At 40.9% G+C, this 144179-nt stretch overlaps 2 protein-coding genes across 4 annotated transcripts; both read left to right on the top strand.

Moving 5' to 3' along the window:
• The first annotated feature begins 64931 nt into the window (after positions 1-64931).
• On the top strand, positions 64932-129494 carry MAP3K1 (mitogen-activated protein kinase kinase kinase 1). Its single transcript, XM_063128779.1, has 21 exons — positions 64932-65503; positions 66164-66319; positions 95543-95693; positions 96755-96961; positions 98822-99022; positions 99571-99687; positions 101314-101462; positions 104863-104984; positions 105748-105829; positions 106453-106630; positions 107991-108281; positions 109414-109535; positions 111333-111424; positions 112551-112740; positions 112960-114223; positions 117277-117429; positions 119589-119751; positions 121204-121335; positions 122806-122948; positions 126164-126295; positions 126831-129494. Exons 1-21 carry the CDS (start codon positions 64932-64934, stop codon positions 126978-126980), a joined length of 4767 nt encoding a protein of 1588 aa, XP_062984849.1. The 3' UTR covers positions 126981-129494.
• A 4080-nt stretch (positions 129495-133574) lies between these two features.
• Positions 133575-143805, top strand: SETD9 (SET domain containing 9). 3 transcript variants are annotated; one of them, XR_010025554.1, is made up of 7 exons: positions 133575-133824; positions 137815-138179; positions 139547-139670; positions 140333-140448; positions 140861-140966; positions 141164-141364; positions 143128-143805. XR_010025554.1 is itself a non-coding variant. In XM_063128057.1 (7 exons), the coding sequence occupies exons 1-6, from the start codon at positions 133739-133741 to the stop codon at positions 141249-141251; spliced, it is 885 nt and encodes a 294-aa protein (XP_062984127.1). In that variant the 5' UTR covers positions 133575-133738; the 3' UTR covers positions 141252-141291; positions 143128-143805. The 3 variants fall into 3 exon arrangements, 2 of the variants coding, with proteins under 2 accessions (XP_062984127.1, XP_062984128.1); XM_063128057.1 differs by having other exon boundaries at positions 141164-141291; XM_063128058.1 differs by having other exon boundaries at positions 133739-133824; positions 137955-138179; positions 141164-141291.
• Positions 143806-144179: the final 374 nt, after the last annotated feature.

The following is a 144179-nucleotide window of genomic DNA, read 5'->3' as shown; positions in this document are numbered from 1 at the left end:
CTATTAAATAACAACAACAATAATAACAACAATGTGTGCTTTCTCCTGCCTATTATTGTGGGCACTCATCTGCTGTAAATCATCTCATCCCCTGTATGTCCACAGATGGCAAGTTTAACTTTTTAAAAATAAAAATGGAGAAGCATTATAGGAAACACTGTTGATTCCAGAGGTTGACACCAACAGGAGAGAAAGGGCGGGGGGAATAGTCCTGAGAAAATGGGTAGAGAGATATAGGAAAGCAACAATTTTTCAAATTCTCCCTCCCCTGCCACTACCTTATCTGCAGTTTGCAGATGCAACCCAAAAACAAGTTTGAAACAGCAAATCTGCTCTCTGGTGCCTCCCAGGCTTCGTGCCAGTAGTAGATAAGGAGAAACAGAGAGGTGATTATTCATTATTCTCCCTTTGACTGTCTGGTACAGGTGGATGCGATTTGCTTCAGCTGTCTGCTGGCACTGCAAAAGTATCCATATGGCTTGCATGATCTCATTTTCTGCAAATTCCATCCAGTTTCAAAAGAAACCCAAAGATACCGAAAGACACCAGAAGAAGCTTACACACCCCAAGCCATCTGCAGGCAGGTGCTCAGTTACTGTAGCAAGAGATATCATAGGCTTTTCACATCATCATTCTGTCCCTTTTCAGGAGTGTATGGGAGTCCATCATTGTGCCAGGATATGACCCATAAAACAGGCTTGACGCAGTCCTGCCAAATGTTGAGAAACACCACTTTTATTTTATTTTCAGTTTACATTTTTCTTATATTCTCTTTATAAAGACATGGCTTAAAATCCTTCAATATCAATAATTTCTTTTTTGAAAACCCAAATAAACTTGTCAAATGACCTTCAACTGGTAAGGGAACACTCAGTCTTTCAAATTGGATAGAAATCTAGATACGATAGTGTCATGAAATACAAACACTTTGCAGAGCAGTTTTTGTGCAGTGACTAGGGTGGCCATGTGCCATGTGCCCTATTTTACAGAGGACAGTGTTCTATTTTAAGGGCTGTTCAGTCCAAGTCTGGTTTCAGGGTAAAGATAGAGCCCGGGTCCCTTAATGTTGCCTATCAGCAGTGAGTACCTGGGCTGCAACAGACTAAGAAGCATACAGGTTTGGTCACAGTCTTCCCTACTATGGAGAGATGCATTGCATTTCTATTGAAAGGATAGTAATTATTTCTAAATGCATGTCTCTATAATTTAGCGTTTGCACATTTTATGCAACTCTGCATCCTCTTTTATCCTCTCTTTTTGGTGATGCAGTGGCTGAGCAGGTGAGCTATGAACCAGGAAGTGTCTGGTTTAAATACAAACTCTTAGGTGGCCACAGGCAAGCCACAATCTCTTAGCTTCAATTCTCTATCTGCAATATGGGGATAATGCTGACTTACCTTGCAGGGTGGTTATATATCCATATACATTGTGATAATGTATATGAAGTAATTTGCACACTCTGAAACTCTTATATGAATGCTTAGCATTGTTATCACTCCCAATCAAATAAGTTCATATCACTCAAAGTCAAACAAGTTTAGAGAGCAACCCCTAATTCTCTGACAGAATGCTCCGATATCAGAACTTCCAATCTATCCAGCCAGGTGATTGCTGGCAGGGCAGAAGAGATCCCAGAACCCTTCCTTACCCTCTGGGTTGTTGCTACTGCTGTTGTTGTTTTGCAGGGGGATATACAATCTTTCAGACCCTCTTCTAGGGTTCATCTAGATGAGGGATATGCAATATTTTTGAGCCACTAACACATCTGGCAATTTTAGAAACTGTCCTGGGCTACACCACAAAATGGCTGCTATGGAAGGAATGGCAAAGGATGAGTAACCTGCCCAAAAGATTGGATACAAGACAGAGGTGGGATCTGAGCCTAAACACTCAGTGGGCCAGTAGCAGAAGAAAAGATCAGAAAAGGAAACAGCAGGTATGGGGCCAGAGGGTAGCAGGGAGGAGGAGCACCTATGGCAACAGCAGATTGTGCCCAAAGAAAGAGGGGAAAGGTTGAAGTGAGGAATGAGCTCTCTGTCACGTCCTAGGTTTGGAGGGTCACCTAGATTCAGAGGGTCACCAGCACCAAGAGGAGGACCTGATGAGTCACTGGTCTCTCCACTTACATGAAATTTCTATGCTCCCCCCACTCCCAAGTACCTTCCAGGTCTGAGGACAAAGGCCTCTCCTCAACCTCAACTCTGAGGTTGACTCCCCCCGCAACCACTCCTGTCCTTCAGCCATTGAGGAGCCTTAGGCTACAGAAATACCTGTGGGCCCTTTAAAGGTTATGGCTAGCATTTAGCAAGGGTGGAGCTTCTAAAAGGTTTGTGCCTGCCACTCTTCTTCCTAAGGCCTCAGTTGCCTGCAGCCTTTGCTGAGACAACAGGCCTCTCAGTGATCCAAACCTCCAGTATGCTGTCCAGGGTTCTGACTGTTCCTTACTTTGTGGTGACCCTGCTTTCCTGGAACTAACCATGCTTAATTGGATATGAACCTGTTTATTAGACCTGATCCCTCTTTACCTGACATTGAATCATACACGAGCCCCTGGGCATAAAGCTAAGCTAGCACACTCTCAGGTGGTGATGATGGGTGAGAAAGGGAAGTATAAAAGTTGCCACCCAATGGCAATTTCAGTGGAACTCAGTGGGCCATCTGCTGGAGCCCACAGGGGGTTACCTTCTGCTTGACGATGCCAGTCTCTGAAACTTGAGCCATATCCTGTATCACTTTGTTAAGTGATTGATCAAATAGCCCAACATAAGGCTGTGAAGGTTTGAGGCCTACTCAGGTAAGGTAATAAAGGCAGACCTTAGAGTTCTGGAGTGTTCTGTTGGAAGGGAGTATCCCTGAGAGGAGGAGTTTGATTTCTCCAATTAAAGTTCATTCATTTTTCCAGTCAAGTGGGAACTTGGCTTTCTGTTTTGGGGAAAGAGGGTATAAAAGACTGTGAGAGCCAACCAGGAATGAGGCCAGAGCAAGACAAGGCCATAAGGAAGAAGCAGAAAGAAGAAGCTGAGGGTAAAAGAACTTGGGTTTTGAAACTCTTGTTTTCTTTTAATGCCTTTTGTATTACTCAGCTCTATTGACTAAATGTCTTTCTGCTAGTTTGGTTGTTTTAATTCATTAGTAAACTGTTGTGTTAAGCCACAAGTGTCTGGAGTGTCACTCATGCCCCGTCTACAGCTTAAACCCCAAGTTACTGGAAAGGGGAAGGTAAAAAGAAGGAAGGTGGGTCTCTTAAGGAGGCATATTTCCTTAAGGAGTTGCTCAGGGAGTCCAGGTCACAGGAGGAACCCTGACAAAGGCAATACAGCTATTGTTACAATGAGTCATTTAATCATAGTGACCTGAACACTGTATTGTACTCTGTGTTTACAGGCATTTTCATTGAGAACAGCACCACCAAGGTCAAGCATTTTGAATCCTTTTGCCAGATGTCAAACTGATAGAGTGCCTGCATAACATGAAGGGAAAAAAGTCCCTTGGGCACAGGCATGAATTCTACATCAGTGGAATTGAAATGTTATAGCCTCATGGCCTGTGGTCATGTTCTACTTCCAGAGAAGTAATATTTATACCATCGTCAACAACAACAATAATTGCTACAGCTTTAGAGTTCTGTTATTCATAACTGGGAGTTATTCAAACTGAGTAACTCAGATGTTACTGTTGCAAGAGTCTTGATGAATTCTTGCTAGGTATTGGGGAAAAGCCATAAACTGTCCTAGATGATGAAAATGAAAGTGGCACATTGGGCAGAATCCAAGGGGGAACTTATGCTTCCGCTGATTCTCTTATGCCTTTGCCAGTTCTGTTATGCCAGGGCCCCCACTCCTTGGACCATGGTGATTTAGTGCTTTTGGGGCAACCCAAAATGAGAGGAAATGCTAGTTTCTGGAATAATACCACAAGATCACTAATTAAGAGAAAAGGGGAAAGTCACTTAGGTTGCAGTCCTACGAAGATAGCTGGCAGCCTCTGAACTTGGAAGTATCTGAGTATCTAATGCAGAGTACCGGAGTACGGAGGTGATCCTTGCCTCTGTTCTCTGGCCACCCTGCATTTTTGCTAGACAGGCTATTTCGCCCATCTAGCCTTGGTGCTTCAGAATGGGAGGGAAGGAGGCTGGGGCAAGCATGCACAAAACAGCTTCCCCAGTCTCCTCCCCTCCCTGACCCCAGGACTCCCCCTTCTTCTCCATCTCCACATTCAGGTTTCTGAGCGTGGACACGTAGGTGGCGCGGTTCTTTCTGCACTGGCTATGAGGGGGAGGGCAGAGTTCTGTCTCTGACTTCAGAGCCAGTAAACCAAAAAATCCAGACATTGTCTAGGAGCCATAGTATTGCTCTCTCCATCGTGGATAAACTTGTGAGACAATTAGATAAAATAGCCACAAATGTTTGACTGTTTGAGTGTGCAAATTGTGTACCCAAATCATAGTCAGAAAACCTGTTTTTGATTAGAATGTGTTCAAACACTTGCACACAGGAAATAAACTATCATGCCCCAATGACATCTTTTTAAAATTGGAATTCCTTGGTGGTTGCACTTCTGAGTAAGTTTGCAAATAATCCTAGTCTCCCTAATTTTATCAATTTGTTGCTGTTTGGTTCTATTTTCAAAAGCTCCATTAAACTGAATTCTTGTCCATTTATACCAGCAATACACTTTAACAATTCATATCACATAGTTAGATGCCCCACAGTTACCTGCACTTTTCCAGGTGAACTAAATGTACAGTTGGACATTCGTTACTCCCGTATAAGAACTGAGCCTAAAGCAAAGGTCAGAATCCGTCTTCCTACAATGTTTCGTGTTTTCAGTTCCAAAATTTCTTGTGATGGATTTTGCACAAGGCAGGATAAGACATGTCTGCATACCACGGAATCACAAAGATGCCAGTGTGACCTGAAAGTGACCTTGTATGCATACAAGCTTTCCATATCAATTCTTGCACAGGAACTGAAAACAGCAAAGCTTAGTAAAACAAAACAATGCAGATAAGGAGAAACTGGTGTGGGGAACTAGTCAATCCAGCAACAGGTCTCAAACAACCCTCCAGCTACACACAAACACAAGAATCTGACCTCTCATGGCCATGGTAAGGAAGAGTCATATTTTGATGCTAAGCTTAAAAAGTCCTAATCAAGTATTCCAGCTAGGCCAATTCAATATTTTTTGTTTATTAATAATCTGTGTGGTTTTAAATGTAAACCGTGTTTTAAGGAAGTAATCAATTAAATTTTGATACACTTGCATATTACCAAAGCCTCGATATAGGTGATTTTTTTTTAGATATTGAAGGAAGTGTAGGATAATTTACCATTTACAAAAAGCTACCTTAGATTTTAATCCCATTAGCTCCTATCTATGTATTTATTATTACATTTATACCCAACCTTTTTTCCTCTTGCAAGAAACCCAAGGCGGCTTTACAATATGCTTTACAATGCAATCCTATACATCTCTAGTAATGGGAAATGTATAAGATTTCATTGATAACTTACTTTCAGACTAGACTACCGCTACAGTTTCTACATGAGGTTTCCTTTTAAATCAGCTCAGATGCTTTCATTGGTCCAAAATGCAGCAGCCAGACTGTTGTCTGGCATCCCTCAATTGGCGCATATAACTCCTATTCTGTATCACTTTATTTGGTGGCCTATCCTTTTCGAGGCTCAATTTAAAGTATTGGTTTTGGCCTTCAGAACCCTAAATAGTATAGGATCTGACTACCTTAAGGATTGTCACCTCCCATATAGACCTGCCTGGACTTTAGGATCAGCTTTGGGGGACTTGCTCTCTTTTACACCATCTTGTACCATTACAGTGAGCACAAGAGACAAGGCCTTCTTGGTGGTAGTGCCACTGCTCTGGATTACCGTCTCCATGGAAATCTGTAAGCCTCTCTCTCTGGCTTCCAGAAACTAAGGATTGTTAGGGAAATGCTTACAATGTGCTCACCCCCAGTATGATACACTGAAAGCCACCTGAAGCCATTCTCATGATGATATGTAACTCTTGTCATAAGTAACTTTCTGCATTTATCAGGGAGTTGGACTCGATGGCCTTATAGCCCCCTTCCAACTTTTCTGTTCTATGATTCCTCCTAAATTACCTACTGGTTTCTTGGAACTTAAAGCTTGGTCAACACAAATGGAATTTCTGAGCCTTTATGACAGCTAAAAGACTTATATTATCACGTTGGAAGGATAAATGTTCACCTCACATAAAGCAATGGGCTGAGGACTTAACAACGCTATCAACATTTGAACGGGTGGTATGTAGGCACCCCTTGTGAGTGGATAAATACATGGATATTTGGTCGGCTTCTCTTGAAACGTATGAAAAAGTTACATTCCTTTGCGTGCATTTTTTGTTCTTTTTATTTCACAATTTGTTTTCTGTTCTGTTAAATTTACTATAAAATAAAATAAAAATAATTTAAAACATCGTCATCATCATTAACAACAACTTTAAACCAAACTTGAACTGGACAGACTTTCAGGCAATGGAGGCTACTGGCTCCAAATTTCAGTGGGGCAGTGTATCCACTCCGGGTTTCAGTCAGAACTCTAAAGGAGCTATCCAAAGTGTGAAGGGTTCTGACTGAAACCTAGAGTGGATTCACTGCCCCACTGACATTGGAGTCACCATCCTTCACTGCTTTCAAGTAGCCTTCAAATAAAGGCCTGTCCTATGTAAAACAGGGCACATTGCCACCCACGTCCCACTCTAAAAAGTCAGAAAGGAAAGGCTGTTCTTACTATTTTGGTTTTCTAGACCTTCTGGAGCAGTAACTATAATTCAACAGAGCAACAACAAATGTATTCAAAAGGTATTTATGCCACTGGGCAAAAATGTTGCCAGTGCTGTCTTTCCTCTTTAAAAATATATTGATTTAAACTATGCAGGAATCTAAACATTACAATTAATCCCACTGTTTTGAAATATCTGAACTTTTAGTATGGTAGATCTGCAATTATAATGAGTTTATATATGTATGTGTGTGAGAAGGGGGGCAAATTAAACAGCCAAAAGCCCTGGAGGTTGTGGTACTGTAGTTCCTCTGTCCATGGGCCTCCAGAAAGCTAACAAAAAGCCTTTATAGGGACACTCAGAAAAGAGCATACAACTGAAAGATAGACCTGTATGCTCTTTGTGTATCTAAGCAATTTCCCAGAATGGTTTGAAGTTTTACAGCTCGCTTTTGTTATTCAAAGAAAAGGGCATGACAGTAACCTTTACACTGAACGACAGTCACAGTTTGTGAAACCTTACTGCATGACATATTGCATCATCCTATTTTGCACAATTTATTGTACAATATTAGCATCTGTTGACATCCATTTTTATTTTTATTTTTTGCTTTCCCAAGTAAAATCATGGAGATTTTCACAATCAGAAGTGCATTTTCGCCTCTCTCTCTCTCTACAGACGGAAACATTCTGGGAGAAAACAAGTAGGTAGAGGAGAGGAGAGAAGAAAGAGGGCAATGGTGACTCGGACCAACTTTTCATCTCCTGGTGTTTTCACTATATGTCTAGGGGCAGATCTATACCAAGCAGGATACAGAACTATAAAAGTGTTATGAAAACAGTTTATAAGAGGCAGCAGCCACACCAAGCAGGATATAGCACTATGAAAGTGGTATGAAAGCAGTGTATCGTATGTGTCAGTGGGCCCCAACAGTTGCCAGTGTACTTCAGTACTGCTATAAAGCAGTACTGTGGTTCCTGCCTCTTATATACTGCTTTCATACCACTTTCATAGTGCTATATCCTGCTTGGCGTAGATCTGGCCTAGGCCTCTAGGAAGTGGCCATTAGGGTTTATTTGAGAGAACTGATGTAGCTTAGCAGCTAAGATAGGGTGACCATATGACCGAATTTGCCCGGATTTGTCCGGGTTTTTGATGACAAATCCGGGAGGGGGGGGGGAAATCCGGATTTTTCCAAAGAGCAGCTCTAATGGGAATTAACGAAAGTGCTTATAAGTCCGTCATTTCTTAAGATAAAGACATGAAACTTGGCATGATGGTAGCTCTTAGGAAAGGCTTTAGTCATACCAAATTTGAAACAGATCCGTTCATCCATTGATTTTTTAGATTTTTTTAAAAAATTGAGGTTTTAAAATTATTATTTTTAAAATCGTCATTTTTAAAAATAAAGAGATGAAACTTTGCACCTTGATAGGATTTAGGTAGAGCTTTAGCCACGCCAAATTTGAAACAGATCTGTTCATCCATTGATTTTTTAGGAATTTCTTTAAAATTGAGGTTTTTAAATTATTATTTTTAAACTGTCATTTTTAAAGATAAAGAGCTGAAAGTTGGCACCATGATAGCTTGTAGGTAGAGCTTTAGCCATACCAAATTTGAAACAAATCTGTTCATCCATTGATTTTTAGGAATTTTTTAAAATTTGAGGATTTATTTTTTTTAAAAAAATATTATTTTTAAAGATAAAGAGATGAAACTTGGCACCATGATTGCTCTTAACAAGGACTTTAGCTATGCCAAGTTTGAAACAGATCTGTCCATCCATTGAGTTTTAGGATTTTTAAAAAAAGTTTGAGGTTTTAATTATTTTTTTAAAAAATGACATTTTTAAAAGATAAAGGGCTGAAAGTTGGCACCATGATAGCTCTTAAGGAGAGATTTAGCCATGCCAGGTTTGAATCAGATCTGTTCATCCTTTTTTTTTAAGGATTTTTTTAAAAGTTCAAAGTTTTAAAATTATTGTGTTTTAAAACTGCTGGAGCCATATCCTTCAAACTCAGGTTGTCAAACCTCCTCTTTGGGGTGTTGCACATTGAGCAGTTTCAGCCCTTGGCATTAAGGGGATCTCCAGTCTTTAGGTAAACTGCCACAACACCCACCCTAATGTTAAAGTAGAGAAACTTGTGAGAATTATACATAAGCTTTTTTAAAAAATTGAAATAAAAAAAAAAGCCAGCCATCCGGCCGGCCAGTAGCAAACCCTGTTAACAACAACAGCAGCTTGCAATGAGTGAAGATACAGTCAGAAAAGATATTTGAGGGAAGGGGAGACTGTATCACACAAAGCATAGCAAAAGCTTCAAAGTACAGCAAAAACTACAAAAGTAGGAGTGAATGAAGTTAATTTCAGATACGTTGAATCTCCCACTTGTTCTTTATTTCAGTGAGTTTAACATTAAGATGCTATGTAGAACAGATTTGTCTTAAATGTGTACTGTAAAATCAGACGTGTGACCAAGGCTATGTTCGGGTGGGCACGCCCCCTTGGTGCTGGGCACGCCTCCTTGGGGGCCGACCATGTTGTCCTCCTTTTTGGTTTCCAAAATATGGTCACCCTAGCTAAGAGACTGAGTGATGAATTATGAAGTCAAAGTATTGTGGGGCTAGTGTGTCCCAGGGCCTCCAAGCATGCTTCATGGGCTAGTGTTGGGGGAGGTGGTCTGGCGTACTGCCATTGAATCTGGGGCGGCATCAGAAATTGGCTCATTTCTAAGCCAAGGACAGCCTCTGCAAGGAAAACTGTTGTCAATCGGCCTTTCGAAATTCTACTTCCTATGCATGGGCAGAGAGATAGTGGGGGGCCTTTGCATGCTCCTCTATGCCCTCTCTATGCACAGGTAAGGATGTTTTTATTTATTCTAACCAGGAAGCCGACCCCTCCTTTACTCATCCTTCCAGCCCTCATTCTGCTTGCCTTGTCTGTGTTTACAGTCATGGGGCAACATGCCTCCTGAGGAGGAGACTGGAACTTCTTCATCCCTGGAGCTACATCACAGGGCTCCTTGGAGCAGCTAAGCCCTGTTGGAATTGTGTAAGGAGTGGTGCTGAGTTCCAGTGAAGAAACAGAGCCTGCCTCAGCCATAAATGTACTTGGTGGCCTTAGGAATCAATGCTTGCTCAGTCTTCATCTCCCATCTACAGTAAGGGGAAATACTGACTTACCTTACAGGAGAACAATTTGGCCCTTTGAGTTTTCCCAGAAGGCCACTGATAGTTTGGTGTTCTCCCAGCTTTGGGGCAGCTTTCTCCCCACCCCACCCCCCATTCCAAGAATGTTGAACTGGTGTATTTGGGTTTGTTGGTTCAGCTCTGCCACCAGTAGAATGTGGCTCTCAAAAGCTTCTCTGAAATGAAATTTGGCCCTCAGACTAAAAGAGGTCCTGCACCCTTGTTGGACAGGATTGTTGTCAGGACTACAACCAGATAATGCATGTGAAGCATTTGAACACTTAAATTTATTTATTTATTTATTTATTTATTTATTTATTTATTTATTTTCTTGCTTGTGGCAGTTTTTCTAGATGAACATGCTGGGCTTTGCCAAGACATGCTGGCTTTTACTGATTCAGGAATTTCCTGACAGTTGAGCATGCTTTAAGTATGACTGCTTTCTGGATGTTGGTGTGGATGTATATTGGTAGGCCCAGTTTCTGAAATAATAATAATAATAATAATAATAATAATAATAATAATAATAATAATAATTTTTTGTAATAGGGGTAAAGAGGGTAATGAGATTTTAAAAAAAGAACTGTTCAAATGTTATTTTCCTCCTTCATCTCTAGGCATGGCAATGATCAGAGCACATTAGAAGGAAGGGGGAAATTGACCCATTGCTATTCAGAAATGGTTTCTCATGTACAGCCCAAGGCAAGAGACAGGTAATAGTTTCTTCAGAGAGTTGAAGGTGGTTTGAAAGAGTGGTCATCACTGCTTGTGGTGGGAACACCCATGCCCTTATTCCTTGTCTTACACAGGTGTATGTGTGGTTGTTGCAAAAAAATCTTGTTTGGTCGGAAATTACAGTGGGACAAAAACCAAACAAAAAAATTGAACAAGCCACCCAACAGTGCTGTGTCATCATGGGCCTCAGAACTACAAAATCAGGGATAATTTTGGTGATTTTTGAGGTGGGGCGAGAGCCAACAGAACCTACTAGCTGTGGAGGTGTTCCTCATGGCCACTGGTGGCCATGTTTGTTAGCTCAAAGTCACCTCAGAAACATGTAATAATTACAGTTTTTTGAAGGGATGTCCAAGGGCCTCTTATATAGGCAGTAAGCCTATATATACCAGTTGCTGGGGAACAGGGGTGGGAGGGTGCTGTTGCACCCTGTTCTGCTTGTGGTTCCTTGGTCAATAGCTGGTTGGCCACTGTGTGAACAAAGTGCTGGGCTAGATGGACCCTTGGTCTGATCCAGCATGGCCCTTCTTATGTTCTTTTGAATTGCCATGCATCATCAAAAAAGAGGAAATCAACTTGTATAGAGTTCAATTTATATGTATATATGCAAATTTAGAAATAATTTTAATAATTTAAATAGAAATACAGTACATCTTACAATAGTGTGGAAGGCTGTGCCTTCTTTAGTCTGCTCTTGATGGGCAAATTCAAAGCCCAGCTCTTTCCTTTAATGGTTCTTTACATTGGACCTGGACTAGAGAATCCTCCTCCTTCCAATAGAGGACACATGGCCACCCTAGGCAGCCACCTAGGGTGGCCTAGGGTGGTATTGTTGATGCATATTTTACAGCACCATGTACATTGATGGTGCTATATAAATAAATAAATAATAATAATAATAATGTCTGAAATACGCATCAACAACAACAACAAAAGGTGATCTGGAGCTAGATTTTGGTGTACCCTTTGGAACTCCTGACTGCCCCACAGAAACAAACATTGGGTTTAAAGTCCTCTGTGGAGAACCTTCTCTCTAGCTCTTAATAGACATATTTAGGTACACAATGGGAAATGATGACTGTCTTATAAAATCACTTCCAGCTCTTTAAAGTACTGTCCGTCTTCAGCGCATGTCTCTGAAAAGCTATTGTCTGTACACAGCCACAGTTTCACCTCCCTTTCCTACCCCCGCCCGTTACTCCTGCTTAAAGAAAAATAACTTCTCCCTTGCTTCAGTTTCAGATCTATCTTTCATCATTTGAAATACAAGAAATTGTTGGTGCTAGTAGCAAGTATGCCCTAAGGGCTACCTAGCAGTTTTCTGGATGCGCTAAAAGCAGCTTTGTTGAGAAGTGTTAGTGAAATACTTTTTGGGATGCAGTAATGTCCATTACTAACCTCAGTGTTTTTCTTTTGCAAACTGTGAGTCAATCTCTCATTAGTTTATTCTGTTCTTTTATTTGGCTTGTCAAGTTAAGAGGTGATGTTGGGTTTTTTTTAAAAAAAGTTTGACTTTCCTGAAGTTATTGATTAACATCTAACTTTAAAATGCTTCTCAGCGATGCATATCACGACCTGACAAATGCAGACAGACAATGGTGTGCATTGTTCCCATTTGCCAGGCCTGGAATCATAAAAAACCCACACAACAACCAGATATTACCTGTGCTTGAGACATTCCAACTTAACTTTTACCTTGAATCCAACTGTAAGCTGCAGATTATGGTATGGCAGGGAGGGAAGGGAGACCATCATGGTCTGATAATGGTGGAGGAAAAGAGGTTTAGTACTAGGGCGTGATCCTATGCATGTTTGGATGGAGAAAAAGTCCTACTATTCCCAACGTTGCTGGGAGTTGTAGGACTTTTCCCTCCATCTAAACATGCATAAACTTTACTCGGAAAGTAACAATTTCCTGGAAATCAAAGAAGCAGACTCTCTGGGTTCAGATGCAGCTATTTGTCAGCTGTAGTTAGGCCCTGACTTAGAGGAGATCTACACTAGTCAAGTTAGAACGTGTCTTACCATTTTTAAGTGTGTGTTTCGTAGTATTACACCACATGATGTATAGTTTGTGACGTTTTATTGTTGTCTGTTCTCCGGTTTTTATTGTGAATTACTCTGAAATAAGTCATTCTATTTGGTATGATGTGGCCGATTTCATCGTATTAAATGAGTTTCCTGTATTTCTTAATTAGCCAATCACATTCCTGGGGGGCATGTTTATGTAATTTCCGCATCCAAAGTTGGATCCGTTTTTTTCTTTCAAGCCTCTTTTTTGCAGCCACTTCCAGTTTCACTTTTGGGAGGCTTCTTGGTGGATTGTTTATAGGTGGAGGATTGTCTCAGAGAGAAGAGGAAGTGGGAGGGGAAATTGGCAGACGGGGAAATAGAACAAACAGATTTATTTTCTTAGTGTGGCCAAAAGGAATGCATTCCCGCTGAAAGAGAAAACGTAAGTAAACATTTTAAAAACCACTACGTTTTAAATCGTTCAAAAACAAAATGTTCAATGACTATAAAAATAACGTTTCATATACCAGTGTAGATCCCTCAAGGTGAAAGTTGTGATCATTCCATTTCAGACCCAGACCCTTGTTTACAGGCAGAGTTCTTCCACTCTAAGAAAACCCATTTGGGAGGTGGCGTTCAGTGGGTTGTCCTAGGCTTGCCCCCAACTTCATTTCAGTTCCTGCTGCAGTGCCCAACTTGGTCTGCAGTGACTCAGGCTCTGCAGAGGCTTTTCCAGGAATTTTGGGCATTTGTGGGGGAGGAGTTTCTACAATTTCTACAAATTTCTGAGCAATTTGCGCACATTTCTGAGCAATACCCACAAATTACAGCCGAATCTGTGTAATTCACACAATCTGGCTGTGATTGGTGCAAATTGCTCAGAAATTTGTGCAAATTGCGGAATCTTTCAAACAAATGCACACAAAGTTGCTGGAGTTTGGGGAAGAGTCCACAACTCAGCTTGGAGGTGCAAAACACTTCTTAGATGTGACAGAGCTCTGTCTGGTCAAAAGAGAAATGGATTTCCCAGTGATGGTCATCCCTAGCTGGAACCCACATCCGCCAGCCCTTTAAAAGTGCAGCAGGGGGTGGTGGGACGGAACCCCAGCCTGTTTTTCCTTCACCTGTGCCACTGCAGGATGGCTGCATTGTAGTGATAGCTTTGTAAGCTTCCTTGTGTATTTTGGTAAGAAAGGTGATCTGTCCATCATCCTTAACTCGAGCTCCCTTGGAAATATTTTTTTTGCAAGGTGGAATATAAATATTGATTTAAATAATAAGAGAGCTTCAGCTATGGGGTGGTATAGAAATGCAATAAATAAATAAATAATAGGAACATTGGGACCTGTCTGATTCCAGGTGGCACTATTTGCCAATCTAACCCTGTATGGTGTACTCTGATGGGCATCAGTTTTCCAGGGCCTCTGAGAGAAAAGGGGGTTTCCCCATCACCTGCTCCCTGACCCTTGTGCCTGCCAATCAAGTGCTCTACCATTGAGCTATGGTTATCCCCTCCCCCTAATAAGGCTACCCCACCATTACATGAGTATTAGATATTGCATCATTGCCTTTGAAATCGGATTTGCAGGACTAATCCCATTTCAGAGCCTTCTTTGTGGTGCCCCCCTGCCCTCTGTTCCCAGGCATTTAGTAGCATGTGATGGGGGCAATTATGCCAATCAAGTCCAATATTTTAGCGAAACTGTTTTTAGCTATCTAAATTGTTTTAAATTTTATTTCTGCCTTCAGGAGCCGTCATGTGGTTGTTTTTCCATTTGTCCCCTCTGTGGAAACGAAACCCTTGACAGGATCGTGTTGGTGTAGCCTTCCCCCATCTGCCGCCCTCCAGATTGGTCAGACTACATCTACCATCATCCCTCACCAATGTGGCTGGCTGGAGATGATGTGATTCATCATTCAACACATCTGGAGGGTCCCCGTTTGGGGGAAGGTGGCATTTGTCCTTCCCCGACTCCACAATTTATCTTACACAATAACCAAGGGAAAGGATAAACTTGGCTAAGACATCCCTACAAATCTGTCATCACTGTTACCAATGGCTGGCACATGTCCCTACCGTTTCCTTTCCAGTATAATTTAAGTGGTTTTCAAAGCAATTTAGAACTTTGTGTGCTCAGCCACCATCCAGTGTTTGGATAATGCTGACAAAACACCTCTGGTCTCGTACTGATTGAGAGGGACTCTGCTGCAAAGGCTCAGCTCAAAACTGCCTCCCACAAGATTTTTCTCACAGGATCCTTCTCTTCTTACTTTACCCACAGATCTTTTATTTCCCAGATGTTTTTTGGCAACTCACAGTGGCTTAAATACCAATGCCTTCCCTCAAAGCCTTCACTAATTAATATTTATGGAAGAAGCATCTTACTTGTTGCTCGCTTGCTTGCAAGTTGGTTCCTCTGTCATTCTGCTGTTGTGCAAAAGATGAGATCTTGTGGGATTACCAGGATCATGTCGGTATTACCTATACCAGCATCAGCTGCTCAGGTGGAGATGGGAGAACCTGGTGTGGGTTACCAATTCAGTCTGCTCATCCTATAGCAGGGATGGGGGAACTTCAGATGTGGGACCTCAATCAGGCGCTCCTGGGGTCCCAATCCAGACCTCTGGGTTTCCCTCACCCCTTCCCCTTCCCCTGACCGCTTTCCCACAACTGCTAATCTTTCGGTGGTTCCCAAGCTTTTATGCAGCTGTTTCTAAAAGTTTGAAATGGGGGGACATTTTTCTCCCTCTTTCTTAATACTAGAACCCAGAGTCATTTCATGAAGCTGACTGGTGGGAGATTCAGGACAGATAAAAGGAAGTACTTCTTCACACAGTGCATAATTAATTTATAGAATTTGTTACCACAAGACGTAGTGATGGCCACCAATTTGGGTGGCTCTAAAAGGGGATTGGACAGATTCATGGAGGAAAAGGCTATCAATGGCTACTAGTCCCGATGGCTATGTGTTACCTCCAGTATGAGAGGCAGTAAGCTGGTATACACTAGTTGTTGTGAAATATGGGTGGGAGGGTGCTATGACACTCATGTCCTGCTTGTGGGTTTTCCATCAACAAATGGTTAGCCAATATGTGAACTGAATGCTGGACTAGATAACCACTGAGAGATTTTATTTTTATTATATTCAGTGGTATACAAATGCCACAGGTAAATAAATAAACCCTTGGTTTGATCCAGCATGGTTCTTTTTATATTCATAGTTACTGGCAGGAAGAGTTTTAACCTGCAGTATTCATTTAATTTCATTTATTGTTATTTTTAGTATTATTATATTTATAATAGGTTGGTAGTGGACCTGTTCGTATGACACACTAAGCCATAGTTTTGCCACTAACCCTTTTGTGCAAATGGTTAGTTAACGTGTTTAAACCATGGTTCTGTAGCTATGATGCTTAGGAATGGTTCACACATGCTAAGTCATGGTTCACATGACACACTAAGCCATGGTGGTTAAGCATTATGGCTTAGCATGTTGTGTGAACCATTCCTAACCATGGTGGCTACATAAACACGCTCACTAACCCTTTACTGCAAAAGGGTTAGTGGCTTAACTATGGCTTAGCGTGTTGTCTGAACAGGCCCACTATGGCTTAGTGTGTCATGTGAACCATGACTTAGCTTATTGTGTGAACCATTCCTAAGCATCATAGCTACAGAACCATGGTTTAAACACGTTAACTAACCATTTGCACAAAAGGGTTAGTGGCAAAACTATGGCTTAGTGTGTCATACGACACGCAAAGTGGGTCTTCACCTTAAAATTCAAGCCAGAGCTCCGTTGAGGTGATTCTTTGCTCTGATTTTGGAGCGTCTCTCCTTACTCCATCCCGTTGGATTACCTGTCTGAGAACCGCCCGTTTTCGGATAACCGCTCACCAATGGAAATTAATTAAATGCTTACAGCTCCCTCATTTTTAAAGATAAAGAGATAAAACTGGGCACGGAGATAGCTCTTAAGGAGGGCTTTAGGCATGCCAAGTCTGTAGTAGATCTATTCATGCCTTGATTTTAAGGAATTTTTAAATCCTCCCCAAACCATTATCCCCCTTCAATAAACAGACAATTACATACACATACAGACATTAATCCACCCCTGCGCATTTATGGAGGGAGCTTTTATCCTTTACTTTGCTGACACAGAGCTCCATTGCTGCTGGTGGAAGTTTCTACTCCAGCTTTCTCTAACCTTGTGCCCTCCAGTTCTATTGGATCGACACCGCCCCGCACCCACACTGGAAGCCCAGCCAGCCAACAGGAGTAATAGTTTAACTGAAATAAAGGGCCTGCCTGTGCCTGACTCAGACGTAGAAGCTTTCTCACTCACGATGCCAGCCAGCCCAGCAGCACTTCCACACTGTGGAAATGTGGATGATTGACTTCTATGAGTCCAAGCAGAAATCCATTCCCTCTCTCCCCACCCTGCCCCCAGCCAGAATCAGCAGCCAGTTAGTGTTTCCCACTCTCCTGAACACTGTGATTGGAAGAGAACACAGTCACAGACAGTGCTGTGGCAATTCCTAATTGGTTAGCCACAGATGTCAATATCAAAGCTACCCCATACCCCATTCAGAATCTTCCAAATATGGAGATACTCAATACATACATACATACACACACACACACACACACACACACACACACACACACACACACACAAACACCAGGATAATTCTGGAGATTTTAGAAGCTCCGATTGGGCATGTCTCCACTCTGATTTTAATCGATGGGTTTGGAAGCAGCCAATCCCTGCTCTGGAAGATTGAATACTCTGCAGATGTTCACAGCTACCAGATAATTCCAGGGCAGAGTGCACAGTCCTATCAATAAAGCACTTGCCTATATACCCAAAGACTGCACAAATAAATACATTTTTAACTGGCACCTAAACAAAAGCAGTGTGGGAGGGGCCAGCTGAATTTCTTCCAGAAGAGGGGTGCTACCACCACTGAAAAGACCCCATTACAGATCTTTGGGTATTGTGCATGTGTATATATGAATAGTAAGCACATGGTGGGGGTGGGTACCTTAGCCACACTCAGTGCTGCCATGTGGCTCAAAGGATGCCTCCTTTGGGCCAGAAAAGATGGCCCATCCCTATTCTAGTGTATTATTTAAACTAGCTCTAAGGTGCCAATTGGGGGAGGTGCTGTATAAATAATAACTTCTATTGCTTACAAATAGTAGTGGCATTGTACTGTCTCTTAAAAGAGAAACATCAACCAAGAATTTGGAGCAGTCAAGCACATATTTATTAATTCAGTTTATACCCCACCTTTACTTCTCAATGGAATTCAAGGGAGCAACAGATGTGAAAATGTCAGTAAAACTTATATTGTCCAGAACATGCTCATTCAGCACTCCCACTTCTTGCTACATGTACTAACCATCAGAAATATGAGCAGAGAGAAGTTGCTTGAGGGAACATTGCCGTAGCCAAGATGGCCATGAGCTGGAATCTCTTCTATCTCCTGGGAAAACCCTGTTGCCCACTCTGTGTTACTTTCTTCCTACAGCTGAGGGTCGAGAAAGGGAATTGGATGAGGTGGGGATGGAGAATGGGCCTCAATGACTGGGTTCACACAACATGACACTCAAGGCTGAGTATGGGTTTAGTGTGGGTTATCATTGAGTGTGGGTTATTGTCGAACCATCGTTTGTTAACCACACCACACCATTCACAAGGCAACAACAACCCACGGAGTGGGTTTTCTTCATGGGTTGTTTGTGGTTAATGCAAAACACAACAACCCATGGTTCCACAGCAAACTACACTCAACCCTTACTCGACTTTGAGTGTGAGTTGTCGTGTCGTGTGAACCCAGCCAATGTTATGCTGTTCTACTCCAGCACCACCTGTAAATGTCATCTCCTGGGAAGGTTCTGCAAGGTGGGTTGGGTGGCTTATAGACATTGCATCCATTACTGATGTTTTGTTGATGGTGTTTTAAGGGCTCTTCCCAGAACTAGGCAGATTTGGGTATAGGTTGTTTTCTACACCTGCTGGCTATTCAAGAGGAACCACATGTAGTATATTACACAATAAACATGATTGTTAAACAGGCAGTTTCATACATCTGATACTAATAAACCTGTTTTTTCCCAGTGAACACACTCTGATGAACTTGCCTATATAATGCAGATGTTTCCAAATGCTAGTTTGTCACATTTACACCTACAGTTTGGAGAGATGTTTAAATCTTGGAAGTACACTCCCAGAAAAATGTCATGTGTGGTTCCGCCAATGCTGTTGATCCCATTACTTGCAGTCCAATGAAGAACGTTCATGTCATGATTCAGCCTTAGATCTTAGCGATCTGGAAACCCAAAGCTTCATTTAGTGCCAAACACCAACTATTTGCATGTTCTGCTTCCTGACTCTTAACTGACATGACGAGGATAGATGGATGTCGGCAGCAGAAAACCAAGAACCCGCTTCCTTAAAAAACATACTACTTTAAACTGCTGATGCATTGTGACGTTGTGTCAGCTTGCATCAGAGCACTCTCCATAAGCTAGTTCTCCATGCCTCTTAGGCCTTGTCCAATATCTGCGTGGAAATTAAGTGTGTTGAAATACTTATAAAATGGTATCCACCTACAATGATTTCATTGTAATGCTTAGTAACTGTCCATTCTTCAAAAAAGAGAGAGGATATCCCTGTTGTGCTTGACCAATAGTGCTTACGGCTGCACACTTACCTGGGAGTAAGCCCCATTGAAAACTGTGGGTCTTACTTCTGAGTAAACCAGCATAGGATTGCACAGCACAGACTAAATACTGGGGGGATGATGAGACGACTGATATTCATACAATTATGATGGTCCTAGAAAGCTGATATCAAAAAATTGCACATGAGACTGGAATCTGAATTGATGGATTATCTGTTCTGGAGTATTGTCCACATTCTTTACTTTTTCTGCAAGTACTAATTTCTTCACTGCATACATTTTCTAATGTTTCTATTAATAACAATATTGAATTTCTTTGAACTGGTAAGTGCAATTTTGTAACCTATAAAGTTGCCTATTTTTTATTGCAGTTGTTGCAATAAAATCAGTCTGTCTTTTGTTAAATCAAATGTAGTATAATGTTAGAGATTTAGGTCACCTTGGTGATATTTATTTTCTGGGTTACATTATTTGCTACATGGTGTGTTTTAGACAGCAATCTTATATACACGCTTGGCCTTGGATTACGTCCCATTGGACTTGATATCTATTATGAGTAGACGTGAACAGGATTGCACTGCTAGGAGGAGTTTGTAGATCTTGCCCCTGAAGGCAGAAGGACAGGTCCTTGTGTACTTTCTACCAGCCACTGCAGAAACCTCCATGGTTGGTTCATTTCTGACATCACAACTCCACCATCTAAAAGTGGGGGAAAGGAGGCATATCAGAAGTGGGCCAGGGGTCCTACAGCCCTCCTGGTTCTCAAGCATGCCCCCAAATAAACTGCTAATCTACACAAGCTTTGGAGCTGATGTAGATCAGCCCCCTTGCATTAAAACCAGGGAGAGGGAATTTGTAAAATAATAGCAAAAAACATCCTAGGGAAAGAAAGAAAAAACTAGTGGAAAGATCAGTTCTCCCTTTCCTCTTCCTTTCTGGCAGGGCTTTACATTCTTTGGAGGCTTCATTGGAGCTCACTGTACCAAATGATAGGAGTGCTCTGTTAATTTCTAACAACTACAGGAGAGACCTTGTTATCAGTACCTTCCTATTCTGAGGCTAAGCTAAGAAGCAGCAAAAACATCTCTATGGTGGTGTCTGTTCTATGGAATTCTCTTCCTAGAGAGGCCACTTCTGTAGAAGGTTCACACTCTCCATGTCCTTCTGCTTGGCATGAGTCAACCATCAAGGTGGCCAAGGCAATATCTAGATCTTGAAAACATGTTGAAATGGATCCAGATAATCTGGCTCATCCAGCATGACAACCAACAGCTCTCAAATTTCTGTCTACTCCCTCCACATAATTGGGTATTCTACGTTGTGCTACCTTAAGCCCAAACTACCTGCATCTTTTGGCTCATTTTGAGAAGAGCAGCTTGAGGGGTGTAGGTATGATTTTGGGTGAGAAAATGGCTGGGTAGAAAGGTTAAGCTGCTTCTTCTTTCTCTTCTACTCCAACCATAGGTAGTGTTTCAAAGTTGTTCTACAACACATACACCTTGCACCTTTATCTCAAGATAAAGGGTCATCTCCCCTCTAGTTGCCTCTATTACAGGTGAGGAACTCTTGGCTCTCCAGATGTTGGAGTGCAACTTCAGTTGGCCACTTGTGAATCACCAAAAAGGAGGGCATGCATCACCCAAAAAGAGGACCAAAAGAGGACACCAATTTGCATCTGGTATGTATAGATGTAAATTTTGAAAGAATTCTTATAATTTAAATAGAACTACAGTATATCTCACCATAGTACAGAAGACTGTGACCTGATGAATTGTGTGTCTAACTCAGTCTGCTGTCCAGTTGCTCTTGATGGGCAATTGCAAGGCCCAGCTCTTCATATGGACAGTTCTTTAAAACCTTTAAAAGAGAGGATAGTCCTCTACCAGTCCTTCAAATAGAGGAATGTCTTCTGTAAAAGAAGACACTGGCCACCCTGTAACTACCACCACCATCCCTCACTATTGGCTATACTGACTAGGCCTGATGGGAATTACAGTTCAACAACATCTGGAGGGCTACAAGTTGCCCACTCTATGACTAACTTTTCCAAGGAACAGTTAGTTATTATATCGAGAAATTTGGACTCTCTTTTACAGAAATTCTCCAGCCAAAAAAGAAAAAGCAAGACTGTGAGCTTTAATTTAAATCCTCTTTGTTCACAGAAGAGCTGGGGAGAGGTCAAGGAGTTACAAAACCCTGTGATTAACTCCAAAGGATGATTGCCAAATTGGTGGTGCCTTCTTGCCAAAGATAATATACTTGGCAGTGGTACTATCAATTGCATTTTTCCCACTTTCAGGTATAGATAAGAATTATGGGAATGGAGGGGGCAATGTTATGCTCATCCCTCATAGGAAGGAATGTGTGGTTTTCTTTCCAAAAATTAAAGCTATCATGAACTGTAGACTTTCGGGGCAGATTCACATGACCTTTTGCATTCGACTGGCTGCCTCTTTTCTATCTTGCCTGCCATTTCCCCCCACTAATCCAGATTTTGATGTGACAATGGTGGAGTGGTTTGCTGGACCCAAATGGCAGGCCAAACCAACTGTGACATTTGTCACTTAGTTTGGTTCTGCATAGTTGATTTTTGTTTCATAAGCAGCTGGTGTGACCCCCTAAGATAGACTAGGGCTATGGCCCAGGGCAAGGGAAGCCTTAAACCATTGCCTCTGCCATGCTGAGAAGAATTTGCCCACCATCACCACATCAGCTATTTGCAAGGGAAAGAATGCAGTCCTTGGTTTAAGTTAGAACTTTCCACCGATTACAAATTGACAGTACTTGAGAGCCAATTCCCATTGGGACTATGGCCCAGCCAAAAAAGTTAAAGCCTACTCCATACCACTCAGTGGCTATGTGATTACAAATTTGTGTGCATGCACTTGCTAGTTGCGAAATAAGAATCAGCCACACAAACTCACATCTAGTTGCTAGTTGCGAAATAAGAATCAGCCACACAAACTCACATCCAGCATTGGGCAAAAGGCAGGATACAAATAAATAAATAAATAAATAATAGTTTAGCCCTGTGATACAACTTATCCGTGTGAACACAACACACCTCTCACATCCCCCTACATGCATAGCGTTAATATCATCTCTGTAGATACACAGCAGTTATACGTTGCTTTCACACATTCATACACAGACCACCCACCTCCCTGATTCTCCCTTTCTCACTCACAAACAATTCATGCATTCTGTTCACATATTCAACCTCATATCTGATACTAGTGTCACAGTACAGACTGCTTGCTTCTCTGCCCCTTTAACAGCTCACCACACCCTTCTGTCCTTAAGCCTTATCGTTTAATTCCTTGGCAGTTAGAATGTTGATGAGCATTCCACAGTTCCACAACAATCCAGCCAACAGTAGGGAGATCCTCCGACTGACCCCCAGGCTTCTGCAGCATCACAGCAGTTCATCCAATGGCTAAGGAAATCAACCCACTGCATTTATCTCCAGTTTTATCCTTATGACAGATGGGGAAAATCTGCACGCGCTGTGTTTTCATTTGACCTCTCATTCAACTTTCTTCAACCACAGTTAAGTGCCATAAAATGGCATCCTAGTTCGTTGTGTTAATGCTTTGTGTGGCGCAGAGTGGTAAGCAGCAGTTATTGCAGCCGAAACTCTCCCCACGGCCTGAGTTCGATCCCAGCAGAAGCTGGTTCTCAGGCAGCCGGCTCAGATCAACTCAGCCTTCCGGCCTTCTGAGGTCGGTAAAATGAGTACCCAGCTAGCTGGAGGAAAGGTAACCGCGACTGGGGAAGGCAATGGCAAACCACCCCGCTACAAAGTCTGCCAAGAAAATGTCAGCGAAAGCAGGCGTCCCTCTAGGAGTCAGCAATGACTCAAGTGCTTGCATGAGAGGTTCCTTTCCTTTTTTAGCTCATTGCAGGGGGTGGGAAGGGGTAAGGGAGAAAAATTATGAGAGAAAATATATGTATATATTGTATTGAAAAAGTCAAACTGTAATTAGTTTTTAATAGTAATTTACTACTAATTATCTGACAATGCCACTAATTTATGTGCCACTGCTTTTATCTTTAATAAATACTGTGTGTCTTTTCAGTGAATCCTGAGTGTGTAGTTGTTTTACTCCGCCTGCGTTACAGCAATCCCTTAGAAGCAATCTCAACGCTTCTGCTTGAAATATTTTATAAATGCATTAGCTTGAAATGCTAAGGAGGAGGAGGAGCGTCCAGCAATTTCTCCAGATTCTTCATAATGAGCACCATTGTGCAGATTGCCTGGCTGGAGTTTTAACGAGTTTTAATAGCATCCCTTGAAGGAAGAGCGGTTCTGTGGCATTCACAGACACTTCCTTGTGAATCCGCACAGAAATATCCCATTCTTTCTTGTGTGAACTGAGGCCTTCATTAAAATCTGTTTCAGCTGTGCATTTTGAGGCATTAAACATTCAGTTCAAACTCAGCAATGATGGACAGGGAACACTGGCTTTCTGCGTGGCGGCCTGAAAATGAATTCCTCAGGGTCAAACTTCATAAGGACAGAAATCTTCTTTAGATATGAAATCTCTAGAGAGGCACTGTCAACACAGAAAAAGGCACAGTGCATCATGGTAAGAAATACATGCTTTTATATTGCTAAGACGGTAAGAACAATTTTGTGAGTACAAGCCAAAGCTTCCATTACAGCAAACTGTCCCCTTCAGCTCGATTTATATAAATGACAAATAGCCCGTATCATTTGCAGCCTGCTTGACCCAACCAACTCAAGCTTTCTTCACAGTTATCATGGGGTAGTTCAGTGATATAACAAAGGATTTCTATTCTGGTCCTCTCTGCAATTTCTTGAGCGAAATGTTCCTCCGTTCTATTGGACCACCTGGTATTTTAAGGGCTGCCCAGGAAAGCACCCAAATTAATATGTCTGGTACCGAACAAAAAGAACAAGAGAAAATGGCTGATGATCTTTTTCTTAACATAATTGGCAGCCAAAGGCAAGGCCCTGCAGCAGATGACCTGATTTGCCTGCTGTGCAATGTGAATTGGAATTTAACATGTCTTTTGGTAGGAAAGGGAAGAAAAATTACATTGTATGCATGCAGCACCTGGTGTTGTTAGACTGTTGGTTGTTTTATTACAGTTTTAATTTTTGTGAACCACCCAGAGAGCTTCGGCTATTGGGAGGTATAAAAATGTAATAAATAAAATAAAATAAATAAATTTCCTCTTCATCACAACAGTTAAAGCTGCAGGTGCCCTGCCCACTTTTAAATCTGGTCACTCTAGTATAGTCCCTGCACTTTAACTGTTGTGATGAAGAGGGAATTTCACCAGGTTCTCCATATATACAAATGACACCTGCTGAAATCCCCTTTTCTATGCAACTGTTAAAGATACAGGAGCCCTGTCCTCCTTTTCATATGGTCACCCTAGATCTACACAAAGAGTTTCAGGTTAGTCCCTGACTGGAATTATCCTCCATTTAGAAATGCAATAATGTGTGAATGGGTCCTTTGATTTATAGCAGTCTAGAAGTCAGTTAGATTTCTAGATTTCTAGCAGTCAGGGTTGATTTGCATGGGTTTTTATTTTCTTGTTTCAGTGTATGCATGTACAAAAGTCTGTGGTGCAGCTCTTAAACCAATAAAACATAATGTGATGTTAACAGACGACTCACACCTGCAGTTGGATCTGTGTACTAAAATCAGTTCTTGTGTACATGGATTGGGCTCATGGGCGTGTGGGTTGCTTCTGCCTTTATTTCCATTTGCCAGTTTGCATTTAGTCCACTGCAACGTGAAAAAGACACACTCCCCCACTCGCTGCCATGTTTTAATTATTCATACCCAGCCATCCTAATTTTAAGCTGCCTATTCTTATACTCAGAAATGTCAGAGTCATTTATAATCACTGTCAGACCTAGCTGATTCTCTCCCAAATGGGTTCCCATGCATGATTTTATGAGGAGCTGCCTACATAATTTAAAGTTCCAGAAACAAACGAGATGCATTAACAGCATGATCCTATGCATGTTTACACAGAAAACAGTCCCAGTGTATTCAATGGGGATAACTCCTGGGAAACTGAGTGTAGAATTGCACTGGAATCCTAACCCATTTACTCGGAAGAAAGCCTGATTGAACCGAGTGGTATTTACTTCTGAGTAAACATGTAGAGGATTGTCCTCTAAGGCTGCAATTCTATACACACTTACTTGGGAGTAAGTCCTATATGAACTCAGTGCGACTTACTTCTGTGTAAACGTGCATAGGCTGGAGCTGTTAAAAGAAGTTAAGATAGTGATGGGCGAACTTATCCCAAGTGAACTGGTTATTTAGTCGCAAAATAATGACTTGGCTCATGTGAGCTCAGACGAGAGTTTGCACTAAATGAGTTTTTGCACAACCACACTATCAAAGTGCAACTTGGGGGCTTCAGTTTGGAATCATGTCATGCATCATGATGTCATGCACCACCATGTTATGCCCCCTTTCTGATTGGCTGTTTTCATGTAACCTGCCTGTAACCTGTTGTCATGTGATATTTACTCACCATTACCAAGCACCAGCATGAAGATGGAGCCGCAGAGTAGGAATGCACGGCCTCACCTCCATCCAATTTCTCCAGGCGCTCAGCGAACCACCCCACACACACCTCAGGAGTCCCGGACCTTAACGGACCCATCCACAAGCACCTGGCAGCTGTCCACCATTTCAGTGAGTCGCCATTTTGCGTAAAAATATTTCTATGAATTTGTATTTCATGTATTTCCGTGAAACAAATCTTACACAAATGGCTGCCATAAAGCAGCCATTTACACAACATTTGCTGAAAGGGTGGGTGTGGCGTTACCCCACAATTGAATATCCTGTATGCATCTGGATTAGTATGTTAGAATTGTTAGGTTATGTTGTTGTTGAGAGTAAAGATTGGAATTGTTTGTGGAGTGAGAAGAGATTAATTGCTAGAGACTTAAGATTGGTGGGGGGAGAGAGAGAGAGAGAGGGGGGGAGGTGGTTGGTGTGTGTGAGGAGTTTAGATTAGGCAGGATTGGAAGCATTATATTTTCATTTGAAGCTTTTAACATTACAATAAACTTATTATTTTGTTAGCTACCAATTACCACGTGTCAGCTTGGCATTATTTATCTGCCTCACAGTTATCAAACACCTTCACCAGAATATACCAACAGTACATTTAAAAACAGATCCTATATATAACCTGTTTCCCTCATAGATAGGGGAAAGGTTTTATTTAACCCTTCCTTGGTTTTTCAATTGGTGATGGTTGGCCTGAGAAGAGTTTATGCAGCGGGCCTAGTATTGGTGTAACGTTGCAGTGGGCATTCATGACAGGCATTCATGACAGGTCTGGTAAGGGCTGGGGGCTCAGGCGGCTCGGTGAGTGGGGGTGGCACCTTGCCGAGCAGGGTCCAGGAGGCCTGGCGCAGGGGAGTCTGCCAGAATCCTGGACCCTGTTGGCCGCTCGCACCATCCCTACTACAGAGTCCTCCTCCTCCTTAGAGCCAGAGGTGCGGCAGGGGCAGCAATGAGGGAAGCAGCTGAGGAGACTGCATGAAGTATGTTTTTGGGTAGTGGGGTGGGGGAATCTGCATACAACTTTACTGCACATGCTCTGAAGTTTACAATCAATTCTTAATAGCAAATGTGTAGTTCAGTGAACCAGGCTAGCTACAAAGGTGACGAGTTTAGACCAACAAGCTGACTAATTACAAAATACAACAGTATCATTAACTGTAACAAGGAAGGAGAGCATTTCTGGAATCAGATACTGCAAGAAGTGAGAGAACTCAGCTGGTTAGTGGCATGAGTTTTCTAGGAAAAGATTGGCAAGGGTTTGAGTATCATGTGACAGCTTTATAGGACACCATAGGGGAGAACATGAAGGTCACAGAAGCTGCAAAATATACTGAAGTTAGTATTCCTGAATGAAAAGTAGGTTTCTTGAAATACTGGTAAAAAATAAAAAGTGGCACAGAAGCTGAGAGGACCAAAGATAATATTCTACTCAGCACCACTCTCCCGCAATTCCTGTTCGTTTCAGTTAGGCTTGTGCAAGAGACATGGCAGTTGGTGGGCTGTGCCTGAAGACAGGAAAATGACACTTCATAGCTGTGCCCTGAAGGAAATTAAGAGAATGTCACAGTGGGAATGCAGTAGCTTCAAAGCCCCAGCATTGTTAAGGATGGAAGAAAAATAATCACATGACTAAGTAGCATAGAAAGCTACTTATAGAAAGGTCAATAGAATGTGTGTGTGTGTGTGTGCTCCTATGTGTATGCATACACACACACACACACACACACACACACACACACACACACACACAGAGAGAGTAGATTGATTAGGACTGATCAAAAATTTCCTCCCTCTCTCATAATACTAGAACCCTGGGTCATCCCATAAAGCTGATCGGTGGGAGAATCAGGAGAGATAAAAGGAAGGACTTCTTCACACAGCACATAGTTAAAACTATGGAATTTACTACCACAAAATGGAGTGATGGCCACCAATTTGGATGGGTTTACAAGGGGGTTAGAGAGGAGAAGGCTATAAGTGGCTACTAGTACTGATGGCTATGTGCTTTATAGATCATAAAACCAGCAGTTTTTATTGTGCCTAGAAACACCCAGTGAAGCTGTTGTAACAAAGGAGTCACATTCACCTTACAACTGGCCCCAGTCAACAGCCTGGCTGCAGCATTCTGGACCAGCTGAAGTTTTAGAACATTTTTTCAATGGCAGCTCCATGTAGGATGTGGTACAGTAGTCCAAACGGGGTGAAACAGAGGCATGTGTCACCATGGCCAGATCAGATATCCCTACAAACAGGCACAGTTGCTGTACTAGCTTCAGCTGCCCAAATGGACTTAGGGGTTGGAGAACTCCACCCCACAAGATCACCAAGCCCTGCTTGCGCAGCTCCCCTACAAGGAGCCGGGCCGTGTGAGCCTTTGCTGAGCACTTGGGAGGCTATTCAAGGCTGGGGGAATTGCACACTATCCAGAAGCCCCGGAAAGCATGCTTTGCCATCTGATCCCCCCACACTAATCGGAGCCTCAAAGGCCCTGATTGGTGTGGAAGGGAGAGGGAGAAATACCTCATTTTTTTCAATTCTAGGGAAATTGCAGATTTTCTTCTTCCAGGGGCTGCTATCAGAATGGAAGGGAAAATACACAATTTTGCCAACCTTAGGGAAATTATGTGTTCTCCCTCCCCCCATTGATGGGGGCCATAAAGGCCCTGTTACAGTTCCCATCAGTGGTGGTGTGGAGGGAAAAAATTCCCCATCCATGGGGAAATTACATACTTCCCTCAGCTATGTTAACACAGTGAGGGAAAGGGGGGCAAAGGGCCACCTGAGTGCTCTTGAAGGCTCAGAAGCGCTCAGGCACAGGCCCCTCCTAGCACCAAGCGGGTCGGGCTCAGCCCATGAGGACCAGATGTGGAGGCATCCACTACCCTCACAAGCCCAGGCAATTTTTTTGCAACAATGCTAAATAAACTCCTGTTTATGACCAAAACCTGGGCATTCAGATTCAGGGCTGAATCCAGGCGTACACCCATATGGTGAGCCTGAGTTTCAAGGGGAGTGAGCTTCTCTTTTATTCACTTTATGTCCATCCAACACAGACGGAATCCCTATTCCCTGGACAGGAAAGTGCAGAACTCCTCTGGTAATTTTGATATCTATATATTTATTTACCGTAATTCTCTTTCCTCGGAGTTCCTCAGATGCTTCACCTGAACAGGAGACTCCAAGTTCATCTTCGGCTAGATGAAATGCATTAGTAACTTAGGCATGTGCGGAAACACCTGAGAACAACAAAAGTCTTTGCTCCCCTCAACATTCTTTAGATATTTGTCCTCAGCAGGACCCCCTAAATTTGCTTCGAAATTTAATGCTGTGTCTCAGAAGGCCAAAGGCATTTTATGCTGTATCAACATTTCCAAGGCAGGATCTACATTACTGCTTATAACGGTTTATAAGGGTTATGACAACTGTTCAGGCTCAGGACACATTACTGTTTTCATACCATTTTAAAAGTGTTATATCTTGCTTGGTGTAGATCGGCCCCAAGACTCAGGAATTAATAGCCCTCTTCATTCAATAGGGGGACCAACCCTGTTCAGACGACATGGTAAACTATGTTGGTTAAGCGTTTTGAGCTAAGCATTATGGTAAAGCATGTTGTGTGATCCATGACTTAGTGTGTCATGTGAACTGTTCCTAACCATCGTGGCTACATAACCATGGTTTAAACATGTTCATTAATCATTTGCTGCAAAAGAATTAGCAGCCTAATTATGGCTTAGTGTGCCATTTGAACAGGACCAGCACATGTACAAAAATTATGGAAAATGGTGTATAGAGAAATAAATGAAATAACTGGAATGAATTTAGAAGAAACACCAAGTGTAGCATTATTATCAATGTATGGAAATCTTAAATGTAATCAGATGGAAAAAGAATTAATAACGAACTTGTTAACAGCTGCAAGGTTAATGATATCTAGAAATTGGAAGGTTCAAGGAGATTATGATATAGAAGATTGGTATAAAGAAATATGGGCTATTGCTATAAAAGATAAATTAACATGTAACATTAGATTTAGAAGGGGGGATAATAAAAAACAATGATTTTGAAGAGATATGGAAATTGTTCCTAGAATATGTATTTTTAAAAGGGAGAGGAAGAACACCTCCAGAAGATTCAATGCAATTTTGGAAACTAGAATAAGATCCCGAAGGTGTGTGTGGGGGGGGCACTTATTAACGTGAGTCAGTTAAGAAGTAGAATGTATAATTAAGAAATAAGAAGAATGTTGTGTTATGTATGTATATGATTTATTATGTGTTGTTGTAAAATAAATTTAATTAAAAAAAATGAACAGGACCAGCATCTTTTGAATTTGACAGATCTTAAAAAGAGGGTACAGTGAAGCACATATCAAATCAATTTTTAAAAGATACACTACTCTCCATTTCTGGCAGGTTTGTTATCATGTAAATCCATCAGGCCTGATGAAATGCCTACAGTCTGGGGAAGTCTGTGCTTCTCTTTTATACACTTTATGCCCTAAAACAAAGTGAAAGTGGACTTTATCACAAACCCTGACTGCGTAACACATATGCTAATATGGTGAGCTTTGCTTCCTGGCTGCCAGGGTGGCTGCCCCTTGGATTCAGGAGTGTCTCTGTTACAAAATATGTTGCATGAGGTCTTGGCTCGTCTTTGAATGCTTGAAATAGTTACGTCACTCTGGAATTCTTTCTAATGCAAGGGAATTTCTCTGACGAAACCTAGCAACTGAAGGAGCTGCGTTGACATAATGAGCCATCTAGATGGCTAAACACACACACAAGAAAGTTTTATAAGTATTATCTGCTTGGCCTTCTAGGCTTGGCAACATAGCCCTAGGTGTTGCCTCTAATTAGTATTTATGTTATATCTATGTTTGTTTTTTAGCTCCTGAAGAAGGATTTTATCCAAAATGTGTAGAGCTAATTAAAGAAGTATTTATTAAAGAAAAGAACGTGTGTGTTTTTACCAGCACCAGAGCGTGTCTCTCTTTCTGCATCGTGGTGCTTTTCCCCTTCTCTTCTCCACTTAAACACACACACACACACACCATGCAAAGCCTCGGCACTCTACTGGTTTTTCAAACATATTTTGAGGAATTGCATTTTTGAGATTATCATGGACAAACTCAACGAAGCCATGCAACAAAAAAAGATATCGTTCAAAGCGTCCTCTAAGGAAATGCACTCCCATGAGCCTAATTTTTTTTTTTAAAAAAATGATTGCCCTGTCACAAATGCCTACCCCTAACTCTACTATGAATTGAGGTGGAATTCATTGATGCATAAGCCAACTGGCTCTCTTTCAGAACAGTAGCTATCAATAATTCCATGCTGAGGGCCATCTGATAGGAAATCAACTACCGGCGTCCAGAATACTCGCATTCTCCACTGCTCTGTTTTCCCAGTTGTCAGCTCTGTTTATAAATTGTCCATTTATAGCAAATCCAACACCTGCCATCAACACCTCATCCTGCCAAGTGTAATGAGTGCAACTTGGAAAGACAGCCAACACAACAGACTCTGGCTACTCTTATAACCGTTTACCAATGCTTGAATTGAACCACATCCTTGGGATTTCCGAGGATATGTGTGGGTGCACTGCAAAAAGGATAGTTGGCAGCCTACTACTAACAGGCTTGCTTATACCACACTGGTGATACATTCTGTTGGGGTTATATTATAATAGAAAACAAACAGTAACGTACTTTACATATGCGCAGCTAGGAAGCACCACATTGGGCCCATATATACATTACATGGCAATGAATAACTATTTGTTGATAGGGAGCTACAGCTAACAGCTTGGATGATGATACATGTGTTTGTGGCATTCACACTTTACCGTTTATTTTTACATTTACATTTCAAGTGTTTATTTTAAAACCATTAGGTATACAGTTAAACATGTTACAGCTTGACTCCAGGATCTTCCTTCTGTGGACAGACAGGGTTGTTCTATGGTGGGAGGGCCCATAGCTCAGTGTGATAGAGCATATACATTACATGCAGAAGGTCCCAAGATCAATCCCCAGCTTCTCCAGGTAGGAAACAATCCTGCCTGAAATCCTGGACAGCTGCTGCCAGTCAGTGTCGACAACAGTGGGTTAGATAGACCAATGGTCTGACTCTGTATAAGGCAGCTTCCTATATTCCATCCGAGGAAGGCTTCCAATCCAGTGGAACATTTCTACTGGGAAAATGGGAGAGGAGTTGATCTTCATCAATACCCTCTCCCCTTGCAGTCATCTCTTATCCCCCTTTTGCCTGGAAATCAGCTCTGGAGGATTGGAGGACTCTCCAGTGCTGGGGGCCGCAGAAGGATGGAGAAAAGGTAAGGACGACCTCCCCACTTTCTGCTTGCGGTAGCATAATTCTACTCAAGAAATGCTCTCACTGGTGGAAAAGAAGCTGGATCCAACCCAATGCGTAAAGCTGCACAAAGAAATAGATGGGTGGATCGCTTGGAAAGAGTTATGCAGTGTGAAATGCAGAGCCTTCAGAAATGTTGCTTATATCTTTGGGTTCTTTAAATGGCTCTACGGTGTGACCAACATGCTGTTTCCATTCAGGAGACTCTGGGTGGAAGGGTCTGATGAATATTCCAGAAAAGGCTCTGCTATTCTAGTCAGAGTATCTCTAGAGACCCACTGCCACCCACTGTGTCAAGTGAAATATATCTTTCACCATCTCCAGTAAAGCAACATTGAGACCAATGCTTGTAAAATGGGGACAGGAGGAGAGAAGTAACTATTAAGAGGGTATGGGATACCAAGGAGGAGGGATCAGAATCTGCATCTGCATCTATTAAAATCTTTAGTTTCCAAAAACGTATTTATTTATTTATTTATTTATTTATTTATTTATTTATTATTTCATTTCTCTACCATCCAATAGCGAATAGCCGAAGCTCTCTGGGCGGTTCAGAAAAATTAAAACCATAGAGTACAGCTTGAGTACAGTTTCCTCAAATGTGGGTCTTAATCCCATTGGGACTGCTGATAGGGAAGTGTGGAGGCCTTGACTACATCAGCCCAGCTACTTCAGATAGATGGGAGGAGGGAAGGGAAAGCCTACGAATCCCGTCATTTTACTACACTTGAAGCCACACTTCCTATGTCACATTGGGTGTGGAAGTTTGGTAAAATCCTCCTTCTCATGCAGCAGGATGAAGCTACCCCTAATGTTGTGTGGTTGCCTGTATGGGCTTCAAGTGTTTAGGGTGGATACATTGAACCTCTTTCTGCCCAAGGGCTGAATTCCATTAAGGAGAAGTTCTTGGAGTGGCGTATTCCAGTGGTGGGTGGGGCCAAAAGCAAAGGGGCAGGGCCAAAATGCCCCACACAAAATAATTTATTATTTATTTATTAGAATAATAAATTTATAAATAATATAATAAATAATAAATTTATTATTTATTTGTATCCCATCCTATTATCACTGGGTTCTCAGTACAGATAAAATCAGAACAATATCAACATAAATAATGTACACAGCTAAAAATGTATTAAATGGTTGACAAATTAAAACCTGTAGAATTTTTTAAAAAACAATTAAAATCAATTAAAACTATGTGTAAGCATGGGGAATTTAGCCCTTGAAGGCTTTGATAAAAAGCCATGTTTTAATGTGGTGCTGAAATGAAGCCAGTGTCGGCACCAGTCGGGCCTCCATGGGAAGGGTATTCCAGAAGTGGTATATGTTAGTTTAAAGCTCTTACTCCCAGTAACTAAGCCTTAGGAGAACTGGGGAAAGACTGCACAAAAGCTGGAAAACCACAAAACAATCAGTGGTTAGAAGAAGGTGTGGGGCTAGGGAAAGGGGGCTTGGTCATCTGAGGAACCCAATCAGCCTAGATTGGGACCCTAGGAGGACCGGATTTATTTTATTTATTTATTTATTTATTTATTACATTTCTATACCGCCCAATAGCCGGAGCTCTCTGGGCAGTTCAAAAAAAATAAAAACATTCAAAGTATAAAACAACAGTATAAAACCATAATATAAAATACAATATAAAAGCTCAACCAGATAAAAACAGCAGCAACGCAAAATTACAAATTTAAAACACCAACTTAAAATTTATTTATAGACTGTTAAAATGCTGGGAGAATAAAAAGGATTTGGCCCCCAGGTCTGAGGTTCTGTACCCCTGGTTTAGGGGTGGGGGGAAATGGCACAAGGGATGGAAAGCAAATGGTGGAGTTGGATTAAATGGCATAAGAAGAAACACGAGTTAAGCAAGTGGGGAAGTGGAGCAAGATGTCTAAGACTGGGTACGTACACTCAGTATTGCTGAGTAAGGTTGCCCAAAGTCATATAGTTGGCTGTTTGTTTGCTTTAAGGCAGTGTGTTATCAAGGAATTCGTTAATCTTAAAGGTTATCCCCCACCAAATGAGGTACAATTAAATAGGGAAAAATACAATGGCTAATATAGCTGATGAGTTATTGATTTGGTGCCCATCTTATCACAGGTAAGATGTCTTGACAGCATAAGAACATAAGAAGAGCCATGCTGGATCAGACCATCTAGTCCAGCATTCTGCTCACACATTGGCCAACTAGCTGCCCATGTTATGTGCAAACATGGCCTATACGTGTCCCAGTAATTGTTCCGCAACATTGGCTATCACTGATGGAATCGGGGAAAACATAATGACCCTGTTCAGAAGACACATTAAGCCATGGTGCTAAAGCATTTTGAGCTAAACATTATGGCTTAGCATGTCATGTAAACCATTTATAACCATGTTGGCTACATAATCATGCTTTAAACCACTCACTAACCTTTTACTGCAAAAGGGTTAGTGGCCTTAGCATGTTGTCTGAACAGGCCTTTTGACATAAGGTCATGCAGCATGTTGTTCTCTGCTTCAGCCCTGTGTATCTTATAACTCAGGGGTGTTGAACCTCTTCCAGCCCAAGGGCTGAATTCAGTTTCACAGAAGCTCTTGAAGGCTGCATTCCAGTAGTGGGAGGGACAAAAGGCAAAGGCAATGGGGCAAAATAACAGCATATTTTAGTGTCAAGCTCTTCTTCTAGTAACTAAGGCCGGATCTACACATATATATAAAACGTCGTTTTTTGAGTCATTAAATGTATTGTTTTATTACGATTTTATATGTCCCTGGGCACATGTATTTATTAAAACGTTTCTTACCATTGTGTTGTCCGTAGATATGTGCTGATCTGGGCCACACAATATATTTTTAATAGTTTTTTTCCTCAAATCCCCCATCTGCGGTTTGTTCCTCCCGCTTCCTGTTTTCTTCCATTGCCCCTCCTCCGAGAGGGATGGAGGAGCATCCAGCAGGGTTAGGGGATTGCTTACAAGTAAATCCCATTGATTTCAACTGTTTACATCACATGCTGGCTTCCCTTTGAGGAAAGCCCATTGAACAGAGAGAGTCTTACTTTGGAGTAAACACATATCGAACAATGCCCATACACATGCAGGGAGCCTCCAGCAGGGTTAGGGGATTTACTGCAAAGCAAATCCCATTGATTTCAACTGTCTACATCACATGCAGATCATGGAAAGGGGAAGGGAAGTTGTGGCTGCAAAGAAGAACACAAGGCAAGAAAGAGTTAAAACGGCTGCTACTTTGGGTGGGAAACACAGGAAACACCCCTGAGGAAGGTGATTGGCTAAGGGAAAGCATTTGAAAATAATGGAATGTTTCTTAACGACACAATCAGCCACATTATAGAAAATACAGCTACTTATACGGGTATGATCAGAAAATATAATGACAGGAACAGTAAGTGATAAAACGATAAAAACGAAGCGTCATGTGGTGGAATAAGACGGAAAACGCAATTAAAAATGTTTATAAGAGGTTTATTCACTTATGTGTAGATCCACTCTAAGCCTTAGGGGAGGCATTTCAACTGTTTAGAGCATCATCAGACAAGTGTTTTATCGCACACTAATTACTTGCCACTCACGTTTTTCGTGGGTCTTTTGGGTGATGCCATCTGCCTCCTGCATGTCTCCTGCTCCTTCTGGACTTCTTTCCTTGACAAAATAAGCCCCAGTAAATCCATTTTTGGGGAAGTGAAACTTGTCGCTATTTCCTGCTGTGTGCAATAAAAATGCCCACTGAATGGGCCACATGTTGCTTCCTCTTTCTTCCCTGTGTGAAGAAAGGGGAAGCTGTTCATCGCTATTGTGGGATAGCATGAGTCCAAAGCGATGGTAGGGAAATGGGATTTCCCCCTCATTTGATTATACTCTTAGTCTAGGGGGAAATGTGCAAAAGCCAGGAAACTACCAAACAGGAACAGCTTTTCTGAGGGGCATGTGGCATTACACCCCACAAGTCAATTCCAAATGTATGTCTGCGGTTTGTAACTCTGTGGTTTGTAGAATGTTGGCCTGAGTGGGCGGAGTTAGAATGTCTTGGGAGGGGGGAAGGAGTGATATATAAGGGAAGGACTGAGGGGATTAAAAACACTTTCCGGGGGGACTTGTTAGGGACTCTTAGAGTCTGTAGTGCTCTCTGTGTTTATGGTACTTAAGGTCTGGGAAATTTGAGAGTCAGTGTAGAGAGTGGTGTCTTTAGAGTGTGGTGTGCACGTAGTGGATGTATATCAATCAATACTGATAATAAAGAAAGTTCAAGAGTGATTGCGTGAGAAAAAGGAAAGTGCGTATGTGAATGGGTGACAGGATTGTATGAAAGGTTTCAAAAAGGTTTTTAAATGTTGTTAGTTGAAACAAAGCTTGTGAACTTCTAAAAATAAATTTTGATTGTTTTGTTTTTAAACTACCACAAAAATCCCACATGTCTGTTTGCCATTTATCATCTTAAGTTTACACATTTAACACCCACTCTGACAATCATTCACCTCAGCAGATATAACTCACAGCGCATTATTATATATATTAAAATCCTCTCCATTTTAAACCCCTTTCTCCACATAGTTTGGAGGAAAGTGGTTCATATCCCTTGCCTCAGGCATATCAAGTGGTGGTGCTTGGCTTGAGCAAGGAGTAGCCTCGGCCGGGTCTGTTGTTCAGAGCCTGTGTCGTGGCAGGGCACATCAAGAAGGAGGAGACAGGATCACCCCATTCCATGCATGGAACTTTGCGTACATTTCTCTAGATCCCAAGTTATAATGTTCGATAAGTTTTAGGCTCAATGCACTTCAGTGAAAGCAGTCCCACTTGTACCAAAGAGCTTGTTTTCACTGATCAGCTGCTTCTGTAGTTTATTTTGCCCTTCTCTCCTCAATAGCAATGACAGCTGGGGTGCAATGATGCCTGATGAAGTTCGCCCACTCTTTTGCTGACATAAATTGGTCCAGCACAAGAGTATCTTCCCTACTCTGTTCCTCCCAGAGAAAGAGAACAATTAAGGCAAGGGTTGTTGTGTTTTTTTAATGGTGAGGCAAAAAACAAATCACCTAAAGCTTTTTGAAATATGTTTAACATAAATGTCTTTCCTCTGCATTAATTATATGATGCAAATTGAAAAATAAATAAATCTGGAAACCAATAAGGCAGCATGTCAACTTTGCAGTTCTAATTTGCCCTTTATCGAATTTCTTTCAAGCTAATCCTTGTGGCACATGAAATTAATCGCTCTGCTCCAGCTTCAAATCTTCCTCGTTCATGCTGCTACAGTAATATAACAAGCTGGTTGTTAAATGGATCTGTCACGTGTGTATCTTTTTTTTTTTTTTTTTAGAAAAAAATCACAATTCATGGGCATAAAAAGGAAGTTTAGCCTCTTAAAAAAGGGACATAACTCATTTCAGAGACTGGATTAATGGTGAAGAGAGATAATGCAGATCCAACTTCATATTCTGCTACCAAATATAGGAAAGAAGGAAACCTTTGAAGTCAAAGCACTGCTAAGAATAATTGTCAGTTTTCTTTTTAAAAATGGAGTCATATGGAGAGGAAGAAATAACCAAGATGAATGTGTCTACTTGTTTGCTTGCTTGCTTGCTTGCTTGCTTGAGGCCCTTACCAATTCACAATCATAGAGTAAGCAAATATTTTTTCTTCACCATTTACTCTTCTGTGGAACTCCATTAAAACATATCATCAATGATTGTAAAAGAATATCTAAGAGGAGTTTCTGAAAGCAGTGCTAACAATTGTTTTCTGAATTAAACTTGGAGACACAGCTTAATCTTATACTTAGAAGAGTTTAATTCTTGTGACTCTGAGAGCGTGGATTACCTTCTACCATAGGTAGGGTGACCATATAAAAAGGAGGACAGGGTTCCTGTATCTTTAACAGTTGCATAGAAAAGGGAATTTCAGTAGGTGTCATTTGTATATATGGAGAACCTGGTGACATTCCATCTTCATCACAACAGTGAAAGCTGCAGGAGCTATACTGCAGCTATACTGTGACCAGATTTAAAAGAGGGCAGTGCACCTGCAGCTTTAACTGTTGTGAAAAAGAGGAAATTTCACCAGGTTCTCCATATATACAAATAACACCTGCTGAAATTCTCTTTTCAGTACAACTGTTAAAGATACAGGAGCCCTGTCCTCCTTTTCATATGGTCACCCTAACCATAGGTAGGATGACCACTATGCATACCCAAGAAAGATAAGATTCATCTCTCTCTCTCTCTCTCTCTCTCTCTCTCTCTCTCTCTCTCTCTCTCTCACACACACACACACACACACACACACACACACACAGAGAGAGAGAGAGAGAGAGAGGAACCGAAGGCCTTAGCTAGACCTAAGGATTATCCCAGGCAAATGGAGGGGTTGTCCCTGCCTGCTCCCGGGATCCCCTGTGTGTCATTTGGATGCACAGGGGTGATCCCGGGACAATCCTGGGATATAAGCCTGGTCTAGCCATGGCCTATAGGAGGGCAGATTTGATACTTCCCACAGAAGACCAGACGGCTGCTCTGGAGAGGTGGTGGTCTGGGAGATCACCTCTAGAACCGGCGATCTACTGGGACATATCTCCAGTCAGGAAATGCCTGGCACTGAGGAAGGACTCCTTCAGAGTCAGACATTTAGGCCTTGCTGGCTTTCTGAAGAGCAGCACCAGTCACTTTCTCCAGTCAATGTGGCTCTCCAGAGAGCCCACCTGTTCTCTGGCTTGTGCTGAGAGGATTCTAAGGAAGACCCAGAGGGCAGGTGGCTAAGAGCAGCTGCCCTTCCTCTGTTTTGCTCTGAGGATACCCTTAAAGGAAAAGAGAGGACAGGCAGCTGCTTTGGAGAGCCCTGGCAGCCACTTTCTCAGTGTGACATTTGCCACAGTGGGTCAGCAGGACTACTAGCGGCTGCTCCAGAGAGCCCTGCCAGCCCCACTTTTTCACTGTGGCAAATTCCACAGCAGGAGGGCAGCCAGCAGGGCCCTCCAGAGCTTGTGCTGGACATGGCAGGATTGTCCTCCTGGTGCACAATTTGGCATACACAAATGTGGTATATTTGGATTTGTTGTGGTTCGTTGTTACTTTGAAAAAGAAATCAATAAAAGAAAGAAACCCAGTAGCAACAAAATGACTCCCCACACACACTACCCACTGCTAAAATGAAGAAAGCTTGGGTGGTCAAGTGTGTGTGTGTAAGAATTGTGAGTTGTCTTCAGTTCTGGCACTCAAAACAAATTCCTTGGTTCAGAAATCTTTAATTCGATGTGTATGCCTTTTGTGCCATGCTCCGCTTCATGGATCTCAGAGTTCTAGTAAAAACAAAAACAAAGCAGATGTGACAAGTCTGACATCTGCCCATCCCTGGAGTTTACCATACTGGGCTAGAAGGACAGTTTGACCTGAATAAGACTGTATCCAATTTTATTTTATTTTTTAAGCCTGACTCACATCCTAAACCACTAGAATGTCATTAGAACCATGCAAATGGCACAAATCTGCGATACAGCAAGCAAATGACAGGCAGCCAAAATTCAATAGGTAGGTTGCAGGGTTAACTGGCCAAGTAAATTTAGGACATCCTTTGCTTGCTGTATTGCGCTGACATGGTAGCTGCTACTGTGACTGCCATTCAACCTGTACAGGCATAGATTCCTTTATTGAAGCTGCTCTTAGTTTCAGCTAAGCACATGTGCATTTTGAAGCAGGCCTGTTGCCTCTGGCTTTGGCCATGAGCTCAGCATCTTGGGTTATGGAGAATGTATCACCTAGAAAAGACCTTATTTATTTATTTATTTATTTATTTATTTATAATAAAAAGTCAAGCGGCTTCCCCCCCCCTCCAAAGCATTGAGTTCGCTGTAATGCAATATATGGTTCACTCCATGACAAGACCATTATGCTGTAGGTTCTATTATGAGCACTAACATTAGGAGCAGAAGCCAGTAGAGGAGGAGTGGGGAGATTTCAGTGTGTGGCAGGGACTGTAAAGGTTTAATGCAGCCTTCCCCAACCTAGTGCTCTCCAGATGTGTAGTTCAACACATCCGGAGGGCACCAGTGGGGCAAGACTGGTTTTATGGCTGGTTCTTGGCTGCATCCAAGACAAAACTGCAAAAAGCGTTATATTGTAAAAGAACTTGCTATGGTTATTTCTTTTCATTAATTTTATCTACACATATATTTTTTTACTCTTTTTAAAAAAAAGAAAAAAAGGAATTGGGTTATCAGTATGTAGGCACAATTCAATAAGGCCCCCCCTTAATTTTTTATATATTGTATAGCCTGGCCTGCAAAAGTTGTAACCTTCCAAGCACAGCCCACTAAACATGTAGCGTAGGGGTCTGTAAAGGACTTAACATTCGTCCCACCCCATTTCCTCCCCCAGTAACTTGCAGGTGGCTAAACCAGGAAGTTTCTTGAGCTCCAGATGTGTCAGATGTAACAGATGTGTTAGCGGGCTGCTTTATGTTTGGTGGGATTGGGGTGCCACAAGTTGGGCAGATTTTGCTCTGTCTGCTACATCTCGCTGGCTCTCAGATTTAATTTAACAGTATTCCTGTCCAAGATATTGTTATGAATTAATGTAATGAATACAGGGTTAGAGAGGAAATAGGAAACATTCTCAGGCTGTGAGTACTGTAGGAACACGTGTAACCATTGTCTCAGAGAGAGAGAGAGAGAGAGAGAGAGAGAAAGAGAGAGAGAGAGAGATGTTTATAAATTCTTTTTATATAGCATTTATCCCCAGATGGAGATGACAGAAGAAGAAAGAAAATTGGATCATTAGAGCAGTGCTAGACTTTAAGTACATCAACTCTTTTGTTGATCTTATTAGGCTGTTTCCTATCTAATCTATCTATCTAAAATAATTTCTATGCCGCCTTTAAGGGTGCATACAAGATTTAAAAAACTCACACAAAGTGGATACAATAAAAATATTTTCAATAAAAATCCATAAATACAGAGATTTCCAATTAAAATAAATAAAAACAGAAGGTACCAGTTTAAAACCAATAGCCCAGACTTTCTCCAGTTTTTTTAATTCTACAGTATCCCCCTTTAGGTGCCATGGCCAGAAGTGTACACAGTATTCCAAGTGTGATCACATCATAGTTCCAGGTTCACTACCTGGCCTCCCCAGATAGGGATGGGAAAGTAGGAGTGGATGTATCTGTTAGTTTTGGGTTCTTGCCATTTCTCATTTTCCCAGTCATAACTTTGAGAATTTTGTTTAAAATGTTCACATGCAAATTCAGAAGCATTTTTCTTCATGTATCTCATGTACATGCATTTTTATGTTTTTCCATGGGGCTAACATACACATTTCTGCAAACAATTTCCTCAATATAATGCAGTTCAATGTTATTTCCCCTAATATACATGTTTTGCAAAATTCAAAGACATGTGAACTTTGAAGGGTAACTGAGTTTCAGTTCGCATAGCCATTTGAAAGTGTAAAATTAGGTATGTTTTTATTCAGATATGAACTAGCAAATTTTCCCCCACATCCCTATGGGAAAGATCCCAATCTGAATCCCTGGAGAGCTGCTGCCAGTTAGTAAAGCACGAGAACCATGATAGTATGCCCAAAGACACTTGGTTTGTGTTTAAAAACAAAACCAAGACTTTAAACATGGAGAGTTGGGCCAGATCTACACCAAGCAGGATAAGACAGCTTTGAAAACAGTTTGAAAACTGTATATGGAGTGTGTCCTAGGTCCCAACAGTTGTCACCACTGTTATAAACCATTTTAAAGAAGTAGTGTAGATCCTGCCTTGGTGTCTCAGGGAGCTGATTGGGATCTCATGAAAGAGCAGCAAATTACTATTCATTATTCATTATTACACTTATATGCCACCTTTGTGAGGACTCCAAGGAGACTTATATGGTCCTCCTCATCTCTATTTCAAACTCACAACAAATCTGTGGGGGGTATGTAACTGGCCCAAAGTCACCCGATGAGTTTCATGGCTGAGCTACAACCTGGATCTCCTGGGTCCCAGTCCAACACATTAACCACTATACCACACTGGCTCTCTGTCAATTTTGTCTCTGTCACAAACAGTTATTTTGTTTATTATTGTTGTATTTGTAGGGGGAGAATCATTCCAAAGTACACAAAACTACCCCAGTGCTGCCATTTTGTGATTAGCTCTGCTCCCTTACCACCATTTTGTAGCTGAAACCCCTCAGTTGGTACCCCTCAGTCCTCTCAAGTAGTTGGAAAATTTGAAGATCCCTGGTACAGACAATACTGAACTGGATATTAAGCAATTTCCTGTGTTCCAATAATACATTCTATCAATCCGTGCATAGCTCTAAATTGACACTGGGTCTGGTGGGCCCTCTGAGAGCTATTGCAAGCAAAGAACATATATCTGGAAGTTTGTAAGTCTCCTCTTGTTCAGACGAATCTCCAGATGATGATAGTTTTTCTTTGTTTTGTTCTGGATATTGAGTTGCAATTCCAAAAACTGATGTGGGCAGCTAAAAGGAGGGAACAGTAATGGTCAGAACAGTAATGTGGATGGCGAGGATGTTTAACCCATCCCATGCTGTTTTCCCAATCTAAATGGACCACTGAGACTGCTATTATCCCTCCTTCTTGGGGTTAAGGGGATACAGTTACTTGTTTAGTGCCTGCACTTACCCCAATATAACTAAGGCAGATTCAGGGCTGTGGTGGTGGGGAGTATGAGGGGATGTAGTTAGACATCCTTTTCTAACAATGCTGCACTGATCAAAACTTGACTCCTACAGCTCATCTTGGCCCTTTAAGCAGAAACCTATAAGCAGGTCCAAAGACTTCCAGTGCTTTTAAAGCAGTAGAGGAAATGGGGAAATGACTCTTCTGCCAGTTTAAACAGGTGCTTGTATTATTCATATATCTTCACCGAGGGATGTAATGGTGGTTTCTGGAGCATATGAAGGGAATAGCATATGCTGACACACTTAAGAAAAGTGCTTTTTCTAAACCTAGTCACGCAATGCTGTTATCATGAAGGGTCTGGATACAGTGCATAGTGCAGGGGTGGCAGGAAAGCAAGAGTTTGTAAGTCATCTGTGGAATGAGAAGCAGCAAATGTAGTACAAAGGATGGGAGGGGGCTTCTTCCACAATGAAAGACTTATCAATGGAAAATATTGCTACACAGTGGCACAACAGCCACTAGAATAAATGGGTTAAAGAAGGATTAGGTCAGCCTTCCCCAACCAGGTATCCTCCAGAAGTTTGGGACTACAAGCATTAGTCATGCTGACTGGGGATAACGGGACTGGAAGTACAAAACATCTAGAGGGCATCAGATTGGGGAAGCTGGACTAAATGAATTAAAGAATAGGCCTACTGATGTTCAGAAGTGCAAACCTCTATGTTCACCTCCAAATCTTGACTCTACCTCTGATAGGGACAAACTATTTTCAATTAGTATTGCTTCTCTTACCTTATTTCTGGATGTTCTATAGTCTGATTGGAGTCAACCAGGAGAAGAGTCTTCAGTGTGGTGGTTCACTTCCTATGAAATTCCCTGCCTCTGGAAGTCAGGCAGGTGCTAACTTTGTATTCCTTCCAGTGCATCCTGAAAACATTGTTCCAGGAAGCCTTCCCTCAATGATTAGCCATGGTTTTATTTGCAGTTTGCTTCTTTTAAAAATGTATTTTAATGTGTTTTTATTCTGAATTCATTCTTTTATTGTATTGTTCACCACTCTGAAATTCTTGAATGGGGAGCATTATATAACTATTGTAAATAAAAATAAAAATAAATGTTGTGAGATGTCATGGCTTACAAGTTAAAATGCTTGGCACACTACTGGTTTGAACTAGCATGGCAATTTTCACATTAGCCCAGTTTCTACTATGTTATACAGAGGGCATTCACACAGATGCCCCCGCTTGTTCAAAAGATGTGTGAGAAGTGTTAGATCGTGGTTACTAACCCCAGTCCCTGCATGTCAACAAAGTGTTGACCACACACTCTAGCAACTACAGATTCAGCATCAGTGTGAAGGGGTCCATACACATCTACAGATGTGTGTACACAGGAGCTTGTCCACACAACTGGAAACTTTCCTAGTCCATCTGGGGTTCAGTCATAGGCTTTGGAAGACAGTTCAGGTGAGGAGGCACAACGTGAGGGCAGGTGAATGGAACAAGAGCACTTTTAGTACCACAGCCAGCACCACAAGTGCTAGTGGGAGCACTTTCAGGACCACAGAGAGCAGTCCAGGGGCCCTTCCACACATCGTCCCCAGAGCGCATCTATTCAACCCCAGTGCAGTCTGAGGACGATCGTGAAACTTGCCTATAAAAGAAACGACGAAAAGACGTCCTCGGCGCCATTGCCGCCGCTGCCGGCGCTACCCAGCTTCCTGCTCCCCAGCCGGCTCGGAGAGCTTTTTTTGAAGAAGGTTGGAGAGAGAGCTGCTTCCGCTCTCTCCTTTGCCTTCTTCCGCCGAGCTATCTGTCCCGGGCGGGAAGCAGGAAGCTGGGTAGCGCCGGTGCCGGCGCTGGCGCGGAGGACGTCTTTTCGTCGTTTCTTTTGTAGGCAAGTTTCACGATCGTCCTCAGAGTGCACTGGGGTCGAATAGATGCGCTCTGGGGACGACGTGTGGAAGGGCCCCTGCAGCTAGAGGGCTGACAAGTTACCTCAGCACTGCCTCAGCATAACTGGCACAGTTTTATAGCCAGGCCAGGAGGGTCCTTCTTGTAGCTCTGGCTCCTCAAGTACTGCATCAGGGGTTTTTTTTTAAGGGCCAGTGCCCTCTTGCACAATCATTGACTTCTTCTAGGTGGTGAGAGCCTGAGCAGAGACAGGCTTCCCTGCTCCCTGGAGGAGTCCAAGGACCAGTCCTCAGAGTCAGAGGGCAATGGCGCCTCATTCCTCAGAGGCAGAGAGCGGCAGTGCCTCATGGGGATCGAGAGGACAATGTGAGAGATCCAAACTTGGCTAATTAGGATTCCTTCTCACAGGGAGAAAAACTTACGAACATTTTTCTGTATGTGTGCATTAGTGTGGATGGGCCCTTGTTGTTTCTTGTGTTTAGTGAGGCATGGATATTGTTGCAATATATATCATTTCTTGTGGCCAGAAGCATGCACAGTTAGGGTGCTTCCAGATAAGATTTTTATTGTGCAATTACCCTGCGTTGTTCATGGAATTTTAAGGAGGAGGGGTGTCACTCATTCATTACATTTCTATACTGCCCAATTGCTGAAGCAATTAAAGGCATTCAAAATACATTATGCATACTATAAAAACCATGTCATACAAAAATATAATCAGACCGTAGAGACACACACACATACGCATCTAAACAGTTTGAAACAATCAACAATAAGAAAAATCCAGGACCAGATTAAAACCTCATCATATGCTGCCAAATGCCTGAGAGAAGAGAAAGGTCTTAACCCGGCACCTAAAAGATAACAAAGTTGGTGCCAGGCAGGTCTTGTTGGGGAGATCATTCCACAATTGGGGGCCACCACTGAGAAGCCCCCCCTCTTGTTGCCACCTTCTAAGCTTCCCTCAGAGGAGGCACCTGGAGGAGGACCTTAGATGAGGAACATAGTGTAAGGGTAGGTTCATGCCAAAAGAAGCACACCATCAGGTATTGTGGTCCTGAGCTGTGTAAGCCAAAACTGGCATCTCGAATTGGACTTGGAAACATAAAGGCAGCCAGTGCAAGTAGGCCAGAATCAGTGTTATATGTTCGGACCATCTTGTCCTTGTAATCAATCTGGCCACCACATTTTACATGAACTACAGCTTCTGAACTATGTTCAAAGGCAGCCCCATGTAGAGTGCATTACATTAATCTAATTCGGAGGTTAGCAGAGCATAGACAACTGAAGCCAGATTATCCCTGTCCAGATAGGGGCATGGTTAGGCCACCAAAGTTGCGAGGAGGCACTCTGTGCCACTGAGGCACTTGAACCTCAAGTGACAAAGATGGTCAATCTGTAAGCAGCTTGAAAACAATGCAGTGATTACAAGAAGCCAGCAAGGATTGGTCAAAAACAAACCCTGTCAGACTAATCAGATCTCATTCTTTGATCGGGTAACCTTCTTTGTGGACTGTGGGAATGCTGTGACAAAGTGACCCATGATATTCTGATTAACAAACTAGCTATAAGTGGGCTAGATAGAACAACTATTAAGTGGATCCACAGTTGGCTACAGAAATGGACTCAAAGAGTGCTTATCATAGGGTGACCATATTTGGGAAACCAAAAAAGAGGACACCTAGTGTGTGTGTGGGGAAGCAGCTTTCTGAGTCCTGCAGAAAGTACGTTATTCTCCCTTGCCACCTTAAAGAACCCGATTGGAGTGGAGGAGGGGAAAGGATTTCATTCTGCACCACCACCATCCACTCCAATTGGGGCCTTTTCTATAATGTCCACGAATGACCCACTTTCCCCTTTAAGACCTCAATTGGAGCTCGGGGTGGGGGAATGATGTGCCTCAAGAAAGCATGTCACTCCCTCCTGCCATGCTAATGGCAGCCTTAAAGGGGAAGGTGTGTCATTCCAGGACATTATTGAAAATTACAGAAAATCCCCCCTGACACCATGGAAAGAACAAAAACCAGGACAAATCCGGGGAAATCCTGACAGTTGGTCACCCTAGCTTATCAATGGTACCTTCTCAAACTGGTGGGAGGTAAGAAGTGGGCACTGCAGGGCTCAGTCCTGGGCCCAGTGCTCCTCAACATTTTTATTAATGACTAGGATGAGGAGGTTCAGGGTTGCTTATCAAATTTGTAGAGGACACAAAATTGGATGGGATAGCTAACACTCTGGAAGACAGAAGCAAACTTCAAAGAGATCTTGATAGGCTGGAGTGCTGGGCTGAAAACAACAGAATGAAATTTAATAGGGATAAATGCCAAGTTCTACACCTAGGAAAAAGGAATGAAATGCACAGTTACAAGATGGGAGATACTTGGCTCAGCAATACTACAAGCAAGAAGGATCTTGGAATTGTTGTAGATAACCAGCTGAATATGAGACAACAGTGTGATGTGGTTGCAAAAAAAGCAAATGCTATTTTGGGATGCATTAATAGAAGTATAGCTCCCAAACTGAGCGAAGTACTGGTTCCCCTCTATTTGAGACAAGGAGCAACTGAAAGAACTGGGCATGTTTAGCCTTGAGAAGAGAAGGCTGAAGGGAGACATGATACCACTCTTCAAATACTTGAATGGTTGTAACAGAGAGGAGGGCCAGGATCTTTTCTTGATCATCCCAGAGTGCAGGACATGGAATAATGGCTTCAAGTTAGAGGAAGCCAGATTCTGGCTGGATATTAGGAAAAACTTCCTGACGGTAAGAGCAGTACAACAATGGAACCAATGACCTCAGAAGGTCGTGAGCTCTCCCACACTAGAGGCCTTTGAGAGGCAGCTGGACTGCCATCTGTCAGGAATGTTTAAGGTGGATTCCTGCATTGAGCACGGGTTTGGACTCTATGGCCTTATAGGCCTCTTACAACTCTACTATTCTATGATTCTATGGCTCCAGGTGTATCCCCAAGCTCTGACGTAGCTTCAGATGTCATTGTCTTCCATTTGCAGACCTTCCATGTCTTCGTATAGTTTCTTCCATCTTATTTCTTTCAGGGGGAAAAATGGTAAGAAGAGATGCTGGAAAGTGTATTGCTTATTTCTGTCTAAACACGCACAGGATTGCTCCTAATTACTTTAAAGATTGCTAGCTCATGATCAAGACAAAATGGAATAGATTATTATTATTATTATTATTATTATTATTATTACTATTATTTATTCATATAGCACCATCAATGTACATGGTGCTGTACAGAGTAAAACAGTAAATAGCAAGGCCCTGCCGCATAGGCTTACAATCTAATAAAATCATAGTAAAACAATAAGGAGGGGAAGAGAATGCCAACAGGCACGGGGTAGGGTAAGCAGGCACAGGGTAGGGTAAAACTAACAGTATAACAGTATAAAACTAACAGTATAAAACAGTATAAAACTAACAGTATAAAGTCCGCACAACATCAAGTTTTAAAAGCTTTAGGAAAAAGAAAAGTTTTTAGTTGAGCTTTAAAAGCTGTGATTGAACTTGTAGTTCTCAAATGTTCTGGAAGAGCGTTCCAGGCGTAAGGGGCAGCAGAAGTTTAATTGGCAAACATCTTTGTATACGTGATCTCAGTGGCTTACTCATTGGCTTGTTCATTACCATACTATTAAGCATTTATTTACTTAGCACAAAACAACTCCAACTATTCAACTGCTGAAAGTTATGGAGGGTGAATAAGCATTGACAGGTATTATTGGACACTGCTTTTTCTTAGCCAAGCTGTTAATTGTTTCCTAGCAAATGATGTGAATCTCCGATATGCTTGCACAAGTCAATACACGTCTGAGAAAAACCTGGGACTGGCGCAGATGACATAAACACACAGCAATGAAGTTTGTATTCTTATCAACGATCAGGATTGGGCCTGCCTACCTTTTTCCTATTGCAAAACTTGTCTTTCAAGGCAGTTTTATCTCCTCTGACCATTTTCTTAAATCTTCTTCCTTTCCCCACCTTGTCTCCCAAAGTAGTAGACTGTGCTTTTAACATCTTGGCCTGCTGCAGGCCCTGAGGCGAGCTCTTGTCTAGAGATTTTATTGGATCTGACATACTGCTGTCTCCAGCATGAATCACATGACCCTCCTGCTTAGTACAGGCTACAGCTTCTAGGAGTTGCTGCCATCCCCCCTTTGTTATATCTGAGGAAACAGAACCAAATAATGTGCTTATAGGGTGAGTAGCTTAATACACCCTGCCAATAATTGGTTGGCAGGGCAGGGTGATTGGTTTTGGCCACGTCTGTTATAGGATTCCACCATTTCTGATTAAATTCATTAGCAATTCACATGCCACCCACATAGCAAAACAGGATACAGGGGCTAGAAATTACTTCTTTGACCTGAATTGACTTCTTGACGTTTTAATTTAATATTGGGTTGGGCTTTTAAAGATAATTTGCTATGCTTCTGCATATTTATTTATTTAATTTATATATATTGCATTTACATTATGCCCTTTTCCTTCTAAGGAACCCTAAGCAGTGTATATACTCCTCCTCCTCTACATTTTATCCTCACAACAACCCTGTGAGATAGGTTGGGCTGAGATTTGGTGACTGGCCCAAAGTCAGCTGTGAGCTTCCAGTGGGGGACTAGAACCTGGATCTCTGGACTCCTAGTCCAACACTCTAACCGTTACACCACACTGGCTCACCACACTGCTTATGATGGTGTTGCCTATGTAGATCAACAGAAAGTGGATGTAAAGAAATAGTTTGTGAAGGAGAGAACAGGCTGGGTATCAGGATTGAGCTGTATGTAGGAGCCAGAAGCCAAGAGCTGAGGAATAAAGCCAGGAGTCTGATCCAAGACATGGTCTGAAGGCATATGAAACAGACACCTCGCTGAAGCTAAGCAGGTCTGGGTTTGTTCAGTGCTTGGAGTGGAGACCACTGGGAACCACATATAGCCACCTTGAGTTCCACAATGGAGGAAAAGTGGGAGATAAATGTAATAAATACAATTAAAATAAATAAAACCCAAGTAACACAAAGAAATACCACAGCCAGGAAAACCATTATTCCCGCAAGTATTTGAAAGTGTGGGGACGAGGGTTCCTAATTTTCATCATTTTCTATATGTTAACCTTCGAAATGGAGAGCCTCCATAGGTAAAGGAAGTTTCTCCACTTCAGACAGACATCCTTCATGTGTAGAAAGCAATGAGAAGGTCAGCAGAGGGTGGACAGAGCTAGCACATTCCCCCTCGCTTTCCAGCACCTGCATAAAGCTCAAGTCTCAGCCTCAAAAGAAAATCTTTTATAGCCGTTCCAGTCTGGGAGGGCCCAGAAGTCAACCATGGTGGACTGGGGCAGGCCACAGTCTGGGAATGCTTCACTGCCAGAGGAGATGCTCCAAGCTGCACTCTGGTGCTTGCCACATGGTGCTTGACGCTATGGCAGGGGCGGTGAATCTGCTCCAGGTTTCCATCAGATCCAACCAAAACTCTAACGGAGCTATTCAAGATGCTGAGCCCATTTTGGGGCTAAGGTTGAGCACTTTGGTTAGCACCTTTAGAGTCCTGGCTGGTTCTGACTGAAACCCAGAGTGGCTTCACAGCCCCACTAAAATGAGAGCCACCAGCCTCCACTGCATCCAGGCACATACACAGACATGTATAATGTGATGCAGGCAAGTATACCTATCAGTTATGTCCCCTGCTACAGGGCATCTCCAGAAGGAATCCTACCTGGGCAATTCATCAGCCCATTGTAGACCCCCATGAGAGTTCATCTGAGCTGTGCCCAAATCACTGCTCATGGTGGCATATGCTAAATTAAATGTTATGCTCATTAAAAAAATGTGATGCCCTCTAGATGCAACCCTATTGCAATCTGCACCCCTTTTTGCAGGCATGACAGTATTGGCAGCCCTCCAATATGCCTCCAGCTATCTTGGTTCACAGCCAGGCCTGTGAGCCAAAGAACATAAAAATGGCTTTTAAAAAGGCTTTGAGCTGCGTCCACGTCATGCAAATTCTCTTCCCTGTTCATGGAGGGAATGTTTTGATTAATCCCATCAGAAGGTTCTTATAACTTCCAAACTCATGCATTTCCTGCCAGTTACAGCTCAGTCTTTATGTGTTACTTTAATATTATGACCTTTAAGAAGATAATCTGAAAATTATGCACCACCCCCTATAATGATTCTAAGGTCATTTCCACATGAAGCATTTATCATACACTCATGACTGTTCACATTTGCACGTCCTTTTCACAGCGTCATCAACCTCCAGTGTCTCCCCCATAATTTTTAAGCTTTATTCCATAATTTTATAAATCTCTGAAACTGCAGTAATATAAACCACCATCAAAGAGGTGGTGTACTTCCGGATTCACACAATATTGCAGTGCCAACTACTGGGTGTATAAATGAAACATATGGAACTTGCTCACAAAGGAAATGGGGGGAGTGGGGGGGGGAGGGCATATATTCTGTTTGTTGTAATCCTGCAAAGACTCTGGAAAATGAAGCCCTGGAAAGAGTCCAAGATTTTAGCTTCAAAGTAAACAAGCCCTTACTTAGAGGGCAAATAAGAATAGGCAGACACCTGTGCCTCTTTCCATATTGGGCACTTTTTCTGGAATTACCACCCTTTGTTCTTTCACTATTTTCAGAGAACCCAGATGAGAATGTTGTCAAATTGCTGCAGTCTTGTGCTATGTGATTTGTGGCAAAATAAAAACAAAAACAAAAACGTTCATAAAAAATAATTGAAGCTCCAGCCTGCCTAGTGTGGACAGGTAAAATACAACTGGTGCTTGTCATTTTAATCAAAATTCTCCTGTTTGCAGTCCTACCCATGTTATTGCTTTGAGCTGATCATGGCTGAATGTTATTGGCGACTTTCAGAGGATGGACAAAATCAAAGAATGTTCAGGTGGGAGGTGGGTTTACCATAAAGGTGCGGTGGCCAAAAAGAAGCTTTGCTGCAGCTATGAGGAGCCCCTTGGCTACCTTCAGCAGCCTGGCAGTGTACCTTCGTAAATAGGGACAGAATGCCCCAATTGTATGATGCTATATTATGACACTGAGTTATCGCCATGGACCAAATTACTAAGGAATGCCACTTGGGAGTAGCCAAGCTACTGATTGAAGTAGAAGCAAATACTTTTCTTTCTTTCTTTTTTCTCTTTTTCTTTTAAAAAGGAGAAAAGGATAAAGCCTTGTCCCACCATGTCGTCATCTTTTCACCCCATCTGAAAATTCCTTGATTTTGCCAACCCCTTGAGAGGCGCCAATAACTTCCTTAATTCCTGCCTTCATCTATCTCCCACCACCACCATGGTTACATCTGAAACAGGTTGCTTCACTCTGCTGTATCATAGGGCTGGCCCCAGATGCATTTTGTGTTTGTGGCAGCCGATAATTGAAAACTTTGTACTGAAAAGTATTGCTTTTGGAGGCAATGCTAATGGCCATTTCATGCATGTAAGTCATCACTTGATGTTTTCTGTGTGACAAACATGCATGTTTGAATCATCCCTGATTCTTGTTTAGAATTGCCAACTTTTTTTTAAACTGGCCCTTACTCCTATGCCTTTAATGTCAGCAGACACAGGTGATAATACTACTGCTTTCGCTGTTGAGGAAGGCTTTACAAACTGATTTCTGCTGACCAACTGCTGTTTAAAAGCATAAGAGCAGATTAGGCTGGGTGGTGTTTTTTCCTGGTCAGTTGGCAATTCCAATCTCTTGATGCCCCTGAGAATGTGCTCTTAGCAAGGATGGATTGCCGGAGATGCCCATATTATTAACCTTTCCTATTATGAAAAATAACTATGAAATGAAAAAAATCCCTTTATTTTGTTACAAGGAGTTGTGAGAAATGTATTTCATATGACAAAATAGTTGCATGGTGTTCTTTTTTTAAAAAAAACACACAAGAGACCAAAGAGACACCCTTCAAGATTTTTCAGGAATATAAATGACACTCCAGTTCCTTATTTCCTTTGAAGAACTGTAAAAGGCAAATGCCCAAGCCTCAACAATGCCCTCAAAAACATTGATTTCTGTATACTACACTTTACAAGACTGTTCAATGCATGCCATTAACCAGATCATATAGAAACCCAGCCTTCACATTAGCTACGCCCTACATAGCATATATAGTGGCCTTGAGTTTTCACAGTGTCAGCTTCCTTTCAAACCATATGTATGCATGCATATTTTTTCAGTTCTAGCAGGGCACCGCTAATACATCAAGCCTACTTCTCCCTACCCCTGACCCACTTCACCTTTACATAGGGATGTCAGAAAAATCTGGAATAGAATCAAACAAGTTTGTATTTCTAATAATCCATCCCATGGATTTCGCAACAGATTAGTTTTTTCCTGAGTCATACAGATCCTGTAGCCTTGTGGGCTATTTTTGTTTGTTTTACTTTCTGTAATTTTATGTAAATTTTATGTATGTTCTGTACAGCACCATGAAAATTGATGGCACTATATAAATAAATATTAATAATTAATAATAATTTAGTCACAAAAAATATGTTACATAAAAAATGTGCATTTCCCCCCCATAGGCTAAAGTTTGGAAATATGCATTTGGTGGCATGCATTTGGGAGGGGGTTTGCATGTTTTTGTGAGTGTTAATTTGCACAAATGTGAATTTGCACAAATTTGAGAAAAATCCAATTCTGTCAATGAGTGAATGATAAAACAAAATGCATTGGACAATCCATGAAATAGATTTTACAAAATCTGTATATTCCTACACAAGGAAAACATTGCACAAGACCTGGGTGGATGGATGGGAATTCAGCAATTCCATTATATACATACTCTTGAGAGCTGATGTTCAGCTAACATTTTCCATTTTGTCTTGATCAAATAAGCAATCATGAACACATGTAATAAACAATTGCTGGTCTAAATGCTTTTCCCATTGCACTGTACATTCCTTAGGATCTATAGACCATTTTTGTTGTCAGTTTCTGGGTCTTAATCCTTCCTGGATTGACACATTTGTGTCCAAAATAGACATTCCCTCCAAAATTCTTTGCCTTTAGTGTTCATTACAAAATAGTTGTCATGAGACAGCCATTTGCACTGACCTTGTTTGCGAAGTCATTGAAATTTCCCTGAATCCCCCCCCCCTTTCATTACACCACTATCCTGGAATGGTCACAATCCAGACAGCTTCAGGTTTAGATACACCCAGCAGGGTTTTTGACAAAGTGATCACAAATTATGGGTAAAATCCAACATAAGTCCTACTTAGAGTAGAGCCATTGAAATGAATGGAATCTAAATTAGTCATGACTAACTGAAGTCCCATTCACTTCAACAGAGTTTACCCTACTTTTCCTCAGTTTCAAAAGTGGTTTGGCATGTGGTGTGTGAGGAGTGTGCTCTTGGCAACAAAATAAGTCATGTTTGGTCATATCCATATGCCTTTATGAACCTTCCCTATGAATTAAACATGGTTGTGTTGCTGCTGATTGGAAAATACAACCTCCGCCCACCTTTCAGTTGCAGTGGAATTAGATGTACAATTCATGGCTGGTTGAGGAATGCTGGGAGTTGTAGGACTTTTTACCATCTAAACATGCGTAGGATTGCACCCTTAAATCAGTGGTGGATCCCAGCATCCTACCCATCAAGAAAGTTAAAGCTATAGGCTGTTCAAAATTTGTCTCAGCACAAGCACAAAACTTATATGTGGGGCTGCAGAAAGAGCATGAAGAATTATTTGCATACCACTGCAAATATCCTGAAATAAATACTACATATAACAAATGCACTTCCACACAGGGTTGTGAACTAGCACAAACACCACATTTAAAAAAGCCATAATTGTACCCAGAACTTGTATGAAAACAGGCCCATGACTGCATGTCGGTATGCTGTGATTTCCATTTGAGTTTTATCATATGGGGCACAATTATATCCACTTTTAGACTTATAGAACTCCTGCAACTCTCAGCATGCCCTAGCCAGCATGACTGGCTGGGGAGTGCTGGGAGTTGTAGGACTTTTTTTCAGTCTAAACATGCATAGGATCGCACCCTAAGAGTGTGATCACAAATTTAGAAAGAATGCATGTTTAGGCTGGCTGGGAAATCCTGGGAACTGTAGGACTTTTTCCTATCTAAACATGCACCCGAAGTTTTCTATAATCAGGTGAAAGTGCTAAAGAAAAGTGGTATTATGCCTTGCTTCATGCTAACTACTTTATTCTACTATTTTAAGTCTATTCTTAATGTCTAAATCAGGAGAACTTTGCAAATCAAGACAAACATTTAAGATTTGAGCAGTTACACAAAGGAAAAGCAGTGAAATAAACTACAATAAGGCTTGGGGAAGATAAACTGAAAATTCCTAGTTGGAGAAGGCAGGAAATCTGGATTCTCTATGGGACTGTTGAAACAGAAGATGCCTGGGAGGCAAAGAGTATTTTTAGAAGTCATAAAAAGACTGATTTCGGGTCAGAGCATGGTCAGCAATCATGCAGCAAGAAACCCGGCAGTCACTTGATTTACATCTTGGTCCTAAACATACTTATATGAAAGTGAGTACAGTTGATTACAAAAGAACTGGACTTCTGAATTGTCCAATCCTATCTCTCTAAATCCTATCTACTCAAAGGGTAAGTCTCACTGAGTTCAATGGGAGTTATTTCCTAATAAATATGTACTGAATTCTATGGAGTAATGATAATTGCATTGTCAGAAAGCTGCAATATTATACATATTTATTATCAGGTTATTTTTCAGGAATTGCCTTCTTCCATATGAACCTGCCTGAGGTCTGAGTTCAATTTCTGACACCTGCCTTGTCAGTAAAGATAAGGGAGAGCCATTTGCGGTGCAACGGTTAGAGTGTTGGACTGGGACTCGGGAGATCTGAGTTCTAGTCCCCACTTGGCCATGAAGCTCACTGGGTGACTTGGGGCCACTCACTGGCCCTCAATCTAACCTACCTCACAGGGTTGTTGTGAGGATTAAATGGTGAGGAGAAGGACCATGTAAACCAACTTGGGATCCTGCAAGAGGGGAAAAGATTGGATATAAATGTAATAATAATAAAGAGGATGAGAGCCTTCCAGTGTGGTGTTTAAACTGTGAAACAACTCTGCATAGGGAGATTCATTTGGGCTCCTCTTTGCCCACTTTTAATCAGGCTCTTAAGATTGTTTTATTCTGGTGAGCATTTTTTATTTTGAGCTTGGGATGCTGTGTTGTATTTGCTATCTGCTAATGATGATGATGGTGATGATCAACGATGCTGTTTATTGATGTTTGTTTATTTTTATTGTTAGGATCGAATGTTAAATTGTATTGTTTTATACATTTAACTAGTAAGCTGCCTTGAGTGTGCTTATCCTTGAAAAGTGGAATATAAGAGTTGAAATCAATCAATCCTGGACCTGGGTCAGATCTATACACCAGTGGAATGATAAAGAGCATCATCAGACAGGCGTTTTATTACACACTTGTTACTGGGCACACACGAATGTTCGTGGGTCCTTTTGATGATGACGTCCACCTCCCGTTTGTCTTTTACTCCTTCTGCTCATTTTTCCATCACAAAAAAAAAAGATCTGGAAAATCTGGGGGGTTTGACTGTAATGAAACTTGCCGCCATTTCCTGCGGTGTGCAGGAGAAGCAGCGCGATAAAAACACCCACTGAATGGGTCACATGGCCGTTGCTTGCTTCCTCTTTCTTCCCCATGTGAAGAAAGAGGAAGCTGTTCGTCTCTATTGTGGGACAGAAACAGGAGGCATGGCGAGGGTAGGGAAACACGACTCCCTCGCCTCCCCCCACATGATGATTCTCAAAGTCTGCTGCCTGTATAGATGTGAGGTGTTCAAATGGACTGTAGGTAGGAGAATATCATTTCTGAATGCACCAACATTAAACATCTACTACTAGTACTGCCAAAAGAGCTGTATTACAGAGATGTGGGTAATGGTATTATGACTAAATTATACGGGTTTGTTGTTGTTGTTGGGTCAAATAATAATTGTTGATACGAATGTATTTTGTAATCAACAAATCTGTAATTGTATGTTTGTGGTTTATATTTAAAATTAATACTTTTCATAAACACTTCCCTGAAAGGAGTAAACTAGAACATCAGGATTAAAAATTCTAGGCCAGCTAGTTTTTGTGTACTGTTGTGCTAGTTTTGTACTCCTAGGGAGGTAGGAGTAGACGGAGGAGGCTCGGCAACTTAACAGTCTACTAGCATTCAAGAAAGCTATGAAGACTGATCTCTTCCGGCAGGCCTATCCAGTGGAATTTTAAGATATTTTTAAAATGTTTTACCTAATTCTGCATCACCTACAAGTTTCCCCAAAGAAGATGCAGGTTATGAAAGAGGTCTACATTACTACAGACAAAATCCAAACATACATTTAGCCAAAACAATGAACTGGTGTTGGAATAATGTCAAATAATAATTCCCCTTATTAAATAATTGAGAACTATTGAAATTGTGTCCTCATTTTGAGGAAAGGTGGCTGCAGTTTGGGCATAGGAGCCAGAGGGTAAAATATTCCGTCAGTTGCCCTGAGCCTTTATCTATTTTAAAAGCCTGCTGATTCGGTTTCCATAATCTCTGCAGGTAGCTGTTCGAATTACTAGTGCAGTAGAGCAAGAGAGAGCTGACTGGTCTTGGCGTTGCATGATAGACTAGGCACTAAAGTTGCTGCTGGGTTTGCTTATTCTATCTGACAGTTTTGTGGGCCGTAGTAGTGCATGGTTGATGGATTTCAAAGAAATATCATGCTGTTTTTCTGGCTAGCAGCAGTAGCGGTCTGCTTTGCCAGGTACGGGGCTGAGGCCAGGATCCCAGTCTGGCAGGTCTGTTGTTAAGAGATGAAGCAATAGCTATGGTCAAGCAGCAAAGTGGTACCAGTAACTAAGAAAGCTTTCTGTTTGCAGGTCAGGATGAGAGGCTCTGTAGGTAAAGGTAGGTGGGTTATACAAAAGTTGGTGAAGCCAAGCAGGGAGGGTGGCCATGTATCCTGTTTAACAGAAGGCTGTCCTCTATTTAAAGCGCTGCCAGAGGACTGTCCACTGTTTCTAAGGCATCCTCTATTTGATGGGCTGCGTGGTCCAAGTATGATATAAAGAACCATCAGAAGGAAGAGCTGGACCATGAAGTTGCCAATCTGTAGCACCTGGACAGCAGAAGGACCAAGGCACACAGGTCCCCTGGTGACAGTCTTCCACACTATGGTGAGATGGACTATCTATTTAAATTGTAATAATTATTTCTAAATTTACATCTATATATACATGAACATTCAGAAATGTTATGCAAATTGTTGTCCTTTTCTTGATGATGCATTTCCTCCTTTTCCAGATTTGTAAGTGGACACCCTACAAACCAGTGCAGAAAAAAGCACCCCAAAATTAGAACCAGACACTTTGGGCAGTAGTTCTTTTGCACAGCAGAACTGGCCACTAGTGCAACAAGAACTAGTAGTGCATGAAACAACCCTGGAAATGAGTAGCAATGAGAGGTCCGCTGACCTGCCCCATTCTGGAAATGAGAGGTCTGCTGACCTGATCTGATCTGTTCTGCAAATGAGGGTTGCCGCTCATTTCTATTTGTTTCAGACACTGGAAGTTCCTGTTGTGTTAGCAGTTAGTTCTCACTGGAAGTGTAAGATACTGCCCTCTAAGTGTACATCTGACTTTCAAGCCAATCAGAAAGCTAGGATAAAGGCCAATCACAGCCTGAGGAAATTCAACTTCAAAAGGATTCTGCATTGAAAGGCAGAATGGTCATTCTTAAGTTTTGTGAGTTGTCATCTTATTTATTTGTTTCATTTTGATCTTCACTTTGATCTTGCAAGGAGATCAAAGTCATGCTTTCAGTCTCAAAACCACCATGTGGCATAGGTTAGATGTAGAGATAGTATCACTCAATGAGCTTCATACAATAGTTTGTTTCTTGCTTATAGCCCCAGGAAAGTGATTCTAGCCCAAGGAATGTCAGAATTCAACAAGCAGAGATCTTAGGTGTGATGACATGGATTTAGATCAGAGATGGTATAGGCCATATCTAATTGTCCGAGTTGGGACATACTTTGAAATTGTACTTGGGAATACTGATTGCAGAATGTATGTGTTTAATGATGCAAAGAGCAATGTTTTGGGGGACATAAGCAAAGTTAACTGTATTGATTTTACAAAATTCTTGTGAATTTTGCATCTCTGTCACCTGATTATTAGAAGCTGTTTGTGTTCTTTGTACAGTACACAGTGAATACTTTCCCAGGTCTGCTGCTTTTGAGCCCACAACCGTGGTGTGGCTCACTACTGAGACTTGGCCTAATTTTTGTGTTTACTGCTGCTTGGGCGTCTGTGCTTTCCCTGCCTTGTCCTGTGGATGCTGCAGCTGCTATTGGTGGCTGTTTGTTCGCTCAGACTCTGTTCTTGCCAGTGTCAGCAGCAGGATGAAAAGGGAGCAGCTGGAGGAACAGAGAAGAGGAAGAACATTTTTTTTCCTGAGGACTGGTTTAGTCCTCCTTCCCAAGAGTGATGTTGCTGAGATTGTGGCCTGCTATTGTTTAGCTTTCAAACCACAAGCACCAGAGATGTCTCAGAACTGTACTGTAGGGCCAATCCACAAATGCACGTCCACTTCCTCAATGTCGTATTACTTATGAAACATGTGAACTGTCCCCATCGAGATATATTGCATTTGAGGTGATGCCAAGCAATATGAATGTTCTACTTTTGGTGTCTGACTTTGGTGGCTGCTTCATATCATGTTTATCCTTTGATTTATCTTTTGAAGATACAGCCATTTGCTGATCAACGTGCTCTGGAGGCCTTTTTTTGGCTGAGGAGTGGAGTAAAAAAAAAAGTACTGCAAACAAACAAACAAACAAACAAATAAATAAATGTTTGTGTCGAGTGTATAATGGATTGCAATGGTATCAACAATGGAGCATGTATTAAACTCCCAGCCTTCCTGACCATTGGCATGCTTGTTGGAACTGATGGAAGTTGAAGTTCAAAACATCTGGGGGGCACCAGGTTGGGGAAAGTTGCAGTAGCCCTATTTATGTATGCTATCTTCACACAATTTGAATGGCCTAAGGGAGGAAGAAGGCCACCCTTAAATTGTTATTTAAATTATTTTTGTTTTTAGCCAGTTTGAACTCCTAGAAGAAAAGGTGAGGCATAAACAGAAAAAGAAAGAATAAATAAATGCCCTCCCCCAATTTCCAAATATATTTTGAGCAATGGAGTTCTAAGCTGCAATCCCAAAAAACGGACTTCTTTGGAACATAGGTCTTGTTGAAACCGATGTACCAATTAAATATACCGTATGTCAGACTGCAGTGCTTAACGTGCTTTTGAATATAACTTTCTCTTCACAACTGCCACTACATTCCAAATGCTGCATGACAGCAAGCGGAGGGTGCAGGCCAGAGGCTTATGTTACCCAAGCAGCCCTGGGTGTCGCCACTTGTAATTCAGAGGGAAGTTACACCCTGGAAACTGTTTAAAGTTTCATGTTACACCAAGGTACTATATTTGAAGTTTAAAACAACCAGCTGGAGATCAAGAAACCCAGAGCCCTTTGTGACTACATTGTTTAGGAATACACCGTTTAAGGGTGTTGGGACTGCCCTGCATGTTATAGAACTGGACCCAGAGCAGCCCAGCGTTAGGCCCATGTTGTTCTGATGTGCACTATGACAAGTTGTTGTTAGGCAGGTTTCCAGAATCATTCAACATGTGCTGTAGCAAACTTAAAACACCTCCCCTTATGTGATAGGGCCAAAGACCAAGGATTGTTCTGGCAATGCAAGAGGCACATAGTTTGGATGCCATGGCTTCTGGCTGCTCAGGTAATGCTGTAATGCCCTGTAAGTGACACTATGAAGCCCTGGAAGGATTATTACAGAGGTATGCCCTTGCAGGACTTTGACCTCCAACCAGGCTGGTGTGAGGCAAAGGTATAGTCCGGATGATTTTCTTTCTGCAGATCTGTGGTTCATCACCTCACATCAGAGCAAAAGGAGATGGTTTCAAATGACAAGAGATCTGTATTGCACAATGTGTACTTCTATGGGAGCTTCCCAGCCCCACCCCAGTTTCATCAGCCAATCATGCTGATGGGGCCAGTTGATTTGTAGCTCTAGCAGAACTCCTATAGCTCATCGGCAGGGACACTGGGAAGACAATTTGTGGTATGAGGCCACCGTCTTTGCGTGAATATTTTCCAGGGTATTGGGGGCACAATGGGAAGGTTTAATTGAGGTTCTATGGCTGCAGATTATGGTGCCATTGCACCATATATATATATATATATATATTTACATAGCACAGAACTGAGCCCTTCCAAGTCAGGTTTCCATGATGTATGAAAGTGTACTAATCCCACCATCACTCACATCTGCTTAAAGTTAGGTAAGAGGCTATGAAACTAGACTCCAGACCATATATTTTTTCACTCTCATTTACATTGACAAACTGATAAGAATTACATTAAAATTCTAGAGTGAAATATCATGAGCTCTTAAAAGCAGAGTGCCATGTTAAATTATGAAGAGAAATCTTCCTTTAAAAATGGGGGAAGATGAAGATAGTTATTTACTAAAGAAGGACTTCTAGATGTTTAACAGATCTGTGCTTGCAATTACGTTACACTGAAATTAATGCGACTTAAGAAACAGAGAGCTACCATCAACAATGGCACTTCAGTGTCAACTTCTCCCTCCACAGCACATACTATGATTCACCTTAAATCCTGACACTACGCTATGTGTTTCCCTAACTAAGCTCCAAATTATGAATGATTGCTACTGAGAGCAGAGAAATATACACCATAATAACAAATACTACACATTTCATACTGCCAAAAAAAAAAAAAAAAAAAAGGCTAGTTTAGATATGTTTCTGCTCACAATTGCAATCAATGGTGTGGAGCCTAAAAAAGGTTAACTTCAGGAAGTTCATGGAAAGAAGGTTTCTCATCTGCTCCCCCGGCAGCCACCTGTGTGGCCCCTGCTAAACAATGAGCTCCATCAGATGGGTGTTTTATTGCACGCTTGTTAGTGGGCACTCACAGATTTTCACGATGTCGTCTGCCCCCCAAGCACTTCTAGCCACCCCTTCTAGCCTTCTGGATGTGACAAAAACACACCCCAGTAAGTCTGACTTTTTTTTTAAGACAGAAGTTGAGCTATCTCCTGCTGTGTACAGGAGAAACAGCAGGATCAAAACGGCAGAATGGGCCACGTGCACATTGTTTACTTCTTCTTTCAAAAGAGGAAGTAATGAGGGACAAACGTGCAGGCGGAGAAACGATGGAAAGCAAATGCAATTTTCTCCTGTTTGGGAAAATGTGGGGACAATACTGGCATAGTGGGGAGAGAAATTAATGGGAAATTTTACTTCCATGAACTTCCTTAACAGTGCAATCCTATACATGTCCATTCCGAAGTCCCATTAAGTTCAATGGGGCTGACAGACAGGTACGTGGGTATAGGACTGCAACCTGATCCAAACCCAATTTTGATTGCTTTCCCCCTGCCCCATCAGTTTCCCCCACCCCGAACCAAAATTGATCAGGAGGGGGCACCAGCCCTCTGGAGAGGCTTTTCAGGGAGTACAGTGGGGAGGAGAGGATGTAAAACTTATTTTCCATTAATTCTCTTAAGGTCACAATCCTAGGCATGTTTAAACAGAAAAAAGTCCTACAACTCCCAGCATGCCCCAGCCAGCATTTTTAAAAGATAGAGGGGCAAACATAATTTCATGATAGCAAATGTAACATCTGTCAAATAAAGTAATTTAAACGTGTTTTACATTTTTTTGGACATGGTAGAACATATTTAGTTGAAATATATTTATTTTTGCTGCAGCCCCCAAGTTTATCATAATGTGTAGTTCTTCCTTTATTTTCACCATTTTCCTTTGTCGGCTTCCTGTAAATATCCATATACTCAGCTAAATTCTTATGCTTTCCATTGTGGTACTCCTAGTGCATGAAAGAGAAATGAGTTCAGAGACTTTTCTGTTCACAGAAAAGTCTCTGAAATCAATAATTTTCAAAGGCAGAAAAGGAAAACGTTTTATAAGAGCAAAAATCATATACTTCAATCAAGCTATTTTCCAAGTTGTTTCATATTTGGAGCTATGGTGTAGGATACTCAGTTGAATATAATCCCACAGATTCTATTGCACTTTACTTGATGTTCAATATTACTTTTACTTTAGGAGCTATCCAAAATAAGAAGTCTATGCATTTTAGAAAATTTTGTCTTGATATAATAACTGAGAAGGAACTTGTTGAGGATAGAGACTTATTTTTATTGCTGGATTGACCAAACTACTGACAGTGTTGATCAGGAGAGAAACATTTAGACTTGTTAGATTATACATAAACTATTGTAATGCACAAATTGACTGGAGATGCTGAGGTCCCTTATTTTTCCAAACAGTAAGGCTGAGGACAAATGAAACACACCTCGTCACTGTTCTCTAAGCGGATGGGATGAAAGGGCAGAAGAGACTATCAAATGACATTCCAGAGAAACTAAGAATGGAATTGGCATGCACAACACTCTAATGGTGCATTACATGATTGCTGAGTTGCAATGTCAGGATGCCACACTGCCTATTCATGGGTTTGTGCAGGCCTCGTCAATGACAGTAGCTCAGCAAAGTTCAAGGATGCAAATATAATAATTAAAAGGGGTGTGCATCCTTTGATGTATGAAGATGGCTGAGAAATCACAAAATTGAAATAAATAGACTTTATTTAAAACTGAAGGGTTTTTCATGCTAAAAGAATAACAATGGCTTTAGCATGTTTACTCAGAAATTTACTCAGAACTTGAATTCACTAAGCTTACAGTAAATATAAATGGCATTGCAGCCTTGCAGCACCTATTCAAAAATAATTCAATGGAGCTTACTCCAAGGTAAGTACATATAGGATTGCTGTATTATTAAAACAAAAAGTCATACATGCCTACAATCAAGTTTAGTTTAAAAAAGAAAAAGAACAGAAGATGGAACAGAACAAAATATTTTACAGAATAAAATATCTGTGCAGCAAAACAAAACAACGTAAAGCAAGAGCTGTATTAAAATCCAAATAAATTAAATAGGAAAAACACACAATTAATCTTGCTCAGTCCTTTGATACAAGTTATCACAAGAGTAGCTGTCAGGCTGCAATCCTAAGCATATTTACATATTAAAAAATGAACTCCTTGGGACTTACTTCAAGGTAAATATTCACAGACTTGAGTCCTGAGGATGGTGACAAAATAGACTGTGCACTTCAAACCGCAAGTGGGGCTTTCCATGTTTGATTGCCACAGCCCTGCCAGTACTCTAACGAACGAATAAATAAATAAATAAATAAAAACCTAAGCAGATGTAGAAAAGTAACATATCTGGGAGAAAGGTTCTAGCGCAAGCCTCTCCGTGCCAAGCTAGTTTTCTACTTACAGGGAAGGGGGTTGTTTGTTTTTGTTTCACATGATAAGTGGGGTATTTAAATATTTGATCCCCGCTGAAATGTGTCCCATGCATCCTAGCCCCTCAGGATTCCACTTTGGGGAGATCCAACTTAAAAGAGTCCTTCAAGGCTAACTATGCGCCTGGGATGGGGCTGTGTCCAGCCCACTTCCTCCCAGTGGCTTCGCTTGTGTTTTCTTGGCTTGCGGGGAAAGGGGCGAAGGGGGAGCTGCGAGCGTGCCGCGAGGCAAGTACACCTGGCTGGCCAGAGGAGGCGCTGAGGGAGCCCTGCTCAGCCGCGCGCCTCTTCGCCCCTCAGGTTACCTATCGCCTCCGCCCCTTCCTTCCCTCCTTCCTTCCTTTCTCCCTTCTTCCCTCCCTCCCTCAACCTGGGCCCAGCCCCCCTCACGCTACGCAACCTGCGCAGCCCACGCAGTCTGCGCTCCGGCCGCCGGGGGAATTCTCTCTCTCCCTCTTCCCCCTCACAGAGCCCGGTGCGACTGGCTGACGGAGCGCGAGTGTGCGATGTGATGCGACCCGCCAGAGAAAATGGCGGCGGCAGGAGGACCAGCGGCGGCGGCGGCGAACCGCATCTCCTCCTCGGTGGGATTATCTTCGGCTAACGAAGTCGTCGTCGCCGCCGCCGTCGCCGCCGCCGCCTCAGCTCCCTCCTCGATCTCCTCCGTTTCGGCCGCCCGGAGCCCGAAGTCTGTGAGGAACGGCGGGACCGGGAGCACTGGCGGCGGCGGCGGCGGCAGCGGCGTTGTTGGAGGGCTCCTGACGAGAGACGCGGGCGGCAGAGAGCCGCGCTCGGACTGGAGGCGGAAGCAGCTGCGCAAAGTGCGGAGCGTGGAGCTGGACGGGCTGCCGGAGCCCGCCGAGTGCCCGGAGCTGCCTCTCTGCCTCTCGGGCGCCGCCGCCTCGGCCGCCCAGCCTGCGCTCTCAGCGCCGCGCTCCACCCCCGGCAGCCCCGCGTCCTCCCCCAGCCGGGGCTTCCCTCTCGCCGGCTCCCACGACCCGCCGCTGCCGGACGCCGGGAGCCAGGCTGCGGGAGCTGGCGCCGCCGAGAGGACCGTGGAACTGCCGCCGCCGCCGCCGCCTCCCCATTCAGCCGGGGCAGGGTGAGCCGGACTCTCTCTCTCTCTCTCTCTCTCTCTCTCTTTCCCCCCCCCCCCCCGCTCCTCTTTCTCTGCGCGCGCGTGTGCATGTTCCGTCAGGCGGTGCAGGGTGACACTTGAGAACGGCGCTCTGTCCCGGGCATTGGGTTAGGCCTGTTGGCGAAAGCGGGGTCGTGCGGTTTGGGTCCTGGCGCTTCTCCCTGGGCAGGTAACGGAGGGCTGAGCACCCCTCGGAGGAAGTCTGAGCGGCAAACGTTCCCCATACTTGTGGGGCGAACACGCACTTGTGGGTGTGTTTGCAGATGTCCTGGGAAATTGCAAGGGTTGGCGGCGGCGGCGGCTGCCTTGCGCCTCTCTCTCCTTTCAAGAGAGTTGGCGGACTCGTTTATAATAACATTTTTTGGCACCGCTGAATGAAACTGAGTAGGCGATATTTCCTTTTATACAAAACTCTCTCTCGGGCGCGGGTCAGCGTGCAAGCGCCGATTCCCGAGCTTTGTTTTGGCACCAAACTCCCCTGCACCCTTGCTTCCCCGTCGCTACCTCGTTGCGCTTCTCTCTCTCTCGGGCTCCCCCGCCCCTCTTGATTTTTGCACGAGCGTTGGGAGATTCAGCGTTGCAAGGCGAGGAATGTGTGTGTTTAATGGACGCTCGGCGATGAAGGCTGCTTGATTTTCTGCCCAGCGACTGCAAAGAGGCTTTGAAGTTTGAATTTGTCGTGGTGGTGGAGGAGGAGGAGGACTCAGGGCCGGATGTATCACCATTTAGTTGCAGTGCGGTTAAACCCGCTAATTCTTCAGGCAGTGCTTTTCGCCGTGGGTACGAGGATCCGGATTTTTCCTCGGCTGGGGGTGGGTGGGGATTTCTGAAATACTAGTGGAGGGGGAGGTGTTTATATGTGCAAACAGTATACCTGCTTGGTTAAAATGCACGTGGTTTAGCAATCCACTTGTGCTTTAGATTTTCCTTGAGTTGGTGTTTATGATATTTAAGAGAAACTAGTGTTTCTATTCCCCCCACCTCGTTTCTCGTTCCGCCTCATTGCAGCTCCAAAATGCGGAACTGTTTTCATGTGGGCCACCTGAGAAAGAGATATGCATGTCTATATATAAAATAACAAATTCCGAATATGTAGAAGAGACTGTGGCACGCTTTGCTTAAACTTACTGACATTGCAAAGTTTGCCCAGTTCTTATTCTTGAAACAGGAAACGCAGGTTTCAGCTGCGGATGTTAAAGTATAACAAATTCAACTGTCAGATGGCTGAACTGCTTTGCAGTGTGTGCATGTGAAGCCATTCGAATTTCCTGTTTCCATTTTTAAGCAGCTTTGCTTCTTTGGATGTACACATTTGCTCTCTGTAAGTTTGTGCTATGGGTTGGAGGTGGAGATGTTCATATCAGTGCTCACTGCAGAAGAGATTTATGTGAGAGCTGTAGACTGCAGTGCTCATAATGGAACACTTGCAGCACAATCCTAAACATGTTTCTTTGGAAGCAACGCTCCTTGATCCCAGTAAGACTGACTTTTAGTAAGCATGTTTAGAATTGCAGTGTTGGTGTTAATACCGATACTATTTTTAAAATTACTGTACAGCTAAATATAGCCTTACGCGGCCAATAATTGTTCCCTGTGGGCTTACATGGTGGCCAATGACTGTTCTAGCAGTGCTGCTAACAACTAACCATTGCGATTATAAAATCTCATTACTACAGGCACTAACAGTTTAGTAAACACTATCTCTAAAAACAATACACAGTAATCAACAGTGGCAAAGGTATTCATATTGATTAAGAAGCTTGCTTTAAAGAAAAAGTGCATTCGGGTCTGTGGTCGGTGAAGTGAAATACTTTGATTGTGGAAGTAGGCTAGTTGAGGAGAACTAGTGTTGAAATAGATGAATGAAACATAATTTCTATTATGTCACAGTGCTACAGTGCTGTTGGATATCTTCTCAGTAGACCTTTACTGCAACAGAGGGTTGCAGTAAAGATAATAACATTGACAGAAACATGCAACAGAGGTTTAATAGCATTGACAGAAACATACTTTTCAAATAGAATTCTTATTTCATTGTTGATTGTCAATTCTTGCTGCATCTGGCAATATCACTGAAATATTGACTTACTCATGGGGGATTTTCTAGGGATCCTTTTGTGTCCCTTGTACATAATTTCAGAGATTTGTGAAATTCATCTAAGCTTTGGAGCTCTTGAGGTTGTGTGTGTTAACAGCAATAGAAGAGTTGTAAGAGTATATGTGGTGATTTTTCACAGATTGATAGTTTGTTGTATAGCAAATGTTGCAAAAAACCAGTAATATCAAATGTCAGATGCATTATTCTACTTCAACAGTGCAGAGGAATCAGCACTGATAACTGGGTTATAGCATGCTTAACCCTATTTCCAAGTCTAGAAAGTTGTGTTGAGCTGTAACTGGGTTTTTTTTAAGATTGAGCTAAATGTTATGATGATAATATTATTGTTAATGTATATTGATTTTGTGATCAGTCAAAGCCATCCTTCGTTTGAGTGGGCTGATAAAATATGAAATTAACTGCTGATGTAATCTGAGTTTTTAAACATTGAAGAAATCAAGTAGCTCAAATGTGTTGTCTCTGCAAATACAGTAGTACAAGTTTGCTTTACTTTGCCCACAAGAGAGAGTACGAGTGAAATAAGAGTCTATCACAAAAGGTGCAATGTAGTACTAAGATTGATTCTTCTCAGCCAGTTTTCTTGAAATAACCAGATATATATCTGCTTTAAATTCATATTTCACATCTGTGTTATGATTTCCCCCACAGGGACTGACTAAAATACTGTACATCTGAGCACAACAGGAATGTGAATACTGTAGGACAGTTATGTCCCTTCAACATTAGGTGCCCTAATGTTACCATAAAATATAATTTGAATTGGAAAATGAATTTTGTAGGTTCTGTGGAACAATAACACAAAGCTTTTCCAACATATTGCCATAGCTTAATACACACATGCTACAGATTAATATTTCCTAGTAGATAGTGCATTTATAAGGAAAATACTAGCCTTATAGTTGTATGTGATTCAGTGTGATTTGAAAGTTCGAATCCTGGTTCACATCACATTAAAGAATGGAGGGCAGGGGGAGAAAGCTTTCTGTTACTGAATTCTGAGATTTAGGCTGCAGTTGTGTGCACATTTATGTGGGCGTAAACCTCATTGAACTTGGTCAGGTTTACTTTTCACTAGATATGCATAGGATTGTAGTGTTCTGAATTACTGATAAAAAGGCTATATTCTGTTGAACTATCTACAGTCATGGTTTTTATATCTGCCTGTAAGCTTATGCATGTATCCTTGGCAATATTGTAATAGCTTGTACATGGTTAGATAGTAATTGTTGATAATAGTTCACTTACCAAGGCTTCTTAATTTTCCTCTCCATTACTGTATTTACATATGTGTTAGGGCAGTGAGAATAGAAGTTGCACCAGAACAATAATTTACCAAATATATAGCCAAATAACCTATGTTATCAAACTTGAGCAGTGAAATTACGCTGTGTATATGCAGATTATATTTGGTATAAAAACAATTATCAACAGGTAACAGAAATTCATTCCAATATAGTTGCTTGTCACTTATAGCTATGTATGTCATGGTTCAAGCATTTCAAAGTCAGACCTAATAAAACTAGATGAATCATATGACATAAGGTGAAGACAGACATAATACAAACATGTTAGTTTACATTCTTAAAACTAAATTCTGATTATCAAATGCATTGGGCTCATTCACATGTAACGCCAGGCTAGTGTTTGGTGTTATGTGCAAAACCCCTGTGCTTGAGTATTCATTCCTCATTTGCACCTTTTCATTCATGTGCTCCATTCTAATGTTACTTCCACTTTCACAGGACTATACTTCACTGAACCTCAAACTGATTTAAGGGGTTCCCAAACAGGATCAAACTATGGTTTGCAATCCTGGTTTGGAGGGTTATGCTAGCCATTGTTTGCTGACTTGGATGTAATCACTATTTGGTTTCCCTGAAAACAGAAGCAACTTACTATAGCAAAGAAAGGGAATGGGGAGCACATGATCATAGGGCTCATTCATGTAATGCTAAAACATGATGGCCCTGTTCAGAAGACATCTTAAATCACTGTGGTTAAAGTTTTAACCACTGTGGTTTAAGGTGTCTTCTGAAAAGGACCGATGTGAAATGACCCATTGAATGTGAGTCTACTTTTCCAGGTTTGTGAGAGAATTGGAGAGATGACTTTTGATAAGCTTTATAAAAGGCACAACATCTTGTGTTGTATTATTGTGAGCTTTGTACTGGACAAGTCATTAGAGGCACAGAGATTCAGGAAATGACATCCTGTATTGCACCTGGATCATCCCATGAGACCATATGGAAGGTCTTATTCTATTTTATGCCTTCAAACTACCTGGGCTCTGCCATTTTCTGGTTCTTAAATTAGGGATATCATACCTCTACCAATCAAACATTATGGACATTTAATTTTTGTCTCATGTGGAAAGACTATTTTGCCCAGTAACTACCATCTCTAGTTTCCGGAAAGTTCTGGACACTTCTTACAGCCGGATCTTCTACATGTTTAGTTGAAAGTGTGACCCACTTTTTTCAGTGGAGCTTACTTCTAGATAAATGTGCATAAGACATTTCAAGCTTTCAAGTAGATTACCTTAATGTCCTGATATTTGTACCGATAGAATGAACAGAAATCTGTCTTGAAGCAGATATAATTTGACACTGCAAAAGGATTTAGAGTGCATGACCAAAGATTTTGGATTTTGCTTTATGTTGTACAATCTATTTAGTTACAAACCAATATGTTATATTTGTTATAACAGCCAGTTAATATTAAGTTTGTCAGGAATGGTTAGTGGTAGAACTGATGATTTGTATGCAGAGGGTCCTAGGTTCAGTCCCTGTCATCTCCAATTAAAAAGGATCTGGTAGTAGGTGATGTGAATGCCCTGTCTTTGAGACCCTGAAAAGCCACTATCAGTCAGAGTAGACCATATTGGATTAGATAAATCGTCTTACCTGGTGTAAGATAGCTTCCTGTATTCTAGGAAATATATGAATTTCAAAATGGGAAATCTGATCTTAAACCAATGAGTTTAACTTTTTTTCTTTGTGATCATTCCAGTGATAGAATCATAGACTTAGAAGAGGCCTTGAAAGCCATCTAGTCCAACCCCTTGCTCAATACTGGAAATTCAATGCTAGAGCATCCCAAAGAGATGGCTGTTTAGCTCTGTTTGAAGACCTCCAGAGATGGAGAGTTGATTCCTACCATTAAGAAGTTTTGCCTGATGTTGAATCTAAATTTATCCTGGTTGTGCTTTTTATATTGTATTTTGTATTTGTGTTTTTAACTTGTTGGTTGTTTTATGATGGTTTTAATTTTTGTGAACCGCCCAGAGAGCTTCGGCTATTGGGCGGTATAAAAATGTAATAAATAAAATAAAATAAATAAAATAAATCTACCCTCCTGTAACATTACCCCATATGTGATAGACCTTCAGGTAGTTGAAAAGTATCATCAACTTCCCCTCAGTCTTCTCCAGGTTGAACATACCCTGTTTCTTCAACATTTCTTCATAGGACTTGTTTTCTATACTCCTGACCAGCTTTGTTGTCCTCCTCTGAACCCATTCCAATTCTTCTATACACTCAAAGTGTAGTACTTGGAACTGGACACAGTACTTGAGATAGTTAGTCTAATGCAGAATAAAATTGAACTATTACTTCTCAAAACCTGGGAATTAATGCAGCCTCAAATCATATTAACATTACACTGCTGAGTCGTATTCAGCTTTGATGAATAACAAACCTGAAATCATTTTCACATGTATTGTTGCCTAGCCAGTATCCTCATCCTATAACTGTACATTTGATCCCCACCTCCAAATACAGAACTTTGCATTATCTTTATGGAATTGCATTTTCTTAGTTTCGGCCCATTTTCTGTTCTGCCAAGGTCTTCTTTAATTTTATTCCTGTCCTCTGGTGGGTATGTTAGACTGCATTTAACCTGTTTGCTAATTGACATACCTTGGGATTTTGTCAATTACTCTGCTGAAATCAAGATAAATTATGTCTACAGCATTCCCACAGTCCACTAAGCTTGTGACCCATTAAAAAAACCAGATACAGTTATAGTCTGGAAGGATTTATTCTTGACAAATCCTTGCTGGCTTCTATTAATCTCACTGCATTGTATTAAGATGTTTACTAATTGACTTCTTTTATAACCTGCTCTAGTATCTTCCCTGGTTTTCAAATTGGACTGACTAGTCTACAATTTTCCAGATCCTCCTCTTTCCTCTTTTAGAAGATTGGGACAATATTTGTCTGTTTCATGTCTCCAGTGCTGTGGCATCTCACCTGCTTTCTAGGAGTTCTCAAATGTGAGAGTACAGTGGTTTATATTGCTTTGATTCAAAGCAATTCCCCCTGTGGGGAGCCTGGCTTTGTCCAGGCTTCACAGCTGAAATGACAGATGTGCATACCAGTGCATTAAACACTGTCTTCGCTATTGGTTTTGCCCCTCCTACATGCCTCAGGCTTTTAAAAATCATGGGCTTGTCTGCCTTAAACAACAAAAACAAAAGCAACACTTTAAGTGCTGCATGTACATTCTTGCATATCCATTTATTACTTTAAAAAGGAAACATGAAAATGCAAAACTATTGAGGGAGAAGCGAGGGACTTCTATGTGATACCATGGTGGGGGTGGGGGTGGCAGCCAGTTAGCACTGTATACAACCAGTTTTTGCTACAAACTTGCATGGTGCGTTTTTGTATTTCTTCTAGCTCTTGACCCTGAAAAGAAAGATATGTTTGGATTGAACACAGTGAAGATTCAAGTCCATTGCTCAAAAAATTATGTGTGCCTTCTTTCATATAAATGATTATTCTTGACTGGTTCACATGGAGATTTGGAGACTCTTTTTCCCCTCTGCACACACTCCCCCCAGTTAAACAATTAGGGTGTGTGTGTCCTGTACTTATAATCATGCTGCATCTTTCTTTTTGTATCTGGTGGCCGCCAATAGCAAGCATATATTCCTGTGGTAAGACTGGTTTTCTCCCTCACACTGAAGGAAACTTCAAGGAGTGCTTTTTAAAGATTTCCATGATAGTAGGGGGACACAGATCCACATAGTACTTACACATGCAATTGTGGGTATATGCATATCTGAGTGTGATTGTTTGGAGAAAGTTCTGTCACATAAATGACCATGCAAACATGCCTTTGACACAGTGCCTTGCATGGCTTTTTCAGGAAAACCTTCCTGGCAGGTATGAATTTGTAAGTCTATATTTTCAGTTCAGATTTGCAGCCAGTTGGTGTGATTCAGGCCACAGCTAGACCTAAGGTTTATCCGGGGATCATCCAGGGTTCGCCCCTGCCTGAGCTCTGGATCCCCTGTGTGTCACCTAGATGAACAGGTTCAACCCCTGGACGATCCAGGGATAAACCTTAGGTCTAGCTATGGCCCAAGTTGTGCTTTTGTTTATTCCAAATGTTGAAAAGTGAGTCTTTCAAGATACACTTAAAGGCAAACATGAGGTCATATTACATGCCTTGTGAATTTAACCCTGAGAAAACAGTGCCAACCTGGTTGGGTTTAGACGTTTATGAGTTCTTCCAACAGTGACAGGCTTCTCCAAGATAATTTCATCAGAGGGATGGGGAACCAGTTCAGTTGGTTTGCCCTCAGATTCTCATGGGGGTAGTTCTCCATTGATACCAGATGCATAATATTAATCACCTGTGAATACTTGTTTTAGGGAGAAACAATAGGAGAACGCTGTTGCTTTTATGCCTTGTTTTTGGGATTCCTGGAAACATTTGGCTGGTTACTGTTGGAAACAGGATGTTAGACAAAATGGACTCCTAGTCAGATACAACAGGACTGCTCTTATGTTTTATTTGAGTTGAACATGTGCCCATCTTGGGTTGATGAAAGCCATCCTTCCTTCTGAGTTATGCCTAGCAACTGTCATTTGTTGCTGTATAGCAGGATGGGGAACTTGTGGCCCTCCAGATGTTGCTCAACTGCAACTCCTATTATCCCAGTGGCTATTCTGGCTAGGCTGATGGGAGTTGCAATCCAACATCTGGAGGGCCACATCTTACCTCTGTTATATAGCTTTAAAGCAAGATTTCTGTAATTTTCTGTGTTTGGGCTACCCTTTATATAGAAGCTCTAGCTCAGTCTTGGAAATAAGATGTTGGGCAGGTGGTGATATCCACCCCTTGCTTTGCTGATCAGTCTACTTCCACTCCTGCTCCTATGGGGACTATCTTAGGCCTAGTACTGTTACTGAAGATAGAGCACATATGAAGCAACTCCCATAGTACCATCTTTTTTTACCACAATAGAAAAATTATAGAAAGTATGTATCATACTTTCATTGTCTCTAGCCTAAAAGCCAGTTATTCTTACAGCTATAGGTGGAACTGTACATTAAGGAAAACATGGAAATAGAGCCTAATGCAGGAGTGGGGGGGTTAACACTTCCCAGCCTGCTGATTTTAGCCTGCAAAAGCCACACAGATTTTAACCTGTCTTTTGCCTTTGAGCTGGCTTAGTGACTAGAAATAAGTCTGATAGGGTGGGAGGGGGAATTGGCAAGCAGAGTAACAAGGATAAGCATACATTTTCTTATCTTCTGTAACTTGCTGATTCTCGGTTGCAAATTTCCCCTCCCCAACACTCTTTGTATTACCTTGGCAAACGTGAGTTTGAGAACATGCATTTGCTTTTCGCTGGAGTTTGTGCTTGCACGTCTCTTCCCCCATCTCACTTCTAGTGCTATAGAGGCTTTGCATGTAGCTCTTTATGTCTTTTTTTAATCCATAAAGAGCCAGTAGCTCTTTAAAGATAGAAGGATGACTGCCACATGCAGTTGTCATAGTGCAGTGGTGACTTTGCACGTGGTCTTAAATCTCTGGCTGCAGGAACCTGTCTTCTCAAGGCAGTTGTTCCTTGCTATAGGTCAAGTGTGGCTAACCTGCAGGATCTATTTTATTAAAACCCTGAGATATCAACCAGAGCCAAAAGACACTTAGGCCTTAGCTAGACCTACCTGAAAGTCCGGGGGAGAGGAGGGGAAACCTCGCGTTGCGATTAACGCAAAATCTCGCCCCCGTTTACACGTAAGATGCAACGACCTTAGGAAGAGAGGCGTCGAGCCTGCCATTTTTTTGTTTTCTTAAATGGTTGTGCGCAAAGGTAAGTGGTTTTTTAAAATTTCATTTCATTTCCCCGCTCTCCCCCAACCCCAATGGGCGCAGCACTTGGCTCCGCGTGAGTAAACCCGCAGAAATGGGCCACACACTCCGCAGTCTCGAGACTGCGGAAAAAGCGGGCCCAAAGGGGAGGGCTGTATCCCAGGGCAAGGGAGGGATGATCCCTGCCTGATCCCAGAATCCCCTGTGCGTCATGTGGACGCACAGGGACGATCCTGGGGTTCGCCCCAGGATATAGCCTGGTCTAAATTGAACTAAATTGAAATCTCAGTCCTCCTACACAAAAATCCACTGCTGGTCGTCTCTCAGTTTTTTCATTTCAACATTCTAGTTTTGGAGAAGCGGGGTGCCATTTTGTTGTTACTTCAAATTGGAATTCAGGAATCCTTATTGATCTTCTGAAAATCACCCAAAGAGCTACCAGTAGATTCTTATCTACCTTCTGTGCCCACCCCATCATAGGCCATTAGATAACTCTTATATTTCATAGATTTTTAGGCTGGTGAATAGTGGGAGTCGGTCACATAAATTTCTTGCTGCCACTGGTGTAAGGAGCGCTTGTAGGTAGAGGGTATGTTTGGCGATTGTGCAGGAAGAAAAATGCATGGTGGCTTCTCCCCACATGTCTACCATTTGCATAACCCCATGGGTTGGCTTGTCATCTGAACCTGCTGCATCAAGTTGCATTGCATTGCTGGATATATGGAAATAGCGACCACTGGGGCAGGGAAGAAACCACAATGGCTTTCCCCCCTGTGTAATTGTCTGAACTCAGTTAGGCCTTAGCTAGATCTAAGGTTTATCCTGGGATCATCCCGGGGTCGTCCCTGCCTGCTCACGGGATCCCCTATGTGACTCATGTGTACAGGTATGATCCCGGGATAAACCTTAGGTCTAGCTAAGGCCTCAAACTCTCACTGCATCTCCTTGTGTGTCTTATGAGCACAGGTAGCAAGGATATGTGCTTGTGGCAAGACTGCCTTCCTTTGGAATCATCCCCCCACTATGTATTGCTTTAGAGGATATCACACTAAGGAGACTTTAAGGAGTGTCTTCCAAAGACTAAAATGCAGCTGGGAGACACTTCTATCATGAGGGAATGTCTTTATGCTATTTCTTCTAACTTCTAGATTGGATCAAGGGTGCTTCCAGACAGAGGGCTTCTAATGCTACTAATCAAAAGGCATTATCCACCTATTCCGTCTTTTGCTCTTTAACTGGTTTTTTTTTTCTGGTATGAAAAAAAGATGGAATAAGTGGTGGAAAAACATGGGATCGATAAAAATGGAAGAGGAATGAGGTAGGGCAGTTGCAAGATAAAAGGCACATCAGGAAGCACCCCAGATTAGTATCTCAGTTAGAAGAATGGCTGAGGACCACCATAGCCTGGGGGGAAATTGTGCTGGAAGCTCACAGGTTAGTTAAACCAGTGGGTGTTTTATTAGACAGAAACAACTGGTATGAAGCAAATGGGCCCAATACTGACTCATGGAAAAGGAAGGTGAAGCCACAGGGAAATCAGGGAAATATTTTTAGTTATTGGGTAAGGAACATCTCTCTGGGTGAAAAGATGGGTAACATACTCTCACACAGTATGATACCTTTATCCTGCAACACCAAGAAAACGAGTTATAAAAAACATTGATTTAAGCTCAGTCAGAACAGTGAACATTGATAAGAATAATATAGAATTATCTACATGGATGTGTGTGTGTTCAGCTTGTGGTTTGAATGATGGAACAAAATATGTGGCTTTCTAATTATTTGAGTTAGTATGTAGTAGAAAAACATTCCAGATATGATTAAATGAGCATATACTAAGGAAATTAGTAGTATTTCCCGCTCCCCCAAGGATCCATCTTTAAATTTGTTCAGACATCCTTCTGCTATGTTTACTGACTAATGTGTTTTAATACAGATGTAGAAACCCACGAACAAGCTATGAAACAACCCAAAATTCAACATAAGTTAGTATTATGTGTGAATCAGGACACTGAATCAGATCATTAGGCAATCTAGGTTGCCAGTGTCTCATGCAAGACTCATTCCTATCTCCATCTGGAATCAAACCTGGGACCTTCTTCATGCAAAATATTTACAATATTTCTGTACTGCTCAATATCTAAAAAAGATTCCAAAATGGTGAACATAGGTATAAACAGTAAAAAAAAAAGGGGGGGTTTAAAAAGAAAATTAAAACTGTTCAGTTTAAAATAAAGGACCAGAAAAAAGAAGTAGCTAGTCAGTTGAGGAAGGCTTCTCAAAATAGAGTTGTTTTCAGGAGGTGCCAGAAGCAGCCTAGTGTTGGCTCCTGCCTGACCTCCAGGGGCAGAGAGTTCCATAGCGAAGGGTCTCCTAAAGGCTCTTCTCCTGGAGGATTCCAGTCGGGCCATAGGTCCATGTGAAAGCACCAGGAGCAAGCCCTCCAATGACCTCAGTGATCAGGTGGGTAAGGGAGAAGGTGCTCTCTCAGGTATCCTGGTCCAAAGTCGTTTAGGGCTTTGTACACTAGTACCAAAATCTTAAACCTGGCCTGGTAGCCAATAGGCAGCCAGTGTAATTCCCTCATCAATGGAGTTATATGCTGAAAGGGGGCAGCTCCTGACGACCGCTGAACTGTTGCATTCTGCATTAGCTCCAGCTTCTGGAGCAGCCTTAAGAGCAGCCCCACATAGAGCACATTGCAGTAATCCAGTCCTGAGTTTACCAATGCCTGTACCACTGTGACCAAGCTATACCTGTCCAGAAGAGGCTATAGCTGGCGTGCCAGCCGAAGCTGGTAAAAAGCACTCCGAACTGCTGTGGCCACTTGGGCCTCCAGCAGCAATAATGGATCTAGGAGTACCCCCAAACTCCAAACCTGATCTTTCAGAGGGAGTGCAACCCCATCCAGAGCAGGCAATGAGCCTATTTCATGGACTTGGGAACCATTCACCCACAGGGCTTTAGTCTTGCCAGGATTCAGCTTCAGTTTATTGGCCCTCATCCAGCCCATTACTGAGTTTAGGCACTGATCTAGGACTTGCACAGCTTCTTCTGATTCAGATGTTACAGGGAGATAGAGCTGTGTGTCATCAGCATACTCTGTGCTCTGCCTCTGAGCTACAGCCCGTCCTTGTAAGCTATCACCTTGTAAGTTATACATGTTGGAGCATATGCTTATTTTTGAAATAGATTTATTCTGTTTTGAATGACCAAAAATCATTTGGGAGATTAATCATTGTTTTGGAAAAAGGGATGTGTGGTGTTACCCCACTGTACAAGCATTTGTAGAAATGGCTAAGTTTCTTAGAAATACACTGTTCTTGTTGTAACAACTGTCACTCTTAGAAAAGCATAAAGCTGCATTGTACAGTGTTGAGTTTTACTACCTTGTATAAAGGGGTTTATATATATATAAAGGGGTTTAATCTGCTTTTATGAACTGCTTAGGATATCTGAACAAATTCTTATGATTTGCAAAAGCTCATAAATTCTAATATCCAGTAACCTGGATCCAAAGAACCACACAAGTGGTTGTGTACACTTTTGTTTCTCAAATAGCAACCCTTCATGGCAATTTTCTTTTGTAACTGAGGGGAGTTTCAGATTTGCTTTGTAAAATGGCATTTAAGGATGAGGTTGTCTGGTATACAAATGAAATGACATTTAAGGATGAGGTTGTCTGATATACAGTAACTACTGCTCCAGAATCTGTTTAGATATGGAGTAGTATATAGCTGTTGTAAATAATAAAAATAAATGTCCTCTTTGGGCATGTTCCTGCCTCCACCTACTTGTGTGAGGAGGAGAGTGGGGAAGATCAGGGATTTAAATTACCCAAGAGCATAAATGAGTAGAGAAGGCTCTTCACTGCAAGCAATTTATTGATCCAGTCAACAGACCTTAGATGTTTGCTTCACCAACATGTGGAGATGCTGCTCTCCGCCCTCACAATCTATGGGGGAGAGAATGGCTGAATATGGCTATTGATATTTAATATGTAATACAACTTTGCATTCCCTTAGCTTTGGAATCTTTTATAACAGGCACTTTCGTAATCTTGCAGTTTATCAATAATGAGATCCTGGTTGTAAGCCATATGACCATTTGAGATAATAAACTGAAGGCGCCATTAGGGAAGTGAGGCTCCTAGTCTTGGCCAAGGGCCCCCTTTTTCTAATGATATACCTTCAGCTTATTATAGGTGTAGCTTCTGTCCTAAAGGGTAATCATTGGTATTTTTATTCCTTCTGCTCTTCATTTGGAAATATTATTATAGATGTATTATATTGTAATAATGCACTGGCTATCACCTCTACTTTTTATTCTGAACATGCTTAATAATAAAGATGTCATGAACTGAAACTGCATAATATTGTTTTTTTGCCTTTTGGCCTTGTTTTTCCTCAAAGTTACTAAAAATGCTAGTAGAAGGGTAGTGCTTAAAGTAGCATTGAACTTACATGAAGCGCAAACTTTTAAAATTTTGTTGTTTATAAACATTAGCAGAGTTCAGTGTTGCTGATGACCTTTATAGCCCTAAATGACTTCAGTCCAGGATATGTCCAAAGTATGGTGGAAGCATGGTCGATGGTGACAAGAGGAAGGGCCTTCTCTGTGGCCACAGTTAAATTGTGAAATGTTCTGCCCCAGGAGACTAGGGCTTAGTCTACACCAAGCAGGATATAGCACTACGAGAGCTGTATGAAAGTGGTATATAAAAGGCAGGAGCCACACCAAGCAAGATATAGCACTATGAAAGCGGTATATGGTATGTTGTCACTGCATTTCAATGCTGCTATAAAGCAGTAGTGTGGCTCCTACCTCTTACATATTGCTTTCATACCACTTTCATAGTGCAATATCCTGCTTGGTGTAGATTAGGCCTATGTCTTTAACAGCATTTTTGCCACGTGGCCAAGACCTTCAGTTTTAGGCATGCATTTGTTTTATTAGATAAGTTTTATCCAATGTTTTTGTATTATCTGCTTGTTTTTATAATGTCATTGTAGTAGTAATTTTATTGTATTTTATTATTGCTGTAATTGATATAAATCAAATAGAGGTGTATTGTGTGATATGTATTTTTTTTTAACCAATAAAGCATTCAGGCCAATATGAGTCCTAATATTGGGTGTGTTTTATTTTTTCATTGTGCAAACTGAGTTGGAGGCTAAACTGTGCATCTTTGGTTATTACAGTCCAGACATTCTTTCACTAATCAAAGTATATTTGCTTATATAATAGGCGAAACTGTCTTGTATTCTGATTCTGTCTTTTCATTTTCTGTGGCCTTGATATTCTGTAAAAGGTTTATGGCACTTGTTCAAAGAGGTGATTATAATTTTAAAAATCTTAAAGTAAGGGATAGATCTCTCTTGGCTGGCTGTGCTGTTAATTTCCTGTAGCAAGTGGATTTGATTGTGTTTCAACATAGGTTAATTGTCAGGATGGTGTCTTGCTCTATACAGAGTATGTTGACTTGTATTCTTAATCAAGAGTCTTCTGTAGGTTTCTGCCTCTGCTACTAGAGGTAGTATCAGGACTAGTAGTCATTGATTGTCTTCTATCGGAATTTATCTACCACCCAATTTGGTGGCCTACATTTTGTGGTAGCGAATTCAATAGTTTAACAATGCGCTGTGTGAAGAAGTACTTCCTTTTATCTGTCCTGAATCTCCCACCAATCAGCTTCATGGGATGATCCCAGTTTCTAGTATTTTGAGAGAGGGAGGAAAAATGTCTCCCTATCTACATTCTCCACACCATGCATGATTGGAGCCCACTCACATGATAAGATAACCCACTGGGATGTGGTGTTTGAACCCTAAAACAACAAGGGAACTTTAGAATATTTGGAAACACCCTTTTCTATAATAGTGAAGCAAAGCAGGTGTGGAGCTGACCAGTGCCCGTCTGGGAAACCACTCTGAGCTTTCTTTTTTAAAAAGTGGGAGAAAGAAAGAGGTAATGGAGAATGGTAAAAAGAAGAGAAGAGGAAGCAGGTGGGTAGCAACCATCTGAGTAGTTATTTTTTGTGTCTTATTTAATGGCTGCACTGGGTTATTCTCCTCTGAAGTAAAGGATATTAAGTTTAGTCAGACTTTTGGTTGAAAATATGAGAGAACCTGAGTCCTGGAGTACAGGAGTCAGTTATACCAGAAATAACTTATTTGGTGAAGTAATGAAACTAGTATACTACTAAGTGTAAGTAAGTAAGTTAGTAGTAAGAAATAATAACCAGTTGAACAGACAATTCTCCTATTCAGTATTGAATAGCCCTGAAGGTGATTTGACAGCTCATCTTCTTAATATATGCCCATGCACAAACAGCAGTTTTCAATTAATGGAACATTGCACCATAGTGATGGTGGTGTGATGATTAATAACTGTTCCGGGGAAAATATAAGGTGCTGGCTATAATGATTGAATAGGTTAGGCAACATATTTTAGAGACTGCCTTCTCCTGAATATGCTTAACTATTGTCGTCTCTATTGCTACCTAACTGCAAGTTATGCTCGGAGATCCATGATCGATGTCTGGGGAGGGTTGAGGTTGCATTTCTGCTATTTTGATCAGGAAAGCAGTATTGGATGCTTAGCCCTCCTCCCCACTTTCCCAATTATGCCATCCAAACTTTATTTGCTCCTGCATCATGCCTTTAATAAAGGATGTGAAGAAAAAATGTGATTATAGATAATGGGTGTTTGTATTTAGAGTGTTGAATAAAGTTAGCAAATGAAAATTTTCTTTATCCTTATTCATATGAACTTCTTATTTAAGCTGATCCTTATTCATGGGAATATAATCCTTTAGGAAAGCTCATGTTTACAAAATTTGCTTTAGATTGACAAAAAAATTACTGAAGGATAGATTTTGGAGAATTAGCAATATTAATTGATGAAATTTGAAATTGTTCAGACTAGAGAATATTTGATAAGTGGCTATATATTCATCTCAGCTCTTCCCCCCCCCCCCTTCTCCCTCATTTTTTCAAACTTTTTTCTGCCACTTGTGCAGTGGCATGTCAAATAGATTTAAGAGGTATTATTCTCTCTGAATATAAAAAGAACTATAGACCAGTAATTTCAGAAAATAGGAGTGCTTTTATTGTGATGTTAGTACACAATTACGAAGAATTATTAAATTACCTTCCTGGTGAATGCCAAGGTTATGCCTTGATTTTAACTTGTGCTGGCAGCTCTTTGATGTGTTATATAGGTTGCATGCTATGTTTGCATTTTAGTTGCTTTTAAATCTGTTCAAAGTTTGCATTCAAGAACACTTTAGTTGTTGGATTATTAAATCTGTTTGTCCTGTAGCAGGACTTGTGTTGCTTCATATGCAAGTAGCAGCTATAAATATACATAGTATATTCAAGATTGTGACATTTCCTAGTGAAGATGATGCACTGAAATATGATGCAAACCACTGACAATTAGTTGCTTGTTTTATTAATTGTATTGTTTTCTTAATTGTATCATATGGTTGCTGTGGTGTGTTTTATTGTTTTAATGAAGTTTTATTTATGATTGTAAACTGTCTTCAGTGCTATCTATTCTTAGTAGAAAGACAGGGTACATATCAAATGAATAACTAAGTAAATAAATACTTTTCATTCTAGTTGTATAATCATAGCTGATAGGCTTCAATAGCTGGAGCTGCTGCCTGTGATACTGAGCTTTTGAATTTTCTCCTTTGGAAAAGCCTCTCCAGAAAGTTAGGGCATCCTCAGGGGAGCCTTCTGCAGCAGTTGCAGTAAGAATGGGAAATATGGCAAGAGGAACCTGGGTACGTGGAGAAGTGCATGGATACACATACATACACGTATGTGTGTGTTTGGATCCTATCCCTAATTTTAATGTATACTTTACTTTTTGATGCAGAATTTGAGTTTTCTTGTTGCAGAACTTTTCTGCCTCAATTCAAAAGGTTCTTACAATGTTCATGTTACTATTTATACCCATTTATAGTCTTCTATGTTACTAACAATAAATTAAGACTGACAGTTTGGCTATTCAAAATGTGAGCAATTGGGATGAGTGGAAGTAAACATCTTGCTGCTTTCAGATTTAATTTATGTAATGCAACATTTCTGGGGTGAAGAATGTGAGAAGGATGGTGATGAATTTTTCTAGCAATGTGTATAATTAACCTATGTTGGCACTCTAGTCTGTGTAAGTTGCAATAGGATTGTTAGACTGAATATTTTGCATCATTCAGAAATAGGAAAATGAAATGTGTATCTCAACTCAAATATATGCCAAATCTAAAATCTTTCTCCTTGTACATTGAAATAAGTTTTACACAGAAGGTTGGCATATTCATTAGATATCTTTAGATAATTCCTTGGACAAGGTAGAACTTGGTGCAGTGGGTTGTCCATAACTTATCAGTTCATAGGGTATATGTAGAAGATGCAGTTTTGGTCTGGTTGGTAGTATATTTGTGCTGCAAATAATTATGTTTTGAGTATGAGAAAATTTCAATATTTAAGCACATAGAAATGCTGCATGAATTTTGAGATAGAAGTGACATCAGTGTGTTGGATTCCATAAAGGTTCAGAATTTTGGACACATTAATGTATAATCTATTGATCTGAGAAACTCAAATTGTATTGTGTGTTTATACTTAATTATGATGCACACTGCATTTATTATGATGCACACTGCATTTATTATGATGCATTTATTATGATGCACAATCATGATGCACACACTTAATTACAACACATCATAACACTGCATTTCAAGGAGATATTTACACCTCAGGCTGATTTTTTATTCAGTATATGGTCTTAAATCTGGCAGGAACTAGCTTGGGAAACAAATTGACACTGCTTCTTTATACTTTAATGGCCATTTATTTTAGCAACTGCTTCATTAGACACGTGTGTGTATGTGTGTGTTTGCTTGTGCTCAGTATCTTTAGCTTAGAGACTGGTTTTACTTCCATACAAACTATAATTCCATGAAAAATTGAAGCTCATCAACTGTGGGTTGTCAGCCTTGATTGTTTTAGAGTGCCTTCTGGTAACATCCGGACCTGGCACAGTTTCTCAGCATGGTTTCATAACCATGCACAAGCAACTCTGAGAATCCATGGCTTGTTGTTGCATTGTTCAAAATGGCTTATTTTCAGAGTGCAAACCTGGCATGGTGGCTTGTGCATGAATTGTAGGGAAAGGGCAACAGGGCAACCTGGTAAGAGAGGTGACGAACCCAGTCACTCCTCGCAATTTTGTTAACGATTTCTCTTTTCTATTACATCTTGAAATGACACTAGTCTATTTACTCCTCCACTTCATTGCCTCCTTGGACAGCAATACTTTTTTCCACCTTCAGGGAGATTTCTGCAAATTTAGTGTTATTTTTTCCCACCTTCACGAAATTTTTGCAAATTTAACATGTTTCTCCATGCATGGAGATTTGCACTATTTACTTTTAATTTTATATTCATGTTCTAGGAGATTTGCACATTGTGAATTAAGCTAGTTAACACAGAAAACGAGTTCACAGAAAACTACTGGTATAACCATGCTTATATTTGCTGTTATATTAAATACACATGTGGCTTTGGTGACATATCTCTGTCAGTTTTCTCCAAAAGAGACAACTGCCAACACCTTATGTTAAGCTGTTTCAAAGGCTCTTGAAAAATATAAAAGAGAGTTTGTTCCGTATTTATCTATCAATCTGTAGTCAAAGGTCACAGACATAAGCAGTGCCAAAAAAAAGGCAAAAGACAGACTGGCAGGATTCCAGGAAACCAATAGCTTCTGGGGTGTATGAAATTAGAGTAACCATCTGTTCAACAACCTTTCTCCAAAAGTGAAGATTGGAAACAAAAGAGTAACTGGCATCAAAATGTAGGATTTTGCATTGGTCTGAACAGTGTCAAATCAAGCCACATAGTGTAGTGCCCTACTAAAAGTGAAGCCTTGTCTGTTCCAGCTAGTAAAGAACCCAGATTTCCTTGACTGATTAAAATCAGTTTGGATTGGCACAGACTCAGCTCACAAGTGAGCACCTGCATAACTGCAAACAGCTCTTCAGTGTTGGTAAGCATCATCTGAAATTGATCCAAATAAACAAGACCAGACCGATTCTGATCCTACAAACTATGACTTTGCAGATTGCCAGTTCACTCTAGTACGCTTTGTTAGTACTTGTTCAGTGTTGAATGCCCAAACTATTTTTTTAAAAGTAATATACTATAGTGCAGGGGCAAGCACAAAGTAGATCAATAGATTAGGTAGGCAGAATGTAGATCAGGATCTATTGCTAGATCTCCAGGGGATTTGCAAGGATTTGCAAGGATTTCAGATTCCCAGTAGTTTCTATAAATTGCAAGAAGACACATGCTGCCCAAAATTGGGGACCTGGCTGCTTTTAAAGTGCACAGATACTGGAAGATGTTCAAAATGGTTGAGTGAATCAAAATATATATGAAGAGTGTTGAACACTTTGTGGCAAAATGCTAAATATCTCCCAGATACCCAATCTTAATGTTTTTAAAGGCTATATTCCTAAGTATTTAGTGGGGGTTTTTTGTTCATGGCTTTGCTTTAAGAAAAATTAAAGGTTAACATTGGGTTAAAGGAAGGGGTGGGGAAAATATGCCATGTGCACTAAAAATAAATTTAACCACAATCTCATTATTGTATTGAAACTGTTTGGAATAAAGCAGAATTTGCCATATTTCCCATCCACCCTGGATCCCTTCAGACCACTTGCTTGAAATGTTAGGTGCTTTATCTGAAAGTGTGTTTTGTTCTGGCTTTCTTGTTTTGATGTTTCAGATTTTGATATTCAGTTGTTGAAGGAACTACAAGTTTAGAAAGATAAACTACACCCAGATTTATTACTTGACAACTGCGTATTTCAGGGAGAACTTAAATTGGGTGCAAGCAATATCAGTCTGCGAGTATCTGTAGATTGAACAGCAGCCTCTTTTAATGCTTTCTAAGGTTGATATCCTCTTATGTATTCTGATATATTTGAAAATCCTCAACAGACAGAATTCAAAGAATCGCTTAGGCTTATGGAAACAGCTCGTGCTAGCACATTGGAATCTCCCCCCCCCCTTAATACCTGACTTCAGTGCCATAGTAAAAAATGCTTTAGAAACTACCGTCAGTTCAAAAGTAGTGTGCAGTGTGTCATGTAGGGCTGCTGATTGAGAAAAATGTCTAAAGGACCTTTGAGATCATGGAAATACCTTCTTTGGACACCAGCAGGTCACTAGAGTACTGGATTGCTGTATTAGTTCTGTTTAAACCCAATAATTAAGAAATGTGGGAATCTTGATGTAGTATTTGTAGTAGTGATTTCTACATGTATGCTCAAACCAGGAAGTTCCCACAGCTGCTCTAATGGGGCCTCACTTGTATTGCTGAATGTTATGTTAGCTGTAATGCCTCCATGACACATGCACTATTTGAAAATATAATTATGCAGGTTGACTGAACTATTGCTATGGGAAGTGTAACTTTGGAGTTCCAGGCATGTGTGAAAAATCTCTAACATAAACATGACTATTATAATTACTTGCATTTAGATTAACAACTTTGTAAAGGTGGCTTAAAGGTTTCAGTAGTCCTGCATATTTTTCCTGGAGTTATAGTTCCACATTAACAATGCAGAATTAAAAATCTAGCAGACTAGACTTAGAGTATAACACTTATTTATTGAATATTTTGCATGTGGATAATTTTTGTGGGAGCATTATTTTGGTAAGAGAAACTATATGTATTCCAGGAACTGCTCTCTTTCATCTTGTATAGATAATATTATATTGCTAAAATAATCTGGCTCCTCTATTGCATGCTGCAAGTGGCATGGAAATAATAAATCTCCTTATTGATCTGTAGAAAATTACATCCAAAAGAAACTAACCTTGCAGCTATCTGAATTTTTCTTTCCATACCTGAAGAGGCACAAATTGCCTCTACAATTTATTTGTTTGTTTAAAAGATTGCCTTCACAAGATGGCTTGCAATATTGCAAAACACAAAACAATACCATTGCATGCACATACATAGCAACACCAAATGATGTTTTCAGGTACTAAAACAGACCAGAATAAATGTATCTTCATCCAGCAGATTCTCAACAATCCCCTGAGATGGGACTTTACAGTGCTGTGTTATACTGACTCCAGTCCTTGCTGGAGAGAGGGTCCTAGAAGATGATGCTGGTGACTTTTGTTCCATTCCTTGGCCATTGACATTTGGGATGTCTCAAGGTTCCATTGTTTTCCACAAACCCCCTCCCCAGGAAGATATGTATGGCTTCATCACTGCTGCCATAATCCCTAATCACAAATATTAGTCATTTATGCACATTGTTCTGGTGGGAATAACTGGTCCTATTCCATTTTAATAAAGTTTCTCTGCTTGATCCCATTGAGTTAATTCTTATTTGCTGTAAGTGCGCTTTCCCCTGTTACTCACACCAGGGGAAGAATTGTATGCTCTCAAACATAGGTAGAGTTCCATTGGCAGGTATAACCTTATGCGTTCTTGGCAGAGAACCATACTTACTGGATGCATGTATTCTTCCCACACTTTAAGATTTATTCTGGAGGATGAGTAGATTTCATGGTTTGTCAGTGTATTCCAATCTGGAAAGTGACTTTACCAGTTATGGGAAATCTTAAACATACATCTGTGCTCTGGTCACTTTCAAGTGGTAGTCTGCTTTATTTCTTTAAAGCAGTTATATGCCACCATTCTGTGTGGATCACACAAATTTAATAATACAATAAAATGATATTTAAAAACTACAGGAATCAGCAGAGTAAATAAAAACCAACTAGAAAAATTCAATTGAAATCAGCTAGAGACGCATAGGGCCTGTTCAGAAGACACCTTAAACCCTGCTGGTTAAGGCTTTTGGTTAAGCAGCAGGGTTTAAAGTGTCTTGTGCGATGTATTTTGCTAAACCCTGCACACTCTCTAACCACAGTCAGAACGTCTGCAGCAGGATTAGCAGCTCTATCCATGGCTTAAGGTGTTGTGTGCGACAGCAGGGCTTGTGGTTAGTGCTAACCCCAGAGAACCTCAGTTTCTCTAACCACAGAGCCTGAAGTGTTGTCTGAACAGGCCCATGGATAAGCCTGGGCAAATAAAATAGACTCCACCTGTTGTCAGAAAGACATTGGATTAGTTGCAGAGGGTGTTCCTCAAATGAGGCATGAATGGTAAAAGCCCTCTTCCCAGTCACCACCTGCCTAATTTTAGAGAATGGGAGGACTCAGAGGAGATTGCAAGGTTCAGGCAGGAGGAGATTGTTCTTTAGACTGAAATTTAGATGGGGAGGCTGGCAGGCTGCCTCTGGCCCATGGTTTAGATATTTTGCACCCCTATATTAGTCAACCCCTGTCCCCAACTTGGAACTGAGAAGGAGCTCCTCCAAAGTTCAACATAACCGTCATAAACAAACCCCACTCCTCACTCTTGGGGATGGGACAATTTTGAATTTATGGACCTTGGTAATAAGGAATGGGTACAAGATCAACAAGTTAGTTATTTAATAAATAAAACTGCACAGATGTCCGTGCTTAACAATATGCCTTACTATGGCTGTGGTTGGCTATAGAATCTGTTTTGTATGTCAGATACCCTCTTTAATGAGTAACTGAAGTTTTCCCCAAGCATCAATTCAGTGGCTTCCTAGCAGGCTTGACTCCTGGTGCAGCCTTAACCTAGTACACAAGCCAAATGAGGATAGTTCCCCACTTATACGGCAAATCATTGTTCCTGCACAGCGATGCAACAACAGTGTGTGCTGCAGAAAATATGTATACTGTTGATAACATCTGCAGCTTTAAAACCAGTGTATGTCTGGGAATCTGAGTGTGTTTGCCCTCTATATTGCACTCTCAGGGAAACTGAAAAATTCTTTAAATACATGCTTTTATTCCTACCACGGCATAATTGATCGTACTCATAAATCAGATAAGAGCCATTATAATATGCGGCTGTTCTATTCTAACATAGAACAAGTGGAGATCAATTTTCCATTAAATTAATGTTTTTCGTCTTATTCATTGTCTTAAACTTCTGTACTGTCCTTAGCCTTTCTACTAGAGAGTAATCTGCATATTTTCAGAGTTTTTTGCAATTAGTAATTTGACTATATCAAATTCTATACTAACTCATAATCCTGAGTACAAACAGCAATGGATACTATATAGCTGGAATTTGGGAGAAACTTTAGTAATGCCAACTGAAACAGCAGCAGCCATTTTTGACGGAAAGCTGGGCTACAAATTTAATAAATAAATTAATGTGACAGTAAGAGCTGGAGGGTGTTCTTTACTAGTAAGCACCCAACAGATGGAATAGATTGAAATCTATTGATGCTCAATGTTTTTTTCTTTACGTTGTTTAACTGTTCACTTGAAAATACATTTGAAATATGGGGGTGGGTAACCTGGGTCAGGGCATTCTTAACAGTGGCACTGAGGTTTTGGGAGAGATTCAGTTTGCCCCCTTTTTGGTGGATTTCTGAAATGGGTGAAAGTGGTGCTTTTTCAAAGGACATTTGAAACCCTCTGACATGGAATCATAGAATAGTAGAGTTGGAAGGAGCCTATAAGTCCAACCCCCTGCTTAATCGACCCCAGAACTGTTGTTGTTTAAAATGGATACTGTTTTATACTGTTGTTTTTATATATTTTTGATAGTTTTGAATTTTGTACCCTTTTTTTTTTTTAACGTCCACTGTTTTTAACTTTTGTAAACCGCCCAGAGAGCTTTGGCTATGGGGTGGTATATAAATTTAATGAATAAAGAAATAAAGAAATAATGCAGTATTCCACCTTAAAGCATACCTGCTGCATCTTGATACCTCTAGTGTGGGAGAGCCCACTACTTCCCTAGGTAATTGGTTCCATTGTTGTACTGCTCTAATGGTCAGGAAGTTTTTCCTGATGTCCAGCCGGAATCTGACTTCCTGTAATTTGAGCCCATTAGGGATGGGATGCTTTCCTAGGGCTGCTTTCTTTGGTCCTTTTTATTTCTTTATTTTGCAGGTACTCTGGTCTTCTATTGGCAGCTGCTTAATTTGTTCGAATACGTATTCAATTTAATGTTAGCCATCTTGGGATTCCTTTGGCTGAAAAAGGCAAATTAAATTATAAAACTTCATAAACAGAGCACACTTCTGTTTACTAGATATCAAAAGGCTAGCTCACTGGACTCATCTCCCTTTTATAGTTCTAGATTCTTAGAAAGAGGTAGGCAGTATTTAAGCAGTTGATCTGTACTTACGTAGTGTGGGATAACTAAAACAATTAAACTAGTGTTCTTTTAATCCTGACACAGTTTTTGTCACAGATAAGTCTTTTAGCTCATACTGAAAAATACTATAAATTCATAAAATACTTCCATGGTACAGCCATGCTTGGTGTTGATAGAAAATGCATTTAGCTCTAGGTTTTCTCCACCGGGGTTGAGGTGTGGGTGGGTTGAGACATACGTAAAAGTTTTTCATCTCTCTCTCTGGGTCTTTGCCTTCTAGCATAGGGACAAATACTATAGAAGTAGGTCCTTCTAATGTAAGCGGAGTCCAATAGGTGTGGGGTTTCTCTGAGACTAAGTTCCTTACCCATATAATAGGTGATTGATCTGATTTATTTAATTCAACCAATTTTGAAACCAGATCAAAGACAACAGGAATAACTTTAAATTTAAAGACACTGTAGCAGTGTAAACTCTCTGCATATAGCCTTCCCAGTTGTATCCAGAGAGCTCATTGAAGTGCTGTTGACTTGCTTCATTTTGCCTTTGTTTTAGGGTTGAAGTTCAAATATTGACCCTGGAGAGCTGTGACCAGAGTGGGAACATTTTCTTCTTCAGAGGCTCTTGTAGTAATGTGATTTCTATATGCCTCACTTGGAAGTCTTGCCATACTATAATTTATAGCTCAAGCTTGAGAGGGCCAGCTGACCAGGGCTTCTCACTAGATTACTATGGGCCTTTTCTCAATGTCCCAGGAAGTTATCTAATCTTTGGGGGCAGGGATACTGTTAATTAAAATAGTAGAACTGAATCAGATAGTGCCTTTCATTTTAATCACATATAAATTCTTATTCACTTCAATGAACATGAAGTTTGGACCTGAAAATTTTGAACATATAGCATTTCATTTGAAATTAATTCTTGGTTCTAGATTATAGAAGTTATTTGTACAGTTTATCTGCATCTGAGAGAGAGAATTTTTCAGTTTCAGCTGGTAATTTCCACCTGCACTTAAATAATTGTTCTTTCGTTGTAAGCAAGAACAGATTCGTTTTACTGTCACATGAGAGAAAGCTAGTTGCTTCTGGTTTTTTAGAGAACACTAAAAGATTGTGACGCCTTTACTACTGGGGTATATTGATAAATGCTTCTCCCACCAGCTACAAAAAGACTTTTTAAATATCAATTGGGAAGCCAACAGTGGATATTAGGACACTTGGAAGATTGTTTTTGGCTGCTTGATTTCCTGTATACAAAGGAGCTTCATGTAGAAATATACTTGCCCTTCTGGAAATACAACTATGATCTATTTTTATTTTTTAGTGGATGAATATCTGGCATGAATTTGCAAGTTATGTTGCCTGGTAATCTTAATATTTCAATCATACTAGTAAAATCTCTGTGTTATCTCTGGAGTGCAAAACACTGCCCAGGAGTGGGTTCTTGTATAATAAGACAGCCCCTAAAGTATTCAGGTATTTTGGAGGGTGATGTTTTGTTTAGTTTTTGAAAGACTCCATCTTCAGGGGTGTGTGTGTGTGAGCGTGAGCTATTAGCCTTGGACGTTAGTCTGAAGGGAAGCAAGCAGCCTAGAGAGTTAGACACTGGGATTTATTTTTATTTTTTACTAATGAAAGGACACAGCTTTGCATGTGTTGGAACATCCCTTAGTTTGATGCAGAAAAGCCTTCAAAGAAAGATATGCACTGTCAGAGTTGGACATAAATATTGTGCCTGGCCTGTCTGAGTGAAGCCATGCCTGCTGGCACCCTTAAGCATGGCACCTGTCATCTTGTACCTCAATAGCCCCCTGAGGGAGGGGTCTCTCCACATCCAGGAAAGAGAGTGGCCATATAACTGTTCCTTAGACTACTCCCTCCCCCTGCCTTCAAACTATTGATTGCAAACCATGTGCTAGTTAGGGAAGTCTGCCACTAAAGATGTTATTGCGGGCTTCAAACACAAAGACACATTAAAATTAATTAATGCATTTTAAAAACCAAATAACCCCAAGGTTTATACCCCTAGGATCCTGTTAGTATTTATGCCAAGTTTCACGTGTCTATGTTTCATGGTCCGTGTGTTAGGGACAAACATCATTATTATTATTATTATTATTATTTAAAATATATCTATTCTACCCTTCATCCAAAAATACCAGAGTGATAAACAAGAGGCATAAAATCAAAATATGCCATAAATATAATACCAAAACAACCACCACCTATAGAACAACTTTACAATACAACAGATTAGAGGCATAAAAAGTAAAGCAAACTAAAATACAAACCAATATCACACTACAAAATGTTTGGGTAAATTGTTGTTTTAATCTGATGCCAAAATGCTAACAGTGTTGTCCCAGTCAAGGTTAAAGCATTCCAAAGATGGGGCATCACCACAGCGAACAGCTTCTTCTTGGTTCCTACTCAATTAGCTTCCTTTGGCAAAGGAACCTAGAGAAGCACCACCTTTGAAGAACTTAAGACACTGGAAAGTTGGTATAGGGAGTGATGCTTGGATTTGGGTTCCAAACCATTTAGGGTGTTAAAACGCCTACTAGCAAATATGCAGCTAGTATAACTCTTTGTGAACTGGAGTATTATGACCCCATCTGGCTGGACCAATTAAAATTCTGGCAGCTGCATTTTGCATTAGTTGAAGCTTCCAAGCCTTCTCCAAGGGTAGCATCACATACAATGCTTTGTAGTAATCCATTTGAGAGGTTATCAGAGCATGGCTCACTTTAACCAGACCATCCCTATCCAGGAATAGTTGTAGCTGGTGAACCAGCCAAAGCTGCTAAAGGCTACATGGCATTGAGGCCACCTGAGCCTCAAGTGACAATACTGGATCCAGGAGTACCCCCAAGCTGTGTACCTGCTCTTTCATAGGGAGTGCAGCCTCAACCAGAACATGAGAACATGAAAATGCGTAGTGTTTTTGTCTTGTCAGGATTCAGCTTATTGGCTCTCATCTAGTCCACTACTGACTCCAACCAGCTACACATCCTCAGATGACACACATAGCCTAGAAATATGCTATGTTTTCATGTACGCAGGCACCTTTACACACCCTTCCAACAAGCAAGGGGAACGTACCTTTCCAGGCTAGCTGGGGCAGGAGGCTACTATGTGTGGATCCATCAAGAAAGCAAGTGCAGACAGGGTAGTTTAAAATCTGTCTCTTTTCTTTTTGGTGTTGTGGGTAGACATGGAAGAATAAAGAAGGCTCCACTGTGGCCGTTTTCAGTTATAGGGTTCCTTTCATTTGCCTGACTCTGCTCTGGAGCAGTGGAGGCTCTGTGCTGTTTAAGTTCTCCCCTGTGAAGAGGAAGGGATTTTAAACAGGATAAATTGAGAGTTCCTGTCACTGGTCCTGTCCCTTTAGTTCTGCCTTCCTCAACCTGGGGCGCTCCAGATGTGTTGGACTACAACTCCCAGAATGCCCCAGCCAGCTGGCTGGGGCATTCTGGGAGATGCAGTCCAACACATCTGGAGCGCCCCAGGTTGAGGAAGGCTGCTTTAGTTGGTCCCTGTGGAAATGGGAAAAAAGAGGGCTGCATTGAACTTACAATCTCCAGCTGATTACAAGAGAGAGAATGGGTTTGTTCAGACGACAGGCTAAGCCATGGTTAGGCCACTAACCTTTTTTGCAGCACATGGTTACTAAGCGTGTTTAAACTGTGGTTATGTAGCCACCATGGTTAGGAATGGTTCACACGATACGCTAAGCCATAATGTTTAGCTCAAAATGCTTAACTACTGTGGCTTAGTGTGTCATCTGAACAGGGTCACTGAGTGCCAACTGATGGCACTTTATTCCAAACCACCTGATGACATAAACCAGTGGCTTCATATAGAAGTTAAAAAGCATGGGGGAACCTTATGGGATCCCATAGCATAAATGCCATGGAGTCGAGCAGAACCACCCCCACCCCATAGTACTTTAAACTGCAAGGAGGTGACCCATTTGTAGCTTAAAACGAAGTGCCAGGGATTGGCTCAGGAGCATCAGGTACACATCCTCTGAGCCCATTTTGTTTTCTCCCCTCCCCACAAATGTAGAAAACCTATTTTAGCTCCTCTGGCTGAGTAGAGTGTGTTCTGCTAAGTAAGACACACTACAGCATTTGTGAGTCAGATGACCAATCTAGGTAAAGACATATGTGTATCACTTGTTGGATGAGAAACCAATGGTAAATTGGATGTGCCTTTAGATGGTTATCTGCCTGTGGTTGCTGTCTGTTTCAATTACATTGGGATGTGCATTTGGGGGGAAAGTCAAAATGTAGATGTGGATATGCATTCCCATCCACATTCCGGATGTATGTGTAGATGGGCATCCCATTTAAAGTAGTGCCGTCTCCCACTGGAAGACAGCATTCACGTTCAGGGAACATTTGAGGCATGGCTGTGTTAAACCTACAGTTTTTATAGTCCTCTTGGCAGACCTTCAAAAGGAGGGTGTTTCAGAGTTGTGAAACAGCAGCAAGACTATAAATCCTGTGCTCTTGAGATTTAGGGGTTTGTGTATGCATATATGTAAAATGGGGTGAGTAGGTTTGAAACTGTTCTGTGGGCAGCCCCATGTAGACCATCTTATGGCAGTCATTAATCTCAAGGCTACAAAGCATCAGTGTTGATGATGGGTGTTGACAATAATGATTGCCATTGTGGTTCATTGTTGGCATTCTAAATTTACTTCAAGGTAATATTAATAGAACTATAAACAACATGGAGATATAAATAGGTCATATAACTGGCTCTTCGGAAAAATATTAATTTGATTCCATATAATAGTTTTAATTGTTAAAAATGATACTTAAATATCCTTATCAACTACTTCACATATATATTAGTGGCAAGTAAATTCTATTTTCAATGTGGGAAACTGCTGTTATTTTGGGGATGGGTTTAGTTAGTAGCTTATTTATAAAACATTGTCTTGTTGCTTTTATTAATCTTAGACATATTTTCTGTAGATTTGAACTTATATTAGATGGAATACTGTTATTTTTCTAATTAAATGTTGAAATGTGTGTGATTCTAGCTGCCTAGAAATAAGTTATTTTTATTTTAAGAATTCTTACACGTACAACTTTTGGAAAGATAAGGCACATACCATTGCAGTACCTTTCCTTATCTGAGGAAATGAGTTTGTCATTAACTGAAGTGCTACTCATGATATAAGGCTGAGTGCCTGAGATTGCAGGCCCACCTCTTAAGAACTGTGTGTTTATTATAGGCTGTAGTAGGTTAGTGGGTCAAAGGATCCCTTTCTTACAATTTATTTTTTTACTAAAACAGATTTCCCTTCTTGTTTGATGCTTAATACTTGGAATAGTTACAATCCAAATAGCAGGGTAACAAACTGTTTACATTAAAGGCTTAAGTGCCTTGCTCCTGCCAATGGAATCAATCCTTTAGCATTTATTGGGGGGGGGGGGGAATATGGTGCTTCAAGGGTTAAGCATGTTTATTGAAGATCACATTTATATGGTTTTTGCTTCTTCTTTTTTACTGTAGTCGTGACATGGAAAATAAAGAAACCCTCAGGGGGTTGCAGAAAATGGATGACCGCCCAGAAGAGCGCATGATCAGGGAGAAACTCAAGGCAACATGTATGCCTGCCTGGAAGCATGAATGGCTTGAAAGGAGAAGTAGGAGAGGCCCTGTGGTAAGTACTGCTTGGATAAAAGTACTGTAATTGTGCTTTGAAAAATTGCTGAAAGCACAGAATTTGCTTTCTTACATTGCATAACCTTAAGAGCGTCCATCTGAGTGCCTTATTGCATTATAATTCCTCTTGCTTCATTTCTGGGAGTTGCTGATTGTGAAGCTTAAAATTCCAAATAATGTGAAGGTCTACAGTACGTTGTAGAAGTCAGGGTACTGCTCAAAATATTACAACACTGCCCCCTATTGTTAACATTTTAAATTCAACTCTCTTGGAAGAAAGAACCATGTTTATATTCATAGCTAGAAGGAAAATTATACAATCAAACAATATTTTCATACTAGTATATGAAGAGCTTTAGAGGTAGCTAGACCCTGCACAATTGTAGAAACAAAGATGAGGCTCTTTCTGCAAGTTTTACAGTATACAAAAACACAAGACAGTAAGGGAGACAGGCAAAAGGAAGAGTGGAAGAGGAGATTCCCCTCTTTTATCAGTCTTTCTACAAAAATACAGTTGGGTAATTATTAAAGTTATCCAAAGAACTGTGCAACTAATGAGTAGCCAAGGAGGGTTTGGGCTTGCATTTCTCATACTGTAGCCCGCCCTTAACAATTTTTCAAAAACATTATGCATTGTACTCAGATGTCAAAGAAAGTCAGATTCCAGTGGACATGTAGGTCAGTCGAAAAGATTGTGAAGTAGCAATTTGGAGCTCATCCAAACTATTTTTGGTTGCTTACTAAATGTAGTGTTTCAGTGCTTCCTTTTAGACTTTGTATTCCCAGTCTAGAGAATACATACTACATATTACTTAGATAAAGGCTGACAGGTTTTCATGAGAGAAGCCTAGTACTGTTACTAGGCTTGCATCATCTAGGTAGTGCACACACTCATTTGACTTGAAATGGAATCTCATAAGCATCAAGGAAAAACTGATAAGATTCAGTATGGTGGGAATCCAATAAATAAATGTATACTTAGAACTTAATGTGAATATTTCTTTTCTTTTAAGAAGAACTTTAGGTAACCGTAAATCACTTCATATCTTTCTTGACAAGGTGGTAAAGCCAATACCGATAAAAGGAGATGGTTGTGAAGCCAACAAACCAGCAACGGAACCCCCTCCAGAAGGACAAACAAGTGCTACTTCACCGACTCAGAAGGGGAGACGGAGCCCTTCTCCTAGTAGTTCATCCTCATCTTCTTCTAGGACCGTTAAATCTGAATCTCCTGGTGTAAGAAGGAAAAGGATATCTCCTGTGCCTGTAAGTTGGAAGTTCTTATGTAACTGTTGATATAGCCTTGGGCCATGATATTTTAAAGTGTGTTGTCACGACTGCTTCCTTTGGGTCTCCTTTTTACCTCTTTCTATAAAGGATCCCAACTATGGACCCAGTCGGAATATTGCTGCGCACTGATTCTGTGTTTCACTGACTCTTCTTGGCCCCACAGCAACCAGTCCAGCACACTGTACTCCACTCTATTCACCCTTTTACTCCACTGCTGCCACCATATATCCCAGTACCTTACCTCAGGTACTTTAAGAATGCAATCCAGTTTATAAAACAAAATAACTTTTATTTAACAATTTATAAGTTCATGTATTTTATCAATCTTGTGGTTTCATTTGTTGAAATACTTGTTTGTTACAATACAGTATATATCATGTATCCTTGCCTACTTTACCTGCTAGTCAACTCTATCTCCTCCTATTCCCTCGTTTTCTCAAAACAATAAAATGTTGATCCTACTCTGATCTAAACCCTGCAGCAGACAAATCTAGTCTCTCTTTCATTCTGTCAACTTTCCACACACAACTCTCAGTTGCTTCTCTAACTGCTAATTGTCACACTTGAATCCAGCAGCATTAACCACTTACCATCCTTACTATTTGAAGTCCGAACAGCACTTACATCATTAAATACATAGCAATAAACAGTAAAATACCACATCTGCCTTTTCCACAAGGGCCCTGCCCATCTTCTACATGGAGTTTCTCTGTTGCTATGAGTATGCTGTGGAATTCCGTGTTCCAGGAGGTAATCTAGTTCCCTCCATGATATTACAATCATTTTTAAAGGCCATCTTTTTCCAGCAGGACTTTGGCCTGCTGAACATTTGAGCTGGCTCCTTTCAGTTTAAACTACATTTTGTGCCTAATTTTTCTGTTGTGTTTAATTACATTTATGTGTAATTAATTAGGTTTAATTACGTTTGTGTGTCTGATGTAAACCTTCTTAGCCTAAAGCAGAAAGGTGTATAAATGTAGTTTTGGTTGAAATCATTTGACAAAACCAGGATAGACACATATATTTTTAAAGTTCTTTGGTGGAAAAGGTAGCAGCATTTATGTAATATCAAAATACTGTACACAACTAGTAGTTCATAAAGATTGTTCCACCTCAGTAACTTCACTGAGACAATGGGCAATGTAAAACCTTATTTATTTATTCATATAGCACTATCAATGTACATAGTACTGTAAATAGTAAAACAATAAAATAGCAACACCCTGACACATAGGCTTATATTCTAATAAAAACACAATAAAACAGTAAGAAAGGGAAGGAAATGCACCAAACAGGTACAGGAGACAATAAAATTTAACAGTATAAAAGTAGGATCAAAATCAAGTTCTAAAAGCTTTAGAAAAAAGAAAAGTTTTCAACTGAGCTTTAAAAACTGTAATTGAACTTGTGGTCTGCAAATGCTCTGGAAGAGAATTCCAGGCATGGGGGCAGCGAGAGAAAATGGACGAACACCATCCAGAACTTTGTCTCACGCATGTCAAATTCTCATACATTGTCATCATCTAGTACGTCTACATCTAGTTCAGGAAACAGGTTAGTAATTCTTCTAAAGAAAATAAGTGCTATTCTAAATCATCCCCCCTTTTTTAGATAAGATTTGTCATACTTAGTCATCCCCTTATAGAAATTCCAGAGGAGTAGCCATGTTAGTCTGTTGCAGCAAAACTGGCACAAGACTTTTTGTTATCTTCTATGTAAGGTGACCAAAGTTAACGAAAGTTCTGGTATTGGAAGGGAGAAGGTGGGAATTGGAAGGGAGAAGGTGGGAATTGTGTCAAAATTACTGAAAGTTTAATGGAAACAAATTGGCTTAAGTTTCAGAGTGGACGTATAACACCACCACGAAGAGCTCCATCTCCAGATGGCTTCTCACCATATAGTCCTGAAGAAACAAGTCGCCGGGTCAACAAAGTCATGAGAGCCAGATTGTATCTCTTACAGCAGATAGGACCGAATTCTTTCTTGATAGGAGGAGACAGCCCAGATAATAAATATAGGGTATTCATTGGTCCTCAGGTATGAATAGCATACAGTATGCCTATTTTATTGTTAATTATAAAGTGAACTAATTTCAGAGGATTAAGTGATCATCTGATTTCATGTTTGATTCTTGTTCTTTGCTCTTTTTCATGGATCTATGGATCGCAATAAAGAAGTGTGCTTATCAAATTTAAGAACATATTCTACAACTTTATAACTTTTAAAATGGTTAATTGGTGGGAAAGTGCTGAAAGATCCTTGCTTTCTATGACTTTCTTGTCATATTTTATTTATTTCCCACTTTCATAAATATTAACGTAGGCATTGGAAAAGCATCACTTAAGTATAAACAGCTGTATTAGGTTTGTGTTCGTTGTATATAAAACCAACAGGCATTGTTTGCTGTGCCCAAAATCATAGAAGGGAAGCTATCAGAAGGAACCCTTTGGTAATCACTGATTTCTTTTTCTAAAAGAAAAACAGAAGCGTAATCCTAATAATCCTTTATTAGGGTAATTTTTAGCTCTTGAAAGAAGTACTTAAAACAGCAGTAAAAAGCACACTAAACATCTTTGTGTTTACAGACCTGCAGTTGTGGGCGTGGCACATTTTGCATTCACCTGTTGTTTGTTATGCTTCGAGTGTTTCAACTTGAATCTTCAGATCCAATGCTTTGGCGAAAGACCTTGAAGAACTTTGAGGTAGTGTCATCCTTTTTCTTTACTCATAGATAGGCACTCATAGCCAATTGCTGAAGTGTACTGTTGCTGAAATTTAAATTGGTAGTGCCTTTAAAGTTTCACTAGTGACATTATTATTTCTAAAATAGCAAAACACTTCTAAAAAGGCTTATTTTGGTTAACAGCCAAAAGCTTCTACAGCAAACCAACATCAAATAGATTGATATGGTTCAGTGGATAATTCTACATCAATAGTCTTTCACTTTAATAGCTGGAGAGCAGTGCACTCTTAACAGGGCTGATCCCTTAATTACCCTGATCAAATGACAAGCCACGATGGTTAAGCTAAGCCATGATGGTTAAGCATTTTGAGCTAAACATTGGGCCTGTTTAGACAACACACTAAGCCATGGTTAGGCCACTTACCCTTTTGCAGCAAATGGTTAGTGAGCACGTTTAAACCGTGGTTATGAAGCCACCATGGTTAGGAATGGTTCACATGACATGCTAATATTTAGCTCAAAATACTTAACCACTGTGGCTTAGGGGCATTTTGGTTTAGTGTGTCATGTAAACCATTCTTAACCGTGGTGGCTACATAACCACGGTTTAAACACAGTCACTAACCATTTGGTGCAAAAGGGTTAGCAGCCTAACCATGGCTTAGCATATTGTCTGAACAGGCCCAATCACTGTTAAGAGCTTGTGATTGAAAGTAGATTGCTCTGCCCTTTACCTGTTTTCCCCCTAACTTAATTGCTTCAGAACCCATGTTTCCCTGTGGTTAAGACTAACCAGATTTCAAAATGCTTAACCTGAATAGTCTTAACCAGAGTTTATATCTGTTGTGATGTATCTCTTAACCACAGCAAGGTGTGGGACAAGGAAAGGTCTTGTTTTCTCTTATGCTCAGTTGAGTGATCAGCCCTGTTGCACATGCACTTACTCTAAATGTGGAAGCATGAGAATAATGCACATAAAATCAGAAACATTGTTCAGGAAAATATGACATCAGCATCCTTTCTGCAGTTCAATTTTCCCACTTCTTCGCTCTTTTCCAGGAATGTAAATAAAGTGCAGAGGTACTATTATCAATGCCAAATTGCAGAAGTTTGGCCATCTAATACGGATTTGGTCAAACTTCATTTGTTGGATCCAGACTTAGGCCATAGCTAGACCTAAGGTTTATCCCTGGATCGTCCAGGGGTCAAACCTGTTCATCTAGGTGACACACAGGGGATCCAGTGCTCAGGCAGGGGCGAACCCTGGATGATCCCGGGATGAACCTTAGGTCTAGCTGTGGCCTTAGTTGTACTTAGAATAGTCATGGCCAACTTAAAATCCATTGATTTCATTGGATCTACTTTAAGTACGGCTAACCCGAAACCAGTGTCTTAAGTGAAATGATTTTGGTCTTTCAACAGGAAATGCATAAATTAAAAAGTTGACTGTTTTTTTTAAAAAAAGGTATTGATCGCAATTTCTTTTGTACTGACACTTTATTTATATAAAGAAGTACTGATATTGGAGTAATTTGATGCATTATTGCATCATAGGCTTATTGCACTTAAATCTTTATTTAAAAGACATCAACTTTGACGAATTCATAGCATAATAGTTGTTGTTAACATTTTCTTTCAATGTTAGGTTGAGAGTTTGTTCCAGAAATATCACAGTAGGCGTAGCTCAAGGATCAAAGCCCCATCTCGTAACACCATCCAGAAGTTTGTCTCACGCATGTCAAATTCTCATACATTGTCATCATCTAGTACGTCTACATCTAGTTCAGAAAACAGGTTAGTAATTCTTCTAAAGTAAATAAGTAGTGCTATTCTAAATCGTCCCCCTTTTTATAGATAAGATTTCGTTTCATTTGTCATACTTAGTCATCCCCTTATAGAAGTTCCAGAGGAGTAGCCATGTTAGTCTGTTGCAGCAAAAGAGGCACAAGACTTTTTGTTATCTTCTATGTAAGGTGACCAAAGTTATTAAAGTTCTGGTATTTATTTTTAGTTTGTTTGGATCCTTTGAGCATTTTGTTTGTTTGTTTGTTTTTGTTTTAGCCATTTTTGGCTAGCTAGATCTGACAAGGAAGCATATTTCTAAACAGGAATTTGTTGCTTTCTTATTGCAGACCTCTTTTTTTCTAAAGACTTTAGTATATACTGGGTGCTATATGCATGCACAAGAGACTCCCTTGAACAGGATCTTATGTCTTTTAAAGTGAAATTTTATTTAATTCCCCCCCCAAGTTATGTAAAATCAGAATAATTAATTATTATTAACCTGTGGCCCCTCAGATGTTTCTGGATTACTAACTCCCATAATCCTTGACCATATTGAAAAGGGAAAGGGCACTGTGCACAAAGAGATTTTTTTTTTCAATTCATGCTAGGTACCTCTGGACCCTAGTCAGAGATATTCCGCACTACTCTATTTTGGTTCTTTTACACAACATGAATATTTATTTATTTTTATTTATTTAGAGTATTTTTATCCCGCACCTCAGCCAAAAGGCTCTCGGAGCGGCTTACAATGTATCAATAAAGAAGACAGTCCCTACCCTCAGGCTTACATTCTAAAAAAAAGACGTGACACACAAGGAAAAGTGGATGGGGAGGGAAGAGGGAGAAAATAAAAAGAAATTAAGGAGACTGTTTAGGCTGGTGGGAAGGCCCTGCTCCGTGCTCTCATCTCCCAATGGAGGGGCAAACCAACAGCTCCTTCTTCCCCACAAGGTGAAGATGTTAGCCCTGGGGCGGGGGGGGGGGGGTTTCCAACTGAAGCAGGCTCCGATGGTGCCTGCCTGCTCCAGTCTCCCTCGAATATACATACTTCATGTTTCTCTACAAGAATTCTTGAAAACAATTGAGTTTTCATCTTACTACTTTTGTACTTTCCAACTTGGTTGTTGGAGAAAAGTATATGTTTACATGGCACTGGCTTCTTCCTTATATTTTTCACCATCATTATATATGGCACTTTACAGAGTACCATGAGAAAAAGCAGGTTCCTGCCCTAAGGATCTTAAGGCAAAATCCAATGTCATATGAACAGAGTTCCCCTCTGGCAGCAGTACATCCCCTCCTCAGATCTGGTCCAAAGGTCCCCCAACCCTCCAGAGAAGATTTTGAGGTATGCAAGTAGCTGCATGAGAAAAGGGGAATCACTTCTTCCCCATTCCACTGACAGAAGTTGTTCTGTCAGTTGGAGGCGTTAATTGGACACTCCCCATACACTCCATACTGGAGGTGGGGGATAGTTCCTATTGGGGATGAGGAATAGAGGGTTAAACCAAGGGCTTCTTGAAAGTGCTAAAGTTCAAAGGAAGGAAGAAGGGTGGTGGCTGGGAAGTGAATTCCGAAGCATAGCACTATTTGTGTGGGAGTGAACTTCTGCGAGGATCTGACCATAGTAGAAACACTTGATATGCCTGTATATTTACATAGCAAAATGAAAAGATTTTACTGCATATGCATAGCAAATGCCACTATTCCATAACTAAACTTTCCTTTTCAAAAGTTAGTCTTCCCTCTCTAGTCTTACTAGGACTATAGTCCTGAAGTTTAAATGCATTGGGGCTTGGTAAATTATGTATCGCTAAAGTATTCTTAATTTGCTTTACATATTGGGTAGTCCACAAAGTCCATTAAATGTAAAATTCTGTTCTTAAATATAGACAGCTTGTTATAGCTATATCATTTTGAAGTTGACTGCACTGAATATATAAAATATATGTGTGTGGTTGATATATTACCTTGTCTTATCTGGACCTAAGATCCAAATGAATCTATATGATCTGCATTTGTGATCTTGAAGTTCTGTAGCAATAACTCATGTGTTACTTCTCAATTCTGAGCTGTAATTTCATACGGCAACTTAGTACTTAGCACCTAGCTTTGGAGCTTTTTGTAACAGGTGGCTTATAGATACAAAGAATGGCAATTCTTACATCATGAGTATCACAGAAAAAAAGGTAACATTCTTCAGATTTATGGACCTGGTAATCTTTTTGCTCATCTAGGTTGTTCTTAAAGGTATTGACACTATGAACTGGGTATGTAGGAACTTAATTCTGTATTTTCCCTGGGATGTCTATATCTGACTTCATTGGCTGACTTCAGTGCCTGTTTTGGCACTCACTATATTTTGAGTTTCTCTCAAATATTCAAAACCAAACAACAACAATTTACCTTAATGATAAATTGGTAATTGACTGATATTAGCAAGGCACTGGTTCATAACATTACCACGTGGTCATTGGGGATGCTTCCCAGTAGCTTCTTCACATCCTACTCCATTAACTTCTAGAAGGAAGAGCCATGTAACTGGCCTAACGTGTATGGTTATTCCATCTAGAACTTATTGGAGTAGTGTGAATAGAAACCATGGGGATGCCGCCCAGACAGCACTATAGTAACATACCAGTGAATGGTTCACATATGCATTTAGTTACTTTGTTTCTAAAACCACAGCCATTGATCTCCACAGCTGCTCCACCATTTCCTGCAGCAGAATGCATCCATTCTAGGGCTTGTTGTATAACCAGCTTCAGTTGCTGGGTTTGTGCGTTTTGATGCACTGAAATTTAGGTATGTGGAAATGGGTATGGCGATGCAATGAACAGAGTGGCTCTGGATCCTCTTGTCGGATGAAAATGCATGGATGATATTCATTTCTTGTGCAGGGATTTACATATATCCCCTTAGACATTACTGGCATCTGATTAGTAGTTTTATAAATTTACTTAATACTAGAGAAGTATTTCTTTGAAAATTTTCAAGTTGCTTCAACATAGTGGCTTTTCCACACCACTGCTGTAACATGTAGTGCAGCTAATCACAATAAATTTTGTGCCAGTTCTGCACAAATCCTGGAATCAGCTGGTATTGGAGGAACATATGATGAAATGTGCAACACATTATAATATCATGCACAAAGACATAATGTGGAGGCCACTTTGTGCAATAATCTATGGGATAAAGGTAGTATGTAATGAAGCAATCAGATTAGCTGTAGAAAGCTGCATCCAAAGTTTAACTGGTTGTCAATGTGTTGTCACTTTCAGCAATTATAGAATGCATCCCATTAAATATACTGGGTTCTATTTCTTGGCCTGGTAAAGAGATACCAATGTAAATATATCAAAACGATCTATGTTGTTGTTTTTAATATTAGTAAATGTTTTTCTAATAGTATCAAGGATGAAGAGGAACAGATGTGCCCCATTTGTTTGCTAGGCATGTTGGATGAAGAGAGCTTGACTGTCTGTGAAGATGGTTGCAGAAATAAACTTCACCACCACTGCATGTCAATATGTACGTCACTGATTATACCAAATGTGTACTTGCACCATAGGAGTGGATGCTTCCACTTTAAAGAATGAATAATGGCAACGCAGATCCTTACCATCTTTGAAAAAGCAAGATTTATAGCAGCCATAAGTGGTGATATGATTGCTGAACATTAATGGAAGAGTCTTTTCATATTTATGAAAAGGAATGAGATTAGGCATTTAGTATCTTAGAGAAGGAATCCATCTGAATGAAGTAAACATCCTCATGGAAATGTGAGGATGAACGGTTCAGATTGTTAAGTATGAAGGATGATAGGTCTTAATATGTTTTATTTCTTGTTAAGAAAACCATAAGCAATAAATGCAAGGGAAACATATAGTTACAAATATGTTTAAGAATTAGGTTTAGTTGACCAGGCTGACCATGACAATAGAGACCCAGACACAGCCTAGAACTCTAGTATTGTAGATGTATGTGATACATTGAGAGACCTTTGGTTTCTTGTCCCAACTATGGGATTATGGAAGCACGAAGTATATAAATATAAAATATTTCTTTATGTGGACAGTTTAAAAAGCTGGTATAGTGACCACAGAATATACTAAACAATCCTCCACTCATAGAAAAGAATTGCAAAGTGCTAATGCTGCAAGTGGCTACACTTACTACAGAACTATTTTTAATCCAAAATATAAAGTTCAAAAAACTGAACAGTTTTATCTTTTTACTGAAAGTTGTCATGTTACTAACTTCAGTATCTTTTCCCCCCCTGCTGCTATGATAGGGGCAGAGGAATGTAGGAGAAACAGGGAACCTCTTATATGTCCTCTTTGTAGATCTAAGTGGAGATCTAATGATTTCTATAGGTAAGGCTTTGTTTTATTTGAATTTAACTTATGGACACAGGGTTAAATGTTTAAGGGTGCAATCTTATGCATGTTTAGACAGTTGGGGAACACTGAATGTTGTGGGAATGCCGGTTGGGGAATGCTGGGAGTTGTTTCTGTCAAAATATGTATAGGATTGTGCCTTAAAATATTAAATTAAAATGTCTAAATGTGTGAATCAGTCTATTTCCAATCCCTTTTGGTTTTGCATGGGTGTACTCATCCATCCATTATATCCCTTTCCTGCATCAATCTGCAACATGCCCCAAAATTGCATTATTTCGAATGCATTTTTTCACAAGTTTGTACACATTTTATCTTAAAATATTATCTGTCTGTCTGTCTGTCTGTCTGTCTATCTGTCTATCTATCTATCTATCTATCTATCTATCTATCTATCAATCATAACTGAGAACTGTATTGCAAAACTCTAAGAAGTGCAAAACCCAACGTATAACTGTTCTGATCCCCATATTAGTCTGGGAAGTGTGAATTGGGTTGGTTTACTTAAAGATTTAGACCAACTGAAATCCTTGAACATGCCCAATTTGTGCAAATATTTACTCATTTAACTGTTTGTTTGTTTGTTTGTTTGTTTACAGTCATGAGCTGCCAAGCCCTGTTGATTCCCCTTCTGTTCTCCGTGTGGTGCAGCAGCAAACTCAGCAACCTACAGCTGTCTCACCAAGGAGGAATCAAGATAGTAATTTTAACCTTACTCATTATGGGGTTCAGCAAATCCCTTCTGCCTATAAGGACTTAGCTGAGCCATGGATTCAGGTATATCAAATTTCTAAAGGCACCTTAATTAAAGTACTTGGTTTGTAAGTTCCTCTCACAGCTTCTGTTCTATTTAATTTGAACAACACAGATGGCTAAGTTTCCTTGCCAAGATATATGTATAGATATATGGGTCCAGTTTTTATTCTTTGGCTGCAAGTCACATGATTTTGCTGGCTACCATTGCTCTGTTGCAGCTAAAATGCCCTTAAATGAGCCTTCTCCAAGCACCCAGACTTCGTAATATCTGCCCCAGCCATATTTGTCAGGTGTTTGTATTGCTTGCTTTTAGTTGCCAGTTAAAAACATCATTATTTGGCCAAGTTTTGGAAGTATTTGATTCACTTTTTCTTTATCTCTTGGACTTCCCTTTTGGTTTGTTTTTGTTTTTGTTATGAATCATGTTTAACTATTGTGAGGTACCTATATCTTCTAGAAAGATGACATATAAACATTTTAGTAAAAAAATAAGATCTGATTTGGCTGTTATACTTGGTCTGGCTTTCCCACAACTCGTGCATTCTCACAACTCCCAAGTATTTATGTTTTCCAGTATTGCACCCTTTGTCCAATACTGGCAAACTGGAGCACAGTCATAAGTTTGGGCTATGGAAATACTCAAAGGAGATGTTGAGTTTGAATGTGCGCATTCAAGTGAAAATAAAGACATTTGCATTCTGTCTTCAGCATGTTTAAGAACACTTTTCATAAATTCTACCCTGTATTGTGGAAGTGCATAGAATGGTAGAGTTGGAAGGGGCCTATAAGGCCATCGAGTCCAACTCCTGTTGAATGCAGAAATCCATCTTAAAGCATACCTGATAGATGGCTGTCCAGTTGCCTCTTGAAGGCCTCTAGTGTGGGAGAGCCCACGACCATTGACGTACTGCTCTAACAGTCAGGAAGTAACTTGAGCCCGTTATTCCGTGTCCTGCACTCTGGGATGATCAAGAAGAAATCCTAGCCCTCTTCTGTGTGACAACCTTTCAAGTCCTTGATGAGTGCCATCATGTCTCCTCTCAGTCTTCTCTTCTCAAAGCTAAACTTGCCCAGTTCTTTCAGTCTCACCTCATAGCCCTGATCATCCTCGTAGTCATATTCTTCACCTCTTACTGAACTTTATTTCAATATCCCCCCTCCCCCCCCGCCAAAATGGCTGACACAAATATTTGTTTTCAAACTGGTATGGTATTAAATATTTCAAACATAACATTCACGCTGATTCAAGAATGCAGTACTTCCTTCTTAGTCTGTACCACTTCAGAGTTCACATAGGACATTGTATATTTCAATTTGAATATTTAAGCTCATCAAATATGTACTTCTTAGGAGCTTAAATGTTATAATGTCTATCTTCTAGGTATTCGGAATGGAATTAGTTGGCTGCTTGTTTTCTCGAAACTGGAATATACGTGAGATGGCCCTTAGACGTCTCTCCCATGATGTTAGTGGTGCTCTGTTATTGGCTAATGGTGAAAGCACTGGGAATTCTGGAAGCAACAGTGGAAACAGCACAAATGCTGGAAATCTAGGAGCAGCTAGTGGATCATCACAGACCAGTATCTCAGGAGATGTTGTTGTGGAGTCCTGCTGCAGTGTACTTTCCATGGTTTGTGCTGACCCTGTCTACAAAGTGTATGTTGCTGCTTTAGTAAGTAGCTTGTTCTTTTCTAATACAGAATTTCCAAAAGCATCTTTGCATTTCAGAGTTGGGAAAGCACAATTTAAGTACTTACCAAACACCTAGAATTTGTGAGATGATGGCAAAATGGCTCAAGTTGTTGAACATATTCCAAGAAACAAATGGGCAAGACTTTCACTTATTGTGGATATAAATAAGCCCCGTTCATATTAGAGCCAGAAATCGAAAAGCATGAATAGTCGTGAGTTCATGCTTTTCTCCCCTGCTTGCTTTATTTTTTAAAGGGAGATAAATCATGTGAATTCTGCATTTTCATGGAAGCCTAGTGCTCACTGGAGCCTTTATGTGCATGGTGGAGGGCAAGGGCTTATGCTACTCCATCATACTGTTATAGTGCTCCTCCTAATGAATATATGGATTGGGACTTAGTTAATATAAAGAAAAAACCATCAGGGCCTTCAGGTTCTTGGTGTAGTATTTGAAGTGCTTTATGCTTTGCAGTATTGGTGCAACCAAGTCCTTGTATAAAGAGACACACTCAAGATGTCCAATACTGCAATTTTAGATTACATATGCAAGTCTATGATGAATATTTCTTCTCCCTGTTTACCCAGGCATGGTTGTCTTTGATGTTATACTTGGCTCAGCCACTAGGGGGTAGATTTTTAAACAATCCTGAAAGTCTAGGAAAGGCTCTGTCTCTTCTTAATGCAGCCCGGTAACTCTGCCTTTATCAGAGATGACAGGCTTTGTTTAGCAGAGACAAGCTGTCATTTTTATCTGGAACATCAGCAAAAGGGGCATATCTTATGAGGGAAATGCATAGGTTGGTCTTCCCCTTTATGATCTGCTACTATTTGGCCAATCACTCAGTGTACTGTTCAGTACATTCTACTACATTTTATATAGAGTTTTGTGGTGCTTTAGAAGATAAAAAGGTAGATAGAAGCTTACATGATTAGGTTATTTGCCTACAAAATCTGCTTCTTGCCTACAAAAGTATATTCTGCAATAAATGTATTAGTCTTTTGGTTGCCGTAAGTCTCGAGATTTGCAACAACAGACTAACTACTACTACTCTTCTGGGAATAGTTAGTATTTGAATCAGTGATTTTAAAATATCTTTTCCTCTCTTCCTTAGAAAACATTAAGAGCTATGCTGGTGTATACCCCCTGTCATAGCCTGGCAGAGAGAGCAAAATTGCAACAACTTCTAAAGCCAGTTGTGGAAACTATATTAGTGAAGTGTGCAGATGCCAACAGGTATAGTGTTTAAACTTTTTGCAAACTTCTATCTGTATGTGTGTATTCTCAAAAGATAAGGGGAAAATTCTCGTGAGAACAGATTTTAGGCCATTGGTTCATGTGCATGCTGTTCTGTATGGGAAGTGATATGGAATTGTGAACAAAGCAAAATAATCACCAATAGCTCTTTAAAATATTTAGCTCACTGTGTGTTGTTTAACCCATGATAAGCTGTGGTGCATGCCAGGTGCGTGCAGCCGCTGCCATTTTGAATAGTCAACACTCAATCAGGGTAACTAGGGTTGCACAGTGTCGTGTGAAGCTGGCCATCAGGCTTTATTTGAAGGATAAACAACCCACGCATAATCCTCAGATAGCAGTAGTCTTACAGGAGGTTGAGAGATTGGATCTTAATTTTCCCACAGTAAATATACTTATATTTCAAAAAAAGCAGTGTAAATGTTCAAATTTTCCATATCACAGTGGCATTTGTCCTTGCAGTCATTCATTTTTCACATTAACAAATGTATCATTGTTGCACAGTAGATGTGCATTATAAGGGTACTGTGACAAACATAACCTTTATGGTCACATAAGGGTCTGCAGTGAACATGTATAAACAGTCACACTGTATTCTTTGGCCCTGTCAACATCTGCTGAAGCAGTCTCTCCTCAAAGAGAGCCTACACATTGCTAGATAAGAGTCTACCTTCTTTTTCGTGCCTCAGTAGCAGATAATCATCTAAGAGGGGACATCAGATACTCCCCAATGTGTTTCAGTTCTGACCAATCTAGCAGTGAGCACCAACATGCCTAGACATGGTTGGTTTTGCCAAAGCCAGGACAGCCTTTTAAGAAAGGAAAGTCAAAACATCAGACCACAGAATCAGTGACCAAGTTGCTTCTGGACTTGGTAGGTAAACTAGATCACACAGTACTATACTAGTTGATTCTAGCGAAGTTAATTTAGACATCAGTTTTGGAAGATGATAGACCCCAGCAACAGAATCAACAGCACAGGTTCAACATCCTCAGCACTCCACTCCACAGCAACACACAGATCCAGTAAATCCACAGAACTGTAGCTCAAGCCTTTTTTTAACCGTCTTAAAAGTGACTGGGTTCAGACAATACAATGACCAACAGTGGGTTAAATAGTCAATGGTTGGTTATTGTGTCCTCTGTCAGGACTCTTTCACACCACGGTTGGTTATTTTGCCAAAATAACCAGCACAAATAACCAATGCTGTGCAGAGTTGATCATCTGAACATCTGTTGGTTATTGTATCGTCTGTCGGGCACTGTTGTCTATTTCATCGCACACAGTTGGTTGTTTTCAGCGACTACAGAGTCTCCTGGCAAGAGCAACCAAAGTGGTGGCTGCTGTTCTAGTCCATCTGATAGAACTCGCAGTGGCTGATGAGATACCAGCAGGAGAACTGAGGGGTGGGTGGGAGAGAGTGAATGTGTCAATCAAACACTCTGTTGACTAATAGTCAACTCAACATTGCCTTAATCCACACCATGGTTGATTATAATCATGTTGTGTGGGGAGTACCCTCTCAATAAGCAGCCATGGAGATGACTATTAACCCACCATTGCCTATTGTGTTGTCTGAACACAGCCATTATATTAACAGAAGCACAAGAAAATGAGTAAAATTAGTGAAGTATGAAAAACTTTTCTAACTTTTGTTGAGGAATATTTGTGATGAAAATGCTATGATAGCTTCTCTGCGTATTTGAAAAAAATAAACATACAGCTATAATAACAAAATAAGCTAATAGAAGACTTTTGTGTTTGTCTCTTTATAGCCGCACAAGTCAACTTTCAGTTTCAACGCTTCTGGAAATGTGCAAGGGCCAGGCAGGAGAGCTGGCAGTTGGTAGAGAAATCCTTAAATCTGGTAAAAATTTCATTTCATGTTTATGTTTATATTTTTTATTTTATTATTATTATTTATTACTTAAGGATTTTTATGCCGCCATTCAGCCAAAAAAGGCTCTCACGGCGGCTTACAAAAGTATTTCTTGATATGGCATCATCAGTGTACTTTGTGCTTTACACAGTGTCTCTTCCTTCCCTTCATTGAAATTTTAGATGATGGCCTTCTTGGGGCAGTAGTAACAAGGGATTAATGTGAGCAAATGCAGTTACATATACTTAGGCTTTTATTTGGTTGGGTATGAGGCCTGAAGGATTACACCAAAGGCTTTAAGGACATGGGTTTTGAGCAAGTCTGTGAACAGGGGGAAACTACAAAAATTTAATAATCAACCTCTGAAAACTTCAGTTTTCAGTTATTTTACCTCTTAGAAAACTATTTGTAAAATCTCAATTGATTCCACTTGGAAGTGCAAAGAGGAACACATAAGAACATAGGGATTTGCCTTACATTTAATCGTATCATGGATCCATCTAGCCCAGTATTGTTGATACTGACTGGCAGTGGCTCTCCAGGGTTTCAGGGAGGAGATTTTCCAGTCTTACCTGGAGAAGCCAGGGATTGAACCTAGGACCTTTTGCATGCAAAACATGTGCTCTGTTACTGAGCTACAGCCCCTCACCACTCAAGTGCTAGCAACTGCCATACCACCATTAATTTAGCTTAAGTGCCTAAGATGTATTAGGTCATTCATTAAAACCAGTAACAAAGCCTAGTTCACAGGTTTTCCATTGAAATCATCCTTCCCCCATCTGGTGCCTTCCCAAAGTTTTGGACTACACCAAGTTGGGGAAGCCTGGTCTAAACTAAGGACAAGGGAATTTAAAATCTATCCAAGATTATTCATTTGGGGAGCTTTGTTCTTAACATTTTTAGAACTTCAAAATGGTTCTTCTGACTCAGATTCATTTCAGTGGCAAGCGGAAGTAGTTAACACTGGTGAAGCTGTAGAGAGCATTCAGAAAAGAGAAAGAATTTCTTTTGTAGGCGCTTGGCTGATAAAAAGAGACAACTTGTTGTCTCCCTTTATCATATAAAATCTGTTTGGTGTATATGTGACTTATTTTCTGATTAATCCTTTTTTTAGGGTCCATTGGCATTGGTGGTATTGATTTCGTCTTAAATTGCATCCTTGGAACACAACCTGAATCAAACAACTGGCAAGCACTGCTTGGGCGTCTTTGTCTTATAGACAGACTGCTGTTGGAGTTTCCTGGTGAATTTTACCCCCACATTGTCAGTGGGGATGTTTTGCAGGCAGACACTGTAGTAGACAGGTAATACTTTAGAAAATCTTGCCTTTTTTGGTGGAAGTTTTTATCCAGTATTAAAATTGGCTGGTTCAAACAATGAAAGTCTTAAATTGAGATATTTATATTATATTATATGGGGATAACTTCACTTGCAGCACTTGCAGTGTTGACTTACTGTTTTTGTTCTTTAGTACAGTGTTGCTGAGATGAATTGACATTAACTGTGCTTTATATTACTTTTAGGTACAAAAAGCTGCTGTCGCTGTTGACCTTTGCTCTGCAGTCAATTGACAACTCCCACTCAATGGTTGGCAAATTGTCACGGAGGGTATTTTTAAGCGCTGCCAGAATGGTTGCAAGAGTACCCCATGTGTTTGTAAAACTGTTAGAAATGTTGAGTATGACAAGCTCAACACATCATACAAGAATGCGTCGGCGGTTGATGGCTATAGCAGATGAAATGGAAATTGCAGAAGCGATCCAGCTAGGTATGGAGGAGATGCATTCCAGCGAATGCAGTCGTGAATTTGCACAGCCTCCAGTTCCTGATAACTCTCCAGAATCAACAGAGAGCAATACTCCGAATAACACAATCCAGTTATCAGGGAAAAATGGGAAAGGTGTGGTTGATAAAAAACGAAGTGCCAGTCCAGAGGACATTTCTGACAAAATGGCTGGTATTTCCTTGGGACTACCTGTTTCTTCAGGAACAATGGAGCAACCAAAGCCAGCCATTCAAACAAAAGGCAGACCCCATGGTCAGTGCTTGAACTCTTCACTCTCATCCTGTCATTCCCAGTCAGTATTCCCAATTTTGCCTTCCCCCACTACTCCATCTGTACCTGCAGGAGCTGATATTTCTAAAGTCCGACCTCAGGGATTTGTTCCCTGCAAAATACCCTCTGTTTCTCCTCAAATGCAGCGGAAGCTTTCTCTCCAGATTCAGAGAAACTGTGCTGAACATAAAGAATCAGAAAAACTTTCCCCAGTTTTCACACAGGCCAGGCCTCTGCCGTTCTGTCATATACACCGGCCAAAGCCATCTCGACCTACTCCATGTGACATGAACAAACAGGGGGAAACCTCCAAAAATAGCATGACACTTAATTTAAATGATTTATCAAAGTGTGACCATAGTAGTAGTAGTGCAGTTATACCAAGCGAAGAGACTGTTTTCACCCCAGTCGAAGAGAAACGTAATCAGCTGGATATTAATACCGAGCTCAATTCCAGTATAGAAGACTTACTTGAGGCATCAATGCCAACTAGTGATGGAACGGTCACATTCAAGTCTGAAGTGGCAGTTCTGTCTCCTGAACGTGCAGAAAATGACAACACGTACAAAGATGATGTAAATCATAATCAGAAATGCAAGGAAAAGATGGAAGCAGAAGAAGAGGAAGCTTTAGCTATTGCCATGGCAATGTCAGCATCTCAGGATGCCCTTCCAGTAGTTCCTCAACTACAGGTTCAGAATGGTGAAGATATCATAATTATTCAGCAGGATGTGAGTACATTGACTTTTGTATCTTCTTAGACTACATGTATTTTCCATGTGTAACTTGGAAAGCTGAAGGTAAAACACCTTTGGCTTTAGAAATAAGACTGCTTAGACAGAGTAAACTAGTTACCCGTGTAAATTTGAGGATCTTCTTGAAGCCATTGTTGAAAAGATGCATTGTTCTGTGTTAAGAGAGTATTTGAAACAGTAAGGGGGCAAAAGTAGAAAGTATAGAAGGGCTTGGACTTGACACACAGTGTGTTGCTTTTTTACACGTGTATGTGTAAAGCATCTATCCATGCAAGTGTTTGCACTTTATACTTGTGTAAAGTTGCTTTGAGGAATAAGCTAAGATGAGGGGTGAAAAGGGATGTAAGCTACAGTGAATTGATTTATGAGCTTGTTGTGGCTGAGAAGTCAGATCAAAAGCTAAGTAATGGAAAAATTTAAAGGACTAGAAATGGCTTCACAAGCTGCAAGTAGTAATAAGTGGCTAGCAACATTTGGGAGAAAGCAATAAAAAAATGTTCGCTTCATATTTTACATTTTCTGAGAGCCAGTTTACTTGGGAAAACAGGAAAAAACAAGTATTTTGCCCATGAATGGGTTGGATATTTTTCTTTTGTCAGTGACAACAAAAGTAAATTTCATTGACGCTACATGCCAATCTCTAATTAGGCATGCAATATTGCTTTTATAGTAGAATTGGCGGGTGGGGGAAATAGCTACAGGAAAATAGCAAGGCATTATCTGCTATCAGAACATGATGGGAGAGATGAGTTTAATGATAACTTCAAGCATAGATAAGATGATGATGGCAGGGGTTGTCTTATTATTCATCTTTGTAAGCCACTCTTAAAGTCTTTTCTGGCTGAGGAGTGAGGTAGAAATACTGCAAATAAATACAAGTGTTAAAATAAGGCAAATTGATGATGCATTCTGCATAGTATAACTAATGCGGATATACAAAAGCACAGAGTAGAAGTAGGACTCAGTTATATCTGTCTGAAAATCTTTTGTTCAGTGTTGTTAAGCTTTGCAGTTTGTTTTCTTTCCTCCTTCACACCAATGGAGTTAAGTTGCTTCAAGACAGGAACATTATACCATCTGCTTATCTGGTAGCCTCTGAGTGGATAGGGTCATATGGTTTAGTCACTAGATGGCACTGGACTTAGTTATATTTAGGTGGAGTCAGAGATTCTTGTGTCTGTTCTTATTGTAGAGAAACAATAACATTTTTGTCTACTTTTCTGACCGATGTGTTCTCCAAGCCTTCCATGAAAACCTCCACCATTCAGCAGGGTGCAAATTTTTACCACCAGAAGTGTACCAAACACCACAAATCTTGAAGCAACCAAAAACAAACATGCACATATAGTTAAATTGCCCCTAACAATAAATCAGGTTGTACTGAATCCTGAACTTTATTGTTTCAATATAAAATAGAGACTCCATTTTCCTGTTTTTAAAAAAAAGTATCACGGCTATATCCCAAACTCTCATACACCAATCATCAATTTCAGAGGGTTAACTTTCTTTCACTTATAGCTTATTGCCATACAGGCAGCCGTTAGTAAGTGAGCAGTCATTTCCACATTGGGGCTATTTATTTATTTATTTTTATTTATTACACTTATATATCGTCCCCATAGCCAGAGCTCTCTGGACAGTTTACAGAAATTCTAAAATTGAAATAAAAACAAGTATACAAAATTTTAAAATTTGAAACACAGAATATACACACATAAAGCATTAAAAACCGTTAAAAAAACTAAACATGTGGGTGATTAAGATGTGCTGCCATATGCCTGGGCAAAGAGGAAAGTCTTAACCTGGTGCTGGAAAGATAGCAGCGTTGGCGCCAGGCGAGCCTCGTCAGGGAGATTGTTCCATAGTCTGGGGGCCACCACCGAAAAGGCCCTGTCCCTCATTGCTACACTCTGAGCCTCTCCCAGAGTAGGCACCTGGAGGAGGACCATAGATGTTGAGTGTAGTGTATGGGTAGGTTTATGTCGGGAGAGGCGTTCCACCAGGTATTGTGGTCCCAAGCCGTGTAAAGCTTTATATCTTTAATATATCCAAATAAAAATATAAGTGGGTACAACATGTACATTTTCATAATTTCATCTTTTATCATCCTATAAAAATGTACTATTTGGGGGCAGAGTCAATATACTGTCTGTTCTCAACTGTACAGTGATCATGTGGTTGCAGATTTATCATTTGGAATTGTTATGTATTACTTTTTTCTGAGATACCATAGTTTATGGGTACAAGCCATGATGGCTGTATCTCACCTCCAGGATCAGATGCAGTATGCCTCTGAACACCAGGTGCTGGGAGAGTGCCATTATGCTCATTTCCTTCCCATAGGATCTGGTTGACCACTGTAGCAACTGAATGCTGGACTAAGATAGACCTTTGGCCTGGTCCAGCAGATTTCTTCTTACGCTGTTATTTCCAATTGATTTCTCTAGAGGTTTCCTTTTGCCCCTTGTTTTCCTCACTTTGTTTTTGCTTGTAAAAACTGTTTTTCTTGACCTCTCTATAAATGAGGAATTTTATAAAATACACAGTATGAAAATGAAATGTTAAAACTAGTTAGCTTACTTTAAGAAATTCAGCAAAATCCTATCATCAGCTACTGAAAGTTATAGGGCAGTATCCAATGCTGTTTCACTAGCAGAACTGGAAACTAGCTCAAGCTGCCATTTCTTGAATGGGACAAGTCAGGGGAGCTCTACTGATCTGTCCTATACCAGAAGTGGTAGTAGTAGTTACAGCTAATTTCCCATTGTGCAAGTGACCATTCCCACTAGCACATGTTTAGCATTGGCGAATTGCCAGCATTGGATACCTGCCCATTTTTTTCTACATCAAATTACTAAAAATACGGCTGGTCTCATATGGGCACCCCATGATCCCTGAGAAACTTTCATGTAGTTTGTATGTTCTGAAATTCTGAGGGTTCAGATCTTTCTTTTTAAAAAGTTCGTCTTTTTCTTGGATAACAATGTTGGTGTTATATGTTCATAGACCACTAATTGTTTAATTTGCAGACACCAGAGACCCTGCCTGGGCATACCAAAGCAAAGCACCATTACAGGGAAGATATGGAATGGCTTAAAGGTCAACAGATTGGCCTTGGTGCCTTTTCTTCATGTTATCAAGCTCAGGATGTAGGAACTGGGACATTAATGGCAGTGAAGCAGGTAAAGATGCTCCTCTATGCTGAATGTTCATAAGCATTAACTGAATACAGGACAAATAGAATCAAGATGTGCAAGCATAACTTAGGCCTAGAAGAGAGAGTACTCTCAGTTTCGTTGATGTTGTAAATTTTGACATGGGTTTCTTGAGGAAAGGTAGGTTTCCCACCACCACCCCTCAAAACAGTCCTGGCTTTTCTTCTGTGGGGTTCTTGTAAAATCCATTTTTAAAAGTGATCATTCTCTTGATGAGTGCAGTTTATAGTTCAGCTTCACCTCTGCCTTCGAAGAAAGGCATTTTAATGTGCCTGTCCTATGCAGTTTTGTCAAATGTATTTACTGTACGTGCATGTGATTTCTAAAAACATCTACGATACCATGAATCTGTTTTAGCTAGCAAACTCTGCCCAGCTTAATGTGTAACGGCAGGGAAGACCTTGGACTATGAGAGAAAGTGATAAGTAAAGCTGACTCACTTCTGAGCAATGTCACTCTGGGTACGATCCAGTGTTACATCCTTCCAGTGGGAGTACTTTCCTAAGTGAAGTTCTACTCAGAATGATTCTGCTGACAGAAATATGAGTGGGGAATTGTTTTTTGCCAACTCCCTCCTCCCTACGTGCCTCCAGAGCCACCTTCCCCATGGATCTGGAGAGTCCTGAAACCCTCTGGAGCAGATTTCCAAGGGGCATGGGGACTGCAAGGGGCAGGGGAATAGATGAACATTGTGTTTCCCTCTTTTATGCCAATGGAAATGGTCTGTTGGGTCAGAAGCCTTCTGTGGCTGGCCCTGCCATTACACAGAGTGAGGCAGCCACATCAAAGTCTCAACTTCCAGCCTAGTTGGATTCTATGTATACACTGGTGAAAGGTTGAGGGTACACCATTTGTCCTTTTCAGCAAAGTGTCATGTCCTGGCCATAGTGGGAGGCAAATACTGGAATCCAATCCACAAAAGAGTTTTCCCTGTTTCGAAATATTTTTTATGAAGAACAAATGTATACCCATTGGATTAGAGCAGACCTATTAAAATCAATGGCATTTAATTTAGTAATTAACTTAAGTTCCATTGATTTCAGTCAGTCTAGTCTAAGGCTTATTGTGATCTGCAGCGCATGCCAGGTGCAATTTGCGTAATCTCTACCCATATAATATCATCTCAACCCAGGCAGCTGTCGTTTAACCCTCCCAACATATCCTGCCACCCAGGTTCAGATCACATTAAGCCATGGCCATGCAGTGATTATGCAAATCGTGCCTGGCATGTGCTGCAACAAGAAACAGTGGCTTGCTTTAATCATGTGAAATGGACCAAAGTATGACTAAGTCTAGCTCCAACTAGGAATAGACAAATCTGTTTTCCTTTAAACAACTTTCAAACTTTTTGAAGCACAATTTTGTTCCATTCTGTTTCTGCATCAGTTCCGGAATTTTGGGTAAAAAGTCGACTTGAAAATTCATACACAGTTTTGTACACAATCCCCCCTAAAGTATACATTTTTGTATTCATTTTGTATGCTCTGTTGTATGTATTTCTCACCTCAAGTGCAGGAGGTCAGCTAGCTTGGGGAAGGCAATCTCCATTGTTGTAGACATTTCTCCTAACGTACGACTTTTTGTATAGATTTTTTTATTTGAGAACTTCATTGCAACATACAGAGAAATGTGAAGACTGAAAAATAATTGTTTTTCAGTTCAGGAAGCGCAAATTAGGGCAAATGAAACAAATTTCTTCCCCATCCCTAGGTCTAGCCAGCTCACTTTTATGGTAGAGCAGGAGTGTTGATTGTTGTACTTCACATGTCATAGTCCACACATTTTTCCTACATGTTTTTTCCCCCCTGTCCATGTGTGAAGTCACTGCTTGGAGTTGCTTAAGGAAGGAAAGAAGAAATGGATATAGAGACTTTGTTCCAATGAGACTCCAAGTTCCAGACTTTAAAGAGCAGTATATAGAAGAAACAGAAATTTGACATAGAGCCAGGCAGCCTGTAATGTGTTGAACCCCTTCCTTGAAACTGCTCAACATGGTTTCTGGCTTCAGCCACAACAGTGTCAGTCGCTATTGTGTTCTGTAGCAAATATAATCAATAAGACCAAACTGCTGTGATTTAAACCATTGTTGAATTAAAAATCATATTTTATTTTATTTTGCTAAACAGGTGACCTATGTCAGGAATACATCATCTGAACAGGAAGAAGTGGTAGAAGCCCTGAGGGAAGAGATAAGGATGATGAGTCATCTGAATCACCCTAATATCATTCGAATGTTGGGCGCTACGTGTGAGAAGAGCAACTACAACCTGTTTATAGAATGGATGGCAGGTATGTGTGCCACCTGAAATTGCTCCACATTTATAAGCCTGAATCACTTTGCCAGCTCTGGTGGTAGATGCAGTATTAGGAAGCCTACAGGGAACAGATTATAATCAAATGGTCCTGTGGAGCCTATGATATCATCAGGCAGTAGACCAATCTTCTCCCTCTTCCCACATTGATTTGCATGATTAGAACTCCTAGTTCTAACTGGCAAGTGATTATCCATGTTCTAGCAACATCCAGGCTGGATTACTCTGACTGCCTTTTGAATAGGTTTCAAAAATGCAGCTGGTAGAGAATCTGCCAGATTGCTGAGGCCAATTCCATTATAACAGCATGAAAAATGTCTTTACTGGTTACCAGTTTGTTTCTTGGCCTTAAATAACTTGCGACTGGGGTTTCTCAGGGATCCCTCCCTCTGACATAAAACTGCCTGTCAGTTTAGATCTGCTTTGGAGAAGCCAGGCATTGAACCTGGGATTTCCTGTATTCAAAGCATGTGCTCCTACCACTGAGCGATTGTCCCTCTGCTTATTAGTTTTGAGACACCAGGTAAGGTCCATCCTGTTCTAGTGGCTGAGATTGTCTTGAATCATATTGCTACTTGTTGGCGTTCTGAGTTTTTTTACTGGTTGATTTTAATTTTGTACTTTCATTGTATTTCATTGTATTTCATTGTTTTAATTTCACTGTTGTAAACCACCTCGAAGGCTTGATGATATGGCAGTGTAAAAATGCTATAAATTAAGGCTGGGCAGCTTGTGGCCCTCCAGCTGTTTTGGCCTAGAACTCCCATCAGCTCTAGCTAGCATAGCCAATGCTGAGGGATCATGGGAGTTGTAGGCCAAAACAGCTGGATGGCTACAAGTTGCCCACCCCTGCTATAAATAATGTGCATTCCATGGTGCTAATTCAAGAGATTTCCTACCGTTGAATCACCTGTACCTTAATGAGAGTTGCATGGGGCTTAAGGTCTGTCCCCCAGCATCCACTGCTTGCAGCTCTCAGATTTTACAGAGAAAAGTATGCAGGAAATGTATTAGGCATTACGCCTGTGCTTATGGGAATGAGCAGCAGAAGTGAGTTGGTTACAGTAAACATTGTGAGGCATGTAAGAGGGCAAGTTTACAATATAAAATAGATCTCTTTCTAAAGCTTCCAGCCTAAACACTGGGCAAAACACTGCTTGTTGTGTTCTTAAATAGAAAGTAAAAGATCAATGATGTTGAATCATACTTAGTGCATCTCTCTCTCTCTCTCTCTCTCTCTCTCTCTCTCTGAATGATGACGAAAACCATAAAAAACAAGGACCCAAAAGTGAATTCATACAATTGACCTTAAAACTCTTCACTTAACCTGCATTGTATATCAATTTTTGTAACTCTTTCAAGTTAATACTATGCAATGGTAGTCACATCTAGGGGCTCATGTTGGCTAAAATATTTTCTCATTTTCCAGGGGGATCTGTTGCGCATTTGTTAAGTAAATATGGAGCCTTTAAAGAGTCTGTGGTTGCAAACTACACAGAACAGTTGCTTCGTGGCCTTGCTTACCTTCATGAGAATCAGATCATTCACAGAGATGTCAAAGGTAAGAACATCATTACTAGAGTTGGACAGACTAGCCTATTAATAAGCCTTGTAACAGGAAGAAAGTAGTTTACTCAACTTTGTTGATAAGACTTGGTATCACTATATCTTAGCATCACTGTGTCTTAGCCTTGCCTTGTGCCCTTGTATGTTTCGGCTGCCAAAGAGAGAAGTGCAGTATAAAACATACAAGAAAATTGAAAAGGCAAGACTGCATATAGGTTAATTGACAGTTATTGACAAGTCAGGAAAAAGGGACAACATTGCCCACTTAGCAAGGTAATCCCCAGTGTTTTATGTGTTGGGCTAACACTTGTGGGTGCCCTGCTTCCATTCCACACTTTCCCCAAATCTCCAACAAGTCCTTTTAAAAGAGAGCAGTAATGGGAGCTGCAAAAGGGGATTGGAGGCTAGATCTCTCTTAAAAGGACTTGCTGGAGACTTGGGGAAGTATGGAATGGAAGCAGAACACTCACAATTGTCAGTTCACACTTAAAACCCTGGGGGATCACCTTGCTAAATGGGTGATCTTGTCCCCTTTTCCTGACCTATCTCGGTCAACGGCTGTCAAATTAGCCTATATGCAGTATCATCTGGTTGATTTCCTTGTATCTTTCATACTGCACTTTGTTCCCTTTGACAGCTGAAACAGACCAAGGCATTGACAAGGCAAGGTTATATATATTTGACAGCCAGTGTGCACTTCCATAACTGCGAAAGCCTGACCAAATTTTTTTTAAAAAAAATAGCAGACATTAGTGCGAATTCCTGGGGCACGACAAAATTATATTTGCGCAAACATATGGGGCTGAAATAAGAATCTGGGGAATGAAAAGGGTTGCGATTGGAGCAGAGAGGGGGGTGGGACAGGCAGACAAGAAGGGTTCTACCATGCAAGAACCTGGGATACCAAGGGGAAGGAAAGGGAGAACAACCCATGGTGAGCCCAGTCATATGTCGGGCACACCGTGGGCTGTTCAAAAATAACCCACATTGTGTAGTTGTCTGGTAGATTGTCATGTCATGCAAACTCATCCAGTACATGGGGTTCAAAAGCTTGCTTATTTATTTATTTATTTATTTATTTATTACATTTTTATACCGCCCAATAGCCGAAGCTCTCTGGGCCATTCACAAAAATTAAAACCACAATAAAACACCCAACAGGTTAAAAACACAATTACGAAATACAGTATAAGCTTCTGAAAAACATTTGTTTTACAAGGTTAGAACTCTTCAGATGTTTTTCTCAGTATTTGGGAGAAATGCACTTTTGTATGAAGGCTCTAATTTTGGTGTTTGTGGCTTCAGTTTCTGCATTGTCTAAACTAGACTGGAGATTGTGGGTGTGCTATGAAGGAAAATATCCAAATGTTCAGTATTGTTTGCCATTAATTTGTGTTTCTGCCATATACTCAAGGGTGCACCTCTCATTGCCACCACCTAATTTCATTTCTTTTGATGTTGACAGGTGCCAACTTGCTAATTGACAGCACAGGTCATAGATTAAGAATTGCTGATTTTGGAGCTGCAGCTAGGTTGGCATCGAAAGGAACTGGTGCTGGAGAGTTTCAAGGACAGTTGTTAGGGACTATTGCTTTTATGGCACCCGAGGTAAGAATTTTAGCATAGGCTCTAACTTCTTGCACCTAGAGTGGTATCTGTACAATGCAAGTGAGAGAGCTGTATATTTTTGCCCTACCTGCCTTTTAAAACATTCCACAACTTCTTGTTAAAGTAATTGGATGTCAAACATGTGAACGTAAGAAGGAGCCCTGCTGAACCAGACCAAACATTCATTATGTCCAGCATCCTGTTTCCAACAATGGCCGACAAGACCAGCCAGATCTTTCTAAGCAGCTCACAAGCAGAGAATGAAGGAAACTGCCCTTTCCCACTCTTGCTCCCAAGCAATTGGTATTCAGTGTCATACTGCCTCTGGACTAATGGTCATTGATAGGGCCATCTTCCGTGAGTTTGCCCAACCTCCTTTATAGCATTTTAAGGGCATGTGCATCGTCTAGGGTAGGGGTGGGAAATCACAATCCTGGGAGCTAAATGCGATCCTCTGGGGTCCCAGTCCAGCCTTCCGGGATTCTTTGGATGCCCCTGGCCCTACCTCCTTTGCCCCAACCACTGAGGTAGTTAGTAGTTCCCCAGCTTTTGTGCAGTTTTTTCCCCACCCTAAAAGGTTGAAAAAATGCTTAGTGCCTCACATAAGCATTCATCTCCCCTTTAACCTTTGAACATTTTGTTGTGGAATTAAAATGGAGTTAATTAGGATTTCTTCTCATGATATACACAAAATAGTCTATAATGTCGAAGTGGGGAAAGAATCTACATGTTTTACAAAATGATTTACAAATATAAAACTGAGAGGTCTTGATTGCAGAAGTATTCATCCCCTGTGCTATGACACCCCTATATATAACTGGTGCAACCAACTACCTTCAGAAGTCGCATAATTAGTTGAATGGAGTCCACCTGTGTGCAATTCAAGTGTCACATGATATCAGATAAAATAAACATGTTTCTAGAAGGCCCCGGAGTTTGTTGGAGAGCATATCTAAACAAACAACATCATGAAGACAACATCATGAAGGTGCTATCAAAAAATGTTCTGGAGAAGCACCTATCAGGGTTGTCTTATAAAAAATAATATCCAAACTATGAACATCCCCTGGAGCACTGTTAAATCCATTATTACAAAATGGAAAGAATATGGTACAACTGTGACTCTGCCTGGAGAAAGCTGTCCACCAAAACTCAGGGATCGGGGGGCAGGGCATTAGTCAGAGAAGCAACCAAGAGGCCGATGGTAACTCTGAAAGAGCTGGAGAGATCCACAGCTGTGATGGAAGAAGCCATCCATGGGTCAACTATCACCTGGATTCTCCACAAAGCTGGTCTTTATGGAAGCGTGGTGAGAAGAAAGCCATTGCTGAAAAAGAATCCATATCCAGTTTAGAATTTTTGGACCTTAGTGCAAAACGCTATGTGTGGTGCAAAGCCAACAGTGCTCATTGCCCCGAGAACACCAACCCCATGGTGAAGCATGGTGGTGGCAGCATCATGTTGTGGGGATGCTTTTCATCTGCAGGGACTGGGAAGCTGGGCAGAATTGAGGGCAAGATGGATGGAGCCAATTACAGGCAATTCTAGAGGAAAACTGGTTTCAGTATTCAAGGGACCTGGGACTCTGGTGGAGGTTTAGCTTCCAGCAGGACAATGACACACAGCTAAGGTTACACTGGTTTAAAAACAAGAACCTGAATGTCTTAGAATAGCCCAGTCAAAGCCCAAACCTCAATCCAACTGGGAATCTGTGGTAAGACTTCAAAATTGCTGTTCACCAATGGTCCTCATCCAACATGACAGAGCTTGAGCAATTTTGCCAAGAAGGGCATATATCCAGATGTGCAAAGCTGACTGACTTACTTAAAAAGACTCACAGCTGTCATTGCTGCCAAAAGTTCTTCTACCAAGTGTTGACTCAGGGGGGTGAATACTTTTTGTTTACTTAACTTTTGTGCCACAGAAAATATTTTGTTCCTTCAAATTGTTTTAATTCCAGGTTGTAACACAACAAAATGTGAAAAAGTCAAAGGGGTGTGTGTGAATACTTATGCAAGGCATTGTATGACTTAGTGAATGGAGGTTAGATATTTAAGACACAATATCCTGGTATTTCTTGTATTTTGGCCCTCCCCCTTTGCCCCTGGCCCTTCCTACCACTCAAATTACACCACTGAGATTTTCTCCAAAATTGAATTTGGCTCTTGGGATGAAAAAGGTTTCTCACCCCTGATTTAGGGACAGGTTTTGCTGCATAACCCTCAGGAAGTGGACCTGGGATAGTATATACCCCCACCCATTCCCCTCTCCCCCTTTCCCCATTATCTGAAAAAGCTCCTGAGCTTGGCCTTTGCCCTGGTCATGTGGCACAACAACCCAAATCCGATGCTTTGCTGCTTCTCTGTATTCAGTCATAAATATGGTGGTCTCCCTCTTCTGTACAGCTGTAGTTAGCTTGTGATGTTGTCAGCTAAAGTAGTGGCTTCCCCAGAGGTTATGATAGTGCTCTTGAAGGTTTTCCCACCATGGGGCCAGTATAGCTGGCCAACCATGTGTGTGATGGTATGTAGGCCATCCTTTAAGAGCAACAGTTACAAGTGAGCAATGTTGCTCTGTGACCCAAGGTTTAAGAAACACTACTCTAGAAATAGAAACAATGGCAATGTACTCTGACTTGTCTGTCCTGGTTGCATTTTCTTTCCATGCTGTCAAGATACATCTCATGCTTTTCTTCCACAAAGAGCTGTGAAAAATAATAATAAAAAAGAATGATTATTGTATCTTGATGTTAGATCACAAAAGGACCACACACACCATACTTCCTTCAAGGAATGTTATTGTGGCCAGTAGATGCTTGTTAAAGCTGAAATTCTTCAGATTGTTCATATTACAGTATTCAAGTATTTAATTTTCATGGATGTGTTTAAACAGGTGAAGGGGGAAATGTTGTCACTGCAGATTAATTATTCAATTTTATTGGGGACATATTTGACATTTGTAGTTTAATGTTGGTGTCCATAGGAATGTTCCTAAGAACACATTTTTGCTATATACGTATGTAAATAAGATATGGGCCATGTCTCATGACATTTTTACATGGAGCATTGTGCTGAACAGGTCCGTCCTGCTATAACGTTTTGAGTACATGTCTTAATAAGCTTCTTACCTTGTGAACAGTCTGCTTCTTAAAACACATGCTCTGCTGATAGTAGAAGATTAATTAAAGTTAACTTGTTTATCTTCATCTCCCTTAGGTGTTGAGAGGCCAACAATACGGTAGGAGCTGTGATGTGTGGAGCGTTGGCTGTGCTGTTATAGAAATGGCTTGTGCTAAACCCCCCTGGAACGCAGAGAAACATTCCAATCATCTTGCTTTGATATTTAAGGTAAGTTGATATGTCAGAGAAAATCTTCAGAGCCCACAGTTGGAGAAATCCACTGGGAACTTTTACTGCACAAGCACCTTTGAAATAAATTAGAGTTGCCCAAGAACATTTTTGCAAGTTTGTCAATAGGACTTGGGATGGAAGGAATTTGCAGTAGATCATGGCCTATGGGGCAAAGGGATTGCACTTGAACAGCATGGGACCCTGTGTGGTGTTCTTGTTGTTTTAATGGAAGGCTTAGGTTGTCTTATATTTTAAAAGCATCCTATTGCTTTAAAAAATACACCACTCTAACATCCCCATCTTCAGAGGAGGGCACCATGAAATCAGTGTATGGGGAAATGTAAACATCACTGTGTAAGATAAAGGCGAACACATGGTAAACAATGTAAACCAGATTGCAGGCAATACAACCAAGAGGTATTTTTGTGTATAGATCCTCTCTGAGAAGTCTTGCTCTTGTCTGCCTCTGGAGTTCAGGGGTGTTGTTTGAGAGAATCCTGAGGGTAACTTGTATTTTCTGTTTGGTTTGTAGATTGCCAGTGCAACTACAGCTCCATCAATCCCACCTCATCTGACTCCAGGCTTAAGGGATGTGGCGCTTCGATGTTTGGAGCTTCAACCTCAGGACAGACCCCCGGCAAGGGAGTTGCTGAAACACCCTGTCTTCCGCACTACGTGGTAGTTCTGTAAAAGTGGGGGTACACTGAACATGATGCTACTGAATATAGAACAGTGCTGGTCTTCCTGTGCAGTTTTGCATTGCAGCATGTATTAACTGCTCTGCTGGCCTTAATCATACGTTATGAGGACTTGAGGTCAGTAGAGGACCTATACTTAAGTATGTGACTGACAAATCGAGATCTTTACCTAAGCTCAGTATGCAACATTTCACAACTTGTGCAGAAATATGTAAACTGTGCCTTTCTCAAAGATCTGGCTCTCGGCAAATGGAAAAGCAATTCCTCTTTTAAATCTGCATGATTATTTAGTGGAAGAAGTGATTTTTTAAAATTTTATTTTGGAGCACTTTTTCAGCATTAGCAGCTGAGGGGCTCAGGAGCCATTTAAAAACTGCAATCACTGTTCCATTTCACACCATGAAAACATCAGCAGTTTGGGCTCTAGAACCCAGTTTAGTTTGTTTTCATCACTTGTCATAAAGGAAGTTCAGTGTTTGTGCATTATATTTTCACGAAACTAGTTCTTTAAATGGAGAAAGAAACTTTGGATGGTTTTAAAACCATGTTTTGCCTTCCCAAGAGTCACTGTTCATGGCAGTTGTGGTTCCCTGTGCATTTTACTTGCTATCCATGTAACTTCTTTATGGAAGTTATAGTTCTGTGCTTTCAATTTTATCCTTTGTTTCGTATTCAGGGAAAAATGATTTTTAAAACACACCCAGAAGAGCTAGAACTAGGTTCAAGCTCAATATTGCTGGATCGCTTGTTATAAGAGACTGTGATACAGATTGGTTTGAAATCTGGAATAAAATGCTGCCCTTGAGTCAGTGACAAGATGTGTTGGAGGGGGAAATGGGCAATTGTTTTGAATAACGGAACTTGCAACCAATGCTCAAATAAACTGTTGGGTTTTGGAGCCTTTTTCATGTCAAAATTCTCATGGTAAAGCTGTGTAAAAAAGTGTAACGTGTCATGCCTGCTGTCATTCAGCTTCCATTCTAGTCCGCCTTTGATGGGAGCCAAAGCTTTACCTCCAGTCTTACTCTCAGTTTAGCACTGTATTCATGTTCACTGTTGTTCCTTTGCCTGCTGTTTTCCTTCTGCCATACATCATCTTTTTACAATTACAATTGATAATTATGCAATTGGACAATATTTTTTAAAAGGGAAAGGGTACCACTACATCTCTTTTTAAAAAGAAAAATGTACAGGAAAATGAGCTCGGACTTGAACAAAACAGCCCTTAAACATAATGTGAAGAACTGCTTCACCAAGAGTGCAAAACTACTTTTTAGCAAATATTTAATTGTTCCATGATTTTAAGGGCAGGCTTCTGGATACTGATGAATGGAGTATTGAAGGAAGATGGCAGCTGTTCTTTTGCTTTTTAGCGAGTCTTTTTGAAATAAAGTACTGATTGTGTTTAATCAACTTTTGTTAAATAACTGTTCCAAGTTTTAACTCTTCAGAAGCCAGTTGAATTATTGACCGGAAATTGGTTATGCTCAAAGACTCAGGACAAACTAAATAAGCTATAGTGCTGTACATTTTAAACAATGTACCACTCACAAATTGGAAGCAAATCAAGTGAAAAGTTTACAGCAATGATCATGCTAGCATTAATTAAAAGCAATGTCATTACATGTGGATGTGTATTTCTTCTTGAAATGTTACATTCCTTTGCTTTTTGAAGATTGGCAGACTTTGAAGAGTTAAAAACATCGAAATGTGAAGTTTGGTAGCTCTGTTTTTGTATTTGACTTCTGTTTCTTGACAATTTAGAATTTTTCATTATTCTAATCAGATTGTTTCCAAGTCTCTTGTGTGCAAGCTTTAAAGGATGCACTCTTGCCAATTCATGTACTGGAAGATCTGTTGTCAGATTAATGCCATTTCTGACAAAAATGTCAATTGTATAAACTGATGAACCTCAGCTAATCAGTATTACCTTTTAGATCACCATGTCTACCATATATCAAACTCAGACTGCCTCTAAATGTCTAAAAGCATTGTTTGAGTTTGTTTGCATTTCCCTCAGCTTGCTGGTAATTGTGGTGTTTTTTTAAAAAAAATGCAGATGTAATGTAATCTTATTTTCTTTGGATCAAAGCTGGACTGAAAATCGTATTGTGTAATTATTTTTGTGTTCTTAATGTTATTTGGTACCTAAGTTGTAAATAACGTCTACTGCTGTTTATTCCAGTTTCTACTACCTCAGGTGTCCTATAGATTTTCTTCTACCAAAGTTCACTTTCACATTGAAATTATATTTGCTATGTGACTGATTCCTAAGACTTCCGGGGCTTAAGGGCTAACTTCTATTAGCACCTTACTGTGCAAGTAAATTTTAAAGATCTCTGGGTTAAGAAAATTTGGCTTCATTATATCCTTTGTTATTTTAAATATATCAAGATATTTTAATTAAAAGTTTTTACCCCTTTGAACCAATTTTATAGTATAATTTGTACCTATTTTGGTGGTTTTGTCTTTATAGTAAATAAAAGATTTTGGACAAAGGTTGTCCTTTTTTATGGCAATGAGCTGCAACAGTACTTGACATTCACGTATACATTTATTTGTGTTAACATATCTACTACAGTCAGCCAGAAAACACAAAGTCTGAAAAGTCACTTTTATCAGCTATTTATGTAGGTTTTTTTAAAAAAGCCTGTAAATAAGTCTTTAATCCCTTTCCTCTATTTCTTGGCCATATAAAAATGCCTCATGTTTAGGATTTATTTAGCTCAGTTTCAAGTCTGCTTCATCGTGTGTTTTTACCTACAGAAACCTAGAGCACAATTTACCAGGTTTAGAGTTAAATATCTGATCCTTGAATTAGGACTGCACAAGTTATTTGTGCCTCTTGTCATTATCATCCTATGTGATTAAAAAAATTAGGCACACTTCAGGAAAAAATGGGGGGTGGGAACAGTTGAAAACTCATTTCTGTCAACTGTTAGGAAGGCTAAATCCGCCACAGGACTTACTGTCATACTATCCAATTCCCCACCCACCCCTCAATGAGCTTCTAGCTGGGAAATGCTGGGCACATTGGTACCTCAATAGCACATTCAAGACTACAGTGTGTTGCCTATGCTTCATATTTATTTATTTATTTAGAATATTTATATACCGCTCCCCATTGAAAAAATTCAGAGCGGTGTACAAGGTAAAATGAAAATAAAAACAGAATAAAACAGTTAAAACAAAATTTAAAAAGAAGCAAAAATCAGAAATCCAAGGCTGCATGTTAAAGAAAGGCTTCTTGGAATAAAGATGTTTTCAGGAGGCGTCGAAAGGAGTACAAGGGTTGATAGAGGGTGATATATGCAAGGCTTGTGTATTCAGGGTTTTTTGAAGTCCCACCTGCCATTAGTACTCACACAATGACCATTCCCAACTTTCACACTGGATAAATATAGCATGAAGGGCAGAAAATGCATCTGGATCAATCTTTGTAGATTGTTACAAGATTTTTGACTGCTAGCTGCTTAACAACAGCAACTAAACATCCTCCCTCTCCACTTCCCTAAATTATTAATTTTTGTGAACCGCCCAGAGAGCTCCGGCTATTGGGCGGTATAGAAATGTAACAAATAAATAAATTATACTACTAAAGTGAAGAAAACTTGGGTTAATCACGAGTGGATTTTTGTGTGGAAGGGCTCTGAGGTCAGTACTCAAAAAAAATTATTGGGTTTAAAATTCTTTAGTTCTAGGTCTTTTGCACCATGCTCCAGATGATGGATCTCAGTGTTCTAGTAAAAAGAACAAAAGCTGATCCCACAAGCCTGAAGTCTGCCCACGTCTGAAATATAAGGCTGATTTCACAAGAAACTTAGCTTGTCTGATAGAAAAACCCCTTTTAGTGATTCCTTTCAATACAATGTCATCCATAAATCCAGCCTAAATCCTTTGTTGCTCTAAGAGGAGTCTAAAATCAAATATTCCTATAACTAAGTTAAAACAGTTCCTCTACTTTCCCACACAATTCCCATCCCATCTCAACACTGGGGCATCCAAAGGCGCTAACAACAGCATAAGCTAAAAACTACAATTGTGAATATCCAAAAGCGGCAGATAAAACTGTTTACAAGTTCAAGGATTTTGGTTGCTAAAATAAAACATTAACTTCATATTTGTTGGGACTCTGCTACGTAAAACTGAAATGTTTAGACATGTTCGGTAAAATATATAGGTAGGAGGGTATTTTTGCCACCTGATGTAAATATTCTCAAGTTTTAACAATCATCCATGCTGGAAACTTTCCTGATTCTGCTGTGCTTTGAAAAGAATAGTATTTCTGAATTATCTGGGTTCAGCTGCATACTAATGACCAACTTTCAAATTCATAAAAACATTTTAAAAATATGTAGTTAATGAAACTACTACTACTACTAATTTATTTATTTCTTACCCACCTCTCCCTTTGGATCGAGGTGGGGAACAACATTAATACAAGAATCAACACATCTTAAAAATTCTTGATTTAACATTCATTTGAGTAGACCTGCTGGAAAAGGCTAGTCTTCAAAGCTGTCTTAAAACAGCACCCTCTTGCCCATGTACCCTAGCAACTTGTGTAGATAGGCATACTGCCTCTAATACTGGAGGTAGCATATAGCCAACAGGACTAGTAGCCATTGAAAAGCTTCTCCTGGAATTTGTCTAAACAGAATAGAAAATTGCCTTTGAAAGCTAAGCACATTAAAGGCACAACCCTATTGATTGGACCCTCCAAGACTGGAAGCCCCTGAACCTGGAAGCTTCTGATCATCCAATGCAAGAGAAGCAGCAGAAGAGGTCTTTGCACTCCCCATCCTCCCACCCTGTATTTTTGGCTTGATGAACTTTTTTGCCTGTCTAGCAATGGTGCTTCGGAAGGGGAAGGAAGGAGGCTGGTATAGGCTCAGGAATGCTTGTATCCTAGCCTCTCTAATCTCCTTTCCTCTCCACCCACCAAAATGTCCCCTTTCCCATTCCACCCCCACCGAGGTTCTGAGGGTTGAATCTACAACTCCCCCTTCTGAGATCAGAGACTGACTCTAACCTTAAAAGGGGAGAGACCCCAGCATGCTAAGGCCCCTTAGACAATATCTGGGGGTGCCATAGGATTGTTCCTTCCATCAATAAAAGCCAGTGATATTGGTTTTTAAAAGCAGAAATGAGCAGTTAAGCTTGTCCTAGACCTAGACCATAGATAGTAGAGGAGATTGTATATTTGAAAGTTCCCATGGGTTTGTTAGGGGAAACCTTTCACCCAGAAAATCCTAGAATGGTAGAGAGAAGGTTAATTTTGGGTGTGCAGGATTCATTTTTAAAAATGGTGCGTTTAAATACACAATACCCCACCTGCAGCTTAAAGTGGAACACCTCATTAACAACATATACATTCAGCAAAACCATATTTTCCGATTGGCTGTTGTTGAATGTATAAATTGATCCTAGCTGATTAAAAGTTTTGTAGGACCAGTTTTGCTTGCCTTGCTGCTACTGCCTCAACAGTGGAGGGAGGCTGGACGGTGGAGGGAGGCTGATAAAAGCTGTTCAAGAAAGGGGGGAGCTTCTTGGCTGATAGAAGCAGCCCTGCGGGGAGCCTTCCAGATGTCAGGATTTGCCCCCGCCCCTCACCATTCCAAAGTCCCACCGCTAGCCGCAGGCTTCCCCAATATTTATAAGCGGTCCTTGTATACCTCTTTTAAAATCGCTACACCTACTGTACTGCTTCTAACATCCAGCCCGATCATATACACCAGCCTTCCCCAACTGGTGCCCTCCAGATGCGTTGGACTACAACTCCCACCACCCCTCCGCAGCTCACATCTGGAGAGCACGAGGTTAGTTAGGGAAGTATGATAAAACACGTTTGCTCGAGAGTAACTATTTCGGTCAGTGGGTCTTACAACTAAGAAAGCACGCCTAGGACTGCTGCCCAAATCCGCCACGACCAATACTTGTTCTATAGGGGAGCTGGGGGCCGTTCTGAGGCGCCCACAAAGCTCCCTCGGAAAGGCGTTCGGAGCGTGAGCTACAACCTGGCAGCACGCAGGACTCCGTCCAGACCTGGAATAGGTTGCTCCAGGCGTCCTTTGCTGTAAGCGGTCCCCCCATGAAAGTGTGCCTGAACACTTTGGTTCCGCAGCCTGGCCCTGCAGATTTCCTCCTCGCTATCGTTCTTGACAATGGGGGTGGGGTGGGGTGCGGTAGGGATCTAATTGTTTGTTTGTAGAAATATTTAGGGGGCAAAGAAAATTTAGGAGGGGCAGCCCTCCCCCACCCCGGCCACAGGCCCGAGTCCAGACACCCAGAGGGCACTAGATTGGAGAAGGGTGCTATGCACGTTTCCTCCAGAGTAGCTACTAAATCCACTGCTGGTCTGCAGCTGTTACAAGCAAACTCCTCAGCCTGCCTTTCGCTCAAATTTGCCAGGGAAGAACGGAAGTTACTTTCTCCAGGAGTGGGGTGGATAGATGAGTAGCTGTGTTCATCTGCTACAGCAAATCACAGGCGCGCGGGGTCTTGTGGCATCCGGAAGCTAACAGTTGTTACTGTTAGTGTGTCTCGAGAGTCCCGCCGTCCCTTCTTTCGCCGGCCGACAACTGCTCCGAAGCCTGCCCAGGGCTCTAGGTGACCCCCGAATTCGAGCGTGCTGAGGAACTGGCACAGGCGATGCTTTGGCACCCGCGCTCGGGGAGGAGCTGCGGTGCCCGTCAGGCTCGCTTTCCCTTACCCTCCTTCCTGTGCAAGAAGAGGGCGAGCCATGCTGAGAGCCCTGCGGAGGCGCTGGGAGACCTACAAGTACCGCTTCGTGCCATGGATCGCGCTCAATCTCCGCCACAAGCGCAGGTGAAGGCAAAACGAGGAGCACTTTCCCGCTGCTCTGTTCTCTCCGGGTGTCAGAAAGAAATGGGGCGCCGTTTGTGGAGAGTTTGTTGGGGGACTAATGGTGCAATCCTATGTATGTTTAGACCAAAATAAAAAGCCCTAAGATTTCCAGCATTCCCCAGTTAGCCATGCATGGCTGACTGGGGAAAGCTGAGAGTCATAGGACTTTTTTTTATTCTGTCTAAACATACATAGGATTGTACCCTAAGTAGAGTAGCCAGCCAAGCTACAAGGAGAGACAGCAACCTGGCCTGGTTTGTTTCCCTTCGTGTTGTGTGGTAATTGCCAGGATTATTGTGGGCATAAAAGCCACATGTTCAGTTGCTAGGATTTTGCAAATGACTGTTGTAGCTCAGAGTGGGCAATTCATTGGCCTCCAAACATTTTGGACAACATAGCCAATGATGGGAGATGATGTGAATTGTAGGCCAAAACATCTGGGGAGACACAAGTTGCCCACCCTTGTAGCTTGTGCATCCTCAGTAGACTGGGGTGGCCCAACTTCCTCACTGACTGGGTGCTGAGAAACCAACATGGTGCCCTGGCAATAGGTAACTGTGGGAATTGCTCTCAAGGCCAGGCAAACCTGCATGGATGGTTCCTCCCTTGACCTGTCCCAGGCCCTAAAAAGCTTTTCCTTCAAACTCCCCACCTGCTTCACTTCAGACTATATGTGATCTTAACAGATCTTCAGATTCTTCACAAAGTGTGTTAGTAAACTGATTGTTACAGTTTGTAGCTACATAAAGAATATTTGGTACTGGTACGGTGAAATTGGTTGTATGTATTATGAAAATGTTCATGGAAATGCTCCAGGTTTGAGCAGGCCCTGGATGAAGTGCCTTCTCAGGTGGGGGAGGTTTGCTTGGTGGAATCAGCCAGCATCAGTGCAGAACCCTTGGTCTACCTTCCATTTAAATTCCCCACCGTGACCTGGAATGAAGCTGCATTAGGGCATTATAGGAAATTATAATGATGGCTAGACCCAGCTGCTCAGTGCTCCTGAATCCTGAACTGGAAACGTGTTCTTTTTAAAAGGGGAGGCACTCAGCAGGTATCAACAGTGGGCCTTGCCATGGTGCTGGGACCCCAGCAGCTGCCTGAATATGCCAGATGTTGAACATGGGCCTGCAGACACCTTCAGCAACATTTTCTGTCTTGGTAGGCTGCAGGGTGGTGGTGGAAGAGAAGTTGTGCGCTGGCATTTTGTGTGTGTGTGTGTGTGTATTTATGTGGCTGTAGCTCAGTGGTAAAGCCCTTGCTTTGCATGGAGAAGGTCCCAGGTTTGATCCCCAGCATCTCCAGGTAGGGCAAGAAAACCTCCTGCCTGAAATCAATGTTGAGTAGGGTGACCATATGAAAAGGAGGGTGACCATATGAAAAGGAGGACAGGGCTCCTGTATCTTTAACAGTTGTATTGAAAAGGAAATTTCAGCAGGTGTCATTTGTATATATGGCGATCCTGGTGAAATTTCCTCTTCATCAGAACAGTTAAAGCTGCAGGTGCCCTGACCTCTTTTCCATCTGGTCACTCTAGTATAGCTCCTGCAGCTTTAACTGTTGTGATGAAGAGGGAATTTCACCAGGTTCTCCATATAGACAAATGACACCTGCTGAAATTCTCTTTTCTATGCAACTGTAAAAGATGCAGGAGCCCTGTCCTCCTTTTCATATGGTCACCCTAATGTTGAGAATACTGGGCTAGAAGGACCAATAATTTTACTCAATAAAAGGCAGCTTCCTTTATTATGATCTTTCCCTCTCACTGACACAGTTAACTTCTACAGTGGAAGAGGGCAGAAAGCAATGGAACTCTAGTGGACATATATACACTCACAATATTTTAAAAAGGTTTCTTCCAAAGGCAAAATGGAGCCAGTGATTTATTTGAGACAAGTACTAGATGGAAAAAGAGAGACTGCCCCTGGTGAATTGACACAGAGCATATTATTATGTCCACCATGTGGAAGCCATTGGAATCACCTCAGTTTAGCAGCAACAGCAATACATGTGAGACCATAGCACGACTATCCTGATTACATGGAGAATTCCCATGCTGTGTAGAGTGGGTGGTGTTGAGGTGTAAGGTCTCCTGTGTGATGATGGAGGCAATCCATATGGCATATGTAGTTTCCAATGCAACATCCTGATTTGCAGACCCTAAAAGCTGTTAATAATTATCTCCGTGCTGTGAAAAGCAGCACTTGTTCATTTCTGCAAATCAAACTGATGGTAAAACGGCCAAGAGGAGACCACGCAGATTAATTTTTGGTCAGTTTCATTCCATAATGTCATATTGCCAGCACTGAGGCACTGTCACTAATGCATAAAGCCCAGGAAGAAAAATCTAAATCCTGATAAAATTATTAGTGAAATTCCTGTTGACATCAGCAGAAGAAAGGTTTCAGTTATAGTTTGTGAATCACAGTTCAAACAACTCTATTTTGCCACATTTTAAAGAATGTATTGTGATAGGCTGACTTCAGTTTTTAATAGTTGGATTGACTTTTGCTTGATAAACCTTTATTCGTCAGGACATTATTTTCCCAGTGGGGCTAAATGTCTGCTCTATATGGTTTCTTTTGTTCCCTATTTTGTCCTCAAGTCAAAACCCCATATATATATGATGGATGAAGGCACCCTCCTTCAGAGACACTTTGAAATTGCTTCTCAAGAGGAGTGAGCCATTCACGCTAAAAATGAGATTTTGTATTGTATAAATGGCAATTCTACATTGGCTGCAGTATGGATTAGGTCTAATTTTTATTTTATTTTTTCATCTCTAATTTCTGTAATAATAAACAGATGCCTGGAATGAATACAAGTTTAAATTGAATCTTAGTTCTCTGGGGGAACCAATAAATATCTCATGCCGAATACTTGTGGTTTAATGATCTCATCATAGGCTTATATACCCTCAAGGATAATTTATTATTTTTAGTTAGTATGTTTATGCTCGTTGTTTTAATTTAGGAGAGATTTCAGTTTTTATATTTTAAAAAATCCTTCTGACTACTTGTTACAAAAACCAATCCTGTAGGTGATTTTCTTTCTTTCTTTCTTTCTTTCTTTCTTTCTTTCTTTCTTTCTTTCTTTTTGATAGACTCTTTTTCTTCATCCAGACCTGATCAGAGTCATACAAATGAGAATTAAGTGAATGTTAAGCCACTTACTTCCCTGTCCTCTCCATTTCAATTGTGGTGTCAGCAGGACTGATTTTCTTCTGCTACTTTTCTTAGACCAAGAAGCTCTCAGGTTCAAAGCAAGCAAGACTTTGGAGGTGGGTGGGGCGGAGGGGAGACACAGAGAGCAGTGTGTATATAGCTATTCAGACCATGCCTCAGACCAGGGTATTCTGAAGGCATATGAAGCAGCCACCTTGCCAAAGCCTGGGTCTGGTCAGTGCTTGGAGGGGAGACTAGAGAACCACATATAGCCACCTTGCGCATACCATGGTATGACTGCATTGTATTTTTACATCAGCTGATCCTGGTGGGGTGGGAGAAATGGTTACTTGCCACTGGCTTCTGGTGACAGGCAAATAGCAATGCTCTTTCATTATTGCATTGCTCTAGGACAGCCTTCCCCAGTGTGGTGTCCTCCAGAAGTTTTGGACTCCTCCTCTTCCCAGGATTCCTGACCATTGACCATGCTGCTGAGAGTTGAAGTCCAAAACATCTGGAGGGCACCAGGTTGGAGAAGGCTGCCCTAGGCAGTGTATAGGAATGAACGTTGTGTTTAGCATATTGTATCAAAATTATGTCCACATTTTAAAGATATGTTGGCCGTGCTGTGTTAAGACTGTGTTAAGATCATCATCATCATTTTAATAAATCTTGATTACAAAAGCAACCAAACAATATTGGTTGTAGTGATCCACCTCCGTTTATAGCATTCCAAAATGCCTCAGCTCTGGTGTTTATATGAGGTCATCTTCTTTTCCTGTTTCAGAACTCTGCGGTTTGTCCCAGAAGAATCTAAAGACAAAATTGTTTCTGATGAAGATGTCCTACAAATGCTACTGAAAACATTTCGAGCTTTATTTGTAAATGACTTGGGCAGACAAATGTTTCTTCTTAACTTTCTTCCAGAAGTTAAATCCAAATACCCAGCACTAGAGGCAGCTCAGCCCGAGACATCCAAAGTAATGGATGACAACCAACAGAATCAAATCATCTTCAATCCAGAAGACATTCTGCTTAATACATTAGGATTCAGCATTACCCGAAAGGCCAGTTCACTGATTTCTGCTGGAACAGGAGTCTTTGTAACCAAAGGTTTTGTTCCAAAAGGAACAGTTGTATCTATGTATCCTGGTATGGAAATAATGTGTTTTCAAATTGGTGAATGTATGAAGCTGTCTTAGGTTGAATCCATCTAACTTAGTATTATTGACACAAACTGGCAGAAGCTTTCCAGGGTCTTTCACAGCCCTACTTGGTGTTGCCAGGGATTGTATCTAGGACCTTCTGTGTGCAAAGCAGGTGCTTCAACATGGGACTCCAGCCCATTTCCTTCATAGGGCTGAGCAGGACGAAGCCTTAGTTTGTTCTGTTCGGTAGAACTATTCTGAAATAGGTGAGGGGTTGCTATGTTCCACAGGGCTGTAGTGACTAAAGGCACAATCCTATGCATGTTTAGGCAGAGAAAAGTCCTACTGACTGGGGAATGCTGGCAGTTGTAGGACTTTTTTCTGTCTAAAATGTGAATAGGATTGCAGGGGGACAATTTAGTGCTTCTGGGGAACCAGAAATGAACAAAAATGCTCATTTCAGGAACAGGTCAGGTCAGCAGAGCTCACATAAGGGAGCTCCACCAACCTGCCACAATCAAGGAACAAGTGTTTCTGCTCTTTTCAGAGCTTCCTCTGGGAAACGTTAAATTGCTGTTGTGCAAGCAGTGGATCCTGCTCATGCAACGGAATCACTGGGCCTCCCTGCTTGTGCAACAGAATCGGTGGAGGCATAGGTGCTCCATTGGATTCCACTGAAAAATAATCCAAAATTAGGGATGTACAGATTGTGAGAAATCAATTCCGTCTGTGTTTTGTGGATTGTCAGGCACCTTTTGTTCCACCATATGCCCATTGATGGAATTTGATTTTTCAGTTTCTGAATTTGTGAAAATGTGCAAGTTCCCCCAAAATGTACATTTTCACACTTTAGCCTAGAGGAAAAATCACATGTTTGGCCAAGGTGTTTTTTTTTTAAAAAAAAAATTTTTTTGGAGTATTTTTCTACAATGAAATTTACACAAACTTCCACAGACTCTGCTCGATGGGAAAAGCCGGTCCGCTGCGGATTCTGTGGGTCAGATTCATAAAAATTTGAATTCATTTGATTCCATTGCAGATTTGTTCAACATCCTTATGCAAAATGTCTGTAATCTGGTGCTATGGGGGGGGCGGGGAATGGTACAATTTTGCCCTCCTGAAAATTGGAGGCTTTTTTAAAAATGTCACTGCTTCTGGAAATACACATAGCCATGTTTTTCCAAATGCTTGCTCCGGAGTAATCCCATATTTACACCAAGCTGAAGCAGTTTGGTGCCCACAGCCTTTTATATCTATGAAAATGTTTATATATATTCTTGGTATTCATTGGGGATATTTGTGCTGACCATGACTGCTTAATAAAGCTGTCCTGTCACTAAAGTCTAAAATAGCGACTTTTGTCTTAAACAGGTACAGTCTATGAAAAGTATGAGCCTATATTTTTCCAGTCCATTGGTAATCCATTTATATTTAGATGCATAGATGGGGTGCTTATTGATGGGAATGACAAGGGAATATCAAAGGCTATATATAGGTAGGTACTTGATAGAAAAATACCAAATCCAATGTTTGATTCTTTGTAAAACTCCAGTCATTATCAAATGGTGATGTTATCTGAAACCAAACAAATTTAAAGTTGTCTATTTTAGCTTTTATGTGGAATAAAAAGTTAGCAACCAGAGTTTGGGCAAAACTATTTTCTGCCTGGTTTGCAGATACCCTAGTTTTTCTTGAGCAGTGGTGGAGAACTAGAACAGAAATTTGCGCGATGTCACAGGTTTAGCATTGTAATGTCTCAGTTTTGTATTTCTCTCTTTCAAGAGCCACCAAGCTGAAGACAGCCCACCAGCTGTGTATTATGGCCTGCCAGGAGTTTGACAGCCTGCTCCCCCAAATCCCCATATAGCGTTCAATAGGCTATATTTTGTTTGCTATGTTGCACATTCCGTAGATGCTCAGATCCAAATTACTACTTATGAGTATTGAATAGGATTTATGAATGCTGAATGTTACGGGCCCAACAAATAGATTGAATTTGCAGATGGGTGTATGCTGAGTGCCGTTTTTGGCAGAAAGGTGGGATATAAATGTAATAAATGGGAAGTCTCCATGGTTTTTTGAGTAGGTGCATATAATCACCCAAAGAGCAGTCAAATTAGGGATATATGTTCTGTTTAATACTATAACTTCTTTCAGATCATGCAGCAAAAGAGATCAACTTGGTCCATTGAAAATGAGTGATGTCTTTTGGCTTACGAATAGGGTGCAGAATCCACTGGCAGTGGGGCAATATGTCAACAACTGCTCAACAGGTAAGTAGAAATGTTTATTTTCCTAGACTAGATCAGGATGTGAAGTTTCCATGGACTCAACGATGTCCAACTGGAAGATAAACCTCAAGCGCAATGCTACCATGCTTACAGTGTTGCTTGCGGATGCCGTTTCTGTGAGTGTTGGGACCCATTTTTACACAAAAGGAAGTGACACCTGTCCATATGGTTTCATCAGGACCAATATTAATTCCTCTATCATAGCTGCATCCATGGGACTGCTCCTCCTGGAGAGTTTGAGAGCACCTGAGTCCTCTTATTAGGATGGGGTAGGAATGGTGAATTTAGAGGTGATGATTTACTTCAATAAAGCCAGAGATATTAAAAATGGAGCCACTCTCAGTTACTGAGTCTTATCTCCTGTTAAGATTCCCCCCTTCTCTTTTTCCATCAGACAAAGCAGCCAATGTATGTTACCAGGAATTTGATGTACCTGGATGTTTTCCGATAGAATTGAAACAGTATCTTCCAAACATAAACTACAGCCATGAAATACAGAGGTGAGGCTGAATAAGATACTTTGAATATATTAGGACTGATAATTTGAATATGCAAATATTGTCAAGTAGGTCAAGCATTTAAACATTAGTTTTTCAGAACTGTAATAAAGAGAAACTAATTCGTATTATGCAAATACAAATGAATGTGCATAATAGTCTCCCCAATCTTCTCCTTTCCCTGAATATGCAATCTGCAGGCCCCTGAGATGTGTTGTTCTGGTTGCTCTCCAAAACATCAGGCCAGGAGAAGAACTTTTCTCAAATTATTACACAATTATCAGCTGAGCTGGAGGAACCGTTGATTGGATAGATTTCGACTCCTAAGGTATTTATATGGAATGCATACCAGGATGGGGACGTTGGTGCATCCTTCTAACAAAAGAGGAATTAATGACCAGGTATGCCATTAATGTATATAAAGGGCTGGTTCACATGTATCATGGTTTAATTAATGCCATGTTGCATGACCCATGTATGCTGTTGTCTCTTTAAATATGCAGCCTCCAATTGGCCCAACTGTAGATTGCTTTTTTATGTGTAAACCCAGACACTTTGGGTTGTTCATGAGTAAAACAACCCAAAGTTAACCTATGATCAGCACTCTAAAGCTTTCTCCTCATGAGAAAGACAGAAGTTCCAAACAAGGCGGTCGAAAGAGAACTGAGGAGAAGGGCGGGAACCCTGAGTCATCGCAGTGGATGGTGGTGGGGGGTTCCCCCAAAAAACATTTGCCTCAGCTATAGAAGTTTCCCAAAACAAGCTCTGTGCTGGTGCAGAGCCCATATGTGTGATGCACAGTGTCCACAAAGAAAAACTTTGGGTTGTTCAACCCATGAACAAACTAAAGTGTCTGGGTTCGCATGTAGCATCTTACAATCAGACCAATTGGAGACTGCGTATTTAAAGAGACACCAGCATGTGACCTAGCAAATCTTGGGTTAATTTACCCAAAATTTGCTGATGTTACATGTAAAGCAGGTCAAAGTTAGATTGTTAGTGAAAAAAAGCCAAGGGCAAGGGGTGGAACCGGAGAACTATCTTAGAAAATATTTATTTGTTTTTGCCAATGCGTTTCGGACTTTTGAAGTCCTTCAGGGCAATCTAAAAGGAAAAATATAGTAAAATATAATATTTACAAAAGTAGTGAATTGTGAAATCATATATGCTCATACAATATACTTCAAAAAACTTTAGAATACATTTTAAAAAGTCATCAAGATGTAGAACAATTCATATAAAAATGATTAAAACATAATAAAAGTACTAAACCGAAAGGTATATTATATAATACAAAGGTAAACATACTTACTCAAATGAAAGCATAATTTCAATTTTCTCCAGAGCGAAATGGTCTCCTATGTGTGGTGAGTTACAGAAGAATGTCAGGTATATAGAAACTAATAAGCAATTGAGAACAGCTGTTCTTCAAAGCAATAACGCCAAATCAAGAGATTCATTTCTATTTATTTGCTGGTGTTTTTTAGGGTTCTAAACAATATAAGAGCCATACTGAATCGGACCTAGGGCCTATCTAGTTCAGCATTCTGTTTACACAGCGGACAATTAGCTACCTGTGGGAAGCCCACAAGTAAAACATGAGCGCAATAGCACTCTCCACTTGTGTTCTTCAACAACTGGTATATAGAGGCACCCTGCCTCTGATCCTGGATGCAGTATACAGCCATTAGGACTAGTAGCTATTGATAATCTTATCCACCATGAATCTGTCCAATCCCCATCGAAGTTGGTGGCCATCAATATATCTTGTGACAGAGAATTCCATATGTGCTGTGTGAAGAAGTCCTTCCTTTTGTCTGTCCTGAATCTCCCACCAATCAGCTTCATGGGATGTCCCCAAGTTTTAGTATTATGAGAAAGGGAGAAAAATGTTTCCTTATCCTCTTCCTCCACACCATGCATAATTTTGTGTACTCATTTCCCCTTACTTGCCTTTTTCCCCTAAGCTGAACAGTCCCAGACATTACAACCTGTCCTCACAGGGGAGGTGCTCCAGTCCCCCTGATCAAGCTCTTCTGTTTTGGCACCAAACTGAAATTATATCATTAAACTTGTAGGAGACTTGTAAGCTGAATTGTTTACATCTAACACTACATAAATTGTTGTCATATCTGGTCACCCAATTCTTCTTTTATCTACTTAGGCTGCAGTTGTGAAGATGGCCAAAGGGATGGTGAAGGACCACAGGAAGTTGCATAATTACTGTTTCATCTGCTGAGATTTGACAGCAGCACACTTACTCCCCTAGAAGAATCTGCTTGTACACCAGAGCAAAGCTAATGGCACGGACTGAATCAGAGGAAGTCAGGAATGGCCTTGGACCCACAGAATCCAAAGACTCCCTTGTACCTCTGACTCCCCCGCTCCCCACCGCTAAAATGGCCCTCAAAGTTCACACTGTTAATTCCCCTTATTGAAATCAATGTAGACTGGGGATAAGAATGAATGAATAAGTGGTCCCAGCTACTCTCCTGCACAGTGAGTTGGCAGGGCTTTAGATGTGGTGGGTGAACATCCTGGAAGATCTTCATATTTTCTGATTCTTCTCTTAGGCTCCAATCTCTATACCCACTCACCTGGGATTCAAGTCTTGAAGTGTGCCAAGCACTGAACACAACGAGGTTTACTTTTAAGTGGACTTGTATAGAAATGGATTTTGCATGTGGAAGTTGAGTAGATAAAAAAATGTCTCCCTCTGCAATCTTATATTATGGACACAGGCATTGGGAGCGGAAGAGAAAGGTCAGCCTGTTTATAGTGGTTGCTGCTTTTAAGGAGCACTGACAGTGATTAAAATCCACTATGTAGCATAAACCTAGAATGTGATCTCTTGGTTTTTCAGCATTGCCATTCACTAAATAGTCAAACATATGAGTGCACTGTAGCCTATGACAGGGGTGGGGAATCTCTTTCACAGCCCAAGGGCCAAATTCAGTTTCAGAGAAGTTGGGGGGGGGGCACATTGCAGTGCTGAGTGGGGCCAAAGATTAAAGCGATGGGCCCCCAAAATACAAGCATATTGTAACTTCAAGTTCTTACTGCCAGTAACCAAGCCTTAAGAGATGTGTTTTAAGATTTCAGAATTGGGGGGGGGGGGAAACTGCTCAAAGGGGGGGACCACCATATTGGTAGTTGGGGCAAAGAGGGCATGGCCTTCTGGAGAACTGTACAGATTTGGCCCTGGGCCTAAGATTC

This window comes from Elgaria multicarinata, chromosome 6, assembly GCF_023053635.1.
Source record: "Elgaria multicarinata webbii isolate HBS135686 ecotype San Diego chromosome 6, rElgMul1.1.pri, whole genome shotgun sequence".
In the NCBI taxonomy this organism is placed as follows: Eukaryota; Metazoa; Chordata; class Lepidosauria; order Squamata; family Anguidae; genus Elgaria; species Elgaria multicarinata.
The sequence above is the reverse complement of the archived record's forward strand: the minus strand, read 5'-3'. Positions and strand labels throughout refer to the sequence as shown.

Excerpts from the sequence above, each read along its gene's own strand:
- MAP3K1 (XM_063128779.1), top strand. The coding sequence starts at position 64,932 with ATGGCGGCGGCAGGAGGACCAGCGGCGGCGGCGGCGAACCGCATCTCC. Across the intron at positions 65,504-66,163 it reads CCCCATTCAGCCGGGGCAGG|GCTGCTTGATTTTCTGCCCA; the intron begins GTGAGCCGGACT and ends TCGGCGATGAAG. Across the intron at positions 117,430-119,588 it reads CATTAATGGCAGTGAAGCAG|GTGACCTATGTCAGGAATAC; the intron begins GTAAAGATGCTC and ends TTTGCTAAACAG.
- SETD9 (XM_063128057.1), top strand. The coding sequence starts at position 133,739 with ATGCTGAGAGCCCTGCGGAGGCGCTGGGAGACCTACAAGTACCGCTTC. Across the intron at positions 140,449-140,860 it reads TGTCAACAACTGCTCAACAG|ACAAAGCAGCCAATGTATGT; the intron begins GTAAGTAGAAAT and ends TTTTTCCATCAG. Across the intron at positions 140,967-141,163 it reads TACAGCCATGAAATACAGAG|GCCCCTGAGATGTGTTGTTC; the intron begins GTGAGGCTGAAT and ends TGCAATCTGCAG.